Below are 144,179 nucleotides of genomic sequence, written 5' to 3'. Positions count from 1 at the left end.
ATTGTTATTAGCACATTACAGTGACCAGCACTGAAGGTCTGACAGCAACATGTGCTGCAGCCTTAACCTAATTGCAAGGACTTAGACTTAGTAGCTTAGCTATAGCTGTAAGAGTGTGCTACTTAATATCATTTCAACCCGGCCTTCAGTATACTCAGCTTACTTCAAAGATTCTATTGAGCAGCATGCAACTGTCAGCACCCAACTAAATTACGCTTAAAATGCTTTCAGATTGCCGCATCTCTTGAGTGATGATCTTTTAAAAATTTTTCCTGGTGGAAGGGGGGGCCTGCCCCCAGACCCCTTGAAAATATGCTACAATTGCTATACCCTCAACTGTGGTGGCCCACCTGACTCTATTATGCCAGAGCTGGCCCTGCTTGGTAGTCTTGTTTGGTTACACTTTGGTTCACACTTATCAGGTTTGATCAATTTAATTGTTCAGGACAAGTAGTGCAATCTGGATCCAGAGGCAGAGATGGTTTCAGTGCCCACGGGTGATTAGTGCTGTGAGCAACTGGCAGTCTGGTTCAGTGCCCGAGACATGCTGAAACACGTAGTAGCTACTGTAATAAATGAAGGAGTTGATTATATAATTACAGGGGAGGATCCAGACTTTTAAAAGGGGAGTTCCACTTTGAATTGTAACTTCAGTCTAGCTGTAAGTTGAAGACCAAAATAAAAGAGAAAAGGTCATTACCTGCTGACAATAGCTGCCCTTTGGAACCCCCCTGGATCCGCCCCAGAATTAGATACAGAATTTGGCATGTATGATCAGCTTTGGCTAGACAGCATGTGCAATTCCCACTGAGCCAAACTGGAAATTGACAAATAGCTACACCAAAATCTTTTAAGTGCATTCTATGTAAGTATAATTATGCATCAGATGTAAAGCAAAAGCACACATCACAATGTCCACCCCATTTGATGTAGTGTCAAACTCATACATTATGTAGAGTCGTTTTACTACAATAATTTGTGTGGGAATACTATACCTTAAATAGACTTGTACTTCTTGTAGCCAATAATAGCTCCTAATGGCGTTCAGTCCCCTTCATTGACTCATTGTCAATAGTCTCTCAATGGACCACCCTATAGTTTGTGGCTGCTGATAGTAAAATATCTGAGTTGAGTTAGCTACATATACGTATGCTGGTGAGAATTCTATAAATTTATTCCAGAAATTTTATTGCATTTGTAGTGGCACAACGGATCCTAGCCACTACTGCTATGATCCAGTAGCAGTAGTGGCTACTGGATGGTAGCTTCATTGGTTTCGTATGCATAAGTATGTGTTGACCTGGTTATAGTGGTACTCCTCTGGTAAGAGTAGAAAGGTGTGTGCTAAAGCTCCAACAGGTACTGTAGAAAATGTATGGGAGATGAGTTTCCCAGTTCGCTGTGTATAGAAAATTGTTCCAGCCCATCGATAGAATGATTTTTTGCTTATTGTGGGATGACACATAACAGCCTATAATATTATTTAGTTTTATGGTGATCCTGTGTAATTCATAATACAAAGTGACGCAATTATGCAAAGGTTGCTTGTTTTTTTGTTTTGTGCCATGGTTACCAATGGGGCTCAATAGAGAGTGTCTGGAAAGCCACCCATTTGTCTGTTTAACCATTACTAGCAATTACAAATTGTGGCAAACCTATTATATCAAACAGCATGTAGCATTTTGCAAGCTGTAATAATTTGTTATTACATATATAGGTATATTGATCATGGGATTAAAGTTTGGTGCATGGGTTAATTTCTATATTCTGCAAGACAACAAAAACTGTGAAGTGTACGATAGAATTTTCAGTGGATGCAGATATATTCATGTAATAATTCTACCTTTAGCTATACCAGTTAAACTGCATAGTACAAACTGAAAATAAAATTATTGCAAAATTCTACAGTAATTTGAGCTGAAGTGTAACCAAATCAATTTAAAATTCCATAGTAACTTCAAATCAATGACAGTAAAAGTGGCATGTGTCAAACTTATATTACATGCCTAACTGCAAACTACCGTAACAGGTGATATGTACTAATACAGAAAATGCACCAGAAATGTAAACAAATTACCTTGAAATTTCTGCATAACTGGAAATCACCTGGACAGGTGGTATGTACTAGTACAGGAAATGTTCCGGAAATGTGAACAAAGAACTCCTTGACAAAATTTGGTTGTGGAATTTCCTGCACAACTGGAAATTAGATGGAAGAGTGATATGTAGAAGTACAGGAAATGTGTCAGAAATGTAAAGCAAAAAATTTCCTTGACATTTCCTGTACCGATATAACCGCCGGAAATGTGGTATTTTTTGCTGTGTTATTATTTAATATACGTATAGCCTATTTCATTATGTTACTGATGTAACTACAGTAGAACACTTTGTTACATAACAATAAATATTATTGCTTGGGTTTTTCATAATGTTCAAATACAACTTATTCATTTTAATTACTATACTGCAGAAATGATATGTTGCCAACTGCACAAGATGAGGGACAACATGAACTAGTGGGAATGTTCAGCTAGTTTATAGTAAATAGCCACTGGCAAGAGTTCACTCTTGTTAATATGTATGTAATTACAGTTAATTAAATGCAATCTACAAATAGAAATGGAACTAGTTAAACAAGGTTAATTTTGGGAGATAATTGCATGTGTATGTAATAATATCACTTACTGATAACTAATAGTTGATGACCAGGTGGATGCAATATGGTAAATAGGTTCCACAATGCAATACAGGTGAAAGAAAGGTGAACAATAATCAGGATGACTCACAAACGCATGCGCCGGAAATAGCACACAGATAAGGTATGTATCAAAGCCACATGGTGTAAAAAAGTCTGTCCCCGCCCAAAGCTCATCTCTAGATTTAGGAGACTACATTCAAATTTGTGTATATAGATCCTGCGTAAAAGCAGTACAAATAAAAGAATAACAGAATCATTATAATATTATTTTTAATGGTGCATACAGTTACATTGGGGGAGGATATGTACCCACATGCAAGTAGACTTATACTCCAATATTACCCGTTCTATGAGTAGCTTCCAACTTGAGTTTAGCTTGAGGTGTGATAGTTTCAGTAGGATTGGTAGGATGACCTTAGAAATCCCTGTGGCTTCAAAGTTGGGAACCCCCAGGTGTAGGGACCCGCCGATTATGCTGGCATAATAATGAGCATAATAGGTACCTGAAAGCATTGAGCATAATGCTAGCATAATAGGTAGAACACTTGTGCATTACCATAAATTCTTGCTTATCACAATACATATAACAGAATAAGATTGATATACTCTAATAGAACAGTCAGAAAATATTAGACAGCTGACTGTTCTATTAGAGTATATCGATCTTTTCCGTGACATGGATTTTGACAAGCAGGGATTTAGAGTCTATGCTTCAGCAACTTACTGTTTTCCCATAAAGTGCAAATTTACTAGAAAAACATAAGAACTGAGGTATAAATATTAGTATAATTTGAGCATAATAGGTAAATATTGGGCATTAAATAATAGGCAAAATTTTGAGCAGTGCAGCATAGCATAATAGGTAAAATAATGAGCATAATCGGCTGGTCCCTACCCAGGTGTCTGTCCTCTAAGCCTCATGCAATCAGGGGAGCCACAATCTGTGGATATACATATCAATAGTCTTGTTTTAAAAATATAGGAGAACTGTGGAACCCTGCACGACTTACCAAAGCAACCACCATCATTACACGGAGGTTGATAAGAGAACCAGTTGTGTCACATGGCGAACTGGTTGTGTTATTATATTGATTGATCAACATTAAAATTAATGTTTAATATATATAATTGATTTGGCAAATGCATTTGTACAAACAGCTATTACAGGGAGAAGTATAATGTCAAGCAAGTAAAATTATAAACAGCTTGACAACTAGACTGACTAGCTACAGCATGCATGGGTATAAAGCAAAAAGAACATTATTTGAATAGGTTAGATATTTGAATAAAATAAGCATATATAATAGCTAGCAGGGTGAAATCAGTGCTAACCTTCAAGCCAAGAATAAATTTATCACATTTAGCTGCAAGTAATGGGACAAATATTCGTTCAGAACAACTTTAAAGAACAACAAACATTACAAACAATGCCAGGTTGAGCATCCTCAATAGTGTTAAAACATTTAGTCACAACAAATTGGCAACATTCAACAATAGCATTTTTAGTGATAATATCGATAGCCTTGGATTGGCATTTGACATATTATACTCGTTCATGTTCAGCTTTTACAGGGCCAGTTTAGTACATACTGTCTCAATCTAGTGCTGAAGCAATCAGTGTGGAGTAGTAGCATCAAGAGTATATAATGGGGCCCTCCCCATTATATACTCTTGATAGCATATAGTGTTTTGTCTATGTATATGTAATTGCGACCATGTGTAAATGTGGCTTTATAAAATTGATATTATGTGACTGGACCTGGAAAAACAGAGCACGTGGGCACAAACTACACCCCGTCATTCTACAGATCATATCTCAGTACTGAACAGAATAGTTGAATTCTGTAACTTATATCATAAAGCCAATTAAATACTTACTACGAGCTGAAAATTACATTGCCATAGCATAATGGTACAAAGAGTTACAAGCGATGGAAGTTTGAAAAAGTAGGCAAAAATCATGTGCCCACATGCCCTATTTTCGCAGGCCCAGTCACATATAACTATGCCATGGCATGGGCTGCTTTAATGGCTCCATAAATCATATAATTAGCTGCAGAAATCTTAAAATTGAGTTTGTGAGCAGCTGCCACATTGACTGTTGTAACTACACTGCATGTATAGTTATGTAGTTTGGGAAATATGTAGCTGATAGCTACAGTGCCTTACGTTAAGCAGATCCATTATAGCTATTACATTTGTATGCTGTTTTGTGGAGGATGTACATGTGTGAAACCTAATCATGAGTAACAGATAGTATGCAATATAGAGTCAGTGATGGACTCGATTATGGTTTTAAATTGCAATCACTATGAACTCTGTTACATTTTACACTGCTTGAAGTATCTTAGTTTACTACAGTGGTATATCCCCAGTATATGGAACAGTTAATTGTTTGTTATTTTAGTAGTTTTTCAGTAACCCCGCATTCACTGATGTTTTACTGAGAGTTTAAAACTTAGTAAAACAATTATGTTCCATATACTTAAGTTTACTGACACTTTACTCTCAGTATAGCTACAGTAAGGCATCTTAACAAATTAGTAAACTAAGAACCTTCAAGCAGTGTTAGATCATGTACATATATGGTGGATCAACAACAGAGATACACTCATTTAGCAGTTCCCCGGCCCATGCAGATTGCTTGATATAATTATATATAGACTAGTTTTGCACAGTGGTGTCAATAGCTAGCCTGTAACTACTGTGCACATACTTAGTTAATGGCAGCATCGGTGGTGTGCCATAATTAACAATTTGTTTTGATTATCAAATGACAATTTGACCAGATTTACAAAAAAGGATCTTTCATACACATCTGATTCTATGAACTTGCTAGACCATAACTTAGTGTCCAAGTAACATTTAAGCCAGAAATTTCTCCATTCATTAAACTGTGTTGGTGCCCACCATACGCTGACCAAATTTCAAGTCAATACCCTATCTTCACCTGATGCTATGAATTGTGTAGATTGAATGGGTGTGGAAGACTCCTTTTCACAAATCCAGTGACCAAATTTTAAATTACGTACATGGTTTTGTGGATGATGTAGTATGTTTAATAGTTCAACAAAAACTTAGCATGTATTTTAGAGTAGATATTATGTGACCAACTCATGGGTCGGTACAATAGAGCACGTGGGTACAAACTAAATTCAACAGGTGTTATTTCACTACTAAAATGGAATATCAATTTTACATTTTATAACTTGTATTGTGAAGCTAATTAACTATCCAATAACGGCTGAAAATTCCATAAGTCATGAAGGTTTGATATTTCACATATGCTTAGTGTAATCTGATTACACCTTATGCAAATACTTCCTGTATTTATTCCATCTAAGTTTTGGTGTTGGAACTAATGATTTTATCTAGTATGCTCTGACAACATCAGACCACAGGCCCCAATACTGATTCAAAATAGCATCAGAATCATTTATAGGTTTGTGGCCCGTTTTGTCTCGCTATAGGGATTTTTTTGAATTAGTTGTTCCGATACTGACTAAAGATGGAGTTTGTATACAGTAAGTATGCAGTATTGGAACCCTATTTTTGCTGTATTATAAGCTGTGAAATATTCCCCCTTGGCACAATAATTTTATGTTAATGGTATAATTATGTTCTAATTGCAATACAATCATGTATTACAGCAATATTAAGGAGCCTAAAGCTTATGTGCGCATACGTACATGTGTATAGAGAGTCAGTATCTTAAGTGAATGCAGAAAAATCCCTTTCCCACACCAGTGGCAACTTAATCCTCTAGCAATCTTTAGTCTAGACATGTGGTTAGGCCTGCGCCTATTATGACGGCATAATCTTGAGAATAATAGGTCACCAATTTCGTGAGAATAATTCCGGAATAATAGGATGGTTACAGGCATAATTTTAGAATAATCGGACAACCACGGGAATAATCGGTGGAATTAGGGGGCGTGTCTCTTCTTGATTACCTAGAAGAAAGAGTTAAGCTACTACAAATGATATAAAGTTGACAGGAGTGCTGGCTGAAATGCCTCTAAAAGATCGATATACTCTAATAGAACGCTCAAATACTCTAATAAAGCAGTCAGATCGTTTCACAATCTGCAACCAGCATCAGGGATTTAACTGCATGATTATCTGCAATTCTGAAACTTGTACATCTTATACCAGTGTATCTTCTTCAAGTCTTTGAGCATTATTATCTACTTAACTTAGTAGCTATAGTAGTTACAGCATATTATTATAATACACTAATAAATAAATACACTTGAATTATCACTGTAGATAGCTATTCTAAGTCTGCTGTAACTATTATGGATAGAAAAATGATGTGTAAGGTGGAATGCTTCATATATGGCTATTAATAATTCAGACAAAACTACTTATAGCAGCATCTTGAAAACTAAGCGACTAGCCACAGATATATACTGAATGAGAATAATTGGCTGGATACAAGAATAACAAAAAGAATAATAGGAGAATTTTTTGGGAAATTCTGGAAAGAATAATAGGTAAAATTGTGAGCATAATAGGCTCAGGCTTACATGTGGTAAAGGAGCTAGCCATCTGATTCAAAACTTCCTTTTCATTCAACCTACACTAAAACACTTCTAAGGATTTTTTGAAATTATTTATATCCCACTATAGGGACCTACAAGAAAGCATGTAAGTTCAGTGAATAAACACTTCAAACACTAAACCTTTAATGGATGTAGAGAAGATCTCACACCAAGTGTGATGATATAGCTGTCCCAAATCATGGTTATACTGGGGAATATTATGCTACGTGTACATCAAATTTGTTCCTTTTAGTTATACATAGAAATGCATGTATGTATGCAGTAACCAACGGACACACGTTTGATCACAGTTATAAGGTGATAACTGCAATGGTAAACACTACTAGAGATGCAGTGATTCCTCTCTTAATGCCTAAATTCAGGACACCATACAGCAAAAATGTTTTGAAAACCTTCATTATAAAGACAAAGATTGTGGTCAAACCAGATCCTGAAACTATACATGCTGCCTCTTTCAGAGGAAAGTAGTAAAATATTAATATAGATCAAGGCCTAAATTTGTGTGTGTTATAGAGCCCTGAATTGCACATATACAACATGTTCCTGGTTTAACAGCTAGGTGGCTGGAGCAATGGTGGTAAGGTTTCTTGTTCAAGGAACTAACAGTTGTGGTAAGTCATCAAACTTGGGACCTCTCGATCACCAGGCAGATGTGTACCCTATCACCTGAACTACTACTACCCCCTATACTCTTGGTGTGCTATCTTTAGTTTTGTACCTGCTTGCTCATTATTAATGCTGTATACCTTATTGTCAATGGATAGAGCTACATTTGCAAACTGCAAAGCCACATGAACAATACATACAGTATTATACTGTAGGAGTAAGTGATGCATCTTTCAGCCTTTTGATTGGTATCATTTTACAACTCACTTACACAAGCTTCAAAAACATTACTACAGATGTTAAACAAAATGATAGAGCTTGTGCATGCGAGTGTGCATGTGGTTATGAGATTGCGGTAGGGACCCGCCGATTATGCTGACATAATAATGAGCATAATAGGTGCTTGAAAGCATTGGGCATAATGCTAGCATAATAGGCAGAACACTTATGCATTACCATAAATTCTTGCTTATCAAAATACATGTCACAGAAAAGATCGATATACTCTAATAGACATTCCAGCCTGATTTTTAAATTTTGGAAAAATGGGCTTTTTATATGCTCACTAGATAGAGTATTGATTGCTGATCTCAGAAATATATAGTTTGTTGGGCTGGAATTAGCTACTTTGGCATGCACAGTACTTAAAAACTGAAAAAAGGTACATTTTTTCTCCAGGGCTCCCCATACATTTTAAAGGGGAAAATGGCACAATTGAATCGGGAAGCCATCTAGCAATCTGGACTACAGTTGCTTCTAGCTGCAAGTTTGTACATGTAATGAGAGTAACTTCAGATCGTATCGGATTTCAGTGATCTTTGTATGCGTTGTGGTGAGCAAATATGTTTCACCCACTGCACACTTCTCAATACAATGGTGTATACCCATAGGCAAGTGGCTATCTCAAGTAAGTAAAAACATCAAGTTAACAACTTATAAAGGTAAACAACTAAAGTGGAGGTACCACAATGATGCAACAATACTTAAGGTGGAGTTGTAGTTTCAATTATGGCATTGTTATGCCGACTTTGAAGTGGTTTATACTTTTGAGCTGATGACACAGCCATCAGAAAATTGCTCTGGAGCTGAAAATCGCTAACCAGAGCGAAGTAACTACGCACTTTAAAGTAAGCACCAGTGACTACCTTACACCCAACAGTACGTTTTTAAAAGTTTTAAAGTATTCTACATACATTACAAGGCTTGAAAAGATTACAAAACAACACAAAACTTACTTACATGTAACGCGCACGATAAAACTAAGATTTGCATGATGATCAGCGTGCGGACAAACCCCACAGCGATTTTCATCCTCATTGGAGCTCGTACGACGGAGCAATCCCAAGTTAAACACGAGTTGTTATTTTGTGCCAGGGATCTATTGGGGAATATACGGAGAATTTTTTTATTAAAAAATCTCGGATACTGGAATGCCTAACTCTAATAGAACAATCAGAGAATAGTCAGACAGCTGACTGTTCTATTAGAGTATATCGATCTTTTCTGTGACATGCATTTTGACAAGCAAGGATTTAGAGTCTGTGCTTCAGCAACTTGCTATTTACCATAAATTGTAAATTTACTAGGAAAACATGGGAATTGAGGTATAAATGTCGAGCATAATTTGAGCATAATAGGTAAATATTGAGCATTAATTTAAGCATAATATAGGCAAAATTTTGAGCAGTGCAGCATAGCATAATAGGTAAAATAATGAGTATAATCGGCGGGTCCTTAGATTGCGGTCTGCACAGATACATACATACTGTACTATGCAGGATAAAGTTGTTAAAGAATGAAGGCATAACTGAAGTGGTGCAACCTCTCCTTTTCCAATTGAAACAGTTTTATGTATATAACTGGCCTAATAAGTGGCACCTTTCTTTAGATATAGTAATTTTGCAGTTACAAAGGAAATGGAGGCATTTTTGCTGTGAATTATGTACCTGGCATCTTGCTGAAATAAAAGGATATAGTTTGCTACAAACTTCTCCCAATCAAACATCAGCACCCTCAGTCAGTAAAACCACACAATTATTTATATTAATCTCTTCTCCTGGATCTATTAATTTTAAATAATCTGTACATTGTGTAATAAGCACTATAACTTTCATGTAGTGTTCTACACACAAATATACAGTATAGAGGGTATATCATCTATGCTTTCAATCAGCTCAACACAAACTGTATGAAACAGAAAAAGTGATCTGACTACTAAAGGCAGACCATCAGCTACTTAGGATTGCTATGTTGCCAGTTTAACTGCCATGGCTAAACCTCCACCCTGCTTAAACATGATGAATTTGGGGGATGAGATCGAAACTGGACTCTCTTAAGTCCACACTATTTTTATATGCATATGTTTAAAAACTTGAAATACCCATGCATGAAAATAATGCATATAGTTTATAGGTTGCAATCCATAAAATTTGCAAGTTTCATGTACTATGAAAAGCCCATTACAGTGTACACATAACAAAGTGATGAAAATTCAAATGAAAATGTTGTGAAATTTATGAAAATAATAGTACATGTACATGAAAGGTCATGGAAACATAACTGTTCTATTAAGCTATGAAATGCTATGGTATAAACATGACATTCCATCATGAGAACAAAGTGAAAAAACATAGTTTATGCAATGAAAAATTTTTACTACGTATGTGTGTGTTATATCAATGAAAGAAAATTGATATGAGCATATTGAAAGTTTGTTAGTTAATGCTATTCCACTGTTTACACTTGATGAACTGTGCTGACAGATAACAACATGTCATAAAGAATGGTTCCACTTCAGGTACATCGTCATCCTCATGTCATTGGGACTTTACTACTAGGAATTGTACCTGGAGGCTGGAGTTCATCATTTTGTTGTCACTGCTTTCCTGTGTATTGGGTTGATTACATACTAGTGCGTGCTGTCAAGTTTATCTACGTTTTGTTTCATCGTATTAATATCTGTACTATAGTCTGTAGCACTATGTAATATGATCATGATATCTTTGGATTTAATTGTATACTTAGCTTATTATCTCATGACAAGTTTAAGCAGTGAAATGATAAAGTATTACCATCAAGTCTGCCAGAAATACTTTTAGATACACTGTGTACTTTGTTTTTCACTGTATGTTGTGGCTGTTGCTGTATGGCTTAACGGCCAAATCTTCTATATAGGCCAATTTTAAGCTGTGCAAATTTAAAGTTAATTAGAATGTGTCTGATCCTACCAATTCCTCAAAATTGACCAGGTGACCAGGCTTTTTTTTTACTACTACCTAGTAGTACATGGAATTATAGGGAGAACAAACTTAATAATATTACTGCATCTTTATAAGAAAAGAGTGTTTACAAGGCATAAAACTTTCAAACAGATTTAAAATTAGCAAAAAATGACCAGGAAGGAAACTAGAAACATATAAATAACTTTTCGTGGTCTTACATTCATTAATATATTATTTTTATTTATGGGCTAAATATTTAATGCAACAAGTCTGCATTTACGGTCTGTGGGCAAGTTTCCCACAGCCTGGGTGTGTGTATGGTGATTACAACTTGAATTGCTTGACAACTGTACATATGGTGATTATTCATGCAATTACAAATTGCTAACAACTTAACTGTACTAGGGTGCATAGTTTGTAGGATTTAGTACATAATGCATGTGTCTAGGCTCATAGCAACAATACCTTTAAGGTGATGCTGAACCGAGAAAGGTCTGAGATGCACAAAAAAAGTTTGTTAAAGTCCATATTATACACTTAATGGGCTATTTTAGGGTAGCCCAAAATGTACAGTTTGATCTATATATGTCAATAAGCTTTTGTGATAGCCTGTGATGGTGTAGTTCAACATGCAAAGTTTTATGCACTTTCATTTCAAGCCTATCTAACTCTGAAGTTTAAAGAAGATTACATTATAGAGTAATCTCAATAGTTCATTGGTAATGCTTAATAACTCTACCAAATTTTGATGGTCTGTGGTGCTTAATTTTGAAGCTATTGAGCCACAAAAGAGACTGTGTTGCTAGCTGGGACATGCTTGCAGCTAGTGTCTTTTGCCTGTGAATTAGCTAGAGTGGTGACAAGTTATATTAGTGTATTTAAAGCTTGAACAATGTCAATTGTATCAACAATAGTAACTTGCCAGTTTAACAGAGCTTGTTCTGCTGGTACTCTGAGACACTTCACCATGGTGTATATAATTATGGGTTTTGCATTTGTTCACAGATAGCCATAAACATGTCAGATTAAGGGATAAAGTAATTTTGTAGACTGAAAAAATCACAAAATCTGGCCATACAAGTAGTGCATTACAACAACGTTATATAGTTAGCTACTCACCATTTTCAGGTATAGCCATGTAGATCCTCACTCATATCCTTGGTGAACAAACCTCAGAAACAACTGCATTCATGCACAGCATGTAATTATAAATTAATGTGACTGGATCTGCGAAAAGGGGTCTTATAGCCTTTCCAAATTTCCAAGTTTGACTAATCATAAGTGTTTAACCTACGTATCACCTTCAAATTATACCAAAATAACAGTAGGTTAAGAGTACATGCGGCATGACCAAAATTCAAGCTAGTACCTTACCAAGTTATGGGTTGCCAGGTACAACAATTGGAAAGGCTATTACACTCCTTCGCACAGATCTAGGTTCAGCTCTTCATTGTCTTCATAAGCACTGCAACTTAAAAATTTATATTATCATGTGTATAATTTGGTACTGTAGACATTTATATCTTCCATCCATGCATTGGTACTTCTGAATCAGCATGTTTGCTTGTAATCACGTTTTGAAGGATCAAACTTAAAAATATATAGTCCACACTGTAGTTAGCTACATACAGTACAAGCTGTGTTTCTGTATATTGTTATTATAGATTTTATTTCAATAGTGAAAAAAAGAAACTAAAATTAAAACCACAACTACTAGTGGGATCGTACAGCAATTTTAGTCAAATAGCTGTCTCAAGGTATAGGTATACCTTTAGTCAAATCACTGCAGTAGACTGTAAAAGAGAATTAAGATTAACAGTGCATATATTATGTGATTTTGACTTACACTTTTAATTCCTGTTGCTGACTTTTATGCCTAGTCCAAACACCATGCACAACTAGTCAACTATCATTTACAACTAGTCACAACTAACCCCTCCTTTAGTCTCTGAAGTACTATGTAGTAGTTTAGAAGACTTTGATATTAAAGCTCTATTACAATTACATGATGTAGAGTATTTCAATTTCAGTGTTTTGAAACACATATGCACAACTTGATAACAAAAATATATCCGGCTGTAGTTAATAGCTAATAGCTAAAATCACTTTTCATCCATCTCTCTAAAAGTTTTAAAGAGTGGGCTCAATTCAAAACTCATTGATTTGCATACTGCATGTGTCTTCCTGTGCATTGCATATACTTGGCAAGTGGGAGATGATTGGTGATAGTTTAAATAATTATAATGAAGCAGAACAAAACTATCAGCTCCTGCAAATCATATACAACACAGATATGTGCAGTATGTATCCTGTTGAAATTGTAACAAGGCTGTAGAAATACGTGTGGTCACATGTACAGGTGCAACACATAAAGTTATAGATGCAGTTACAAATAAAACTGTTGCCTAATTTTCAAGGAGTCTGTGACTAAAGACTGAGGAATGTACAGCTACAAAGTGTTTTATATGACAGGTATAATATCTGTAATGTATACAATTGATGGGCTATAATATGTGCAAGTTAATTAAGCTGAGCCCTGAGAAAACAGCTAAAAAGACAAGTGAATTTTTTTAGAGAAATAACATTTCAGCCAACCAGGTGATTAGTGGTGATGGCTACATTACAAGTTCAAAAACTGTTGTAACTAATAATTTGTAAAATTTGTACAAATTCTGTGCACTAATAATTTGACCACAACTCATCTCTTATGTATATTAGTTTTTGCAATGACTGTGTACCCATTGCCATAGTTACACTTTCTCTTTATTCTACAGGTTTTAACATTTAACCGCTTACTTTCTTTTATTCACAGTTGTAATTAGAGTTCATAATATTATTTATTGGGGAGAGTGCCTAACTGAAGTGTCTGTGAGAGAGATTACCTTATAAACTCTTGTATAATACAACCTGCATGAATTAAGCCCTTGTATTTGTGTAATACTAAGTATTTATTGAAGTTTGGAAAGCAATTTCTTGATTTGACTTAGCTATATATTGATTCAATTTTTCTTAATAATGGTGTGCCAAATGTATAATCATTTACACAGTAGCAGGGCTAGCAACAAGAACACTCATGCCATCACTACCATGATAAGTTAAATTAAAACTGCATAGCCATTGTTGTACATGCAAAGTAGGTATACAGTAGGGTTGAATGAAGATTAATTTTACTCTTTATATGTAAATAAATCAAAACTACTGGAAAATTGTTGCTTAGCTTCAGTGAAGTTATTCTACTTATGCACTGTTGATGTTCTACTACATAATACAGGGGCGGATCCAGGAGCTGGCAAGGGGAGGGGCACAAACAGGCCAAGTTGTAGATGGTTGGGGAGAGCCAGATTCTCTTGTTAATTGCTGCATTTTTGAAGCAGCAAATAATCACCTCTTAGTAGTGTCTTACTGTTGATTTTGCCATTTTGATATTTTCAAGTGGTTGTGAAGTCTTAAAACTATTTAAAGGCTCTGAATGTCTTAAACAACAGCAACACGATAATTATTTTAGAGGCACTTAGTACGTGCGAAGGTGCTGGGTGACAATTTCAGAGCTATTTTGGCTTTGGTTCGCTTTGGTTTCAAGTGAATTTGTAATAAATGCTATTAAAATGTGCATATTTTCATGAGTTTATAAACTGATCTTGAGTTTAGTAGCTAGCTAGTTTAATCAGAAGTTTGGCTGACTCCTCCACAAGGTGGGGGAGCATTTGCCCCAAATGCCCCATCCTGGATCCGCCATTGTAATATCTAAGCAATCACATTTGAATCATATAGTTAGTGCCATAATTATGTAAATATTAGTGAATGACACAAATGATAATTATTCTTAGATGTACAAGAGATGTTGCATATGTATCATTCAATTTTGCAACAGTATAATTTTAATAGAATATTCAGCCACACCCTTGATGATAGAAATGTTGTTAAAACAGCTGAGCTGACTAGACTACTATAATATTATACACATGATTATTCTGTAATCTCTTTTCATTTTAATAGCTCCTACAACTTTGCTGCCACAGATAGCTAACACAATGGAGAGGTCCATAACATAGCAACAAGATGTCACAAAGGTTTCTAGCTATAGCTATCAACTTCATACTTCACTTATTTACTGCTGCAGCCTGCAGAGCTTTCAAACAGGCATGGAAGCATTATAATACATGGTTTTGCAATGGTATACTGTAATTAGCACCTATGTACATTATAGTTAACACTCAGCTTCTAATTGCTTGTGTAACAACATCAGGTGCAGATCAGACTGTTAATATTGTGGAGTAAACTTACAATGTTGATGATGCATCTAATCGTAGTTTTGAAGTAAAAAATAATATGCCATGATAGCTACATACACAAATGATGGTACGTACATAATTATAATATCATATTTGAAAAGAATATACAATTACGTGTTAGAAAATATCTACATATAGAAATGTACAGGATAGAAAGTAGAATTAGCTAGGCTACACACCAGTACTAGACACAGGGTTTTAGGAGGTGGTACATTAAAGCACGTGGGTAAGTAGTTACAGTTTGGTCAAGTTCGGCATTTGGGAAGGTGTTGTTGTAAGCCAGTCTCCTTTCCTCAGTGAAGTACATTTCTACGTTACCTATTTTTAGACCACTTGCCACAGTGTAGTCTTTCAACAGTTGATCTTCATAATAGTAATTTGGAAAAGTGATAATCCGTGTTTTATTCCAAACAGCTTGTCCATTAGTTAACTGGTCTACGCTCTTTACAAGAAAAGGATTCCGACTGGTATCGGTTGCAAAACAAGCATATAATATTTCATGAAGATGTACAAATGCCTGGCTTATTTGCAGATGCGTAGGATGTTTTGGAAGATTACTCAAAATCTTATTAATTTTAATTTCTACATTTGCTTTTTCTGTTCCACAGGTCACTAGCATGGTTTCAAAAGCTGACTTAGTCAGATTAACCACTATAGCTTTTCCGCCTGGCACAAGTACTCGGTAGAGTTCTGTAAAATGTCTTTTCAGTACTTCAGTTGGCAAGTTGCATGTTACAAATGAGCTCATAGCAACTTCAAAAGTGTTAATATCGTATGGCATATTCATCACATCTCCAACTTGGATATGAACATTGCTAAACTCTGAGGTTGCTTGCTTTGCTAATGCGACCATGTCATCTTGAAGATCGAATCCGTGTACAAATTTGGCTCCGTGCTGAGCTGCTTGATAGCTCCATTTTCCAGTTCCACAACCAACGTCTAAAACTATTTTTCCTGGAATTTCTGATTCCAAGAAGTTGATCATTGCAGGAACTAAGAAAGCTTGTGACAACGGATCTTGTTTGGCCTTTTTATCATAATCTTTTACTCCTTCCGCACCATACAAATTTCCAGGATAAGAATGTCCCGCGTTGCTATTATCGAGCTTCGCCATAATCATACTATCTAGTTTTCCGGCAGTGTCTTGCTACGTGAGATTGTGAGGGCGAGACGAGTGAGGGGTCCAACACGAACTGGAAATCGCTTGGAATCCAAAAATGGGATCTGGAATCTTGATCAAGATTTCAATATTAATCTGGAGATGATATAAATAACTCCGAACATTTCCGTATAATATCTAGTATATACTTAATTACGTTATGTCTTGCAGCTATTAGAGCAGCTCAGGTATTTCCGATCACCATGTATTTTAGGACATAGGCGGCGGAAATGGGGGGGGGGGGGGGGGGCTAGGGGACTGAAGCCCCCCCCCCCCCTCAGAATGATATCACGGCGAAATTATCCTTCTTGAAAAGATCGAGATACTCTAATAGAGCAGTCACTCTAATAAAGCAGTCATAGTGTTAGAGCAGTGTGTAGCGAGCTATGTAAGGATTTTTATGCTGTTTATCAGCTATAATAAGTATAATATAGACCATTCTGATTTTTTTACTTTTTCACCCATTACCCATACCAGAGGTCATACATTTAAGCTATTTAAATATTTTTCAAGAACAGATGCCAGGAAATATTTTTTTACAAGAAGAGTTGTTGAACCATGGAATAATTTACCCCAAGAAGTAGCATGTGCAGCATCAGTTGATGATTTTAAGAAATTGATTGACCAATATTCATCTAACACTATGTATAAATGTATGTAATTAGTCTACTTGTACTTTTTTTACCTGTTGATCAGGTGTAACAGGCTGTTTAGCCTTATAAATTACCTGTAATAAATAATAATAATAATAAATAATAATATAAATGCATAGCTGGTGAGGTGGGCAGCTCCTGTCAGCTGGTTGTGACCCTTTTTTTTTGGTCTCACCTTACCAAACCAGAGACAATGTAGTACCTCACTTCCATGAGTCTGGGTCAGCCCAGCCCCCCCTCATATGAACTACTTCCTCCGCCCCTGTTTTCGGACGCAATATTTCCTAGAGGAGCAACAAGACTCGATTAATTATAGCACTATTATGAAGACCTATGACTATAACCTCCACAAATAATAAAAGGATTTGGCAGGCGCTGATTCAGGATTATTTAGAGGGGAGTGGCTAGGACCTTTGGCAATTCATAGCTTTGACATTCCACTAAATATTGATAATATTATGGGAAAAGAAGCTTATATTACAGAGGTACTATATTGTGGAACGCTCTGCCAGCTGCTTTGTATCACGCATCAACTTTATTTCAATTCAGGAGTAGCTATTTAGAACAATATAATTGTAGTTAATATTAATTTGTAAATGTATGTAGTTTTATACATGTATGCTGTATACAGGGCGTAGCTGAAAAACAGCTTTGCTGATGCTACCTTCCCTGTTTAAATAAATTGAAAAAAAAAAAATATATATATATTTGTGAAGCTTTCAAAAGAAAACATCCAAGGAAAATGTGCGGTCCTTCTATTCTGTATGATTAGATTTGATTACCTTGGTTTTGTAAAAGACTACAATACATGTGCATGCAAGAATGAAAAATTACATAATGTATATGGCTAAGTATGTACAAGCAAACAGTACAGAAAAGAAAAAGATACAAAAAGGATTAAAACAAAATAACAGGGTAATGGATACTAACCCTCGGGGGGGGGGGGTGGCTGGCCACCCTATCCACCCCCCCTTTGGATCAGCCCCTGTTTGGTTATAGCTACCATGTAGTAGCTGCATTGACCTTGGAAAGCCACTGTCCCATAGGCGGTGGAGGCGGGGGGGAGTAGGTGGGCCATGGCCCCCCCCCCCCCACTTTTATGCGACACTGTTTGCAAGAAAAGATCGAGATACTCTAATAGGACAGTCAGGATCTGGATACTCTAATAGAGCAGTCACAGTATTCAGAGAAGCAGTGTAGCAAGTTACTTAGCTACGTATGTGTAGTTATATATAATCTAATCAAAAACAGCCAAGCTGTAAAAAAAGGTGCGGCCCCCAAAAAGGCCATGGTGAAAAAAGATGTGAAATCCAAGGTGGCGGCCAAGAAATGGCTGTGATGGTAGGTTAATGGTTACATTTTAATAACAACAATTCAAGTGAATTTGGTGCCAAGACCAAGCGGCACAAAATTCACTTGAATTGTCGTTATTGAAATGTAACCATTAACCTACCATCACAGCCATTTCTTGGCCGCCACCTTGGATTTCACATCTTTTTTCACCATGGCCTTTTTGAGGGCCGCACCTTTTTTTACAGCTTGACTGTTTTTGATTAGATATCACTTCTTTTTGTATTTGTATACTGCAAAGCCGGCCTATGGCTGGCTTTGGGGCTTTTTTAACCCATGTGTTTTTTTCTTTACTACAGGAAGAAGAAAAGAACTTAAAGAAGAATTTTAGTACTTCAATTATTTTTGATTTTATTAGTAATTATACAAATTATATACATATATTTATTACATGCCCATTATTCCCCACAGGATATTTTTTTGCAGCTGATCTCTCTACTGGGTGACTTGAAATGTAGTTGAACTATATACAGGATGGTTTCTTTGTAGCTGAACTCTCTACAAGGTAACCTCTTCTAGCTGGTCTCTCTACAGGGTATTTTGTTTCTAGCTGAACTCTCTACAGGTGATTTGTTTGCAGCTAAACTCTCTACATGGTGGTGTCTTTGTAGCCGAACTCTCTACGTGATGGTTTCTTTGTAGCTGAACTCTCTATAAGGTGACTTCGTCTAGCTGAACTCTCTACACGGTGATTTTTTTGTAGCTGAACTCTCTGCAGGATGATTTGTTTGCAGCTGAACTTTCTACATGATGGTTTCTTTGTAGCTGAACTCTCTACAGGTGATTTGTTTGCAGCTAAACTCTCTACATGGTGGTTTCTTTGTAGCTGAACTCCCTACATGATGGTTTCTTTGTAGCTGAACTCTCTACAAGGTAACTTCTTCTCTAAAGGGTGATTTGTTGTAGTTGAATTCTCTACAAGGTAGTTTGTATGAGGCTGAACTCTCTACATGGCGGTTTCTTTGTAGCTGAACTCTCTACAGAGTGATTTGTTTGCAGCTGAACTCTCTACATGATGGTTTCTTTGTAACTGAACACTTTACAAGGTGACTTCTTCTATAGCTGATCTTTCTACAGGGTGAATTGTTGTAGCTGAACTATCTACAAGGTAACTTCTTCTAGCTGATCTCTATACAGGGTGATTTGTTTGTAGTTGAATTCTGTACAGGTGGTTTCTTTGTAGCTGAACTCTGTACATGATGGTTTCTTTGTAGCTGAACTCTTTACAAGGTGACTTCTTCTAGCTGAACTCTCTACGGGGTAATTTCTTTGTAGCTGAACTCTCTATATGATGGTTTCTTTGTAACTGAACTCTCTACAAGGTAACTTCTTCCAGCTGATCTTTCTACTGGGTGATTTGTTTGCAGCTTAACTCTCTACATGGTGGTTTCTTTGTTGCTGAGCTCTCTACAAGGTGAATTCTTCTACCTGATCTCTCTACAGGGTGTGACTGAACTCTGTACAAGTGCGTTTTTGTGGGTGATCTCACTGCAGGTTGATTTGTTTGTAGCTGAACTCACTAAAGGGTGATTTTGCTTGTAGCTGAACTCCTTGCATTGTATCTAGTTTCTAGCTGATCTCTCTACAGGGTGATTTGTTTGTAGCTGATCTCTCTACAAGTTGATTTGTGTGTAGCTGATCTCTCTGCAGGTTGATTTGTTTTAGCTGAACTCTCTATAGGGTGATTTACTTGTAGCTTAACTCCTTACATTGTGTCTAGTTTCTAGCTGATCTCTCTACAGGGTGATTTGTTTGTAGCTGATCTCTCTACAAGTTGATTTGTGTGTAGCTGATCTTTCTACTGGTTGATTTGTTTGTAGCCGATCTCTCTACAGGGTAATTTGCTTGTAGCTGAACTCTGTACAAGGTGCTTTTTGTAGGTGATCTCACTGCAGGGTGATTTGTTTGTAGCTGAACTCACTAAAGGGTAATTTGCTTGTAGCTGAACTCCTTACATTGTGTGTAGTTTCTAGCTGATCTCTCTACAGGGTGATTTGTTTGTAGCTGAACTCTCTATAAGGTGATTTGTTTGCAGCTGAACTCTCTACATGGTGGTTTCTTTGTTGCTGAACTCTCTACAGGGTGTTTTGCTTGTAGCTGAACTCTCTACAGGGTGATTTGTTTCTAGCTTATCTCTCTACAGGTTGATTTGTGTGTAACTGATCTCTCTACAAGCTGATTTGTTTGTAGCTGAATTCTCTGCAAAGTGTTTTGTATGTAGTTGACCTCTCTTCAGGGTGATTTGTTTCTAGCTGATCTCTCTACAGGGTGATTTTTTGTAGCTGACCTCTCTTCAGGGTGATTTGTTTCTAGCTGATTGCTCTGCAGGTTGATTTGCTTGTAGATGAACTCTCTACAGGGTAACTTGCTTGTAGCTGAACTCCTTACTTTGTGTCTAGTTTGTAGCTGATCTATCTACAGGGTGGATTGTTTGTAGCTGAACTCCTTACATTGTGTGTAGTTTCTAGCTGATCTCTCTACAGGGTGATTTGTTTGTAGCTGATCTCTATACAAGTTGATTTGTGTGTAGCTGATCTCTCTGCAGGGTGATTTGTTTGTAGCCGATCTCTCTACAAGGTAATTTGTTTGTAGCTGAACTATCTATAAGGTGATTTGTATGTAGCTAATCTCTCTGCAGATTGATTTGTTTTAGCTGAACTCTGATTTGTTTTTAGCTTATCTCTGTACAGGTTGATTTGTGTGTAACTGATCTCTCTACAAACTGATTTGTTTGTAGCTGATCACTCTGCAGGTTGATTTGTTTCTAGATGATCTCTCTACAGGTTGATTTGTTTGTTGCTGATCGCTCTAAAGGTTGATTTGTTTGTAGCTGAACTCTCTGCAAAATGTTTTGTTTGTAGTTGATCTCTCTACAAGGTGATTTGTGACCCGGTCTGCGAAAAGGGCTCTTATAGCCTTTCCAATTATCCATGTTTGGCTAATCATAACTCCTAATCTACTAAAGCTATCACCATGTAATTACACCCACAGCTACTGCCAGGTTAGGGTTGTTGAGTGACCAAACTGTAGGCTTGTACCATATTCACCAGTCAAGTTATGGGTTACCATATATATGCAATTGGAAAGGCTATAAGAGCCCTTTTCGCAGACCGGGTCACATTTTTTTGTAACTGACCTCTCTTCAGGGTGATTTGTTTCTAGCTGATATCTCTACAGGGTGATTTTTTGTAGCTGACCTCTCTTCAGGGTGATTTGTTTCTAGCTGATCGCTCTACAGGTTGGTTTGTTTGTAGCTGAACTCTCTACACGGTGATTTGCTTGTAGCTGAACTCCTTACATTGTGTCTAGTTTCTAGCTGATCTCTCTACAGGGTGATTTGTTTGTAGCTGATCTCTCTACAGGGTGATTATTTTTGTAGCTGACCTCTCTTCAGGGTGATTTGTTTCTAGCTGATATCTCTACAGAGTGATTTTTTGTAGCTGACCTCTCTTCAGGGTGATTTGTTTCTAGCTGATTGCTCTACAGGTTGATTTGTTTGTAGATGAACTCTCTACAGGGTAATTTGCTTGTAGCTGAACTCCTTACTTTGTGTCTAGTTTGTAGCTGATCTCTCTACAGGGTGATTTGTTTGTAGCTGAACTCCTTACATTGTGTGTAGTTTCTAGCTGATCTCTCTACAGGGTGATTTGTTTGTAGCTGATCTCTCTACAAGTTGATTTGTGTGTAGCTGATCCCTCTGCAGGTTGATTTGTTTGTAGCCGATCTCTCTACAGGTAGTCTGTTTGTAGCTGTACTCTCTATAAGGTGATTTGTTTGTAGCTGATCTCTCTGCAGGTTGATTTGTTTTAGCTGAACTCTCTACAGGGTGATTGCTTGTAGCTGAACTCCTTACATTGTGTCTAGTTTCTAGCTGATGTCTCTACAGGGTGATTTTTTGTAGCTGAACTCTCTTCAGGGTGATTTGTTTCTAGCTGATCTCTCTACAGGTAGATTTGTGTTGATTTGTTCATTGCTGATCGCTCTAAAGGTTGATTTGTTGCAGCTGAACACCCTGCAAAGTGTTTTGTTTGTAGCTGATCACTCTAAAGGGTAATTTGTTTGTAGCTGAACTCTCTCCACAGTGACTTGTGTGTAGCTGGATTCTGTGTAACTGAATTCTCTAGAGAGTGACTTAATTGTAGCTGAATTCTCTACACAGTGCATGACTTGTTTATAGCTGAACTTTCTTCAGTGTGACTTGTAATGTTCTGAATCTCTATAGTGATATATTTGCTTAACTCTCCACATGTTGACTGTCTTCTTGCTGAACTGTCTATAAGATTAACTGTTTGCAGCTGAACTCCCTACAGAATAACTTGTGATGCAATAAAATTCTATAATGGAGTGAATAAATTAGCCGAATGCTCTATTAGGGTGACTGTTCTATTAGAGTATCTCGATCTCGCATTTGCTACACGGAGTTGGCTTTCGAATCATAACTCAGTGGTTTGTAATCCGATTCTTCTGTACTACTGCAAGGACTTTCTATGAAGATTATTCCAGCTATACACCGATTTTCAGCTCATTGCTCTAAGTAGTTTGCCTAGTAGGCGTGAAAACTAATACTTTTTTATTCATAAAAATTGATCGCGTAATTGTGACACAGGTTGGGTTTTGTGTCATATCTCCGTGGTCTTAATCTCGATTCTTTTCAAACCACCAAAAGGCACTCCTACGATGGTTACTCCATCTACATAGCAATTTACAACTCATTCCATGAAGAGGTTTACCCTGTAGGCGTGACAACAAATCGATCTTGTTTTACGCGAATAATCGGTCATAACTCCTGAACCATTCATCGGATTTGTACCAAATTTGATGCTAGGATTCGCCTTTGGACTCCCTTTCTGTGTGCCAAATGTCAAGGCGATCGGAGTACGCGTTTGCTTGTTATAGCAATTTTTGCAAGTGTGCGAAAAGACGAAGAAGAAGAAAAAAAAAACCTAACTTTGGCAGCTCGTATCTCGGAAATGGCCGGAGCGATTTCCTTCAAATTTGGAATGTAGACTCCCTTGGCTGGCGGGCAACTGTGTAGTAAATTTGGTTCCAATCAGATAAGTGATCACCGAGATACAAAGGTGTGAAAATGATGTTTTTGTTCTTCCTGTCAATATACTCACGGGTGTGGCGTGCCGGCTTCTTGGGCCGCACGACACACTACCGTGTGTCTTGATCGGTGGAGAGCAGCTATTGTCAGCAGGCTGTGACCTTTTTATTGTTTTTTTTGTCTCCAACTTACAGTTGGCCTGGCCCCTCACTCTTTGGCCTGCTCCACCGCCCCTGCACTGTCGAAAAACATCGATGCTCTGACAACAGCATGTGCGCTCGGACGCCACCCTCTACACCTTTCCCATGCAACTTCAAAAGCTATTGTGTGGTAGTGATTGATAGAACTAACCTTGAGCTACCTCATGATAATAAGCAGATTCAGTGGCGTATCTATAGACTTTCCCTATTGGTAGGGCACAGCTTGGGCACTGTATGTACTGCTGAAGGCAGGGCATGCCCCCCAAGAAAAAAAATTGAATTTCAACAGCTGCAAAATGGCATCTGAGATAGGGGCGTAGGGAAGGGGGTTCCGGGGGGTTCAGGAACCCTCCCTGTAAAATTTTGACTTCTGCAAGCAGGATCCTAACACACCATTTAGTGTGGCAGGACAAAATGAGTGAGCAATATAGTGTAATGGCACAGCACAACAATTGATAAAACTTACATTCATCTCTCAGGGAAGGATTTACAGAGGTAACATGAGCCCTCTTCAAAACTTGTTAAAAAGATCGATATACTCTAATAGAGCAGTCAGGTATATACTCTAATAGATCAGTCAGGTATACTCTAATAGAACATGTATGTAAATATCCATTTCCATATGAAGTTTTTCAGACATTCCAACATTAAATGCAAAACTTAGCATGACCTTATACTGCTATAGCTTTGGTGTACAGTGTTTAAAGATATAGAGCTCCAGTAATTTATCACTTATGTTATGCAAAATGAATCCATGCTATGCATATTTGTATAGTTATATTGTTTTGATTGTCATTTGTATCAGTAGATTCATGGCTCCTATACCACAGTGAGATATAACCATCACTTACAGATTACTATATGTGTCTCTATGTGTTATGCTGTCTGTTTCCACTAGGTGACTTTATCTAGTACTACCTTCATCCCAGGGGCATTTAATGCATCATAATTAATGTACTTTTTGTATAAAATATAGCAATTTGCTGGGTTTTGATTTATTAAAATATTGAAAGTCTCTCAGCAGCTGGGGGCTGTGCCCCCAGACGCCTGCTTCTAGTAACTCAATGCTGGTGCTGGAATCCCCCTTCAAAATATCCTGGCTACGCCCCTGTGAGGCCATTTCAGCTACAAAAAAACATGCTTTTAGATTTTCATGAAGAGAGAGAACCATCATTAGTAATATGATGATACATACAATACATTATTAGTCCTCAGTCTCATGCGACCACAGTCAGATCAAGCAAAATGAGATCTTGTGGGAACGGCAAGAAGTGTGTACATGTAAAAAGAAAACAAACAAACAAACAAACAAAAGACTAACAACAACAGCAACAACAATAATTACAAGACAAAAATTAAGTTAAGTGCTCGGTTGACCAATCACTACAATTCCTGGCCAAGAAAATATTTTGCGAACATGTCATACATTGACGAGCAGCATTGTCGAGGATCTTTTGGATGGAAGATTTGGTGGTTACACAAAGCTGTACAAAGTCAATAAAGTTCTTGATGTTCTGAATGGAAGAAGGTAGGTAGTGACCTAGCACACTAATTTCAATGGTTTCATAATAGTTTGGGATCTGTAAGTGATCAAATTCCGCAAGCAATTGATGATACTCAGCCTTATTTTGTTTTCTAGACTTAGCAGATTGAATGTTGTATTCTGAGTCTAGAGGGCAGGTTAGTTCAAGTAAAGCAACAGAGGGTTTGCCTGAGTTATATACAACGATATCTGGCCTGTAAGGTGTGATTAGTAAGGCAGATGGAATAGTGGTTTGAGGTGCTTCACTAGCTCATAAACCCTGAAGGTCAGCTAAAACATGGATAGATGGATTTTCACTAAATATTTCTTTGAGTTTAGAGGCCAGAAGGTGAAGAACTTGATCATGGCGGTATGTATATCTCTGTTGCGATAAGGCAACAGGACAGCCTCCAAGGATGTGAGCTGTGGTAGGACGAGTTGAGTCACACAATGTACACTTAACATCAGATTGAACACACCAACGCCTTAAGTTAACTCAAGTTGGCAAGGTATCTGAAGCAGCCCGCAAAAGAAATAGTTTACTTATACGTATTATTAACCTGTTCAGTAGCTAACACTAACAACATTAAAACAAGACAACACTAGACTAGCTACACCTATGCATGATGAAACCCTACAAAACTTACAATTAGGATCTTTAGATATGGTGATCAAGACACACGATACTGTGTCGTGCGGCCCAAGAAGCTGGCGCGCTACACCGTGGGTATATTGACAGGAAGAAAAGTCATTTTCACACTTTCGTATCTCGGTGATCCCTTATCCAATTCGAACCAAATTTGCTACAGGGTTTCCCGTAAACCAGGGGAGTATACATACCAAATTTAAAGGAAATCACTCGAGCCGTTTCCGAGATACGAACTGCCAAAGTTTGGATTCTTTTCTTCTCCGTGTTTTCGCACACTTGCAAAATTGCTATAAAATTCATGCTCCGATCACCTTGAAATTTGGCACTCTGAAAGGGAGTCCAAAGGCGAATCCTAGCTAGGGCTGGGCGGTTTCTCGGTATTATAGTAATACCGCGGTATTGCAATGAAACGATATCTGTATCGCGTAGATTTATGTAAGCGATATCTGTATCGCGTGGACTAAGAAAGTCCCGGTTTGTCCAGCACAGGCCATTTATGTGCTGGGGGTGGTAGGCAAGGGCAGTCCATCAAGCCCGGGTAAAAAAAAAAATCGCGTAGATTTTGGTGAAACGATAATATCACGATATCGATATTATTACGATTTTTAGTGTTTGTGACAGCTTATTAAGCCCTTAAGGTTGTTATAATGCACCTCAAATAATCACGTGATACTACTGCAAACAAGGACCTAGTACTAGCTAGTCAATTTTTTTACAAAGATCGAGATACTCTAATAGAACAGTCAGCTAGGATCGAGATACCCTAATAAAGCAGTCAGCTACTCTAATATAGCAGTCATCTTTAATAACAGCGATAAATAGTAATATCGTGATGTATTTCTGCACGATATATCGTGAAGCGAAACTCCAATACCGCCCAGCCCTAATCATAGCATCAAATTTGGTGCAAATCCGATTAATGGTTCAGGAGTTATAACCGATTATTCCCGTAAAACAAGATTGATTTGTTGTCACGCCTACAGGGTAAACCGCTGCATGGAATCAGTTGAAAATTGCTATGTAGATAGAGTAACCATCGTAGGAGTGCCTTTTGGTGGTTTGAAAAGAATCGAGATAAAGTACACGGAGATATGACACAAAACTCAACCTGTGCCACAATTAAGCGATCGATTTTTATGAATAAAAAAGTATTAGTTTTCACGCCTACTAGGCAAACTACTTAGAGCAATGAGTTGAAAATCGGTATATAGCTGGAATTATCTTCATAGAAAGTTCTTGCAGTAGTACAGAAGAATCGGATTACAAACCACTGAGTTATGATTCGAAAGCCAACTCCGTGTAGCAAATGCGAGATCGAGATACTCTAATAGAACAGTCACCCTAATAGAGCATTCAGCTAATTTACTTACTCCATTATAGAATTCTATTACATTTATTCTGTAGGGAGTTCAGCTGCAAACAGTTAATCTTATAGACAGTTCAGCAAGAAGCAAGTCATCCTATAGAGAGTTCCGCTACAAATATATTGCTGCAGTGATTCAGAACATTACAAGTCACACTTAAGAGAGTTCAGCTATAAACAAGTCATGCACCCTGTAGAGAGTTCAGCTACAAACAATTCACTCTATAGAAGTTCTGCTACAAACAAGTCTTCGTGCATAGAGTTTAACAACCAAAATCCACCATGTAAAGATTTCAGCTTTACTAGAAAGTTACTCTTTAGAGAGATCAGCTAGAACAAGAGAGAGCTCAGTTAGAAAACGTCACCTTGTAGAGAGTTCAGTTATACGAACAAATCACACTGTAGAGAGTTCAGCTACAAAGAAACCATCCTGTAGAGAGATCAGCTAGAAACAAGTCAACTGTAGCTACATCAGCTCCAAAGAAACCATCCTGTAGATTAGAAAGTTCAGCTACAAACAGATCACCCTGCAGAGAGTTTGGCTACAAAACATCACCAAGTAGAGTTACACAGGGACGGATCTAGGATATGTGAAAGGGGGGGCTAACTCAAGGTATTAATCTCTTGGGTAGAAGTGTGCTTTGAAGTGTGCAAAGCACACTTCCCAGCATGCGATGCATGCTGAAACTAGGAGAGTCTGGGGCATTCCCCCCCAGGAAACTTTTGAAAAGTGGATGCTAAGATACTGCAATTTGGAGACATTTCCACATAAAATTTATAATATTTTCTGCCTGTAGATATTTTATATACTGCCTTTAGATTATAGGTATGGCTCTCTGAAGCATTTTATTAATGGAAAAGTTTGAGTCGGTACAGACAACCAAGTACATGATGCACCCTCTCACAATTGCACAACACTGAATAGCTAGGTGCATGTAATGTTGAAAGTGGAAAATTTTGAAATTTGAACAATACGAGATTGTATCTGAGAGCATTTTCAATGGAAATTGTGTACCTGAATTAAGTATTGCCATACATATTAACTACACAAGTAGATGAATGAAGCCCTTTAAATAGACCAATGCACTTCATTGTACGTATGTATAGGTGCAGGCAGATTTGGAAAAATTCCATAACAGAACCAACTGCATGTTTCCAGTGAATGTTCTATTAGAGTAGTTAGCTGACTGCTCTATTAGAGTATCTCGATCTTATACACCTCCAATGCTGATCCGGGTCCTTGTTGCATAAACTTTAGCATAAATCCACTGATAATACCTTGGAAAGATGTTTATAAGGTGGTTTTATGAGTGTTTATATTATTAGTGATTGTATAATGATGCTAAGACAAAAATACTCAGCATATTGATCAAGTAAAGCCTAAAAGTGAAGGGGGGGGGGGGGGGGGGGGCTTCAGCTCCCAAAACCCCCCTGGATCCGCCCCTGGAGTATTCAGCTACAAACAAATCACCTTGTAGAGTGTATAACTAGACACAAGTCACCCAGTAGAGAGATCAGCTACAGGAAGTTACAATGTAGAGAGATCAGCTAGAAGAAGTTATCTTGTAGAGAATTCAGCTACAAAGAAACCATCATGTAGAGAGTTCAGCCACAAACACATCACCCTGTAGAGAGATCAGCTACAAACAAGTCACCTGTAGTGATATCAGCTAGATACAAGTCACCTTATAGGGATCAGCTACAAACAAATCACCCTGTAGAAATATGTGTTGGAAACAAATCACCATGTAGAGAGTTCAGCTATAAAGACAAGTCACTCTAAAAAGAGTTCAGCTACAAACAAGGGGAGTTTCAGCTGCAGTTCAGTTATGTATAAGAAGTCACCTTATTACCTACAGCATGATTATCTTTCATTGTTAAATATACAAATATTTTTAGTCAGACAAAAAACTGTACACAATATTCTTCCTTTGTTCCACAATTCCTGCAGAAAAGAAAAAAAAAACATGTTAGAAGGAAGCACCAAAGCCAGTTAATGGCTGGCTTTGTGGCTTGCAATATAAAAAGAAGTGACATCTAAACCGAAACAGCCAAGCTGTAAAAAAAAAAAAAAAAAAGAGTGCGGCCCCCATAATGGCCAGGATGAAAAAATGTGAAATCCAAGGTGGCGCCAAAAAATGGCTGTGGTGGTAGGTTAATGGCAAAAATTTTAAATTACGACAATTCAGGTGAATTTAGTGCCGAATCCTAGTGGAGGAGGCAACGCAAATTCACCTGAATTGTCATAATTAAAATTTTTTCCATTAACATGCCATAACAGCCATTTCTTGGCCGCCACCTTGGATTTCACATCTTTTTTCATCCTGGCCATTTTGGGGGCCACACTCTTTTTTTACAGCTTAGCTATTTTGGTTTAGATTATAAACTACAAGAACACTAGGAAGACATCAAGACACACGGTAGTGTGTCGTGCGGCCCAAGAAGCCGGCGCGCAACCCCGTGAGTATATTGACAGGAAGAAAGAAAACGCAATTTTCGCACCTCCGTAGCTCTGTGCTGCCTTGATGAAACAAGACAAATTTTGCTATGTACATTCCCTCCAACTTCAGTACTCCACATTCCAAATTTGAGCGAAATCGCTTCAGGAATTCCTGAGATATTCGACTTCAAAAATTGGCTTAGTTTCTTCGTTTTTTTCTTATTTTTCTGCCTCTTTTCGCACACTTACAAAAACTGCTATAAAACGCGAACGCGTTATCCGATTGCCTTGAAATTTGGCACACAGAAGGGGGGTATAAAGGCGCATCTCTGTACCAACTTTGGCTGGAATACCATAAACAGGCAAAGAGTTATGAGCGATTATGCACGGAAAATAACACCAATATGTTGTCACGCCTACAGGGTAAACCGCGTATGGGAAGAAGCTGAAAATCGGTGGGTGAATAGGTTAACTATTGAACCTCAAACCTTTTGTGGTTTGAAAGAAATCGAGCTAAAAACCAGGAAGATACAGCGAAAAAATCAACAGTGTGTAACAATTACGCAATCGAGATTAGCTATTTATTTATATTTTATTATTATTATTATTATTATTATGCTTGCCACGCCTACCAGATAAACCACTTGGGGTAATGCTTTGAAAATCGCTGTACAGATGGAGTTATCATCTTAGAAAGGCTCTTCAATGGTGTAGAAGAATCAGACTTAAAGCCACGGAGTTATAACACGAAATCCAACTTGGTGTAGCAAGTGCGAGATCGAGATACTCTAATAGAGCAGTCATCCTAATAGAGCAGTCACCCTGAACAGAATTCAAGAGATCAGTTAGAAATAAGTAACCTGTATAGAGATCAGCTACAAACAAATCACCCTGTAGATAGTTCAGCTACAAACAATTCACCCTGTTCAGACATCAGTTAGAAGAAGTTTTCTTGTAGAGAGTTCAGTTACAAACAAATCACCCTGTTGAAAGATCAGCTAGAAGATGTCACCTTATAGATAGTTCAGTTACAAAGAAACCACCATGTAGAGAATTCAGCTACAAACTAGTGACCCTGTAGATACATCAGCTAGAAGAAGTTACCTTGTAGAGAGTTCAGCTACAAAGAAACCATTCTGTAAAGAGCTCAGCTGCAAACAAATCACCTATACAGAATTCAGCTACAAACAAATCACCCTGTAGAGAGATCAGCTAGAAGAAGTTACCTTGTAGATAGTTCAGCTACAAACAATTCACCCTGTTCAGACATCAGTTAGAAGAAGTTTTCTTGTAGAGAGTTCAGTTACAAACAAATCACCCTGTTGAAAGATCAGCTAGAAGATGTCACCTTATAGATAGTTCAGTTACAAAGAAACCACCATGTAGAGAATTCAGCTACAAACTAGTGACCCTGTAGATACATCAGCTAGAAGAAGTTACCTTGTAGAGAGTTCAGCTACAAAGAAACCATTCTGTAAAGAGCTCAGCTGCAAACAAATCACCTATACAGAATTCAGCTACAAACAAATCACCCTGTAGAGAGATCAGCTAGAAGAAGTTACCTTGTAGATAGTTCAGCTACAAACAATTCACCCTGTACAGAGCTCAGTTAAAAGAGGTTTCCTTGTAGAAAGTTCAGCTACAAACAAATCACCCTGTAGAGAGATAAGTAAGAAGAAGTTACCTTGTAGATCGTTCAGCTACAAACAATTCACCCTGTAAAGTGATCAGCTAGAAGAAGTTACCTTGTAGAGAGTTCAGCTACAAAGAAACCATCATGTAGAGAACTCAGCCACAAACAAATCATGTATAGAGAGTTCAGCTACAGACAAATCTCCCTGTAGAGAGATCAGCTAGAAGAAGTTTCCTTGTAGAGAGTTCTGCTACAAACAAATCACCCAGTAGAAAGATCAGCTAGAAGAAATCACCTTGTAGAGAGTTCAGCTTCAAAGAAACAATCATGTGAGAGTTCAGGTACAAACAAATTGTCCTGTAGAGAGATCAGCTAGAAGAAGCTACCTTGTAGAGAGTTCAGCTACAAAGAAACCATCACGTAGATAGTTCAGGTACAAATAAATCACCCTGTAGAAAGATCAGCTATAGAAGAAATCACCTTGTAGAGAGTTCAGCTACAAAGAAACCATCATGTAGAGAGTTCAGCTACAAACAAATCGGCCTGTAGAGAGATCAGCTAGAAGAAATTACCTTGTAGAGAGTTCAGCTACAAAGAAACCATCATGTAGAGAGTTCAGCTGCAAACAAATCACCTGTAGAGAGTTAAGCTACAAACAAATCTCCCTGTAGAGAGATCAGCTAGAAAAAGTCACCTTGCAGGGAGTTCAGTTACAAAGAAATAAACCATGTAGAGAGTTGAGCTGCAAACAAATCACCTGTAGAGAGTTCAGCTAGAAACAAGTCACCCTGTAGAGAGATCAGCTAGAAACAAGTCACCTTGTAGAGAGTTCAGCTAGAAGAAGTCACATTGTAGAGCTACAAAGAAACTACCATGTAGAGTTCAGCTGCAAACAAATCACCCTGTAGAGAACTCAGCTACAAACAAATCGCCCTGTAGAAAGATTAGTTAGAAGAAGTTACCTTATAGGGAGTTCAGCTATGAACAGATCACCCTGTAGAGAGTTCAGATACAAACAAATCACCCTGTAGAGAGTTAAGTTACAAAGAAACCACCATGTAGAGAGTTCAGCTGCAAAAAAAATCAATCACTCTGTAGAGAGTTCAGCTAGAAGAAGTCACCTTGTAGAGAGTTAAGCTGCAAATAAATCACCCTGTAGAGAATTCAGCTACAAACAAATCACCCTGTAGAAAGATCAGCTAGAAGAAGTTACCTTGTAGAGAGTTCAGCTACAAAGAAACCACCATGTAGAGAGTTCAGCTGCAAACAAATCACCTGTAGAGAGTTCAGCTAGAAACAAGTCACCCTGTAGAGAGATCAGCTAAAAACAAGTCACCCTGTAGAGAGTTCATCTAGAAGAAGTCACATTGTAGAGAGTTCAGCTACAAAGAAACTACCACGTAGAGAGTTCAGCTGCAAACAAATCATCCTGTAGAGAGTTCAGCTAGAAGAAGTCACCTTTTAGAGAGTTCAGCTACAAAGCAACCACCATGCAAAGAGTTCAGCTGCAAAAAACTCAATCACCTTGTAGAAAGATCGGCTAGAAGAAGTTATCTTGTAGAGAGTTCAGCTACAAAGAAACCACCATGTAGAGAGTTCAGCTGCAAACAAATCACCTGTAGAGAGCTCAGCTAGAAACAAGTCACCCTATAGAGAGTTCAGCTAGAAGAAGTCACATTGTAGAGAGTTCAGCTACAATGAAACTCCCATGTAGAGAGTTCAGCTGCAAACAAATCACCTTGTAGAGAACTCAGCTACAAACAAATATGCAGTGTAAAAAGATCAGCTAGAAGAAGTTACTTAGTAGAGAGTTCAGCTACAACGAAACCACCATGTAGAGAGTTCAGCTACAAACAAATCACCTGTAGAGAGTTCAGCTAGAAACAAGTCACCCTGTAGAGAGATCAGCTAGAAACAAGTCACCTTGTAGAGAGTTCAGCTAGAAGAAGTCACATTGTAGAGAGTTCAGCTACAAAGAAACCACCATTTAGAGAGTTCAGCTGCAAACAAATCACCCAGTAGAAAGTTCAGCTATGAACAGATCACCCTGTTGAGAATTCAGTTAGAAACAAGGAATCCTGTAGAGAGGTCACCTAGAAGTATCGCCTTGTAGAGAGTTCAGCTACAAACAAATCACCTGTAGAGAGTTCAGCTACAAACAAATCACCCTGTAGAGAGATCAGCTAGAAGAAGTTACCTTGTAGGGATTTCAGCTACAAAAAAATCACCCTGTAGAGAGTTCAGCTACAAAGAAACCATTCTGTAAAGAGCTCAGTTGCAAACAAATCACTTGTACAGAATTCAGCTACAAACAAATCACCCTGTAGAGAGATCAGCTAGAAGAAATTACCTTGTAGATAGTTCAGCTACAAACAAATCATCCTGTAGAAAGATCAGTTAGAAGAAGTTACCTTGTAGATAGTTCAGCTACAAACAAATCTCCCTGTAGAGAGATCAGCTAGAAGAAATTACCTTTTAGAGAGTTCAGCTACAAAGAAACCACCATGTAGATAGTTCAGCTACAAACAAGTCACCCTGTAGAGAGAGCAATTAGAAGAATTCACCTTGTAGAGTGTTCAGTTACAAAGATACCACCATGGAGATTTCTGTAATCAATATATGTGACCGGATTTGCGAAAAGGGGTCTTCCACACACATCCAATTCCGTAAACGTTGGAGACCATAACTCAGTGTTCAAGTAACATATTAACCTGAAAATTTCACCATGTATTCAGCTATAGTGGTGTTCACCACAGCCCAAATATCAAGGCAATAGCTCTTTCCAATCTGAAGTTATCAATTGTCAAAATTGGCAAATTGGATGTGTGTGGAAGACCCCTTTTCGTAAATCCGGTGACATATGTATTATACAGTATATATAATTTGTACATTTACTGATAAAATATTTAAAGTACATCTACTTCATCTTTTCTTCTTCCTGTAGTAAAGAAAAAAACATAGGTTAACAAAGTCCCAAAGCTGGCCATAGGCCGGCTTTGGGGTATACAAATACAAAAAGAAATGAAATCTAATCCAAAACAGCCAAGCTGTAAAAAAAGAGTGTGGCCCTGAGAAAGGCTATGGTGAAAAAAGATGTGAAATCCAAGGTGGCGGCCAAGAAATGGCTGTGATGGTAGGTTAATGGTAAAAATTTTAATAACGACAATTCAGGTGAATTTTGTGCCAAGACCAAGCGGCACCAAATTCACCTGAATTGTTGTTATTAAAATTTTTACCATTAACCAACCATCACAGCCATTTCTTGGCCGCCACCTTAGATTTCACATCTTTTTTCACCGTAGCCTTTCTGAGGGCCGCACACTTTTTTTACAGCTTGGCTGTTTTGGATTAGATAAAATTATCCTTATCAATATCACCAACCACACGTACAGGCTTTAGCATTCTCACAGGTCCCTAGTGGGATAGCATTCACAGAACAGGAAAATTAGTGATCTGATCATGTGCTCAGTCGATGAGCGTTAATTAGAATCGTCGTAATTATTGGCTTCATGACAGCTCAACACTAATAGTTTGGTGAGTAATTTAGTATAGAATAAGTTTCACTTGTGTTAGATAATGCAATGACCCATGAAAAGCTGGTGATTGTGGGTTTCGTAGTCTTCAATTGGGTAGGACACTAGCCAAATTTAGCAGGGCCTAAGCCCTACAAAGCCCTGCTGTAGATACGCCACTGAGTAGATTAGATCAGGACCAAGAATCCGGCGCGCCACACCTAGTCTGGCGCGGCCGCCCCTTCGCAAATAGAAAGGGTCTGGGGACTCTAGCATTGTGTACTTGTGCGAACTTACCGAAAACTGGTGCGTCCAATCAAATCGCTTGCCTGCTCATTTCAGGACGTGGATATCCGTTTTGGCTAACTTGATAGGCGGCAAACTATGGCTTCTGTTTTGCTTGTCACGAATCTTGTCCAATTAGAACAACTTATCGTGGAGGAATAAGGATGGCATATTAAAAAAGTACAAAGAGTACGTTAAGTAGTCTTGTAAGTTAGAAGCGGTAAGTTTTTTGAGCGTTCCACTGGATATGAATATCACGGGCGGATCCAGAGTCTGGAAAGAGGGGGGGCACCTTGCTGAAAAAAAAAAAAGGTCACAACAATAATAGCTAGTTATCCTTTACCAAATATATTATATCACGTATGTTATGTAAAATAAAATCCTATTTATAGCTTCACAAGTAAGCTGCACTGCCTCATGAACATTGTGACTGCTTTATTAGAGTAATTGACTGCTCTATTAGAGTATCTCGATTTTGTATGCAATTTCTTGAAGGGGGGGGTGGCATTTGCCCCAAATGCCCCATCCTGGATCCACCATTGAATATCGAAATGACTAACGACAAGAGTACATAATATATATATATTTAGGAGAGTATCCAACGCTGTATTGCCCCTTCAAAACGCACTGCGTAATAATGTTATGCAATAGTCATCATCACCAAAGGTGCTAACTTGCTTCAAGAGCTACAAGGGCCTTGAAGTGCTTGCAGGTCTTCCCTTTGGTATCTCAACGCCTATCAACAAGTCTTTCATGGCGAAGCCATGTGTTGGAGTTTACTGAAATTATACTAAAATATTCAGATATGTTACACAATGTTGCACAATTATTACGCAGTGTGTTTTGAAGGGGTAATACAGGCGTTGGATACTCTCCTAAATATATATATTATGAACTCTTGCTAACGATAATAGTGCAATCTAATTACGGAAAACCACGACTCTACCACTAATTACATTCCATTCGCACAAGTACACAATGCTATAGTCTCCAGACCCTTCCTATTTGCGAAGGGGCGGCCGCGCCAGACTACGCCACACCGTGGGTATATTGACAGGAAGAAAGAAAGTCATTTTCACACTTTTGTATCTCGGTGATCCCTTATCCGATTGGAACCACATTTTCTACAGGGTTGCCCGCCAGCTAGGGGAGTCTACATACCAAATTTGAAGGAAATCGCTCCGGCCATTTCCAAGATACGAGCTGCAAACGTTTCGTTTTTTTCTTCGTGTTTTCGCACACTTGCAAAAATTGCTATAAAACGCAAACACGTACTCCAATCGCCTTGAAATGTGGCACACAGAACGGGAGTCCAAAGGCGAATGCTAACTTCAAATTTGGTGCAAATCCGGTGAATGGTTCGGGAGTTATGACCGATTATTCGCGTAAAACAAGATCGATTTGTTGTCACGCCTTCAGGGTAAACCGCTTCATGGAATGAGTTGAAAATTGCAATGTAGATGGAGTAACCATCGTAGGAGTGCCTTTTGGTGGTTTGAAAGGAATCGAGGTAAAGACCACGGAGATATGACACAAAATCCAACCTGTGTCATAATTACGCGATCGATTTTTATGAATAAAAAAGTATTAGTTTTTAAGCCTACTAGGCAAACCGCTTAGAGCAATGAGCTGAAAATCGGTGTATAGCTAGAATAATCATAGAAAGTCCTTGCAGTAGTACAGAAGAATCGGATTACAAACCACTGGGTTATGATTCGAAAGCCAACTCCGTGTAGCAAATGCGAGATCGAGATACTCTAATAGAACAGTCACCCTAATAGAGCATTCAGCTAATTTATTTACTCCATTATAGAATTCTATTACATTTATTCTGTAGGGAGTTCAGCTGCAAACAGTTAATTTTATAGACAGTTCAGCAAGAAGCAAGTCACCCTATAGAGAGTTCAGCTACAAATATATTGCTGTAGTGATTCCGAACATTACAAGTCACACTTAAGAGAGTTCAGCTATAAACAAGTCATGCACCCTGTAGAGAGTTCAGCTACAAACAATTTACTCTGTAGAAGTTCTGCTACAAACAAGTCTTCATGCAGAGAGTTTAACAACCAAAATCCACCATGTAAAGACTTCAGCTTTACTAACAAGTTATTCTGTAGAGAGATCAGCTAGAAATAAGAGAGAGCTCAGCTAGAAAATGTCACCTTGTAGAGAGTTCAGCTACAAACAAATCACACTATAGAGAGATCAGATAGAAGAAGCCAGGTTCAGCTGTGAAGTGATCACCCTAGAGAGAGTTCATCTAGAAAAAATCACCCTGTAGAGAGTTCTACTACAAAGAAACTATCCTGTAGAGAGATTAGCCAGAAACAAGCCACCTGCAGAGACATCAGCTACAAAAAAAAACCATCCTGTAGAGAGTTCAGCTACAAACAAATCACCCTGCAGAGAGTTTGGCTATAAAATATCACCATGTAGAGTATTCAGCTACAAACAAATCACCTTGTAGAGTGTACAACTAGACACAAGTCACCCAGTTGAGAGATTAGCTACAAGAAGTTTCATTGTAGAGAGATCAGCTAGAATTAATCACCTTGAAGAGAGTTCAGCTACAAAGAAACTATCCTGTAGAGAGTTCAGCTACAAACAAATCACCCTGTAGAGAGTTCAGCTACAACCACATCACCCTGCATAGAGTTCAGCTACAAAGAAACCATCATGTAGAGAGTTCAGCTGCAAACAAATCACCCTGTAGAGAATTCAGCTATGAACAAATCGCCCTGTAGAGAGATCAGCTAGAAGAAGTCACCTTGTAGAGAGTTCAGCTCCAAAAACACACCTCGTAGAGAGTTCAGCTGCAAACAAAGTCACCTTGTAGAGAGTTCAACTATAAACAAGTCACCCTGTAGAGAGATCAGCTACAAAGAAACCATCCTGTGGAGAGTTCAACTACAAACAAATTACCCTATAGAGAGATCAACTAGAAACAAATCATCTTGTAGAGAGTTCAGCTACAAACAAATCACCCTGTAGATAGTTCAGCTATGAAAAGATCACTGTGTAAATAGTTCAGCTATAAGAAGTTACCTTGTAGAGAGTTCAGCTACAAAGAAACCACCATGTAGGGAGTTCAGCAGCAAACAAACCACCCTGTAGAGAATTCAGCTACAAATAAATCGCCCTGTAGAAAGATCAGCTAGAAGAAGCTATATTGTAGATAGTTCAGCTACAAAGAAAACATAATGTAGAAAGTTCGACTACAAACAAGTCACCCTGTAGAGAGATCAGCTAGAAGAAGTTGCCTTGTAGAGAATGCAGCTACAACGAAACCATCATGTAGAGACTTAAGCTACAAACAAATCACCCTGTAGAGAGATCAGCTACAAACAAGTCACCCTGAAGAGATATCAGCTAGATACAAGTTACTTTATAAGGATCAGCTACAAACAAATCACCCTGTAAAAAATGTGTTGGAAACAAATCACCGTGTAGAGTGTTCAGCTAGAAACAATAGGAGTTTCAGTTACAGTTCAGTTATGTATAAGAAGTCACCTTATTAGCTACAGTACACTGTAAATTCAAATGGGTACAAATGACCTAAATTTTTGGGTTGTTTTACCTGCAATTCAAATGACTTATTATTTTTGTTAGTAATGACCCAAGGATGTACTTGGTTATTTTAACTTTGAAAGAGATCAAGACACACGGTAGTGTGTCGTGCGGCCCAAGAAGCCGGCGCGTAACACCCGTGAGTATATTGACAGGAAGAAAGAAAATGCAATTTTTGCACCTCCGTAGCTCTGTTCTTCCTTGATGAAACAAGACGATTTTTGCTGTGGACATGCCCTCCAACTACAGGACTCCACATTCCAAATTTGAGCGAAATCGCTTCAAGCGTTCCCGAGATATGCGACTTCAAAAATTGGCTTAGTTTCTTCGTTTTATTTTTTTCTTATTTTTCTTCCTCTTTTCACACACTTACAAAAACTGCTATAAAACGCGAACGCCTTATCCGATTGCCATGAAATTTGGCACACTGAAGGGGGGTATAAAGGCGCATCTCGGTACCAACTTTAGCTGGAATACGACAAACAGGCAAAGAGTTATGAGCGATTATTCACGAAAAATAACACCAATATGTTGTCACGCCTACAGAGTAAACCGCGCATGGGAAGAAGCTGAAAATCGGTGGGTGAGTAGGTTAACTATTGAACCTCAAACCTTTTGTGATTTGAAAGAAATCGAACTTATAACCAGGAAGATACATCGAAAAAACCAACAGTGTGTAACAATTACGCAATCGAGATTAGCTAATAAAGAAACGACTGCTTGCCACGTCTACCAGATAAACCGCTTGGGGTAATGCTTTGAAAATCGTTGTACAGATGGAGTAATCATCTTAGAAAGGCTCATCAATGGTGTAGAAGAATCAGACTTAAAGCCACGGAGTTATAACACGAAATCCAACTTGGTGCAACAAGTGCGAGATCGAGATACTCTAATAGAGCAGTCATCCTAATAGAGCAGTCACTTTGAAGAGAATTCAAGAGATCAGCTGGAAACAAGTAACCTGTATAGAGATCAGCTAAAAACAAGTCACCCTGTAGAGAGATCAGCTACAAACAATCACTGTGAAAAAAAGGGATATAAGATGGTATTTCCAGTGGCTTATTGAACACAAAAAAGCTTGGTATAACCTGTATTATACTAACAATTTCATTTAAGGCTTTAGTTAATGTTATACTGAAACCATATAAATTATGTGATGGTATAGTGTGGGCATTATACTAGATATAAACTATTTCAGGTAATGTGGTAAATAAACTGAAACCATATATGCAATAGTATAGTATCCATTATACTAAAGTATAAGATGAGTATAATACAGGATTTATATTATGGCTTATTTGTATTCAATAAGCCACTGGAAATACCATATTATATCCCACCTTTTTCACAGTGAATTCACCTTGTAGAGAGATCAGCTAGAAGAAGTTACCTTGTAGTAGGCATTCCAGCATCCGAGATTTTTTAATAAAGAAATTCTCCGTATATTCCCCAATAGAACCCTGGCACAAAACAACAACTCGCGTTTAACTTGGGATTGCTCCGTAGTCCGAGCTCCAGTGAGGATGAAAATCGCTATGGGGTTTGTCCACACGCTGATCATCATGAAAATATTAGTTTTGTCGTGCGCGTTACATATAAGTAAGTTTTGTGTCGTCTTGTAATATTTTCAAGCCTTGTAATGTATGTAGAATACTTTAAAACTTAAAAAAACGTAGTGTCGGGTGGAAGGTAGTCACTGGTGCTTACTTTAAAGTGCGTAGTTACTTCGCTGGGGTTAGCGAGTTTCAGCTCCAGAGCAATTTTCTGATGGCTGTATCATCAGCTCAAAAATACAAACCACTTCAAAGTCGGCATAACAATGCCGTAATTGAAACCACAACTCCACCTTGGGTATTGTTGCACCTCCACTGTAGTTGTTTACCTTTATAAGTTGTTAACTTGATGTTTTTACTTACTAGAGATAGCCACTTACCTATGGGTATGACACCATTGTATTGAGAAGTGTGGAGTAGCTGAAACATATTTGCTCACCACAAAGCATACAAAGATTGCTGAGATCCGATAACATCTGAAGTTACTCTCATTACATGTACAAACCTGCAGCTAGAAGCAACTGCAGTTTCAAAACAGTCCAGATTGTTATATGGCTTCCTGATTCAATTGTGCCATTTTTCTCTTAAAATGTATGGGGAGCCCCGGAGAAAAAATGTACCTTTTTTCAGTTTTTAAGCACTGTGCATGCCAAAGTACTTAATTCCAACCCAACAAACTATATATTTCTGAGATCGGCAATCAATACTCTATCTATTGAGCATACAAAAAAAATCCATTTTTCCAAAATTTAAAAATCAGGCTGGAATGTCTACTTGTAGGGAGTTCATGTAACTATGGAAAGAGATAGTTCAGCTAGAAGAAATCACCTTGTAGAGTTCAGCTACAAAGAAACCACCGTGTAGAGAGTTCAGCTACAAATAAATCACCCTGTAGAGAGATCAGCTAGAAGAAGTTAACTTGTAGAGAGTTCAGCTACAAAGAAACCATCATGTGGAGAGTTCAGCTGCAAACAAATCACCTGTAGAGAGTTCAGCTACAAAGAAATCTCCCTGTTGAGAGATCAGCTAGAAGAAGTTACTTTGTAGAGAGTTCAGCTATAAAGAAACCATCATGTAGAGAATTCAGCTTCAAACAAATCACCTGTAGAGAGTTCAGCTACAAACAAATTTTTCTGTAGAGAGATCAGCTAAAAGAAATTACCTTGTAGAGAGTACAGCTATAAAGAAACCACTATGTAGAGAGTTAGGCTGCAAAGAAATCACCCTGTAGAAAATTCAGCCACCCTGTAGAAAGATCAGTTAGAAAAAGTTACCTTGTAGAGAGTTCAGCTACAAAGAAACCATTCTGTAAAGACCTCAGCTGCAAACAAATTACCTGCACAGAATTCAGCTACTAACAAATCACCCTGTAGAGAGATTAGCTAGAAGAAGTTACCTTGTAGATAGTTCAGCTACAAACAAATCACCCTGTAAAGAGATCAGCTAGAAGAAGTTACCTTGTAGATTGTTCAGCTACAAACAATTCACCCTGTAGAGAGAGCAGCAAGAAGAAGTCACCCTGTAGAGAGTTCAGCTACAAAGAAACCATCATGTAGAGAGTTCAGCTGCAAACAATTGCAAATCACCTGTAGAGAGTTCAGCTACTAAAAAATCTCACTGTAGAAAGATCAGTTAGAAGAAGTTTCCTTGTAGAGAGTTCAGCTACAAGCAAATCACCCTGTAGAAAGATCAGCTAGAAGAAGTCACCTTGTAGAGAGTTCAGTTACTAAGAAACCATTATGTAGAGAGTTCAGCTACAAACTAGTGACCTTATAGAGACATCAGCTAAAAGAAGTTACCTTGTAGAGAGTTCAGCTACAAAGAAACCATCTTGTAAAGAACTCAGCTGCAAACAAACCACCTGCACAGAATTCAGCTACAAACAAATCAGAGATCACCTAGAAGAAATTACCTTGTACAGAATTCAGCTACGAACAAATCACCCTGTAGAGAGATCAGCTAGAAGAAGTTACCCAGTAGATAGTTCAGCTACAAACAAATCTCCCCGTAGAGAGATCAGCTATAGAAGAAATTACCTTGTAGAGAGTTCAGCTACAAAGAAACCACCATGTAGAGAGTTCAGCTGCAAAGAAATCACCCTGTAGAAAATTCAGCCACAAACAAATTGCCCTGTAGAAGATCAGTTAGAAGAAGTTACCTTGTAGAGAGTTCAACTACAAAGAAACCATTCTGTAAAGAACTCAGCTGCAAACAAATCACCTGTACAGAATTGAGCTACAAACAATTCACCCTGTACAGAGAGCATCTAGAAGAAGTCACCTTGTAGAGTATTCAGTTACAAAGAAACCTTTTCTGTAATCAATATATGTATTATATATATATATATATATATAATTCGATATACTCCAATAGAACAGTTAATAACTCTAATAGAGCAATCAGTTAGAATCAAGTGGCTGTTTCAATATTAGAATATTTTGTGTTTTGTAAGCACTGTTATGATATACCTACACTTCTCTAGAAGAATACTGGAATATCCACTGGTTTGCATTTCAGTGACTTCTTTCTTTGTGAATCTTGATTGGCTACTTCATTATAAACATGAACCATACTGAAAACATGTACAAGAATACCATGAAATGCAATATATAATAAATGTGTGCACTATGAAGTAGCTACTTTAAGGTACTTGGTATCGGTTAGGGCTGAGCGATACTACCGTTTTAGTGATATATTGCGATATTTTGAAAGTATCGATATCACGATATTTTGTTATTAACTATCGTGATACCATGCCTGAACATTATTGTCATTAAAAATCAATTTTTTATGCTGTACTAGGCTCAAGAATCCTTATAAGTCATAACCTGGTTACCCCTGCAGAGAGGTGTGAACACCATAACATAACTTCAAAGCATGTGTTACAATAACTGTTACTGTAAACAAGTGGCTAGTTTAATGCTACTTTTAAAGACTTCCTGCAGGAATATATACTGAGGAATACACTATGTAGCACCAGCTATGACTGATATATTTGTAAGTATCGTGAACTATTCAGTATTGTGAATAGTGGCTTTAGTATCAATCGTGATACTAAAATGGCAGTATCGCTCAGCTCTAGTATCAGTACTTGAACTTGCAGATACTTCCCAGCTGAATACTTGGCATTTGAAGTATCAGTAAAAAGTGGAATCGGTGCAGCCCTAATGATAACCAAGGGTTGCAGATCTGATTATGAAGGCAAGTTGTTGTGTAATGTATACATGTGCAAATTAAAGACATTTACAGTATTAGTGTCTCTGCATGGGGACATACAAAGCACTGGCTTTAATAATGTTAGTACAATACAAGCCTTTAACAAATACTCAATTATCTGTGCCTATTCCTGATAGATCTCTTTCACCATCATCACTGAAATCAATATACACATGCATGTTTACTGTACAACATAGGCGGCGGAAAGGGGGGGCTAGGGGGCTGAAGCCCCCCCTCAGAATGATATCACATCGAAATTATCCTTCTTGGAGTGGTGCTGAAAACTGTGATAAAGACTGAGATACTCTAATAAAGCAGTCGCTCTAATAAAGCAATGAGTATGTAGCGAGCTATGTAAGGATTTTAATGTAGTTTATTAGCTATAAATGCATAGCTGATGAGGTGGAAAGTTATTGTGAGTTGGTTGCGACCTTTTTTTTTTTTGGTCTCACCTTACCAAACCAGAAATAAGTCTGGGTCAACCCAGCCTCCCCTCATATCAACTACTTCCTCTGCCCTTTCTGTACAACAAAAGAGTTTGTAAAGGTGCATGTGAATAGACTTGTACACTTCTTTGCATAGGCGGTGGAGACGGGGGGACCAGGGGGACACTGTTTGCAAGAAAAGATCGAGATACTCTAATAGAACAGTCAGGATCTGGATACTCTAATAGAGCAGTCACAGTATTCAGAGAAGTAGTGTAGCAAGTTACTTAGCTACGTATGTGTAGTTATAGATAAAGGAGATATATAATTGGTGGAGAGCAGCTATTGTCAGCAGGCTGTGACCTTTTTTTTTTTTTTTTGGTCTTCAACTTACAGCTGGCCTGGCCCCCTCACTCTTTGGCCTGCTCCACCGCCCCTGCTTCTTTGGAATATCACAATTGACTGGCTGTAACTGAAAGTATTAAGCGTGGAATCTTTGAGCAAATTTTGTGAAGTACAAGTATCGTACTTCTGGATAATTCAATTAGCAATGTTTATTATGTAACTATATGTGACTGCTGATCCATGCCTTGACAACAAGGGAGCGATGATGTTTTTTGCAATTGTTTGTAGCTGAGAACAAATTCCCGGAATACTCATATTGCTCACCAAATTATAGCAAATGGTTGAGGTGTTTGGCGAAATAGCTATGATTAATGTAATGTGATGATTTTATCATCCAACCTTTACCCCATGCAATCACTGGTGACTTAAAACCTTTTCTTTGTGCTTTGTAGAGGACTAGAGGGGTGTATCCATTCACTTGACTGGACTGGAACAATGGACTGGATTACTGGACTGGAACACTGGACTGGACTACTGGACTCAAATATTAAACAAGCAGTTCACGATAGTATACGATCCGAGATACGATTTTATAATTATGGTATCCTGCTCATGATCACGCGACGCTCAGTTTATTGTAATCAGTGTGTTGTGGAAAGCAGGAGCTTATCAGTTGTTAAGGACGGTGTGGAGCCTGTGTGCGAAGCAGGAGTGTTAGCCCGCGGCTGTGGAAAAGAAAACGTTAGAGGATGGAGTCACTAGTAGGTAAATGTCTCAGTAAATGTTCTGTTTGGTGCATGCCGCATACCGTCTATAGCTATATACGTATAGCCCCTAGCTAGCTGCGATAAGTCACGCTCTAATCTATTGAAGCCAAGCCTACCTAGTACAGTTATCATACAATACGGGCAAATGCAGCAATTGGCCTTCTTCCACGCCATCCCATTGTAGATAGTTGGTTTGTACTTACATGAGTTGTTATCACTATTCCAACCTCCTTATTGTGTCAGTTTAGAAATTTGTGTATTTAATTTTTACCGGACGCTTTGCTGACTCCTGGTATTATGCTGGCTCCACCCAGTTGGCTGGTGGTTGTTGACACTTAACTGTTCACACCTTCTTGAAATAACTAGCTACACATCACAAAGTTTTGATCTGTCTAAGAGACTAGAGGTGTAGCTACACTCTAGATTGTAAGGACACTCCTATATCATTGTACAATTGGAAACATGGTAAATTAAGCACAGATTTACACAAATTGAATGACAGCTGTTGAATTCCAAGAAGGCTCTGTGCTCTTAGCTCAGTATGTTAGCAGAGAGGTTATAAATTATGTATTAAATACAGCAGCGTGGCAAGCAGGAACAAAAAGTGGTGACAACACCTCCAACTCTTCTTGATAGATTTCATAGCTAAGCAAAATTCGGTTTGACAAAAGCTCCACAATATTATATAAACTATATGTTATAATTATAATGTACATACCTTTTGTATCTATAGGGAAACTCAAAAGAGAATCCAATTGCCTTGTAAGAAACAGAATCTGACAGTAGCAGTGAGTCTAATGATGAGCTCACAATAGTTGATGGTTCACCAATGAAAGTGTTGTCTCAAACTAAATATAGGTTCGTCAGCATTAATTGTTTACTATTGTGTAGCATATAAGTACATACATACTAATGTGTGCATTCTGTATATGTGTTAAATGCTTTGATTTGCTTTCAGTGACATGGTAAGGATTTTTAATGAGGACTCCACTGGAATCAGCTGTGTGTACTGGCATTTACATTCATAAATGTATACTTACACTGCTGCTTGCATGCAGCACATGATACATGTACAGTGCGGAAGAAGTTGAAGTTTGATCAAAGCCATGGAGACAAGATGGTTCAACCAGTGTATGAATTCCCTCCAGAGAAGTATAGTGCTAACAGAATAATTACAATTCTACTAACAGCAATGCCAGAAGAAATTTGCAAGCTTAAACCTACAAACATTAACAAGAGCTCTACCTTTGTAGTGGATGTACGTTGTCTTAAGGATCAAGAAGACATCAAGAAAGATGAATTTGGCATATGGCAATATTCAGGGTCACACCCACAGTGTTTTCTTGTTACACAGAAAGACGATGGGTACATTGATATTCAAAAGTGTGAAGCTGGAGCAACAGCCATTCATGTAATGTATCTACGAAGATTACACTGTACCCATCCATCAAATTCAGAATTCAAGAGACTAGTTTGTTTTTTATCTGGTAGGTCACTACACCCCATACATGTTGATTTTTCATGTCTTAGGAATTCTTCCTCCTTACCTTTGAAGTAAATAATAGTTTACCCTTAAACTTCGCAGTCCAGAAAACTGGAGCTAACTTTAAAATGTGTGCCTTAAGCAAAAGGTTGTAACTTTGAAGTGTACCTCCTACAGCTGTGCAATTGAAGTCATTCTACTTGTACATGGGTGGCTCCAGGATTTTTGGTGACTGGTTTCTGATAGCTAGACTTTTGGTGAAGACCAAAACAAAACCGTGACTGGCTGCTGCTGGCCCTCCACTAACTATGTATTAATATCACTGATAAAGTGCATAAAAGTCCCTATTAATAGCTACATAGCTTGCTTATACTGTGACTGCTTTATTAGGGTAATTGACTACTCAATTAGAGTATCTCGATCTGAATGTGACTGGTTTGCAGAAACCTCAGAAACCCCCCTGGAGGCCCCTGTTGTAAGCGATGATACTGTAGCTCCTTTCAACTGGTGACAAACTCTGTTCACTTTGCCTTTGATTGTTCAGTATCAGGCCATGTATGATGCACGTGATTAAACCCATGATTGAAATTAAATCTCAACCCTCCATAACAAAGAAAGCTTCTGTAGTTGCAGTATTCATTTAAATAGCTAGTGAATAAAGGTATAACTCCACCTATGCATAATACCGTGGACTCCGGGTATTAGGCACACATGGTTATTAAGCGCGTATTGTCTGTTAAGCGCATATGGTAGACTTGTGCTAGACACCTGTTTGTTCAGCACATATGGTTGAAATCGCCTCTGCCACCTTGTACTACGTAGAATTGTTGTCAGATGAATCAGACATGCCACAGCACACTCGATGCCTCACCAGGCCCGTGTCTAGCAGATACTGCCGTCTGTAATAATGATAGTTGTAGCTGCTAACTGGCTTCTAAGGATTTCCATTTCCACGACTGAAGCAAACTATCAACTGGTGTTCAAATCGCTTGAAAACTATAGTGGGTACAACTAATTCCCTCCTAGCAGAAATTCCTTACCGTCATTTATAAGTGCATGCGCTTAACAAGCATAGTAAATTGCACAAATGATTCCTCCAAAAATTATATAAGTGCATGCGCCTAATAACCAGAGTCTACGGTATCGCTTATATACACGCATTTCCTTAAAATTTCTTGTGCTGATTTAAGGGTTAAAGACCAAAGCAAGTATCTGTATCCCATGTACCTGCTGACTTAAGATTATTAGCATTAACATCATTGCAGCCATTTCATTGTCGCCACCTTTGATTTTGCACCTCAGCTATTGAAAGCCACACTATTTCTAAACTAGGTGCATGCCCACAGCTTGCCAAAGGTCAGCTGTGGGTGTGCACCTGGTTTATTTCATAGAAGTGTGTGTGTACCTACCTACCTACCTACCAATAATTGTTTGTCTGTATGCACCCACACATGAGCATGACACTTGGTAAAAATAGTCAGGATGATATAAGAATTGAAAGCTAACTTAGGTCTGTATTAAACTTCCACACCCAGACTTTGCTCTGAGGTGGTTTCTTTATGGCAGTTTGAACTATGGGTGTGGCGACTCTTCTCAGACTTAGCGAATTACCTTCCCTTTTGAGTTTTATAGACATTTAGCAACTGAAAAACAAGAGTGCAGGCCTTCTAGACTACTAGGAATAGCTTGTACCTTCCAAGTTGAAGGGGAGTCTGACACTTGCATATGCGAACAAAAATGAAGAGCAGCTTTGATGTTTTGTAGAGAGAATAAATTTGTGTGTTGTAGTCAAACTGTAAAACAGTTTAGAAGATACTTCTGTGTGTAATATGTTGTTAAAAGCGGTTTGTTTAATAAGTGCTAAGCAGTGCATGCAATGCAATTGAAGAATTACAAAAATTTTATGAGTTACAAAATCCAAAAGTGCAATAAATTATGTGTTATTGTAAAACCAAAAGCCTAATGGCTAAAATAATAAAATAGTTGAAACGCTATATCAATGTTAACAAAAAAGGTAATACATAGTTGGTCAATTCATTCCAGATGAGTTAGTTATCTGCATGGGCGCCTGATTTTTGAGAAGTAGCGCAGCATCAACTTGTTTCACAGCTTGGCTGTTTTTGTGTGGATAGTGTTTCAGGAGCACATTAATATGTTTGAATATTATACTATATGTACACTAAAAACTGTTAATGGTCATAAAATGTCGGGAACTTGAATGTAGGAGAAGCGCCTCTGCAATAATCGAAAGCATGAGCAATTCCCATTATAACATCAGTCAATGCAGAAAACCACAAGGCATTTATGCAATGTTGCGGATTAACACCTCTGAATATCTTGACTGAAAAAAGTATGAAGCCGTAGCCTTAGCTTTTATTGAGTTACACTTGTCTAAAAGCATTAGGCAGGCATGCAGTTAGTTATTTAGCCAGTAGACTGAACAGAAAGGAACATTAAAGGTTTTGCAGCAGCCGATTTATAGTAATCTATTGGAAGCATTTTGGGTTGCATTGAATGCATTGTTGAGCTTGATTATACCCAATACTGCCAAGGCAGGGGTTAATCTAGGGGGAGGGGGGTTAGCTATCCCCCCCCCCCCCAGGTTTATACCTAAAGCTTTAAGAAATGGAAAGGTTTCAATGGCATCACAATAAAATTTCACCAAAATTGAGTATATTAACACCTAGATTTTCAAAAATTTCCTAGGAGAGCATGCCCCAAGACCCCCCTAGAATCCAAAGTGGCTTACATTGCCTCCCTCAAGCTTAATATTCTGGATTGAGCCCTGCAAGGTGCATTGTGAGGTTGGTTTCTGGTCAGTCATATTTTGTGAGAAGTGCAAGCGTCCATGATCTAATATACAGTACCACTGTACTGTGTGAATTACTGTCAAGCTTATAATTGCTCTAAACTCCATACCTGATGTGATTTTTATTCTTGTACATGTGTTTATTAAATTTTATTATATCTAATATTGTGTATATATTTTAAAATTTCAGATACTACAAATCGTCCCCATCACTTGTGCTTACTTGTATACCGCTTACCAGTTGGATTTATTCCAAAGCTTGCTTGCCATGGTAATTCATCTAAAGACAAGAAGCCATTTTTTGCTACTTGGCCCAGTACTGTAGACACCATCAAGACAGAGTGTTTGTAACAAGGGCCTAAATCAACAATTGAAGCTGCATGTGCTAAGGCTGGTGGGATTCTTCATGCTACTGCACCAGGTCAACTTCCTTGTAGTGAAAAACAGGTCTCTACTATTGCTGCAAAGGAAAGATCGAAGCAAAAAACTATAGGGAGCTCTGTTTAGTCGGATTACCTATTTGTGGTCATGCAGCGTGCACATGCTGAAGATCCTACTTCAAAGTTCATTCGAAGCATAAGAGCAACTGACCCAGCTATAGTGATAGCAGATGACATATAGGTTACAGATATGGTCAGATTTTGCACATCGAATATTGAATTTGGAATTCTTACAGTTGATCCGACATTCTTCTTGGGTGAGTTTGATGTGACACCATACAGGCACCTGTTGCTAGAAACAAGAAGAAATGGAAATTTCCCAGCATTCCTGGGGCCTGTTCTTATACATTACAGGAAAAATTTTGGTACATATGTATTTTTTGCTTTGACACTAATTGGCCTGTCACGCCAACTTCAAGGTGTTCAGGCATTTGGAACAGATGGAGAGCAAGCATTAATTGATGCTTTCTGTCATGAATTTGCATTTTCTCATCATTTAACTTGTTTTATACATGTTAAGTGCAACATCAAAGAAAAATGTTTTGAGTACAACATACCAGGAGATCTTTCTCAACAAATACAGGATGATGTAGTTGGAAAGAAAATTGGAGGCACTTACCTAGTTGATGCTTTCATAAAGTGATTATGATGAGAAATTTAATGCTATTGTTGAATCCTGGCAGAGCACCTCCTTACCCAGCTCAGCAAATATACAAAAAATTGTGGATTGGTTTCTAACTAATAAAAAAGCTGTTATACGTGACATCATGTCATCATCTGTTTGACAGGAATGTGGTCTAGGCTGTACTCCAGACCCATTCACTACCAACTCTAGTGAGAGTACCAATGCTGTACTCAAACGAAAAGTCAACTACGAAAAAAATGAATTACCAGATTTCATTGATAGAATTAAAGAAGTAATGGAAGAACAACAGAGGGAAGTGGAGCGAGCTATCATAGGAAGGGGCAAGTATAAATTAAGACCTCAGTATTCTTCACTTGAAATGCCAGAAGGGAGGTAGTTTGGAATGAGCATTCAACAGAGGCAGAAGCACATTTCAATGGTTAATAAAACTGAAGTAGTTGATTACATGCATGATGCATCTATTTCTCCTGTGAGAAGTACACTCGACTTGTCGCTTTCAGTTAGTTGTGAAGATGCAGCCAAACATGTGAGTTTTCCTTTGAAGTATTTAGAAGGAATTTGGGGAAAGGCTACTCAACTGTTGAACTTGGATGGTGCTATTGTTCCTGCTCCTGGCCAAAAACCAGAAGCTAGAATGGTGTTGAGCTACAGTGGAAAAATTCCGAAGGGAGGAGCTTTTTCTAGAAGCAGAAAAGCTTCTGTGACAAGAGTCCAGATGAACATTCATGGGGGATCAATTACTGAGTCCCAAAGCTTTGATCAGTCAACATCATACCACACTGCCCTTTCTCATCCAACACCAGTAAATGTCTCATGCAGTGTCCTTTACATGGACATCAATCATTATCTGGCCCTCCATTTCCCTACGGATACCCTCCTCCGTATTTGTATGGGCAATCTTCACATCTGTATCCACCATTGTTACCCTCTCAACCTATGTCGTCATTGCAGGCATCTACATTAACAGCACCATTTGTTCTAATGTTCATTACTGGCAACATAGCTGTATGTTTTGGATGCAAAAACAAGTATGTGAAGACTTTACAACCACCTGAAGACTTTTGTTTGAAGCATCAGGATTGGCGCCAATTTACTCAATCAAATGGAGAACCACAGTCGAAGTATGGCAATGTGTATTATCATTGCAAACCAGAATGTGTTTGGCTCCGTCATCCTAGTTTTAATTCTAATGACATTAAAATACCAGAAGACATCAAAGAAAAACTTGACGATGAACACAAGCAGTATTTGGCTTGTGTATTTGAGTTATACGTATGAGCTGATCTTTATTTCTGTAGACATGCTATTGGTTGTCATTATATTCTTTTTTTTAGTTGCCTCCCACTACTATGTTTGAACTTTTATTAGTTGTCATACTCATTTGTCATTTTAAACTACTGTTATTTTAATTTGTTGTTTCATGCTAAACATGACTACTTTAGGTACATAGTATTGCACTCAGCTTTTAAATTTTATAGTAGATGCAGGCGCTTAACAGTATCCATGTTAATGTTATCATGACAAGCAAATATGTTAAATTTCAGATGATGTGCATTGTGTAAATACTATAGGATTACATAATCTTGGAAACATCCCATAAACGGCAGCCCCAGTACTTACCAGTTGCCATGCTTATATGTATACGTGCTGTTAACATTACTATTGGGGGGAGGAGGGCACAGCTAAAGCATAAACCTGAGTGTAATAAAATCTACATGTGCAAATCAGTTGCTTGCTTGTGTTTCATATTTTTGTGGAATTTATGAAATATGCTAATTTTATACACCGACTTCAAAAATAGTCCAGTCCAGTGAATGGATACACCCTTATAAGGTGATGCCAGAAAGACTTTTGATTACTGTCTTCAAGGATATATGTAATGCACTTGTCAATTTCATGCCCCACCCCTCCACACCCCATGTGGGGATTTGACATTGCTTCTTGTCCCCACCCCTGGGGCAATTGACAGTTCTCCAATTCACTGACCGATTTTCGGTAGTTGCATTTCTAAACGATTAAATCGTACTCACTATAATTTTATTAGCTACAGGTGTATACCAGGTTAATTATTAGTCGCATGCATGAAATATGCGTTTATCCTTGAGGTGTCGTCAAATCCCCTACTAGGGGGTGGGGACATAGTGGGGATTTGACAGCCGATTTTGCCCCAGTAGTGGGGAATTTGACACCACGATTTGTCAAATCCCCTGTATTCCCCCACCACCCCGGGGGTGGGGCATGAAATTGACAAGTGCATAATGGTACAGTGTTCCAGAGGAAAGTTGTGTTGACAGAAAACAATACCTCCTACAGTTAGTGGTGGACTGTGGAGGGACTAGTGAAAGATGGTGACTTCTGGTAGATGCTATTGAATTAAATGAACAGTGACTATTAAATGTAATAGATGTTTGCTGGTGGTATATGTCATTGAGGAAACTGACCGAAAGGAAACTTCATCTTGACTGGAGAGAAGGAAGATTAAGTTGGGAGCAACAATCATTCGAAGAAATGGTCCAAGAGCTGTTAGATGGACACCAGCGACTCCCGCAGATCCATCGAGCTGCCCGTTTTTGTAGGGACTCTAGTAGTTGGATATCTCATGTGAACACATAATAATAATGGTGGAGTCTATTCTACGGAACGGAACGGAACGGAATGATGGACTAAACTGCGGAACGGAATGCTTTCTCAAATTGAAGCTCGCAGCTTACCATTGCTGTACAAGTTATCAGTGGCACTTCCAGCAGGTAATCAAACGTACCCAAAGAAACATAAAACGAATTTAAGGATAGATTGTGGGTTCTTGTTGGTTGTCATTAGTAACGAAGTACTAATTGTGGGAATAGCTGACTCAGTGTGTTCATCTTCGTATATATCAAGTAGGGAACTTAATGCACAGGGGCGGATCCAGAGTTTGGAAAGAGGGGGGGCACCTTTCTGAAAAACAGTTGAAGACCAAAAAAACTTGCTGAAAACCAGTTGAAGACCAAAAAAAAAGGGTCACAACAATAATAGCTAGTTATCCTTTACCAACAATAACACGTCTGTTATGTAAAACAAAATCCCATTTATAGCTTCATAGGTAAGCTACACTGCCTCATGAACATTGTGACTGCTTTATTAGAATAATTGACTGCTCTATTAGAGTATCTCGATCTTGTATGCAATTTCTTGAAGGGGGGGGGGGGGGGGGGGGGGGGCATTTGCCCCAAATGCCCCATCCTGGATCCGCCATTGATGCATGACTTGTTTTTACTAGTATGTGAGTTGTTTTTGCTTACTTTGATATTAGAATGTACAGTCTGGGGCTCAGCCTTTCTAATCCCCATGATCGGCATAAATCAGTATGTGTAGCTACATTACAAAGGAAACAAGTATGGTGACAAGCTGAATCAACTCAGTCTAAGCAGAATCTAAAGGAATTTTGTGCAGTGTGTGAGGAGCAAACATTCAGATACCTCAAGGAGGCTATATAGTGTGAACATCAATGATTCATTAAGGGTGCTCTGTACAGTTCGTACAAGGCTTCCCAAGACATAGTCTGTTTTGCACTAAAAGAAATATTATGGTCACTTAATTAGTCTGTGACATGTTGACACATTTTAGTACCCATAAATTAGGTATCCCATAGCAACAAGCGCACGCATCTTGCTATTCTACACCCTCTCACTTAAATTAGAACTACTCCATCATGTTTAATCCAATGGACATGAAATTTTCACACAAGCTACTTTAGTAATTTTTCCAAAGAAGAGTATTTGCCATTTTTAAATAGCAAGTTCAGATGATGAATAACATGGAAGTAAAGAAAAGGATTTCTGGGAGTGTCAACCCAAAAGATAAATATGTGATGAATAAGAAGCTAAAAGACAAAAATAAAAACGTACAATGGTTTGTGCTGTTTAGCATAGTGTACCATAAAAGTATCAAGACTCTTGTGTGTAAACTGTAGGACTAGTTCTAGTATAAAGGGAAAAACTGTAACTCATATTCTAAAGCAAATTTAGCAGTTGGGTTTGGACTAAACTGTGTACTAGTGTTAGCTTATATCCAGTAAAAAAGTACAGAACATTTGTTAAAACCATTTGTAAGTTATAGAAAAAATTAAATTTCATGGGAAGCCATATAAGCGGACTGGACTATTGCCAGATATCTCAGCCTGAATAGCTACTGAGTTGAATTCTGGATGGAGTCTATTTTACAGAATGGAATGCTTCCTGAATCAAAACTTGCAGCTTGGCTAACTGCTATCATTGCTGAAATTGCATTTTATCAGTGGAACCTCCAGGAAAATGGATATGATAATTATAAAATGTGACCGGGCCTGCGAAAATAGGGCATGTGGGCACATAAAAATTGCGTACTTTTTCAAAGTTCAACATATCATAACTTTGTATTCCATGACTCCGTAACCATGAACTTTTCAGCAGTTATTAAAGATTTAGTTGGCTTTACAACACAAGTTACAGAATGAAACTATTCTATCCCAATACTGAGATATGACATGTTATGTGATGGGGTGTAGTTTGTGCCCACATGCCCTATTTTCGCAGGCCCGGTCACAAATATTAATTCAAGTGATTGTTCTACTACCTGATAAATTAAGCAGGTCTCTTCAATTCATTTATTACATGACCAAGGCAAGTTTTGTTACTACAATACAGTAGCCGATTGGATGTCAGTTGTTTATGCTGATCTTGACAAGATAAATAGTATAGAAGACCACTCAATTTCTTCAGTTTCAGAGCATAATATCCACAGAGAAATTAACTAGAAAGTTACTGGTGACATGAAAAGGCTAGGTGATCATGACTTTATTCAGTCTAATAAACAGAATATATGGTTGATTGAGTGAGGTATCACTTTCAGAATGTTCAGACGACCATTGATGAGATGCATGGATTATTCAAATTTTAGTTGCGGTTGGAGACATTAAATATCCAAAAGCAAACTGACCATATAATATTAATTCACTTTATATTTTCTTGATTTTGAGCCTGTATACAAATAATTGAATTTTTCCTAGACAATAGAAATCCTAGAATAAGATGGGAGAGAAATTTATCTTTGTTTACCTATACTGTACAACCAAGAGTTCATAATATTTATATGGGGGAGAGTGTCTAACTCTCAGTATGGTCTGTACAAACACCCTGCATAAAATTCACCTTTCATCAAATCAACACCTTTACCAGGGATAAAAAACTGTTGATTCATGTTGACTAGTGTTGCTGAAGGTAAAGCCTTTGTTCTGAAATAAGGCCGAGCTGTTACTTTAAGCAGGGCATTTGGTGAATGCATTCAAGTTAGACACTCTCCACCTTATTATGAACTCTTGGTACAACTTCAAAGGAAAATGAAGAAAACATACAGATGAATCAATAAAATCACTACAATAAGGTGAATTACAGATTTAAATACTTAATATGAATTAGAGCCTTTAGATAATTATTGTTCCAAAGCAAAATTGTAGATGGAAAAAACAAAGACTGGTGAGATCTTGGTTAATTAATGACAGTGGTTGGAGATTAAAAGTGTGGTAACTTCTTGTTCTTGAATATGTTGCAAAGTGGAAGTACAAATCAAAATGGGATATCAATTTCATTATGAAAAATTTGTATACATAAATAATCTAGCATTACTGTATTCATTTGTCCTCCACTTAAATATGCTACAACAGTGTCGGTACATTGGTAGATCCAACACAGAGCAGCCTGCACTGTAATAAATACATGTGATCCCACTGTATTTTCATGGACCAGCTGGACTGGGAATCACTTGAAAATATACGAACAAATTTAACCTGTTTTGTTTGAAGTGAAACATGTGAAATGTTACACTTAAGAAATCCTAGGATTCTTAGGCAGTATATAATCAATGTGAGTGTTCCATTTCAGATCTGACTAGATATATTGAAATTACACACACACACACACATACATCTTGGTCCAAATCACATTTGCCTGGTGGCTATGGGCATGGTTTCACATGCATAGAAGGCTTATAATTGAGATTTGGCTGATCTTGGGAGTTTTGGCATTTAGAAGGCTAGCAGTCAGACACATCCTTGAATTGTGCAACAGATAAAATCAGCTCACTATTGAATATGGCATTAGTCCACTGCACTGCTGTTAATATACAAATACCTCCATGCATACACTTCAGTGATGTTTGCAGAATATATCCTCCTTGCGGTCTGCCAAAATGCTTGCTCCTCATACACTTCACAAAATTCTTCAAGTTTTAATTCAGCTGGCTCTTTCCTGTTACCAGTATCTTCCTGCTTGTTATTTGTACACTGACTTACGACTTGAAAGGCAGGCCCAGACTGTGTTCTAAAATCTAAATAAGAAAAACAGCTCACATAAAGTGCCCTTCTTGATATATCCGTAGATGAACCATGGATGAACATCACTAATACAGCTCATCCCACAATTAATACTTCGTTACTAATGACAACCAACAAGAACCCACAATCGATCCTTTAATTCTTTTTATCTTTTGTTTAATCACCCACTGGAGGTGCCACTGATAACTTATAAGGGCAGTTTCAGCAATGGTAAGTTGCAAGCTTCAATTTGAGAAAGCGTTCCATTCCTAGGTTTAGTCCATCATTCCGTTCCGTTCCCGGCGTTCCGTAGAATAGACCCCACCTATAACAATATTAATGGTAATAGTCTACATAGCTAGCTACACAATAAGAATTATATTGCACAAGCTGCTAACGTTGTAGCTAAGGTCACTTGGCGAACTTCTCTCCGTTGAATCAGAGCCTGCCATACACAGTAAATTTAAAACGAAGTTTAAAACTGATTGTGGTCAGTATGGCAGCTCTGGGATAGAAGTGTGAAAATTGGACGTTTCCAATCCCGGGTATGACTATACTATCTATGATAGTACTTAGCTAGTATATAATATCTATGGTTGTACGCGCTAAGAGACAGCCTAGGCATTCTATCCACTGCTGAATGGATTCCGTGAAAATATTTCATATAGCTAACTAGTCTCAGAATCCCAAACAAAATAATAGTAATTAGGCCGAGAGGTACAATTTGAAACCGAGTCCAGAATCCAGTGTCCACTGAGTCCAGCTTTTAGCACTACCCACGCAAGCCTACCATTTGATACGAGTCACGTGACTTCACGTCAACAACGAATAGCACCTCTAAAAATTCTTTTACCACATATGGAAGTGTGGGAGATGATTGCCGCAGTTCGTTTTGCTTGTCGGCTTGCTGTGGACTGACGCCTGGTAAATCCTGTAAGATACAAGCAAGGTTATTGTCAGCGTCTCGGTTAAGTGTACTCAGTGTGTGACGCATCGGTGAGTTTTGCGTCACGATGTTTTCATATTTATATCGTACGTAGTATAGCTATATGCCTGGCCATTTTTTCATGTATTTGCATTTACCAGGTAAATACTGGGTGGATAAATCAGAGGGCAGATTTTTTACAAGAACAGTGTCGGAGTCACTCGTAATTGATACTAGTGACAATAAGTGATGAAACTGCGTTAGTCGCCGGATTGCAAAGAAGGTAGCTAGCTTTGTCGTAATAGTGTCCAATAATAACGCGCGGAACACAAAAACAGGTATGCAATTATGCACCAATAGCTATAAAGTGTTTTTTATTTTATTTGTTCACACAGTAGGGTTGGGGCCAGTATTGACAAAAACATGAGACAAATGGGCCCCATAACTAATCTGTGATGGGTATTAAGAAAATAAGATATGTGACCCAGTCTGGGAAAACCGGTCATATCGCCTATTTAAAAGTATCGAGAAACGCCGGTTTGAAGTATTTAGTGTGTTGTAGCTCGCCTATGGTTGAAGCTGTGTACCAAATTTTCACTTTTTATACCAATTCCTTACCTTCCACAGCATCCACAGTGCAAGTAGCCAACAGCAACTAAGTTTCCCGCCACTTTAGATAGTTTTTAAACTGAGGTTGACTGTATCAGGCGAGCTGCAAAATGGGTGGGAGGCGGGGGGGCCTGGAAGGCTGGAAAGATAGTGTTCAAAAATTGAAAAGTAAGACGTAGGGATGAATTAGGCCAAGTTTTGGACCATTGAGGTCTCAAAATTGGCTTAAATGAAAGGAAATTTACAGCAGAGGTACTTATTTTCCACAACAGAGCTGTACAGCTGCATAAAATCATCCCCAGGCTGACCATAGCTCCATTAAGGCCCCACACCACACATACGGATCACCACTGAGCTTGGAAAAAGCAGCCAACAAAACCAGACCACTCAAGTCTAGCTGATTTTGATTGTGGAATTAGATAGTTTTTTTCATGCAGCTTTGTGTCCTGTGTGAAAAATCGACTCTGCTGACATGGGCGATAAGACCGGTTTTCTCAAACTGGGCGACATGTAGTGATGTACACATGGAGGTAATTTCGCTTTACAGTAATTAGTAATTGTGACCTGCTAAGTGAAAAACCTGTTTAATTCTGTTTTTCATTGAAGTAAAAAAACACATGCTACAATTAAAGCTAGCTAGCTAATTCTATGTACGTTTTAATTGTTGAACAGTATGTAGTGAAGAAAAGCACAAATTGAAATATCTACGTAATATCTAATGGGTTTGTCTCTTCATGGAGAGTAATAATATCTTTGTTTCATTTCTCTAGGATGAAGCAAATAATGAGTTATGTGTGTTTGTTTACATTGCAATAAAACATAACTTTATTATTGCTGTTTCTAAGCTTTCTTGTTTGATGGCATGACCCGGGTATATTTGTGACCCACTTAGCGAAAACTAGCCGTTTTCACAAAGTTCAATTTTGCCGTAAAACTGTATTGAAGTATACTGGGTAAAAATATACGTCCTACATGAAAATTTTATACATGCATTAATCATGTTCGTATGCAATGTAATTAAACTCAAATCAATAAAACCTATACACCACTGGATTTGCCTGTTTATGGAGAGTAAGAAAATTTTGTTTCGTGTTTGGACAGCAGAGCATATGTGGTTATGGGTGTTTATTTATGATGCCGTAAAAACAACAGTCACTGTTGTCATTTCTTAATTGTCAACAAGGAGGAGTACAGGGAAAGCACTATACTTTGATTGGTTTGCGCACAGATTGAGCCAAGTCCTATCTTCGTAGCTTGTTTAAATTGTGAGTTAGCTATAATCGATTATCTTAGTGCCTGTAATTTATTTCCCATATTGTTGCTGTACAAATCGAGTTTATCACTGTTCCAACTGTCAAGTGTTATAACTCCAAGATGATTCATTCATCATAAAAGGCTGAAACTTTGGCTGGCTGTCCACTCTTTTGTTACTAGATATTACAGAGATACAATAAAATGGAATTCAAGGAATGTACGAAAACGGCTGGTTTTTGCTCAGCCGGTCACATCTAGGCTACCTTGATGAATACTCCCAAATAGAATGACACAAGTACCAATTCCGTAGTCAGAGACTTATGATTAATTACTGTAAATGAGTGCCTGTAATTTTTTCCATATAGGCACTATACAAATCGATTGTTTTGCTCTTTTTGTAAATGTCTGTTGCTATAACTCTGAAAGCTCTTGCCTGAAACTTTAACAGCCTATTGGGTTTTTCCTCTAGACAACAAAAAATCCTTAAAATGAAGTTCAAGGAAAATGCAAACAAGTTGATTTTTCGCTCAGTGGATCACACAATTATTGTATTCCACAAATGCACAGAAAAGTAGGTAAACAGCTGGCCCACCAAGTGCATAAAGTGCCAGCTAATCGTAATGAACAGCCTACACAGGTACAGCACCTTATAATCTCCCTCATGGGGAGAGTGTTCATTAGGTGGTTTAATTTGCATTTCATGTTAATGGTAGTGTTGTTACTTAGCTGAATGCAATTCCACAGTATAAAAATTGGCTTTTTATTTGGCTATGGTTAGCACGAGTTACTGTTGGTATTGCAATTTTCTATCTCTTCTTCTCTACCAGCTACTGACATAATACAACCACAACTTGATAGCTATTAGTAACAACTTATGATCCAGAGTTAAACTTTGTATTCCATATGATTTATATTCACTATGAAGCTCTGAAGGTATAATTGTTGGCTATCGTTGTGTATACGTGATGATTATATGTGTACCTAATGTATTATTCATAGAAATCATATGTAAATGACATTTGGAGAAGTGGATATTCATCCAGCATGGCAAATTCGAAGCAAAATATTTCAAAACTAGAATATTGGATAATTTATTTCGCACAGGCATCTGCCAGTATGGTGTAATGTAGTTAGTAGAACTCAGTGAATACTCTAAAGACAGACGAATAGGGGGTGACCATTTGACTATGTGAATGTTTGAAAGCTACAAAACGTGACACCCTGTGTGAAGGGAGCACTATAGAACAAGTAGGTGTGATCATACGAGTCAGTGATGGATATCAGACAATTGAAACTATGCTACACAATGTATAGCTGTTCAAATACCACCTACAGTAATACATACATTATATGCCAGGTGATATGTTTTAAATGATCCTCTACTTCTTTTCAATGTTCAGGTGACTACAACTGTAGGTTATTAGTTGGTTGTAATGTTAGCTGTGGAGTAATTTATAGTTGAAATAATTTTTCAGAGCTTGTCAATCATTACCAACTAAATCCCTGTTATGAACGTACGTAGATGAACCAAGGTTAAATACTTCTCGTAACTCCCCATTCGCAAGCAGTGTACTGAAGCCACATTCAGCTATAGTTGTTGTGTTTCTATTTTATGTAATGTATATGTGAAACCCCATGCAATTGTTACATTATTACATTATTTAAAACCTCAATTTTAAATAATGTATTGTAACAAAAATTAATGTATAGGTTTTCCAACAAGTGATGATGCCATCATTCTTAGAATATCTGGAATGATTTTGTTGTAAGGATACTCTGATAGTAAAATTAGCAGAATCAATAGCAGGAGAGCATCTGCAGTTCACAAGTGCTGCTTTTAGTTAAATTATTATGTGAGAAGTACTTATGTGTGCATTCTACTTGTAATCCAATGGACTCAACAACCTCAATGTTGAACCTTTAGTCCCAATACAATGTCACTGTGGTTTATGTAATTAATGTGTATTTATCAGGTTAGGGAAATTCAGACTGTATATTTAGGATATCCTCATTGAGCACCCCATCGACTAATTGATTCCAATGATCCATAAATATTTCCATCTTTTTGAAAAGATGGATAGTACATATAATTACCATACGGTACAGTAACTTCTCAAATGTAATGTTGCACTTGCTCGCACTGCTCGATTGTGAGTGATTTAAAAACTTGCTAATTAAAGGGCGTGGCACCCATTTCCTTCCCGAGTTCATCATATTTAGTAGTACAAATGAGTGAGTTCATTGTGAATTGTTCAGGACATAGTACGCGTTATCTTAGCTAAGTCAATCCTTATGCCACAGACAAGTAGTGATTTTCCTTAATGTCCTTATTAACTACTAGGCTGATTCATTGTCCTGCTATTTGAAAGCTCCGGTTTATATTGATAAGACAGTTGGTACGAACAGTAGTTACTACTACAAAATAAAATAAAGGATTGGCTTGTGTTTGTTTATTTCTTTTTGGTTTGTGCTATGAGCTCCTTTTGATGGTCCATTTTATATAAAGATTAATACATATAATTGATGGTTAAGAAGTACACAGCAGATGCTTAAAGGGGTAGTGCACCAAGCCATACAAGTGCTGACACCATACAAGTGCGACAAGCATTTGACGTTGATTTATGTAATTATTGAGCAATTGTGGTTGGGAAATCTATAGTCTATACAACAATTTTCACTTCTATACAGCCTGCTACAATGCCTGAATCATTTTGTTGTGGAATTACATGTCTAAACAGGTTATTTAAGCCAAGTAGAAGATTGTAAACAGTGTGAATGCTCGAAGGTAATGCAAGGCAAGGAGTGCTTGAAATTGTAGCCACAAGAGCAGCAGCACTAGCCCATTGTAGACTGTTTGTTAACTCAACAGGCTTGTTTACTACAAGTTCTTGTCAGTGCTACAATCACGACAACATTACAAGTTTGTACCAGCTGCTAGAGCCTGGCTGAAGTGGCTGTTTGCAATTCACATGGGGTGAAGCTTTACAGAGCAGTTCTTTTCACTACCAATAAATGACGCAAACTGCAGGGAGATACCTTATGAGTAAAACAGTACAAATTTATACCATTACTATCACTTTGTTTACAATTATCCCGTTGGAATATCACTACAAGTTTTAGCATTTTGTAGTGTAATGTAATAAAACACAACAGTTATCACGTCTTGAACATATTTTATGGATGCAAAATTGGCAATTGTATGGCTTGGCATGCTGTTCCTTTAATTAAAACCACAAAGAGGTTTTAATTACCTCATTTAGCATCACAACAGACCATTGTATTAGTAGGAGAGAAAGCACAGTGTTAGGAGTTTTGACATGCATACCACGCAGCAGCTGTAAAATAATCAAGTTATACCTTTGTATTGTGATCAGAATTGTGAAAATGTACAAACAAAGTTTGACCCATTTTTGGACTTTTAAACTTCATCATTAAACTGTATAGTTGAAATGTTTAGTACGGTTCTCTCCTAAAATGAATGGCACCTTCCAAAATATTAACTTTAAAGACCATCATAAAAATATCATACACATCTTTGCAGTTAGTGCATCTATCATCAAATCCAGCATTGACAATAAGGAAGTGGCTACTGAACTGAAAGGTTTTTATTTTTGCTTCTAGCAATTGTCCCGAGCATTCAACTTTAGGGGACGCGAAAAGTAGTATTAGCTTAGGGTCGGGTTCAGCTTTGGTTTCGTATTCACCTTTAGGTTACGCTCTCTTACTATGTATTGAGACTACAACCTGGGTAACATTTATAAGATAGAAAAGTAGGGGAGGTGGGGAGCTAGCAGCAGTAGCACAGTGGTTAGCACGCTTGCGTAAAGCTCCAGCAGTTCAGGGTTCGAGTTTTGTGGTTTTTATTTTTTTCTTTAGTGACCCTTTTTTGTCTAAGTTTTACTGTCGGTTCAGTATCCACTACCTAACAAAAAGAGAACATTTACAGAAGGCAGAATATTGAATTTAGTAAAAATTCTAAAATCTAATTTTTGTTCTACCAGCCTGCCTGACTACAACCTGCCAGTTTGACCACATTAATTAGGCTGGAGGCTAAACCAATCATCACATGGCTGCCATTTCATGCCACGATGACAATCTTATGTGTGGCATAGCCTGATATGTTGGTGTCTGCCTACTGCACTTTGCCTTTCCTTTTAATCCCATAGTCATCTTCATGCAAGAAAACCATATTGAGGTGTTACTTTTATTGCTAGAATCCTACTTCATTTTTAAATTAATAATTTTGTTTGTAAACTACTTTTAAAGCTATTACACAGTTATAGTGTAGGGAGTTATCACACTATGTGATTTTTTTTTTTTTACGTGCAACTGCATGTATCTACTCCCTCTTTCATTAGCTTAAGAGATTCAAACAGATTTGTGGCATCAAAATATGCTCCTCTAAGGGAATTATTGGTAGTGAAACAAGAAATAAAATTCTGTTTTTGAGATAAATGCCATTGAAATACAATGGGTAAAAAATGCATGCTACATAATTAATTTTATGTATGTACATTTTAATCGCTTCAATAAATAGTGAAGGAAGACCCAAATTGAAATGTCTAATCTACCAATGGATTTGTCTCTTCATGTAGAGTAAGAATGTCTTATTTGGTTACTGCACCATGAAGCAAGCACAAATTACTTGTGTTTGCTAATGTTGTGATAAAACATAACTTAATTATTACCATTTCTAAGCGTGAACAGACTTCTTGTTTAATAGCACAAATGTATTTAGGCCTAAAACTATACCTTGATGGATGCCTGAGTTCATGGTGAATAGAATGACACAAGTTCCAATGCCATAGTTTGTTACACTCGAGACTTACGTATGATTAATTAAACAAGGGCCTGTATTTTTTTCCATATATGCACTGTACAAATTGATTGTTTTGCTCTTCTTGTTGTCTATTGCTATAACTCCAATAGCTCTTACCAGATAAGGCTGAAACTTCAACAGCTTAATATTGGTGTTTCCCTCTAGGCATCAAACAAAGTCATAAAATGAAGTCACTTATGATAGTTGGTGAACACAGCTATGTGGCTGCTTTGGCATGTTACCATTACGTAGTTCAACGCCAAAGTAAAGTGGATTTTTCCTCATAGCTATGTTGTTGTACATAATAGCTGCCTGTTCATTGCCCAAGTATGGTATGGATTTCCCACATAGCTACGTAACTATGTTGTAATAGCTACCATCATAATTTTCTTGTTTCACAACTTTTATCGCTGGAACCCTACTTTGTTTTTATTTTCATTAACCAGTTGTATTTAATTGCCTGAAAGCTCCAATGAGTGAAGCTAAAGAGTTAGGCTATTTTTTATATAAAGCAAAACTCAAGCACAAGGAACGAACTGTTATAACATTTGTTTGCTGTCATGTAAAATAAGGGTACCTTTTTACATGTCTGGTCACATGTCAAACATGTGACAAGAAGTCAGTAATATTAATTACTATACATTACTACAGGTGTAGATACAGATGTGACCCAGTATGAGAAAACCGGTCTTATCACCCATGTCAGCAGATTCGATTTTTCACCCAAGACACAAAGCTACATGAATAAACTATCTAATTCCACAATCAAAATCAGCTAGACTTGAGCTAGACTTGAGTGGTCCTGTGAATTTCCTTTCATTTTAGCCAGTTTTGAGACCTCAATGGCCCAAAACTTGGCCTAATTCATCCCTTGGCCTTCCCTTTCACCATCTTTCCCGCCTTCCAGGCCCCCGCCTCCCACCCAACTTGCAGCTCGCCTGATACAGTCAACCTCGGTTTTAAAACTATCTAAAATGGCGGGAAACTTAGTTGTTGGCTACTTGCACAGTGGATGCTCTGGAAGGTAAGGAATTGGTGTAAAACGTGTAAAAATTTGGTACACCTAGCTTCGACCATTGGCGAGCTACAACACGCTAAATACTTAAAACCGGCGTTTCTCAATACTTTTAAATAGGCGATAAGCCCGGTTTTCCCAGACTGGGTCACAGATTATGTGTCTTCTGCATTTTCATTGTCATACATATGACTGTAAATGTGCTACAATTGTACATATGTATTTGTTTAGTAAACATCACTTGTGTGGATCATAGTGGGATTTCACTTGTCTATATTGTACCGTGCCTGAACAATTCTGCATACATACTATCTATGTAGCTATATATGAGACTGTCTCAGCATACTTAGTTTGCGCAAGTATATACTTTTGTAATTGAAAAAAAAAATTGAAATGCTACAAGGAAAAGCTATGGAAAGTTTAATTAAGCCATTGCTCAGAAGAGCAAGTCTGAAATAATTAAATCTATTTGCCATTTTATTTATCTGCTCATAGAAGAGTTTGAATATTCCAGTAGCCTCAAGAGTATACACATTTGTTGCATGTGATAGATTTAAACAAGATCATCGTCATTTCTTCCTTTAAATGGCTTCATGCTTACGTGCATGGGGGATACAATTTATCTTGTTAGATTTGCTAATTCGGCTTGGTAAACAATTTAGGTCAAATCTGTACTCTGTAGACCAATGTAAACCAAAGTTATGGTTGTGAATATAAGTGCAGTATAGTCACTGCATATACCAGTTGATTTCTTTGCAGTTCCTGACTGTCTAGTAGGGATTTGCAATACATATCAATACGGCAATAAATTGATACAGCAAACAAGTATCATGATACGATACTATACTTAAAATATCGATATATCGAAGTTTTTAAGTTCCCACGTCGTCAAACAAACCCTTTGGTTGCTCACGTGATCCAATCCGGGTCAGACCCGGATAATTTGTAAACCGGGTCGGACCTGGATGACCCGGAGAAAATGTGACCCGGTTGACCCAGATGACCCGACCCAGATGACCCGACCTGGTTTCAACGCTGACCCACACGACGAGTCGTCAATAAATTTGGGGCGCGCGCTATTCTCAGAGGGGTTTCATCTGAAACCATTGCAACCCCCCTGTATCCGCCACTGATTTAGAAGAATATTTTAGCCATAATAGGCATTATCAGCAGCGCTAATACATGCACATTTGTATGGCTTCTCGTAATGTTGCATTTCTAAGCACAGGTAAATAGAGAGGCTTCTATTTGAGTATCCAGATCACTGTTACAGTAATAGAGCAATCACCAACTGTTTCTACTAGTAAACGTTATCGTGTAGCTCTTTCGTGAGCCACTCCCACTTATCGCGTTACAAACATACGCTCAGCCATGCCCATTTATTAGTAAGTGCAGTCTGTAGCACGAAACTGTGTCCGTCGCTGTCTGCAAGCATACGTGGAGCCACGCTCACTAATCAATTATTGTAAGAGTTGTCTATAGTCAAGTCTTGCAGCAGGATAAGTACTTTTGTGGGCCACACCCACTTCAATATATTGAAAAATTGTAATACCGGGTTTACACGAAGCCACACCCAATTGCTGTTTGTAAACTCACAGTAACTACGTAGAACCAAAACCCACCGACTGATTTTAGATTGTAAGCTTACCGGCTTAGTTATCACAAAACTACTCGTTTACTCAACACGAATCGAACGCTCAAAACGTCTCGTTTGCTCGCTCGCCTGAGACTACCTGAAACATAGCTCTTATTTGCACGCCTTGGCTTTAATTAATCCGGGTCACATCCGGGTCAAATCTAGGTCAGTGGGTCATCTGGGTCAGCAGTAGTGACCTAGATTCAACACTAGTGTGGGTGATAAAATCACCACGAGTTATACGTAGTGTGTTATAGTAGAACCTTCTACTGGCAAAACTTTAACAAATGCCTTTGAAATCACAATTACGGCGTTCAAGAGCAGGTTGTGATCATACGAGTCAGTGATGGATATCAGGCAATTGAAACTATGCTATACAATGTATAGCTGTTCAAATACCAGCTACAGTAATACATGCATTATATGCCAGGTGATATGTTTTAAATGATCCTCTACTTCTTTTCAATGTTCAAGTGACTACAACTGTAGGTTATTAGTTGGTTGTAATGTTAGCTGTAGCTGGCAAGATGGTGTTTTTGTTTTTGGTCATTGAGTTGAATCTGAAACCCCCTCTGAAAATTTCTAGATCCGTCACTATAAATGGTTACACTTCAAGTATAAATAACTGCACCACTAAGCAGTAAACAATCTGCTGATACTAGCCATCTTGACTAGTCATTAAAATGCGGAGTAATCCGGACAAGCCTTTGTGGGAACATGCATTAAAATGTTTGTGGTAACTAATTGTCTGGGTGGTGTAATAGAGGCAGGTATCCAGGTAGAGATGTGTTTTCATACTAACACACTAGCTATTTGTCATACTGTAGTTTATCATCATTTCTGAATAACTGAACTAAGAAATTTGTATACACAGTGAATGTAGAATCAATGTTGGCTCTTCAAGGTACAGATAAATTGATATTATTACAACTATTGCTAATATGCCAGTTACACTTCATTATAGTATCGTGATTCAGTATCGTATCGAACAGTTTATTGATGGTGATATGCGATACACAAAATGCACTGTGTCGCAGAACACTACTGTCTAGCACTAAACTACTCAGCTGAAACTTTGGCAACCTATTCCTTAATTAAGAACTGTAGATTATACTGAGTTTGAATCTGGAAATTGTGCAGAATACAAACTGTATGTGGGTATTTACTGTGTGAAATTTGGAATGGAAAGGGTACAGTGACTGACTACCTGATTGATTTTGTTTACTTGAGTGATGTTTATAAAATTGTCCAAAGGATCTACAGTACCACTTAAATGTAACTTAGTCTTGTGAGACTGTGAGCAATTAAAAAACTTGCTAATTAAAGGGTGTGGCATCTGTTTTCCCTGCTACTATTTATCCCAAATGAATTGGAATAAATACTCGCAAATGAAATAGGTGTCGTGCCCTTTAATTAGCAAGTTTGTTAATCACTTGCACTCTCATTAGATGACGTTGCATTTGAACAGTACTGTATTACAAAGTACCGGAGATGTAGAATGGCTTGACTGACCACATTGTATGCATTATTTTATAGAAAGACTGTCTTACATAATATTATCAAGGATATATATTTTTTTCCATTACAAGTGTACTGTGAAATCAGCAGGAAATTTCTGTCTGACATTTGATTATGTGTAAACCAAGTTTATAGTCAACCATCTTAGTCATACAGCCCTTGTTATCAAGTGCCCTTGTTTGTTTTATTCTACTCAACATTCCTTGCATTACAACATTAGCCTATGTAGACATAATAATTGAAGTGATAAGTAGGATGGGAATAAGTTAAGTGGTTAGTGCTAAATATAGCTCTGCCAAAAATAGCAATAGTACTCTTTCCTGTTAGACAGAAGTTATTTTGTTAGTGCACATTTAGCCTCCCACAAGCTTAATCACATGTTAGTCTAGTTAAGACATTTGTCTTATTTTTACCCGTACTGAAAATGACATGACAGAAGTAAACATGTTTTAGTTATGCACATGTTTCTATCTCCCTGTATTCACTGGCTTTAAGCCTTCTCACAGAACCTTAGTGGGATAGCATCCGCAAAATAGAATAATTCTTTAAGCCTTTATTTGAGAATTTGTGATCGAACAAATTATTATGTTGAAATGACTATAATAAAATTGTTAGTAGGCACTTTGTGAATGACAAGCTTTCTAAAATCTATTGTATACTGCAACTCTGCTATAGAGTTAATCAGTTGAGGGGGGATAACAATTTGTACTAACATCACCAGGTGACCTTCATGTGAACTGTTACAACCACAAGTATTAAGAACTCTACATTCGATTAGGGATCATAGAAAAAAGTAGGGAAACAAGGGAGGCTGCCTACACCTGTAGATACAGTATACCTTAATCCCTAATTCACGACAGTCTATACTCATGACTGAATTAGGGATTAAATGTCCACTAGTATAGGTGACTTCTTGCTTCCCTGCTTTTTTTCTATGATCCCTAATCGAACTTAAAATTCTTAATTTTCCTTATACTTGATATATGTGACCAGATCTGCGAAAACCCTACACAATTCCGCAAGCCTAAATTTTGAATTATAAAGCATTGAATACATTGGGTGAAATACTTGCGTATTATTTTTAAAAATCCATAAATTTTTGAACGCCTTTTTCTTAGTAAAGGAAGGAACTAACAATAAAACCCTGGATATCATCTTATTTGCCTGCTCAAGAGAAGTTGGAAAATCTTTGTTTCGGTGCAGTAGACCTAAGGATACAGACGTTATGAACATTTGTTTACGTCACATCAAAGAGATCATACGCAATCGATTTTTCTTCACGAATTGTGTCTTTGTATGCAGTGAAGAAGGGTGAGTAAAAGGAAAACATACCAGTAATTGATTCCCCTATTCATGGCGAACACGATGGTAAAAATTGTAGCTCCGTACCTTGATTTGTTGGTAAGTTACAACTGTTTTTGTAGGCGCCTGTAATTTATTTCCCTGTACTTGCTGTACAAATCGATTTTTCTGTTGTTACTACTTTGTAGGGCTGTAACTCTTAGAGTTACTGGCATATGAGGCTGAAACTTTGCCAGAGGATACACTTGGCTAAGTAGATTATAAATATGTAATAAACAGGAATTTGAAAAATGCACAATTGTGTCGGGTTTTTGCAGATCCAGTCACATATAATATTTAATTTAATTTGACTGGTGAACCCACACATACCACATCAAAAGAAAGAATGGCACCAAAGTGAATGTTCCGTCTGAACATGCGTCCCAACTATTAATACTGACTCAAACATGAAGTAGCTATTATGCTTTGCTTTCAACTATGTTCAGCCTGTAACACAGCACTACAAATGAAGAACAGTACGAGAAGTACTTCTGCAATCAATCCAGTCTCTATGAAGATACCATTTAGAAACGTAGGAAGCCAACGAGCTACTGCGAATTGACACCTTGAGTTGTCAGCAAGAAGAAATGGGACACAAAGGAGGACAAAGGTAAGTTGATGATGTGTGTACTGCAATATGCCAAAAGGCACTTGTCGGGCTGAAGTGATGTTGAACAGTGAAAAAAATCACGCTCGTATCCTTAGCCATTATTGAGTTATGCTTGTATGAAGACAATAGTCAGTCAGTCAGTCAGTCAGTCAGTCAGTCAGTCAGTCAGTCAGTCAGTCAGTCAGTCAGTCAGTCAGTCAGTCAGTCAGTAGAAAAGTCCACTAAGTAGAATATATCTTTAAACTTTTGTAGCAACGTTTTCAGGTTGTACTGAAAGCACTTTTGGGGTTGGTTTTACCTAACAAATACTGCCAAGGCACCATGAAGGTATTGTGAGGCTGGTTTTAGGGTGATATTTTTGGCCAGAAAAGCCCAAACCTTCATGATCCCTAATATACAGCACTACCATACTGTATGATATTGTAACTTTTATGCCATGATGCTATTGCTGTGCAAATGTCAAACCCTTGTTGATTTTTCAATTGCATGGCTATTCAATGCAATATGATGGGAAATGTTTTGTAGCCACATGCACAGTTTTTGTATACCCAATCACATTTACTATTGCTGTACAACACAGTAAATTCAATTGCTATATCTTGGTTTCAGCATATACAAGTAAAGTATGGAGAGCACATCAGCAGTCAACATACTTGAGCGCTACTATCAAGGAATTATGTATTCATTGCCAATGAGAGATGTTGAATTCTTAGGTAAATTACAAAATCGTAATCTTCTACCTAAAGCAATTGAAGATATACTGGAATCGCTTGACAAGTCTACGGAAAGGGCATCATATTTTCTGGATAACGTTATCAAACCTGAACTACAAAATGACAGTACCCACACCTGTTTAGATGTGCTCCTTGAAATAATGATGGATAGTGGTTATGATAACATGGTAGAGTTAGCTACTAAAGTTAAATCAGAATTGCCTGCATTTACCAGTGAACCATGTGCAGGTAATCTTTATGTGTAGTGTGATTATACATGTTAGGCTATTGAGTGTTTTGGTATGGTGTATACAAATTAATGTAGATGAATTGCTTATTTAAGCAAGAATTTAGATTTGATGAAGTACTTATGAAAGAATACAAGAGGGGATTTTTTTGAAGAATTGTTATAAAAATCGGTCAAATTTGTCCACATGCTAGCTATGTGGTATTGTTTTGAATAATACTCATATAAGAAAATATTATCATCCTTCTCTTTGCATGCATGGCCACACCACATTTTGTCTTAGTCACTGAGGGTCATGTACAGTCAAATCCCAACTTGTTATGGGTGAGTTGTAAATTCTTTGACATCATAAATGCTTTCCTAGAAGGGGAATATATGGTATATAGTGCCAGTGGGGGAGGGTGTGAAAAGGTAACTACGATAAATCATCTATGTAAGCAATACTGGTTTGGTTGATGCAGTTAGGGAGGGGTGCGCAAAGTGCACTGAGCATGTGTAGCATATTGTAGATAAGGAGTCTGAAAAAAGCTTTATACGTACTTATCAAAAGACTGGATCTAGAAAACTTTGCAATTGTGAAGTAAATTTAAAAAATAAAAATAAAGAAAATCGATAATCATAAGATTGGTGACTTAAAGCCAAATGGTGGAGTGTTGAGAAAAAAATCACGAGGTTGGATTTTGAGTCAAATGGCTGGCTGTGAAACAAGTACGTATTTCAAGAGCATAAATCTTTAAATTTCAAGAGGAGGCAAGAAGCTTCCAAGGAGGCTACCCTCCCCCAAAATATATCCTGACAAGTCTCTCAGTGAACAGTAATAATAGCTAAATTTTAATTTGCTTAAGGGATAACCTGAACTGATTCTAACCATTCGTTTCCTAGTGTGTGTGTGTGTGCGTGCGTGCGTGCGTGAGTGAGTGTGTGTGCTGCGTGCGTGCTTGCGTGTGCGTGTGTGTAATTTTAACTTGCTAACCTGGTGACAATTGGGAGAAGCAGCCCACCCATCTGTGGGTACTTACTATTAACAGATGAAGCAAATTTCATCTACCACATGTTTTAGGTGCCTCCGTAAGACATGGTATCACTTTTTGTAATTAACTACTCCTGGTCTTCTCAGGAAGATTTGCCTGCATTAACTCAGAGCACCAGAGTAAAGCTGTGCTTGTTTGTTGGGTAGGTGTGACCAGGCTAGCACAATATGCTGAAGGCTTTATAGTGCTTTGTGTGTGTGTGTGTGTGTGTTGTGTATGTACAAATGTGTATGTACATGTGTGCATGTGCACGCATTTGTGTGTGTGTGTGTGTGTGTGCTTGTACATGTGTGTGTATCTGTGTGTGCATGTGTTCTGCATGTGTGTGTGTATGCGCGTGTGTGTGTGTGTGGGTGTGTGGGTGGGTGCGTGGGTGTCTGTATTTAGCGGATCACGGATCAACGGATCACGGATCGGCGGATCACGTGATATGCATGCTCAACTCGATTTTGAGCACTGGGAAATATTTATACCCTAGTGTAACATACAGCATACTGTAGAATTTATATTTTATCCACAGGTAGGAAGCCTGAAGAGATTTCAATCGATACTATAGAACTATAATAATTAGAGCGCGCGCATATTAAAAATTTAACACACGTACAGAGTAAGATTATTTTAATTCACCTTAAAACAGAATCACTGATGTATTCTTTACACCAACACAATATTCAATAGACTAGTTCTGTATTGCAAAAACAAACGACAAAGGATACGCTAGCGCACTCACGTGTGAATAGGCTTCTAATATGTTGGCGTGTATCCTTTGTCTTTTGTTTTTGCAATACAGAACTAGTCTATTGAGTATTGTGTTGGTGTAAAGAATACATCAGTGATTCGGTTTTAAGGTGAATTAAAATAATCTTACTCTGTACGTGTGTTAAATTTTTAATACGCGCGCGCTCTAATTATTATAGTTCTATAGTATCGATTGAAATCTCTTCAGGCTTCCTACCTGTGGATAAAATATAAATTCTACAGTATGCTGTATGTTACACTAGGGTATAAATATTTCCCAGTGCTCAAAATCGAGTTGAGCATGCATATCACGTGATCCGTGATCCGTTGATCTGTGATCCGCTAAATACAGACACCCGTGGGTGCGTGCGTGCGTGCGTGCGTGCGTGCGTGCGTGCGTGCGTGCATGTATAATCTCAGCTGCATTGTCTACTCTTGGCATGTGTTATTGAAATCACATTTAACTTTACAGTATTTGTTTTATTCTACCTTGAAATGACATAATTTTTATGTGTAGATATACGTACAGATAGGCACCAATTTTTCGTATGATTATCTTTCAATTTTTTAGTGTTAAAGAATCTCGTCTCAGATATTTTCTGCCACACTTCCTAATAAATGTACACTTTATGGATAATTAATAAGTGGTTGAACTATAAACTATAATTTTTTGCTTGTCATAATGCATACCGCAGAGCCGGGTTGTTAATCACATGTATCTATTAAAGGCATGTTATTTGTCAAGCACATACACATTTCTTGTAATTAACCATGGATGATAAGCTCACATGGCAGAATGCGACGATAAATCTACACACACAAGAAACGGCAAGAAAAGCTGAAAGTACTGAAAAATTAATGTCTCTTCAAATGCTTACGTCTCCCTTCACTATGTATACAGCAAATCAGCCATCTGGATAGTGGTAATCTTTTTCATCACGAAGGAGTTCACCCAGAAATGGAGTCAAATATCCTTACATACTAGTGTGGTGACCTGCACAAACTAAAAACTACTCTATTACAATGTAGTGATTCCGTGTTACACTCACCTAGTTATTCATTGGGCATAAGCGTCTAACAGATAGTGTGATTTTACTAAAAGTTTTCTCTGAAAATTATAAGCACATGTGCTTAAAAACCAGACTTTGTGGTATCAGAAAAGGTCAACATACTCTAATAGAACAGTCAGCTACCTGATTGCTCTATTAGAGTTACTGACTGTTCTATTTGAGTATATCGATGTTTTCTGTGATTTGTATTTTGACAAGCAAGGATTTATAGTATGGTACAAGTATTCTGCCTATTGTGCTAGCATTATGCTCACTACTTTCAGACACCTATTGTGCTCAACATTATTCCAACATTATTGGTATGTCCCTAATCACTGTTGTTATAAGTAGAAATGCATTAATTTTGCTGGCAAATTTTTTGATATAATTGGTGGGTAAAAGCATGAGCAAAATATGGGCATATAGTAGGTAAATTTTAGTAGGTCACAGTTTGCTTGAAAAAGACCAGGATACTCTAATAGAACAGTCATACCCAGGAAAATACAGGGGCCTGGTAATTTTTTTTGAGTGTACTGTCAAACTGCCAGTACAACACAGATTTTGTCCTGTCAAAACATAAAAATGTACTGGTACCCAGTATTAAGCTTTTCAGTACTAAAGATGTAGTCATGCCAAAAGTAATGTAACCATGTTATAAATTAATGTAACACACTGTTTCTAGTCCAGTACAACAGTCTTTTATGAAACTTCATGCATCCCACAAGTCAAAGGTAACACTGGATAACATGGTTTTAAATACATTTTGCACATTCATAGCTGACTAGTACAAGTAGGCTGGTGTCAAACCTCACTGTTTTGGCTTGAGGCAAAACTTGTGGCCACAAACTATAAACAAACTGCTTAATTAAATATTGCTGCCTTTGTAAGGCTGCTCTCCAGCAGTAGTGTAGCATTCTGTCTGAATTATCCAGCCACAGTGTCCGGACAACAATAAAATTAACCAGCCATTGTACAATATTGACCGGAAATTGGCTGATTGTCGAACGTTATTTCGATCCCTGACATATCAGTAATACATATGATATGCACATGTGACCCGCTGAAGAAAACACAGCATAATTCTGTTTTTAAGATAAATTGTATTGAAATACATTGAAACGCGTACTAAAAATAATAATTACACAAGTTTAGTGAACAGTGAAACAATACTTTATTAGATACATATTGAATTCACCTCTTCATGTAGAATAAGAAAAATCTTTGTTTTGTTTCTGATACCATGATGTAAATGGAAATCATGTGTACTTGTTGAACTGGTTGTAAAACAAAACTTTATTATTGCCATCTAAGTTTGAACAACCTTCTTAATTGAAAGCATGGGTGGATATTAGGCAACAGGTGGTCCTTACCAGAACTCAATAAGACACACTGTGAAGAAGTTATCAACCATTTTCTGAAGGTATGTAATGAGTTGTTTTCGCGTTTTGTGACAGCTTGTGTTCACAGTGAGTTTTGGCCTTGTACTTTCGCCAAAGGGAAAAACCGTAGGTACTGTTTTATTCCTTATCACATCGTGGATAGAATGGTACAAATTGTGTAGCCTTAGTACGTACTGTACAGAAGTTACAGTGCTTTGTTTACAGTCATGCTTTACAGCTGAAATATTGGCCTATTCGTTTTCAGTGCACTTTAATTAATAATTGTGTGCAGCTTTAAGGATCAATTGTGTTTGTACACACTGACATTAAGCTCAAATCAATGAAACCTATACAGCACTGGACTCACCTGTTTATGGAGAGTATGAAAATCTTTCACACAGCAAAGGATATGTGAGTTATAGGCGCTTATTTACGATGCGGTAAAAATAGTGTTCACTGTCGTCATTTCTTAGTTGGAATGGCCTTCTTCTTTGTCAACATGGAGGAGTACAGGGAAATCACTATGCATTTATTGCTTTGCCAGTTCATGGTGCACAGATTGAACCAAGTCCCATCTTCGTAGCTTGTTTCAATCGTATGTTATGATCGATTATCTAAGTGTCTGAAATTTGTATACCGTATTGTTGCTGTACAAATTGAATTTATTACTGTTCCAACTGTCAAGCACTATAACTCCAAGATCATTCATCGCAAAAGGCTTAAACTTTGGCTATCCACTCTTTTGTTACTATAGATTACAGATGTGCAATAAAATGGAATTCGAGGAATGTGCAAAAATACCCGGTTTTTGCTCAGCCGGTCACATATACAAATGTATGATGAATTTTATTTTTTTATTGAAAGATAAAAAGTTTGTGTTATTGTACAATCACAATTGTGACCGGACCTGCGAAAACAGGGCACGTGGGAACAAACTACATGTTGTCACACTACTGGTCATATCTCACTACTGGAACAGAATATTTGCATTTTGTAACTTGGATCATAAAGCCAATTAAATGCTTAATAACAGTAGAAAACTGCATTGCCATAGCATAACGGCACAAAAGGGTATGAGTGGTGAAAGTATGAAAAAGTAAGCAAAAATCATGTGCCCACATGCCCTATTTTTGCAGGCCCAGTCACAATTTGTATCTTACATATAATATCACAATAAAAGGTCTCAATTATTGAAGGTATTATTACACTGATAATCACAGTAAGTGATATGGTCAAAAATAGTCATACGTAGCTATAGCTAATTCAATAATTTCAAGCTCACCAGTACTGTAGCTCCCAAGGTTTTCTTTAGTGATTATGTAAGCAATATCCATTTTTCTTTTAATCTTCAACCTGGCAGCCTTGCTAAGGTAGGCTTGAGCCATTGCCCTTACAATTGGTGGATATTCCATCAAGCTACTGGCTGCCTCCTTGGCCTCCAATGCCATTGCTCACTTGTGGCTATTGGTTGCTGTGTGATCATTGAAGGTCAAATCACAAATATTGGTCGTCCCTTCAGTAAAGGCCAGCCTATAGTGTCGCATTGAGCAGAGCTTATCATTAAACTTATGACAAACTTCACATTGTTGCATGGTCACATGCTCCTGATCACCAGACGCTGTTTCAAACCGCAGCCATTATCATCTGAAGACTTTTAATCATTTCCGAAACCAACTTCTCCACTGTTTTCTTTGCTACCACATGCTTCTTAGTGCTTCTGCAACCATTGCTAGCAGTATCTTCACAGGCTCTCTTTTGTCTGGACAAATTGTCCAGATAAATAGAAACTTATTCAGACATTCCGTGTATTGTCCAGGTTGTCGAACGTTATTTCGAGCACTGATTATGAACAAACTATAAAGCTTGCTTCAAAGTTCACCACCATGATTTATGTCCAAGTGTACAGGCAGTAACCAAGAGCTGTAATTCTGCAATATTTGTAGCTTAGGGTTTGAAACAAGGGCATTTTTTGCTATTAGTTTGATATACAAGGCTAACACATTAAAAAGCAATAGCAACCACTTATAAATTAGATGTGTTGTTTACTGATGAGAGGTGAGTTTTTAGTATAAATTTTAATAGCATTTTATATTTCCTGGAGTTTTGTCAACACTACAAACTTGCTAAATAACAACGCTTAATTTTATATATTTCAATGGTAGGCATTATTTAAAATATAGTGGTTTTTTAATAAGAGAATTTTCAACTAGAGTGGGGACCATACCACATCGATGAAAGTACTGAAACAAGCTGCAGTAATGCACGATATTAAATCACAGTAAAACAATAAGAAGTGTTATATCCCTACTATGCTCAAGATACCATAATGGAAATGCACAGTAGGGATATAACACTTCTTATTGTTTTACTGTGATTTAATATCGTGCACTACTCCAGCTTGTTTCAATACTTTTATCGATGTGCTATGGTCCCTACTCTAGTTGAAAATTCCGGTGTACTTATTTTGTTAAGATTTTTTGTAAAGTAAAATATTATGACTGGTAAACCCATGCATACCGTATTAAAAGAAAGAAATGGTGCCACATGCCTCAGCAACCAATTATCCTTTGAATAGTGAAGTATCCATTACCCTTCATTGTCAGCTACATAATTATGTTCAACCCGTCACACAACATTACGAATCAAGAACTATTCGAAAAACACCACTGCAATCAAAGTACCTACTATGAAAAATGAGGATGATTTCCATTATAAAGGGAAGCCATCATATATACACTACCTCCAAATCAACACCTTTCACTGTCAGCAAAGATGAATGGGATACAAAGGAGGATACTGATAATATGTCCATGAAGAATGTATTGTACATAGTGTGGCATGCCAAAAGGCACGTGTCCAGCTGAAATGATGTCACACAGTGAAAAAGTCAAGCCCATAGCCTTAGCCGTTATTGAGTTATGCTTGTCTGAAAGCATCAGTCAGTCAGTTACTCAGTCAGTCAGTCACTAGAAAATTTTGTTTTACAATTTAAAAAAAAATTCTGTAGCAACTTGTTGAAAGCATTTCAGGTCTATTTGAAGCTTGTTTGGGCTTAGTTTTACCTAATCAATACTTACTCATCGTTGTCAGGGAAATTTGAGGCTGATTTTTTATGTGATGTTTTTCATGGGCCATGTCCATATCCTTGTGGTCCCTACTATACAGTGCCATCGTACTGTGTAATTAATGGTATAACAGTTGACTTAAAATATGGAGCATAAATTAATGAATTTATGGAAGGAAAAGTATGTGAAAAAAATGAAATAGACTGATTTCTAGTTATGGCCTATACTTAAGACCAGGCATTTATGTCCCTAATGTGCTGAAAACTCCCTGGCAGACATTTTTTGAATGTAGATTTTATGCAAGAAAATACGGTACACTACTGGTGCATTTTCTATGGCTAATCTCTTCGATATTACCATGTGCTTTTAATTGCAAGCTAGGTAGTTTCACTGTTGTTACTATTTTGAAGCAAAGTTGGATTTAAGTGGTATATACATACCGTCAGGAGCTTATCAGCTGCTGAAGGCAGCGAAGGACCATGAAACTTACGCTGCCTGCCAAGTGCCATCACAATTCAAATCAATTGCCGATTAGTTTCCACATAAGGAAAATAAAATCTTGTTATTTGAAGCCATATACGAAATTGCAAGTGACCAGTGACACGTGGTGAAGGTAGAGTTGGCTGAATTTTCCTCGAGGTCTTTCTCTTCTTCGATAGTGGTGAACTCGTCTCTACTTCGTACAGTTAGAACGTCATTTGGGCATGACGTAAAAACAAGCACAGTGACATAATTTGGATTGTCATGGAACTCAGTTTCATGTTCCTTCGTTGCCTTTGGTGGCTCATAAGCCCCTAATACCATGCATGATTTATTCATGTGTATGCAATTTTTTTTACTGCATGTGCATTATGATATTATTGTTTATTACCAGAATTATACATGGACAAGAATGCAGCTCTTGAATTGCTGAATTATTGCTATCACATATTAGCATCATCTTTACCAATGGATGACAACAATTTCGTAGCAGTGCTGAGCAATTGTGGATTGCTTCCTGGTAACACAATTACTTCACTGGAATCATTGTCTACATCTAAAGAAAAAGCATCATATTTTTTGAATAATGTTATTAAACCTCAGCTAAATGAAAATGATATCACTTGCTTTGGTAAACTGCTAGCAGTCATGGTTAGTAGTGACAATGGTGGTCTGAGAAATTTAGCCGCAATGATATCGTCAGCGGCAACAGTTAAATCACAAATGCAAATTAAAGCAAAACAACAAAAAAGTAAGTTTGAACATGTTTGCTCACCATTATCATTCTAATGATATGTATGCAGTTGACAATTGTTGCAGAGGATAAAAGTACTTAGGGCCTAAACAGACTTGAATACAGACATTCATCAGCTAAAGTTCACAAATGTTTTGAACTTTTAAATGGAACTGATGATACATACCATATATGTACAAATTTTTAGGTATGTAATTTTCACAGATTGACAAATCTCAGAATCTTTACAGTTTTATCTTTAGTGAACCACTTGTTTTATCTCAGGCTATCTGTTTTTGAGGTATGTAATTTTCACAGATTGACAAATTTCCTGGTTTTATCATCTGTGAATCACTTATTTTTCACTCTGGCTATTAGCACAGGGCTAGTTTTGATAGTCATTAATTTTGGAGGATGAAAAATTTCAGACAACTTAGCAACCACAAAATCTATGTCCCTCAAAAATGTGTACACATATGGTAGTTTAATTACAGCTTGTTTAAGGGTGCTCTGTACAGTTTGCATAAGGCTTCCCAAGTCACATGGCGAAACAGGTTATCTTTTATATTGATGGAAATGTTATGGTCATAAATTAGTCTGTGGCTTATTACTTAATTTTTAACACCTGTGCATTAGGAAACAGGCACACCCCTTGCTATTCTATACCTAAAATAGAACTAGTCTGTCATTTTTTACCCAAAAGGTATGAAAATTTTGGATGAGTTACTGTAGTAATTTTGCTAAAAAAGAGCGCTTGCAATTTTTATAGCAACTTTGGTTGACAAATAGCATGGAAGTGAAAAGAAAGATTGGTTGCAGTGTCAAACTGAAAGTTGAGTATCTGATGATTGAGAAGCTAAAAGACAAAACTAAAAGTGCACAATAGTTTGTACTGTTTTTTATAGTGTATCATGGAAGTATCAAGGCTCTAGTGTGTAAACTGTAAGACTAGTTTTAGTTTAAAGGGAAAATTATAACTCGCATTCTACAGCAAATTAGCGATTGGGTTTGGACTAAAGTGTGCTCTAGTGTTAGCCTTTATCCAGTAAGAAAGTACAGTGTATTTGCCCAAACCATTTGTGAGTTATGATAATTTCACGGGAGCCGTACACGCACTGTACAGAGCACCCTTAATACAAATTCATAACACCAAGTTTTACTGACTCAGTACTTTTACAGAGAAAACTTTAAGTGAATACCACAAGTAAAAGCTACTGATGACTACCTGGTTTTAAAAGCATTTTACTACTACTCTAATACACTCTTTAGACAAGTGTGTGGCACTGCCTAGAAACATAAAAAGCACTCAGTTTACTTAATGAATGGCTTATGTTCACCACAAGCCATTAGCACTTAAAATTAATTGTGACCGGGTCTGGGAAAACTGGTCGTATCGCCCATGGTAGCAGATTTGATTTTTCATGAAGAAAACAAAGCTACATTAATATACAATCAAATTTCCTGCTTTCGTTGGTTGCTTTTTCCAAGCACAGTGGCAATTCGTACTAGCGGTCTGGGGTCCAATGGAGCTCTGGCCAGCCTGGGGATAGCTGTGTGTGGCTGTACAGCTCCATGGTGTTAACTAAAAACCTGCGCTGTAAATGTCCTTTCATTTTTGCCAGTTTTGATATGACCCGAATGGCTCATAACTTGTCCTATTTCATCCCTACGCCTTCCTTTTTAATTTTAAAAATAGTCCCTTGCCCACCTCTGGCCCCCGCCATCCACCCTTTTTGTAGCTTGCCTGGTAGAGTCAACATCGTTTTTAAAACTATTTAAATAGCAGGAAACTTAAATGTTGGTTACTTCTACTGTAGATGCTTTTGAAAATAAGAAATTGGTATAAAACATGTGAAAATTACGTATACGTAGTTTCAACCATTGGAGAGCTACAACACACTGAATACTTAAAACCGGCATTTCTCAATACTTTTAAATAGGCGATAAGACCTGTTTTCTCAGACTGGGTCAAAATTGTGAAATACCTTATATCTGGTACATCATCATTATGTTGCTACACAACATGATTGATATACAGTACATAGTAAGTTGTTGGTTAGCTAAATCACTATCTAATTATAGCACACTGTATAGTTAAAATTGTTAACTCGTATTTGAACGCTGAAGGAACCTTTGAATTTACATAAGATTGTTTGAGCCCTATTTTATACTAAGTATTTGTATTATGCCTCTGCCTCTGCCTCCATATTCTGCCTAGAGAATTGGAATTGTTCAGTAAGCATTTGACAGTGAAACCTGTGTATTAGGGACACCTTGAGACCAATCAAAGTATCCTGATTAATAAGGTTTTCTAATTTTCTAGGTAAGTTTACATCCTAACAGACACTTTGGGACCAATTGTGCAGGTATCCACATTTTTTAAGTGTCCTAATTAATAGTTCTGTAATTACTACATGTTATGCCACTCATTTTAATATAATGATGGTATCATTAAACCGATCGGCATTAACATCACATTGCAGCCATTTCTTGCCTGCCACCTTTGATTTTGCAACCTTTTTATCCTGGGGGCTGCACCCTTTTTCACAGTTTGGCTGTATTGGTATAGATACAGTAGAACTTACTGGATGACGACTTCCCGTTTACTTCCCGTTTACTTGTCTTGTTTCCTCACAGGAACAAAATTGCAGAAATTTTATTTGTGGTTTATATGTCTACATATTTGAAATATTTTGTGGTTCATAATTAAAACTAAAACAAAATTATCCCTTGCATTTTTACAGGTTGAATGCATACCTCTCTACAGACATACATACATAGCTGAACTTTCTATAGGGTGACTTGTTTGTACCTGAACTCTCTACTTGTTGACTTGATATAATATTGGCTAGGACCTGGCCAATTATGCTGACATAATTTGTGACCTAATTTTAGAAAACGACTATATACACACAATTATCAAAATTCATTTTATTGGTTCTTTGTTGTCTACAGGGACAAAGGAATGGATTAGCTAAGTTTCATCTTCATAAGATAAACAGTGTAGGAAATACAGCAGTAGACACCTGGACAAGCGAATAAATCAATATGTACAGAAGACATCAAGAAAATAATCTACAGGCGCTTACATAAACTATCATAACTTACTGATACAATGGTGTACAGAGCTGAATCTTTGCCCATTGTATTTGCCATGAATTTGTATATCCATCAAGGTATAGTTTTAGTCAAAGATATTCTTTTGTGATCCGGAAGGAAGGTGAATTCATTGAAGAAAAATCGTCATAAATTATTTCGTCACCACAACGTAAACAAATGTCCATAACTCAGAAACCCATCTGTGTATGAAGATGAAACAAGGATTGTTGAACTCCCTATGAATAGGGGAACACGATCATACCCAGGATTTATCCACTGGAGTGTCAATTCACCAACCAGCAAGGCGAAAAGAACTTGCATAAATTTTTTCTGAAGCTTGTGTTTTTTTTTACCCATTGTTTTTGAATGTGTTGTATTACAAAAGTACTATTGTGCGTATACCGACAGTTTTCTAAAATTAGGTCACATTTAGAACATAATAGGTGACCAAAATCATCTTAGCATAATAGGGATGATATTTGAGAATTTAATTGAAATGCACAATATGCATGCCTGAAAGAAAGATCACTGCCAAAATGTATCACTCTCTAGAATTCCTATGGATCAAGACACACGGTAGTGTGTCGTGCGGCCCAAGAAGCCGGCGCGTAACACCCGTGAGTATATTGACAGGAAGAAAGAAAACGCAATTTTCGCACCTCCGTAGCTCTGTGCTTCCTTGATGAAACAAGACGATTTTTGCTGTGGACATGCCCTCCAACTGCAGCACTCCACATTCCAAATTTGAGCAAAATCGCTTTGCGCGTTCCCGAGATATGCGACTTCAAAAATTGGCTCAGTTTCTTGGTTTTTTTCTTCTTCTTATTTTTCTTTTTCTTGTCGCACACTTACAAAAACTGCTATAAAACTCGAACGCCATATCCGATTGCCTTGAAATTTGGCACACAGAAGGGGGATATAAAGGCGCATCTCGGTACCAACTTTGGCTGGAATACGATAAACAGGCAAAGAGTTATGAGCGATTATTCACAAAAAATAACACCAATATGTTGTCACGCCTACAGAGTAAACCGCGTATAGGAAGAAGCTGAAAATCGGTGGGTGAATAGGTTAACTATTGAACCGCAAACCTTTTGTGGTTTGAAAGAAATCGAGCTAAAAACCAGGAAGATACAACGAAAAAACCAACAGTATGTAACAATTACGCAATCGAGATTAGCTAATAAAAAACGACTGCTTGCCACGCCTACCAGATAAACCGCTTGGGTTAATGCTTTGAAAATCGTTGTACAGATGGAGTAATCATCTTAGAAAGGCTCATCAATGGTGTAGAAGAATCAGACTTAAAGCCACGGAGTTATAACACGAAATCCAACTTGGTGCAGCAAGTGCGAGATCGAGATACTCTAATAGAGCAGTCATCCTAATAGAGCAGTCACCCTGAAGAGAATTCAAGAGATCAGCTAGAAATAAGAAACCTGTATAGGGATCAGCTACACACAAGTCACCCTGTAGAGAGATCACCTAGAAGAAGTTACCCTGTAGGGAGTTCATGCAACTATGGAAAGAGATAGTTCAACTAGAAAAACTCACCTTGTAGAGTTCAGCTACAAAGAAACCACCATGTAGAGAGTTCAGCTACAAACAAATCGCCCTGTGGAGAGATCAATAGAAGAAGTTACCTTGCAGAGAGTTCAGCTACAAAAAAACCATCATGTAGAGAGTTCAGCTACAAACAAATCTCCCTATAGAGAGATTAGCTAGAAGAAGTTACCTTGTAGAGAGTTCAGCTACAAAGAAACCATCATGTAGAGAGTTCAGCTACAAACAAATCTCCCTGTAGAGAGATCAGCTAGAAGAAGTTACCTTGTAGAGAGTTCAGCTTCAAACAAATCACCCTGTAGAAAGATCAGCTAGAAGAGGTCACCTTGTAGAGAATTCAGATACAAAAAACCACCATGTAGAGAGCTCAGCTACAAACTAGTGACCTTGTAGAGACATCAGCTAGAAGAAGTTACCTTGTAGAAAGTTCAGCTACAAAGAAACCATTCTGTAAAAAACTCAGCTGCAAACAAATCACCTATACAGATTTCAGCTACAAACAAATCACCCTGTAGAGAGATCAGCTAGAAGAAGTTACCTTGTAGATAGTTCAGCTACAAACAAATCTCCCTGTAGAGAGATCAGCTAGAAAAAATTACCTTGTAGAGAGTTCAGCTGCAATGAAATCACCACTGCCCAAATTGCAAGGCAATAGCTCTTTCCAATCTGAAGTTATCAATTGTCAAAGTTGGCAAATTGGATGTGTGTGGAAGGCTCCTTTTCGCAAATCCGGTCACATATGTATTATATATATAATTTGTACATTTACTGATAAAATATTTAAAGTACATCTACTTCATCTTTTCTTCTTCCTGCATGTAGTAAAGAATAAAAACATAGGTTTAAAAAGTCCCAAAGCTGGCCATAGGCCGGCTTTGGGGTATACAAATACAAAAAGAAATGAAATCTAATCCAAAAAAAAACAGCCTAGCTGTAAAAGAAGTGTGCGGCCCTCAGAAAGGCTATGGTGAAAAAAGATGTGAAATCCAAGGTGGCGGCCAAGAAATGGCTGTGATGGTAGGTTAATGGTAAAAATTTTAATAATGATAATTCAGGTAAATTTTGTGAAGCGCGGCACAAAAATTCACCTGAATTGTCGTTATTAAAATTTTTACCATTAACCTACCATCACAGCCATTTCTTGGCCGCCACCTTGGATTTCACATCTTTTTTCACCATAGCCTTTCTGAGGGCCGCACACTTTTTTTACAGCTTGGCTGTTTTGGATTAAATATAATTACATGAAAATATCAATGAGAAAACATCCTGACCGCCTGGTGGACTCCTGTAAGCGTTCGAGCGTAAATCGGATGGCTGCAGGTTCGAGGCCACCTAGGTCCATTCATGGATTTTTTCTCCTTTCTGCAACTTTTCAAACACACCTTAAGTTGGTAATGTCTTAGTATTTAATGTCTTTGAGCAGGCTGTAGGACCAGGTGTCCTACAGACCTTCAGCACTTGTGCTGTAAAGCATTAATAAATAAATAAAAATAAAATAAATAAATTATCAGTAAAAGTACATAATATAATTTTATTAACTGTTTCCTGGTTGGTTATTAACAGTTTACACAAATAAGATCAAGATATTCTAATAGAGCAGTCAAATATGGTAGTTAGTAAACACTAATGTAGCCTAATGCAAGCTGGGGTTTAAGGATGACTTTTTTGTAACAGAACTCTTTACAGAATGATTTACTTTTGCTGAACTCTCTACAGGGTGACTTGTTATGTAGCTGAAGAATGTTTGACTGTTCTATTAGAGAATCTCCATCTTTTTGAAATATTTTTCTGGTTTGATATTAATCCCAGCAGACCTGTAGAGACTTAACTATTTTCTATATCCAGACATTCACTAGTTATATGACTCAACACAAATTTTATTTTCATCGCAATTTCTATTGTATTGTCTTCTAATCAAGCTTCCAATAATCATAATCATCATATCACATTTTATTCAAAATCAGATGATGAGACACATTATATAGCACCAAATTCAATGATGGAAGCTGCTTTACCATGCTTTGGTAGTTGGTACTAGTTGGCACATGACTACGTATATGTACATATGTGCTATAAAACTCAAACCCACAATGAAAAGCATTTGTTTCGTCAAGCAGTGTAAACTTGTAGTAGCACATTTTTCTACTCGTTGTCAGGAATCATTTCACCATCCAAAACAGGTTAGCCCTTGACTTTGTGACTTTTATAGCAGAAGTTATACTTATTGTGGAGGAAATGTTCCCACTATGCTCCTAATTATGCTCCATTATGCCAGCATTATGTTTTATGATTTTCATCCCCTATTATGCTAAATATTATTCCAGCATAATTGACGGAAACCTACTTGTATATATTTTTATTTATTTATTAATGCTTTACAGCACAAGTGCTGAAGGTCTGTAGGACACCTGGTCCTACAGCCTGCTCAAAGACTTTAGCTACTTAAGATGTGTTTGAAAAGTTGGAGAAAGGAGAAAAAATCCACGACTGGACCTAGTTATATAGCTGAACTCTTACGTGTGGCTCCCTATTGTGCCATGCAACAAGTTTGTGTGGCATGCACACGTGGTATATATGACACGTGTGTAGCATGTCATGCGTGGTAGCACTGTAGCACTGGTGATGTGTGGACTAGACCCTTCTCAATTAGTCAAAGTCTGTCCAACATATATATCACCATAAGTATAGGTATGCATTTACCTTACCTTTTGATATACATTTTAAGTTACTGTAACTACACATTGTCACACTTCTTCCCTTCTGGAAATGCCTGCCATACCATGGAGGAGACTTCAGATTATCAAGCGGCAGTTCTCTTTGTTTGTTACATACAATTTACTATAAAACTACATATAATTGCTATATATACTAATGAATTAAGCAAAAACCAACTGTTGTTATTATTTTATTTGAGGTACCTCGTGGCAGTCATAATCTTGAGGTATTCATCTGGGTTACTGGTAAATATTCAGTTTTATTGGTAGTTACTGAACATACAGTAGGTACCCAGTCAGTTCACTGTGCACAAACTTTGACTTTTGCCATGTATTTTGACCTCAGTAGGTAAGTGGTAGGTGTGGCTAATGCAACTAACGTAACACAGTATTACAGATATAAACAATTTAATTATATATCATGGAGAGCTTCATAGGCCAAGACATGGCTGATGGCGGTCCTGTTGTAGATTAGTACTGATTTCAAGCAGACCTGCATCGAAAAAATACATTTGAACTTAGCAATAACAGTTTAACCATGTGTACATTGCTAGAGTAATGCATCACAGGCTGAACAATTATACCAAGACACATATGTTGGGGAATAGTTCATGTGTGGCCATGGCATACTCGGGAGCATGGCTTTTTGTGCACCCACAGATTGTTTTAAATGCACTCACGCATGGCTTTAGCCTTATCACATGTGGCATTTGCTTTACCCAACCATAACAAATGTGGCTCCATGAAAAAATATCACATATATCTGAAGCTATAAGTGGACTGTACTGTAGTTGGATTGGCTACAGATTTGTTTGTAGCTGAACTGTGGCTTTTCATAACTCAAATCTTTACAGAGTGACTGAACTTTCTACAGGGATGACTTGTTTGTAAATGTACATGTAGCTCTAATGGGTGACTTGTGACATCCCTTCACAGTAATTTGTAGTGTAGCTATTGCACGATTTTTATTATAACTCCATGGCCATTATCCTAGTTTTATTCAATTCACAATAGGTCTGCATGATAATGATTACTCAATGCACAAACCTATTTTAATTAATTAAGTTATTCCTTCAAGTGGTTTACTCTGTAGCAATTTAGTAACTACAAATCACTTTTGTTTTTTTCATGACTAAAGCACACACAAGTTTTAGCAATATTTCTAAGTGGTGCAAGAACAGTAAGAAAAAGAAATATACTTGAAGCCACATATCTCAGTGAGGGCTGTGCAGATTCAACTAAATTTTGGAATATTCAGGAGATCCGCTGCATGGTATAATATAACGGTCGGCCCTCGGCCATTTTCCGACCAAGTGATGCTGTTGACCGATCAATGTAGCCGTTGGTCGGCCATTTGTGCCGATCAATTTTTTACAACTGTAATTCTTTATTATTAGTCTTTATAACATGTAATATTATAGTTATTATTATTGTTGTATCGTTAACTTTCCTTACTGAAGCTATTTAATCACTACGTGACATCTCGATCCCGTCGAAGCATTGACTCGATGCGCATGAGTAAGCTAGAGCACTGTACCTCGTATTTACCCAAATTATCTATTGTGGGTTACTGTTGATGTTGTGAAGAAGTGATCACTAAACTGACTACACGAGTGGCACCTTCCAAGAGAAGAAAAGAAAGTAATGTTTGCGAAGTGGAGGTACGATATTAAGTATAAGATGGCCATTTCGTGGTTATAATCTGTAGAGATGCAGTGGCTGGAGAAAGTGGAATGAAAGTCACGTGATAAAAGTGTTCTGCACACGAAAAGTTCGAGAGTAAGTTTTGATCTATTGCTATTCACAAGAGAAACTTTAGCAATAGCTAGTTGATCATTGAATCTGTGCTGACTCAACACCACTTGTAACAAAACATTTAGCCTAGCTAAGTCTACAAACTGGCTGTACAATACATTGATTCATAGTTTTTTTTGGTAAAATATGTATGCAGCAACACAAATTTTGTACATGTATTACTAATAAACAATTAATTCTCTGTAAAATGCATGTGCATAAAGTTCAGTGATAAGTAGCTGAAAGTGGTCTCAGATTGATCCTTTTTCAAAAATTTCCTGGGGGGGAAGCCCCCAGACCCCCCCTAGAAGGCTTGTGCTTTGCACTGCGGGGTGTGCTTCGCACACTAGGATAGTACACCTCTATCTTATGGCCATACAATTTCAGAAATGGCCAATCAAATTTACTTTTGATTAGCCATTCTGTCCGAGCAATAATTTTCCCTTATATTGTACACTGCCCTGTTCCAACACTACAAACATGGTTCAAGTTTCCATAGCTTTCCTGGTCATTGGAAAGACACTGGAACAGCTGTATTATTTCCTTAAGCATGTATAGAAATGTACAGAAATACAGCTGTTCCAGTACCTTTCCAATGACCAGGAAAGCTGTGGAAACTTGACTGTTTTTGTAGTGCAAGGAATTTTCACAGCAAAATCAACCAATTTCGGTTCAGGAAGTATAGAGCTACAAAAGCACGAAAAAGGAATTTTCTTGATTCCTGTAAATACACATTTTATGTGGTGTGCTGCACTACCTGTGATTGGCTGTACAACACACTGCAGTGCTTCTTTGATTATATGAACTTCTCTATTATCTGAACATATAGTTTTCCGAACATTAAAAATGACTGCTCTATGAGAGTATTTTGTCTAATATGTATGTTCCATTAGAGTATTTAAACATGGCTCTGTATGTAAATGAAATGGCTTTGATTACAAGTATCTGACATTTTTGATTATCTGAACATTTCTTGGTCCCAAGGGGGTTGGATAATTGAGGGAGCACTGTATTGTATCTCTTGATCTTAACTTTTAGAACTTACATTTAAGGTGACTTCAAAATGCTAGTTATCAACACTTTTCTTCTGTTTATTATATTTCCTGCATCTCTAGTCCATTTATGGCATACAATGTTGTTGTTTAGACAGCAACATTGTATAATGAGCAGATATAATGATTCGATCAATTATAGATTGCCAGAAGCTATGTAAGTTTGTGTCCACCAAGTATTCAGAACTATTTGAGCTATAATGCTACATAGGCATCTAGGCACATTTGTGACTTCGAGATGATTCAGCTTTTATTCACACAAGATCAAACCATTTTTACCAGAAATTGATTGCTGGCCTAATACGCTATCATATTCCACTCTATTATCTTTTTCTTTACAACTGGCAAGTCTGGTTTCTGCTGCAGCTTTTATCAGACCCTGTGAAAGTCCTGAGTGGAGGTTTGACACCATTGTATGGTCATGGCTTTGTTGGAATGGTCTAAGAGAAGTGTCCGAGAGCTTTCCCTCCTATGATTTCAGTAGAAGGAGGATCCACAGTGAACCCAAATGGAATCTCTGAATTCCACTTGTCTTCTTGCTCCACTTTGTACTCTACCTTCTACCACCCCTATCACTACCACCTATGATATTATCACCCTCGCGTAAAAGCTGACCAATATAGAGCATACGTACGTATGTATTTTGGGCATCAGAAACTTATACACCCACACGGTGATAGCTAATGAATAGCCGAATAATTTGTGACCGGATTTACAAGAAGCGGTCTTCCACACACATCCAGTTCTGTGAACTTGGAAGACCATAACTTAGTGTTCAAGGACGATACAAACTTGAAATTTTATCTGTCCATTATTAATTAAGTAATTAATAATTAGCCTATGTTGTTGCTAACGTCTGGCCAAATTTCAAGTCAATAACTTTTTCCAAGCTATGAATTGTCACAGTTCATAAATTGGATGTGTGTGGAAGACCCGTTATTGTAAATCCGGTCACATTTGTGCAAATTTTGTTTGCACAGATTTAGGCACTGCAAAGTTACTACACCATGATTGTTTGAAATTGCCATATCTACTAGCAAAGCTTTGTGTATTGAAGCCAGGTTTTGACAAATTCATGGTTATAATTTTTTTCTGATTCAGTATTAATATCACAAGCAATAAAAAAAGGTTGGTGGGTGGGGGCATGGATGAAAATTTATATCATGAAATGTGACCGAACCTGCGAAAATAGGGCGTATGGGCACAAACTACATCCCGTCACACAATAGGTTATATCTTCATACTGGAACAGAATATCTGCATTCTGTAACTTGCATCATAACACCAATTAAATGTTTACCAAGAGTGGAAAATTGCATTGTAATAACTTAATGCTATAAAAAGGTATGAGTGATGGAAGTTTGAAAAGGTAGGCAAAAATTGTGTGCCCACATACCCTATTTTCACAGGTCCAGTCACAAAATGTGACCAAATTTTGATAATTGGTGATCTCTGCACACGTCAGTGAAGTTCACTTTTCATCATGAATGGATAGCCACACCAGTACACTACACATTATGCACCACAACCATGCCTCTGATTTGCTCTGGTTGCTTTTCATGGGTAGATTTCTAGAAACGTGTGCCAGCCACTGAGAACATTCTTGCACCTTTTAATGCTACTGGCCAGCTCAAACACGAGGATAGAGACATGGAAAACCTTTGACAGTTGTGTAGATGTTTTCTATGTAAATTTATTTCATTTTCAGTAGTACAGGTGATTTTGAGAGCCCAATATTAAGGCTGGAGACACCATAATAACCTTCTCTAAAATTTTCTGTTCATATACAAATTCCCACCCACCACCCCACCACCATCCATGGTGACATTCCAGTGTTAAAGATACCATCATCCTCAAAGTCATGAATAGCAAGCTTGCTATGGATTAAAGTGAGATAAACACTATGGTTGGCTACATTCATGGTGAAAATTTCAAACTTGTAACTTTTGACCTTACAAAGCTATTCTGGATTGAAATGTTTAATAATTGGATGTCTCACAATCTACCGATGTGTGTAGATCAACAGTTTTCACAAATTAGTGCACAAATGTTGGAATAGTTTCATATGATTGATAATGCTTAATTTGAAGGTATGAATACTGCACAGAGTAACTACATGACCATTATATTAGAGTGTTTAACTGCTGTATTAATGTATCTTGATCTTGTAAGTGTGATTTGATAGCCTTTAGGCATCATGTGATCAATAATACACTAGTATCATTCTGGGGCAAGAAAGCACCTATTGCATTCATCATTATTACTAAATATCACAATAATGTTAATACCATAGTAATATCATTTCACCAAAATTTTTACGATAATACCAAGATTTTGCCCACCCTAGGCAGATAGGCAACTTATGGTTATGGGGAGGGAAAAACGAGTGATGTAGTGGATACTCTCTATCCACTCAGAGCAGTTGTGATACTCCAAAAAGCATCTAGCCAACTGATGTTGCATAGTCAAGTTTGTACATGGTGCTCCAGCAAAGCCGCAGTGGTATCTGGGCCACAGATTGTCACTTGTCAATTTACAGGGCACCAGATACATGCACACAGAATGCAGACCAAGCAGAGCAGCAGTGGAAATCATTAGTCTAATATAGGGTGAATTACTCATAGCTGAAATTGTTTTTTTGTGGCTGAACTCTCTTCAGGGTGACTTTTTTTTTTGTAGCTGAACTCACCACATGGTTATTTGATTGTTTCTGATCTGTCTACAAGGTGACTTGTAACATAGCTGAACTCGGGTGAATTTTTGTGCTGTGGGACTTCCATAATCCAAACACCTGTGTGCCAGTTCAATTGCAAAAGTGTTCAGTAGTTCAGCCCATTCATTTATATACAGAGCTGTGTTAAACTACTCTAATAGAACATACACTACTCTAATAGAATATACACCTGTTGACAAAATAACAGTTACTACTACTGTTTGGATAATTGAGGGTTCAAATAATCAAAGTTTAGATAGCTGATTATGTGGCTTGTTGTGGCTGAACTCTCTACAAGGTGACTGGTGAGCTAAACTCTCTTGTTTGATTTGTTGTGCAAATGAATTCTCTACAGAGTGACTTGTTTAAAGCTGAACTCTCTAACGGTCATAACGTTTGATTGCAGTCCTCTACCAAGGTGCAACTTTCACCATCGGATTCTCCATTAACAGGCGATTCCATTGCTGGGTATTTTTTGTCTTTCAGGCCTTTCCTACAAGCTAGGTGAAGGCAAAAACAGGAGAAAACTGATGACAAACTGCTCATCCAACATAAGGCAAACTATCGCTCATATCTTCTCTCTCCATAGGAGTACTGACACGAAGCAAAGATTTGCGAACTCCTCTTGTTTTGGAAATCACGATACCACCATAGGTTTTGTTGTTATCATCTTCCTTCATTTTGAAACAAGCACTCAATAGTTTATGGATTTTTTCGATTTAGGCTTGCACTAACAAAGTTACCTTGCTAACATCTGGGTTTGTTGCAGATCCGGTCACATATGGTGGCTGGTAATGTATTTGAACTCTCTACAGGGTGACTTGTTTGCAGCTGTACTTTTACAGGAACCTTGATTGTAGCTGAACTCCTCATAGGGCGATATCTAATTAATGTATATGTAGCTGAACTTTCTACAGGATAACTTGTTAGTTGTTTGTAATTGAACTCTTAACAGGATGACTTGAATATTCTAGCAGGATGCACTATTACAGTATCTCGATTGAGCAGCTGTTATGTACATATAGTTGTGTTTTCTCAGTCTTTTTTAATTGTGAACTCTTGAAAGTTTGTTTTTCTATGATAATTAATCCACTTATACACCAATTTTCATCTCATTCCTATAAGTGGTTTGAACTGTTTCATGAACTAAACTCAGTTATGTGACTTGTTGTTTTATCTTTGTGGTCTTTTTCTGTCAAACTACCAACCCTATGATGGTTACACCAACTACAGACCACTTTTCAACTGATTTCTCAAAGTGGTTTGACCTTATTTTACTTGAATAGTTACAAAAATTTGTACTGAGATTCCCTTTAACCCTTAAACCCGCAGAGAATTTTTTGGGAAAAGCGTGTTTACATTTGGGAAATGCGTGTTTATGCAATATGGGCATGAATGGTGACACTAGGTGAGATAACTTAATTCTTACAGCCTACAAATACACATAAATTAAAAGTGTGTTCACTGGGTGGAGAAGGTTAAATGAACACCGTAACTACAATGGTATACTTGTTATGAAGCGATGAACAACGAGTAATGTTTCAGTGTTTCTAAATTCTTACCAGGTGTTTAATTTTGATTGTGGGTTTACTCATGTGAGTAATGTATGGCCTGATAGAAATTTTCACGATGAATTGAATGGAAGTTATTGCGAGGCGATAGGAGTACCTACCATCTAGTTATCGACCATTTTGTAAAGGTATAAAGGGTTTGCAACTTTGTGTGTTTCCTTACTGAAATATCAGTTATTTTCAAGGCTACTTTTGGCCTCACCATTTAGTGTTAGGGTAAAAGCCTAGGTATCATTTTAATCCTTGTTACATCACAAGTAGAATTATGTAATTTGTGTAGCCATAGGATGGATGCTTTGAAAGTTACAGTGCTTTGAGCAAGGCATGCGTATTTATTAAGCTTAAATCCAAGTTTCTGGATTATGTGGGTTTAAGGGTTAATAACCCCTTTAAGTGTGTCTTGATAGCAGTATGGATTTGTGATGTATGACAGATTTTGCAAAGCATGTGAAAAGTAGTTAATTTTTTTTAAATGGAAAAACAAGGAAAAAATCAAAACTTGGCTACTCGTATTTTTGAAATAACTAAAGCAATTTTCTTCAAATTTGGTATGTGATTTTCCCTACCTGGTAGGCAAGTCTACAGTAAAACCAATTCCAATCAGATAAAGAGTCCTGGAGCTACAGTGTACATATGTGTAAAAATCACGTTTTCTTTCTTCCTGTCAATATACCCATGATGTGGCATGCTGGCTTCGCACTACTATGGCCCAAAACACTATTGTGTGTCTTGATTCTTACTTAACATTTACATACTTTGTTAATTAATTTTTATTGTTGAAGGTACACCCAGTGCTGTCACTGTTTTACAAAGACTTCACAGCAAAGATAGTACAATCACTTTGGATGATATACGATTATGCAATGAAGCTAGAGGTATGATATATTATTAATTTTCATCACCAGTTAGATCTCCGTAGTGACATAAAAATACTTTTCCATGTATGTAACTACATTGTGCATAATTCCTTTCATAGCTGTAACCAGATATTTTGGGTAAATCTGTATAAAACACATACTAAGTGTAATTCTAGCACACTAATACTTCTATTAGTTAAGGGCTATATCTTCCATATATATTCTAGTTGGTAGCCACATTGATACATACAGTAATTGTACAGTAGATAGTCTAAAACAATCCGTGATTACTGTTGGCTGTTATTCAGACATGTGGCTGTCATGTACATATGCATGCATGACACAGGAGTTCAAAGAAACTAGTCCTAAAGATGATCACTCAGTATTGAGACAATAAACAAAAACTATAGTTTCATGATCCATCTCCTTACCACTTGCAAAGCTTCATTTGTTTTCACTTCACGGATTAATGGCTTTGTGGGTTTATGTGCATCCCTAGTTGCTCAAATGCCTGAAAAGCAGACTTCCAGTGAATTGCTTCAAATATACATGGACTGGCAATCTTCATTGAACTGTTAAAAACACTGTTAGACTGTTTATGTGTGTTAATTTGCTAGCTAACAATAGTTGGCCAGTTTTTTTTAACTTTGTGGTTATATAACTGCTAGGGGTTACCGTTAAGTAAACCATAATACTATAGTAGGATTCACTGTTTAATGGTGATTAATATATAGTTTTATGGGATTATGTTGTATGGTTTGTGAGATATAGTGCCTTAAACCTGCATAATCCAGAAAACTGGATTTGATAAAACACAAACTAAAAACGCACAATATTTTTTCCATTTTACATACATGGCTTCAAACAGGAATATCTTGCAAAACGTTTATTCAATCTCTTAGAAATAGAGATTTTCTTACTTGAGAAGGCCCACCCTTTGTAACAGTATACAAACTTTTAACAAACGAGGAACGCACGTGCTATAAAGCATTGAATCAGTTTGTTTTGTTTCACGTCCGTATCGTTAGTGTTCTTGCCGGCCATTTTGTCAGTCACGTGATAGCTGTATATCAGCGGAATCACCTCACGTGGCAACCAAGATAACACCAAGAAAATGTTTTTATGATGCAGTATGGCCAGGTTATGGCCTTTGGTGTATCGATATGCGAAGGAAGTAGATGAAGAGATAGTTCTTTTGTACTTTAAAGGCACGGAGTAAAGTTCTGGGATGAAAGGATGCGACGAAGCATAGAACCATTTAAATCCAAATTTAACAGTGGTGTTTGTAGTTTTTAGACAGCTTTAAAAGTTGTTGTTCTATATAAGTGACCTAATTTCAGAAAACCGTCGATATTCGCACAATTTTCAAAATGTATATTATTTGTACTTTGTTTTCTACAGGGACAGAGGAATGGACTAGCTAAGTTTCAGCTTCCTAAGTTAAGCAGCGTTGGAAACCCAGCACTAGGCAGCCGTACAAGCAAATAAATTGTTATGTACAGAAGTTATCGAGAAAAGAATTTACAGGCGCTTACATAAACCATCATAACGTACTGATACAATGATGTACGAAATTGAATCATGGCTCATTGTGTTCGCCATGAATTTGTGCATCCACCAAGGTATAGTTTTTTTCCCCAGACATGCTTCTGTGTTCGAGAAGGAAGGCAAATTCACTGAAAAACGATCGTCGGTAAATTCTTTCATCACCGCAACGTAAACAAACTTCTGTAACTTTGAAATCCTTTCGTGTATAGAGATGAAACAAAGATTTTTGTAGTACCTATGAACAGGCGAACACGATGATGTCCAGGATTTATCCATTGGAGGCTTAATTTGCCCACCAGTGAGGCGATAAAAACTTGCATAATTTTTTTCTGGAGCTTGCGTATTTTACCCATAGTTTTTAAATGTGTTTTATTACAAAAGTACTATTGTGCGTATATTGACGGTTTTCCAAAATTCGGTCACATATTAGTTTGTTTAAAAGGCTTGCATATAATCCAGTTTTCTGGATTATGCATTTTCAGTGCTTGCGTTTTGTAAAACAGCTGCGGGTTTAAGGGTTGAAGCATACAGATTGGAATCTCCCAGAAATGCAGTGGTGAAGTGATTCATATAGCATATTTTGTGGTTTGATTGTCTCAAAATTATTTTGTGGGTACATTTACGTATGTTTATAAACCGAAATAACCTAGTTAAGATGGTTACTCTATGTATGGGGTTTACTTAGAGGTATAGTAACAAAGCGGTTTAGTGTATCAAAGCTTATACAGCATGGTTCAGCATGTGTTGTAAAGTGCGCCAGGAAATAGAGGGGCTAAACCATGTTCCCATGTGCACAGGAATAACTATATTAATCTAGTTTCTTGAAAAAAGTTGATACTTCACTACTTTTAAAAACCAAGTGCTCTGTTAATATTATCCACACAAAAGCATCTAAGCTGTGAAAAGGGGTGTGGCCTTCAATAGCCTGGCTAAAAAAGTTGTGAAATCAAAGGTGGTGGCTAGGGATGTGTCTATTATGCCAGAATAATTTTGGGAATAATACTGTAGGTAGTGGAAAGAATTTGGGAATGTTCCAGAATAATTGGATGAGTTCTAGGAATATTAGTGCAAAATTATAAGTTTTACTTGTAGTGTGATGCAAAAATCTTTTTGATGCAACTCTGAAACAGTGCAAGTATAAAAAGATCGATATACTCTAATAAAGCAGTCACCTATACTATAATAGGGCTGTCGACTCTTCAAGTCTATAATTCTAATATAGCAGTCACTTATGTAAAACTCTAACTAATATGCCTGTTTTTGCACAAATTCCAGGGATAATTTTGGGAATAATAGGTAAATTTTAAAAGAATTGTCAGAAAGATAATTGGAAGATTATCCCTTAAACCCACAGAGAATTTTTCGGAAATGTGTGTTTACACAATATGGGCATGCATGGCGACACTAGGTGAGGTAACTTAATTCTTACAGCCTACAAATACACATAGATTAAAAGTGTGTTTACTGGGCTACTGTACTTGGAGAAGGTTAAATGAACGCTGTAACTACAGTGGCTTACTTGTTATGAAACGGTGAGCAGTGACGAGTCGCATCTCCGTGTTTCTAAATTCTTGCAATGTGTTTAATTTCGATTGTGTGTTTACTCACATGTCATATATGGCGTGATACAAAATTTCACAATGAATTGAACGGAAGTTGTTGCAAGGCGATAGGATCAACTACCATCAAGTTATTGACCATTTTATAAAGGTATGTAAAGGGTTTGCGTGTTTCCTTACGGAAAGTTATTTACACGGCTAGTTTTGGCTAGCATTAGGGTAAAACCCTAGTTATCATTTTAACCCTTGCTACATCACAAGTAGAAGGACATAAATTACATAGCCATAAGATGGACACTTCGAAAGTTACAGTGCTTTGTGAATTGTATTCAGAGTACAAGATGAAACCTTGGTACCAACTAAACAATCTGTTTACAAATCATTCCATTTTGTCAGTAAGTTCAAGTCTGTATGATGACTCTACATGTGGCCCACATAACTGCTTCACTATCACATTAATGCATGAAACATCACAGAAAATATGTGACCGGATCTGCGAAAACCTGACACAATAGCGCATTTTTCGAATTCCTGTTTATTACATATTTATAATCTGCTTTGCCAAGTACACCTTCTAGCAAAGTTTCAGCTTCATAAGCCAATAACTTTCGGAGTTACAGCCCTACAAAGTAGCAACAACAGAAGAATCGATTTGTACAGCAAGTATAGGGAAAATAAATTACAGGTGCTTGCTAAAATGGTTGCACCTTACAAACGGATTGATGTACTGGGCTGAAATTTTCACCATCGTGTTTGCCATGGAAAAGAGAATCATTTATTGGGTAGGTTTGTCCTTCTATCATCTTTCTTAACTGCATACAAAGGCGAAATTCGTGAAGAAAAAGCGATCTCGTATGATTGCTTCGACATGACGTAAACAAACGCTCATTAATTGCATGTTCTTGAGTCTACTGCAACGAAACAAAGGGTTTCCAACTCCTCTTCAGTAGGCAAATAAAATGACATCCAGGTTTTTATTGTTAGTCCCTTCCTTCATTACAAAAGAGGCGTTCAAAAAATTTATGAATTTTTTCAATAGTATGCAAATATTTCACCCATTGTTTTCAATGCTTTATACTGGAAATTTAGGCTTGCGCTATTGTGTCGGATTTTTGCAGATCTGGTCACATATGTTGAGTTTTGAACTAAACCAAAGTCCCTTGTACTTAAAGGCTGTGTGTCTGCACCCCCATGCAGACCCCTGCATCTGGTAATTCACCACTGCAATTTAGTTGCTGCATGCAGTTCAGTTGAAAACTACCTTCGAAAAATCAGAAAATGGAGATCACAAACTGCATCGATGCCACCAGTTTAATTCAAATTTCTGAAAGCTATAGTCACCAGTTACTGTAGCAGATTAAGTGGTAGTTAGTTCACATTCAAGTGTACTGTGTGCATGTAACATTTTCTTGTGACTTTAGTCAGTTGAAGAAAATTAATTGAAAGTTGGTCTCACAGTTGCCTTCCACTTAATTCAGTAGTACAGCATAGCTATAGTGCTATTACTAAATCAAAATCTAAGCCAAACAGCCAAGCTGTAAAAAAAGAGTGCAGCCCTCCAAAAAGGCCAAGGTGAAAAAAGATGTGAAATCCAAGGTGGCGGCCAAGAATGGCTGTGATGGTAGGTTAATGGCAAAAATTTTAATTGCGACAATTCAGGTGGATTTGCGTTGGATTTGCGTTGCCTCCTCCACTAGGATTTGGCACCAAATTCACCTTAATTGTCGTAATTAAAATTTTTGCCATTAACCTACCATCACAGCCATTCTTGGCCGCCACCTTGGATTTCACATCTTTTTTCACCTTGGCCTTTTTGGAGGGCCGCACTCTTTTTTTACAGCTTGGCTGTTTTGGTTTAGATATCACTTCTTTTTGTATTGCAAGCCACAAAGCTGGCCATATGGCTTTGGTGCTTCCTTTTAACTAGTTTTTTTTTTCTTTACTACAGGAATTGTGGAACAAAGGATGTAATTGTGTGTATAGCTTTTGTCTGATAAAAAATTTGTATATTTAACATTGAATGATGATTACCACATACTGTATTTATTATTATTTTTATTATTATTACTAGGACCGCGTCACATACAACCAAGTACATATACCAACGTTGCAACCTACCCATTGGGAAAGTATAAACAGTGCCATAGGAAACATTCAGAGCAGTGTGCGTGTACCTGTGGAAATGATACATATGCATACGTACACAGGCAAGGGAGTTTAACTGGCATCAGAAAACCACGATACTAAAACACAACCTACACAAAAAACCAAGTTAAGTTAGCTATATTGAAAGTAACTATATATTGTAGGTGTGACGTGTCTCTGAAGATGACTCAGCAGTGAAGTGAGGCTATGCAGAATAAGGGATATGGTGAAGGCACAATTAGCAATTGATCCCAATCTAGCCAATATGGCACAACAGACTCTGTTGTAACTAGAGGCCACTGGTGATGTACCTGTATATCAGCGGTGTGGCATTGGGACAGTGATCACAGTCTATAATATTATGCATACAGCCATGCACAACATACAGGAGATAGTTACACATTGTTGTATATGCAGCACTGCATCGGCTTCTTGTTTAGCTATTACAGACTCACAGTAGACTAGTAGTTAAGCCGAGTGGAAAATAATTCCAGCCGCCAGCAAGCCAGATGAAGGTGGCGGTCAGTATAATGAAAATAATTCCAGCCGCTAGCAAGCCAGATGAAGGATGAAGATGTAGACCTATAATACAACTACCGGTACAAGTATTACATTACTCATTACCTTGCTGTTCCAGCTGGTTGTTTATAAGCGCATCGGCTGGTATCCCAACTGGTCATCAGCTGGTCCTTCACTGCATGACGCCTGGAGCGCATATCCTGCACACAAAAGACACAGTTACAAACATTTAAACATACTTGTAATGTTGTTGCTTACCAGTAAAGTGGCATGAAAATCATTGACTAGACAATCATTTAGCAATTTCAGCCTAACTACCTTGATCCGTGGGGACTGATGCACTACAGACCCCTAGCTCTGCTACTTTGCAAAGTGCTGTGCAAAGTAACTATTTTGATTGTGCCCTTCCATTTTCATAATAGCACTGTTTAAAATTTCATTCATGCAAAATTCAGTCATTACTTTCAAAGTGTGTGATGGGCAACCATTCTAATAGAGCAGTCCTTTGCAAAGTCAAAAGCAGAAGCAGCTGGCAGAGTAAGTACAGCTATTGAGTAAACTTATTCTTCTAGATAGAATTGCCGAACTGAATATCACATGATTGATTAAATTATTTAATCATATGAGGCCAAGCTGCAATATGACACATACTATCAGTATGGAATGCATGCAGTATATATATATATACATTACATATATATCTATATTACATATATATCTATATATATATATATATTACCAAGAGTTAATAATAGTGGAGGGGAGAGTGTCTAACGCTCTATAGGGCTGTATAAAATGAGCGCGTTTGAGCTAAAGGGCTTCAGCAATCTTAACAAGCGATGTGTTAACGCATTCAATTATGGTTACGCGGCCGGCGCAATACTCATTCAGAAAAGAGTGTATCGATAGCAGTTCACGTGAGAAGCGAGTGTTATAAAATGGCGTCCGTTCATGGTTCTCAGTCGAAGATATCAAATTGTGGCGGTACCCGTGAGAGTGGAAAACAAATTCTAGTGGAAGAAGAAACATCATCTCGATGGGAAGTAGGAAAACCATCGTTCAAAGACGCGATGCGGTGTTACCTGGTCTGCCATGTTGGAACCAAATACCACTATCAGCACTTCCCAAATATCGATTCTAGTGTTCATGAACTTGTGCAGCATCGTTGATGTGACCTGACAAAAGTGACGATTGGTTCTAGTTGTCAAGTGTAGAGAATGCGACTAAACACGAGACTATCCGTGGTGAAGCCCTTTAGCTCCCACGCGCTCAATTTATGCAGCCCTATACAGCGTTAGACACTCCCCTCCACTATTATTAACTCTTGATGCGAATCTATCCCCGCTTAGTTCATGTCTCTAGGCCTCGTAGTTTTCTCAAACATTATTTATTATTTATTCATTCATTATTAATGACGTAATTTTAACCGCATTTCTTATTATTCTTACTACTTGGTTGTATAATTAGCATTTTACAGTGACCAGCACTGAAGGTCTGACAGCAACATGTGCTGCAGCCTTAGGATTACCTAACCTAATTTCAGGGACTTAGACCTAATGACTTGACTTACTGACTGACTGAAAAGGTGTAACAGAAAAGGGGCCAAAGTAAGGAAAAAAATCCCTCCAACCCCAGGATTCGAACTGCAGGTCACCCAATGTGAACTGCAGGTCACCCAATGTCTAGTCGGGGCCACACTCAGTCTTCCTCCAGGAGGGATGGATTTTCTTCCTTAAACCTAAAGTATTTATTATTAGCACTTTACTGTAGTTAATAAGGTAACTTCTTACATAACTGAACTGTAGCTGAAACTTTGATTGTTTGTAGCTGAATTCTTTTCAGGGTGATTTGTTTCTAGCTGAACTCTCTACAGGATGATTTGTTTCTAGCTGAACTCTCTACATGATGATTTGTTTGCAGCTGAACTGTCTACATGGTAGTTTCTTTGTAGCTGAACTCTCTACAAGGTGACTTGTTCTAGATGAACTCTCTACAGGGTGGCTGAACTCTCTACAGGGTGATTTGTTTGCAACTGAACTCTCTACAAGATGATTTGTTTCTAGCTGATCTCTCTATAGTGTAGCTTGATGGTAGCTGAACTCTCTACAGGATGGTTTCTTTGTAGCTGATCGCTCTACAGGGTGACTTGTTTCTAGCTGATCTCTCTACACGGTGACTTGTTTCTAGCTGATCTCTGGATGACTTGTTTCTAGCTGATCTCTGGATGACTTGTTTCTAGCTGATCTCTCTACACGGTGACTTGTTTCTAACTGAACTCTCTATAGGATTATCTGTTTGTAATTAAACTCTCTACAGGATGGTTTCTTTGTAGCTGATCTCTCTACAGGGTGACTTGTTTCTAGTTGATCTCAGGATGACTTGTTTCTAGCTGATCTCTCTACACGGTGACTTGTTTCTAGCTGAACTCTCTATAGGGTTATCTGTTTGTAATTGAACTCTCTACAGGATGGATTCTTTGTAGCTGATCTCTCTACAGGGTGACTTGTTTCTAGCTGATCTCAGGATGACTTGTTTCTAGCTGATCTCTCTACATGGTGACTTGTTTCTAGCTGAACTCTCTATAGGGTTATCTGTTTGTAATTGAACTCTCTACAGGATGGTTTTCTTTGTAGCTGATCTCTCTACAGGGTGACTTGTTTTTAGCTGATCTCTGAATGACTTGTTTCTAGCTGATCTCTCTACATGGTGACTTGCTTCTAGCTGAACTCTCTATAGGGTTATCTGTTTGTAATTGAACTTTCTACAGGATGGTTTCTTTGTAGCTGATCTCTCTACAGGGTGACTTGTTTCTAGCTGATCTCTCTACAGGGTGACTTGTTTCTAGCTGATCTCTGGATGACTTGTTTCTAGCTGATCTCTTTACACGGTGACTTGTTTCTAGCTGAACTCTCTATAGGATTATCTGTTTGTAATTGAACTCTCTACAGGATGGTTTCTTTGCAGCTGCTCTCTCTATGGGGTGACTTGTTTCTAGCTGATCTCTCTACAGGGTGACCTTGTTTCTGGCTGAACTCTCTACAGATGATTTGTTTGCAGCTGAACTCTCTACAAGGTGATTTCTTCTAACTGATCTCTCTACAGGGTGATCCATAACTGAACTTTCTACAGGGTGATTTGTTTGCAGCTGAACTCTTTATATGATAGTTTCTTTGTATGTACAAGGTAACTTCTTCTAGCTGATCTCTCTATGGGGTGACTTGTTTGTAGCAGAACTATCTGCAGGGTGGTTTGTTTGTAGTTGAACTCTCTACAAGGTGATCCTTCTAGCTGATCTCTCTACAGGATGACTTTTTCTAGCTGAACTCTCTACAGGGTGATCTGTTCATAGCTGCACTCTCTACAGGGTGATATGTTTGCAGCTGAACTCTCGACATGGTGGTTTCTTTGTAACTAAACTCTCTATAAGGTGATGTCTTGTAGCTGATCTCTCTACTGGATGACTTATTGTTTCTAGCTGATCTCTCTATAGAGTTATAACTTTCTCTATAGAGTTATAACATGTTTGTATAGCTGAACTCTTTACAGAGTGGTTTTTTTGATTGGTTGCTGAACTCTCCAGCTACACGGTGACTTGTTTGTACTACAGAGTGACTTGTTTGTAGCTGAACTCTCTACAGAGTGACTTACTTGTAGCTGTACATTGCATAAAGTAACTCGTTTGTAGCTGATCTAGATGAACTCTCTACTGGGTAGCTTTTTTTTGTAGCTGAACCCTTTACGCAGTGACTTGTTTGTAGCTGAATTCTCTACAGAGTGACTTGTTGTAGCTGAACTCTCTACAAGTTGACTTGTTTATAGCTGAATTCTGTTCAGTGTGACTTATAATGTTCTGAATCTCTACAGCAACATATTTGTAGCTGAACTCTCTACAGGGTGACTTGCTTGTAGCTGAATTATCTATACGATTAACTGTTTGTAGCTGAGCTCCCTACAGAATAACTTGCAATGTAATATAATTCTATAATGGAGTAAGTTATAAACGTAGCTGAATGCTCTATTAGGGTGACTGTTCTATTAGAGTATCTCGATCTCGCATATGCTACACGTAGTTGGCTTTGGAATCATAACTCAGTGGTTTGTAATCCGATTCTTCTGTACTACCGCAAGGACTTTCTATGATAATTATTCCAGCTACACACCGATTTTCAGCTGACTGCTCTAAGCGGTTTGCCTGGTAGTCGTGAAAACTTCTTCATAAAAATCGATCGCGTAATTGTGCCACAGGTTGGGTTTTGTGTCATATCTCGATGACCTTTAACTGGATTCCTTTCAATCCACAAAAAGGCACTCCTACGATAGTTACTCCATCTACATAGCAATTTTCAGCTCATTCCTTCAAGCGGTTTACCCTGTGGGCGTGACAAACTTTTGACCTTATTTTACGCAAATAATCGGTCATAACTCCGTGAATGTTCATCGGATTCCTACCAAACCTGGGGGAGCCTGTATTCTGCGGAATACGGAATAGCATAATAACGGAATAAGCAAAAATCACATTCTCGTTATTGTTTATAGCCTCTATAATGTTTTAATATACATTCCTCACCTCGTAAAGAACACAATCGCGATGGCACCGATCCTCGGGGCGATCTTTAAACAGGATATGTACAAAGATATTCACTCTAGAACAATTTAACTACCATCAAATACACTTCACTACACAATCGCTAGAAAACTAGAAGTTCTTTATGCTATACTTACTCATACCAGCTGTCACACACGAGTAACTGCCAGAATTTATTAGAGTTATACACGAAGTGTTAGAGCCGAGGTTGGAGCTCTGATGTTGGGAGCTGAAAGCAGTATTATTCTTCAAATTTATTTGAAACACTTTAGGAAAAGGTAACAGAGTTATAAGAAAGGTCAGATTATTCCATGCATGCAGGGTAGCTACCTAGGGGGTGGATTGTTTTGTCCTAAACTATTCGGCCAGTTAGCTAGCTAGGCTGCTCGTGTGTGACAGCTGGTATGAGCAAGTATAGTACAAAGAACTTCTAGTTTTCTAGCGATTATGTAGTGAAGTGTATTTAACAGTAGTTTAGCTTAGTTAAATTGCTCTAGAGTGAATATCTTTGTACATATCCTATTTAAAGATCGCCCTGAGGATCGGTGCCATTGTGATTGTGTTCTCTATGAGGTGACGAATGTATATTAAAGTGTTATAGAGGCTATAAACAATAACAAAATATTTAGAATGTGATTTTCGCTTATTCCGTAATTCCGCTATTCCGTATTCCGCGGAATACAGGCTCCCCAAACCTGGTACTGAGATTCACCTTAATGAGCCCTTTAAGTGTGCCATTTTTCAGCCCGATTGGAGTTCGCATGCGTATTTTAAGGCGGATTTTGCAAAGTGTGCAAAAAGAAGAAGAAAAAACGAAGAAAAAAACCCACACTTTGGCCGCTCGTATCTCGGAAATGGCTGAAGCGATTTTCTTCAAATTTGGAATGTGGACTCCCCTACCTAGCCGGCACTATTGTAGCAACTTTGGTTTCAATCGGATAAGGAATCACGGAGCTACAAAGGTGTGAAAATCGCGTTTACTTTCTTCCTGTAAATATACTCACGGTGTGGCGCGCCGGCTTCTTGGGTCACACGACACACTACCGTGTGTCTTGATACAGTGATATTGGCAACTTCAAAAAATTGATAAGTTTAAGTATCCTCCAGATCCATCATTTTGGGCATGCTGGTCCTGTGATGACACTGATGAAGAGAGGGAGTGGCGAAGTGTAGTTATCACCCTATGGCACAAAAAAAAGAATAAGGTTATCATACAGGTATACCTAAACTTATACAGTAGCTTAATATCATCCTTTACTTGAAATAGAGGGCGTGCCTCTAACACGTGTGACCAGGGTTGTAAAAACAGTATATGCTGCCATGTATGGATGTTGCCATGTGGCATGATGTCACTGTGTGGCACACATTACGTTTGTGAATGGTGCACCTGGCATAGCTGTGTGGACAACTGGTGTGGTTGTGTGGCACAATCAGCAAGACTGTGTGGCACACCCACCCAGTGTGGCAACTACATGACATACACAGCATAGCTGCATGGCACCACGCATGGCCACGCATGTTATTGTGTGATGCTATAAGTGAACTGTAAGGTAATAGGTCAAAACTATGAAAAGATATGATTAGTTAAACTTATAATTTGGAAATGCTATTAGAAGCCTTTTCACTAATCCGGTGACATTATATTTCATATAAATATCTATATGTGTTTGCAGAGTTACAACTTTAATACATTTGCCAATTATGTGTATAATGTGTAAGTGCATAACTAAAACCCCTCTCTGCACAGACTTTTGCGAGACTTTGCAAGACAGTGCAGGAATTTTAGTCATTTGAAATTGAGTGAAAATTTCTTACAGTACAGCTCAAATACAACTTCACATATGTGTGGAGTAAACACTCGTGTTGCTCAACACCAGAATGCATGTAGCTTTACATTGCACGCGTGAGGAATAAAATTACATACTACATGCCACGCATGAATTTGCAGAGCACAGACTAGTGCACGCACGTAGATTTTCGAACGGTTGTGCATTCTATCCAACACTCATGCGCGTGTTGGTTGTGAAATTGGCTGTCTGCGTGCACGCTACTGTACATTTGTATAGCAAGTTTCTTCGTACAGTATTTAAGCTGGATACACTCTGCTGGATATATGATTGTAATTTAATATGCCACAGAAAGTGCATACAGTATACAGTACCCTATATCAATTAAATTTGGTGGTGAACTAAATTTGGCGAATTGGCGATTCGTCACTAAACCACCAAATTTAAATTTCGTCAATATTATTTTCAAACATTTGATGAAGCAGATGTTGAAGTAGGTTTTCGACAAACCTTCGTGGCTACTGCTGAAACTGGTAAATTAGTGTGATTCCATGCATGCAAATGGGTGTGGCTTACTGACTAGACTAGAATTTGTACTCGATTAGTGGGTGTGGCTCCACGTAAGCTTGCAGACAGCAGCAGACATGAATTTGTGTGCAACCATTGATAAATGGGCGAGTATGTGTACAGACAGCAAATAATCCTGAAAGTAGGTGTGGCCATGATAGAAATTGGAGCATAGATATTTGAGTACAGTAGGCGTCTATGGAAGCAGGACCAGAATATTCTAATATTCTTTAAAGTGAGCCAGTACAGCATCGTACTTACGCCATTCGCCAATTTTTCAGTGAGAGCATTTTGCCAACTGCAATTTTATAGCAAATCACTGAGTTTCGCCAATATTTGTTGTCATGCGGTATATTAATGTACGAATGCTACACTATTATTGTATCATGTTTACTTTGCTATTGAAGATATAGTAGGTACGGTTTACTGCATCACTGGCAGCAAAACTGTTGGCGATGTGCAGTAAACTCTCAACTTAAGGGGTATGTTGCTAAACTATTAGTTTATAATTCTTCAACATTTCATTTCAGGTAATAATAACAGAAGTAGTTATAAATATGGAGCCTTTTGAAGCACTGCTAACTTCGAAGCAGTTATTCAAGTTGAAATGCTGAAGCTACAAAGCAAGCTGTGGACTACTGAACTGGCTTGTTATACTGGAAACTATATACATTGTGCATATAGTAATATTTACCTGATAGAACTTCAATGAAGTATTCTGCTCACAACACCCAGCAATGGTGCTTATTAATAGAAAATGAAATGACGAAATAAATCAGATAAGCCACAGTTCTTTATGCAAACTAATAAATATACTGCAACTAACCTATAACAGCATGATTTTGTATCTTATAACAAACTTAACCATGCAGTACACAAGGAACAACAAACTGCATAGAGGAACGAGTAAATTTATTACAATCACTTCAGTTAGCATAGTAGGTTAATGAGTTGTTATTATGACTTGTAGCTGAAAACTATATTTTTAATGGTTTGATTGATTGATTGATTGATTGATTGATTGATTGATTGATTGATTGATGATCGCTAGTTTGATCGTCTCTATTTATGGCTCGCTGACAGGTCCGTCAGTGTATTTAATTAATACAGGTAAGATCAGAGTAACTGCAAGGGTACATTATAGTAAGACAATTATATACACATAGCTATAGTGATATTATACACTGTAGTACTTCGCAGTGTAGTTCCCTAGGGATTGTATTATCCTGCTCTAGTTCATGCAGCTTTGAAATACAACATCTGTAGCCACTTTTCGTGACAATAGCAGCCAATGGGGCTTAAGACTTGAATATCTTTCTCCTTCATTACCTATATAAGACAAAAATATGTGATACTGTAAAACAGCAACACATTATAGTTGTAGTTCTGGAGGATGGGCTAGGAATGCCGGCTAGCTACTCATGGCTGATGCTGATCCGGACAGAAGCTGTAGCTACATGCAAAATATAGAAACATTGTTAATGTGTAGCTACAGTAGCTATTAAAGATTACATACTGTAAGTTCACGGATACATCATGTTTTGGTGTGCTTCATACTGTAGTTACAGTGTACAAAAGTAATGAAGTATTACAATACAATAATGGCAAAATTAGGACAGCTTAGCGACTAAACTATGCTACGTAAAGACGTGTACTGTACATGCTACGATACAATAGTCAGCCATAAATGCGTGTAACTACAGTGTACTAAACGCAACCATGCGTGCTCATGTGGCCAAATGCATGTGCTTCAGCTCACATGTGTTGAAATCATGCAAAACGCACGTGCTGTGAAGTTATTTATTTGAGCTGTACTGTATCACAAATTCAGTCATAATCATGCAGTGTTCTTGAACTACATAATGTGACCGGATCTGCAAAAACAGGACATAATCGCATATTTTCTAATTGCTGTTTATTAAATATTCATAATTACTTAGCCAAATGTACCCACTGGCAAAGTTTCAGCTTCATATGCCAATAACTCTGGAAGTTACAGCCCTACAAAGTAGCAACAACAGAAAAATCGATTTGTACAGGGAAAATAAATTACAGGTGCTTACAAAAATTGCTGTAACTTCCCAACAGATTGAGATACTGAGCTGAAATTTTCACCATCGTGTTCACCATGAATAAGGGAATCAATTACTGGGTAAGTTTTTCCATTAATCACCCTTACTCATTGCATACAAAGGCGAAATTCATGACGAAAAATCAATTGTATACGATCACTTCGATGTGACATAAACAAACGCTCATAACTTACATATCGTTGGGTCTACTGCAACGATACAAAGATTTTCCAACTCCTCTTGAGCAGGCGAATAAGATGATATCCAGGTTTTTATTGGTAGTCCCTTCCTTCACTAAGAAAGAGGCGTTTACAAAATTTATGGAATTTTTTCATTAATACACAAGTATTTCACCCAATGTTTTCAATGCTTTATACTGGAAACTTAGGCTTATGCGATTATGTCCTGTTTTCGCAGATCTGGTCACATATAACTGCTATATACACAATTAGGAAAGTATTGCAATATTTACTCTGCTCTTATGTTTAGCTTCAACACCTCAGCTTAAGGATTTACACAATCTTATTACACCTGATTATGGTGCTCACTGGAGAGCAATTGGAACTCAACTAGGGTTGAAGAATGGCCTGCTGGATATAATAAATTGTGACCACCCACTTCAGTCTGAAGATTGCTGTAATGCAGTCTGGGAACAATGGCTTGACAATGATACTACTGCATCATGGAGTAAGGTAATTGATACTATTGAGTCACCAGAAGTGGCAAGTTTGTCTGCTATTTTTGCTGTGCCAATTTCATATGGTTATTCTATGACTACTGCTTTACCTACTGCAACTAGTCAGTTACAAAAGGTTTATGTTCACCAAAGATACAAGGTTTCTGGAGACGACTGGCCATATTACCAACCAGAACACTTTACCAGTGTAGTACTAATTCATCATGTGCAAAAACATGTTACGAGAAAAGAAGTGATCGCTATTGCAAATGTTATGCATGAAGGCCACATTATTACAGACAACTGTTCTCCTAATAGACGACAGGATTTATCAGATGGTTCAGATTCAGATTCATATTTATCTGGTTGCAAGTCTAGTAAGGATATATCTGAAATATTTTGTTCCACAGGTTGTAAGAATTCAAGACCAAGCGTTGTTTTGATAGAAGGTGCTCCTGGAATTGGAAAAACTATACTAGCTAAGGAAATTACATTTCGATGGGCCAAAAGTGAACTTCTAAATAAAACAAAGCTTTTGTTCTTAATATATCTTTGTGATCCACAGTTATCTCATATTACAACATTAGAGCAATTTATTTGCTATACCATGCATTTGTCAACAAAAAGCAAACTTATGGAAGCAATTCAACAGTACATTGAGAGTACTAGTGGTGAACATTGTACAATTATTTTTGATGGCTATGACGAAATGTCTGAAGAGATAAGATCGAAGTCTTTTATTTCGGACATAATTTCACGAAAAGTATTGCAACTGTCTAGCCTAGTAATTACATCACGTCCAACAGCATCAGCTGGTCTTCATGCTTTTGTTGATCGTAGGGTAGAAATATTGGGCTTTGCCAAAGAAGACAGAACCAAATACATACAGCAAAGTTTAGAAGAGAATAAGAAAGACATAAAATATATTGAAGAATTCTTGGAGAATAACCCATTCATTGATAGTTTGTGTTATATTCCATTGAACATGACTATCTTAATATGTCTGTTTAAATCATCTTTAGAATCTGGCACTGAGCTACCAAAAACTCAAACAGAAATAAATCATCAGTTTGCAATTGTTACAATTGTGAGATATTTGAAGAAAGAGAAATGTTTAACATTAGATTCTCTATTGAGTCTGCCATCGCCTTATAAACAAAAACTTAAAAACTTGTCTAAAATGGCACTTGTATTTCTTGGTAAAGATAACTTGTCTTTAATGATGAAGAAATTAGAAAAAATTGCCCAGAATGTGAAGGTAAGTGGGATGGGTTTGGTCTGCTAAAGGTCGTAGAGCACAAAAGCTTTTTCCCAGTGTCATCTTTTGCTACTTATAATTTTCTACACTACTCAATGCAGGAATTCTTAGCAGGTTTCTATATCTCAACATTAAAAGATGCAAAGCAAATAAAACTGTTGCAAGAAACTTTCTGGAAGCCAAGATACCTGAATGTTGGAATAATGTATGTTGGGTTAACTCGTGGTAATTCTTTTGCACTAAAACATTTTTTGTCTGGGCAAAGGTCCATAATTCTAAGTTGGTTATTCGGCACAAAAGGTATTGCACAGAATACCTTTAGTGACAAAGTTAAATGTCTTCACTTGTTTCAGTGTTTCTTAGAAGCAGGTAATGATGAAATAGCACAACGTGTAGGAAACTTTCTTTCTGATAATACGATTGATCTCAGCGGTCATGCCTTACTACAAAAGGACATACACAGTTTTGGCTTCTTCTTAACTAAATCAGCTAACAAAGTATGGTACAAGTTAAACTTATCGAGATGTTACATTGGAGATCAAGGTTTTGAGGTACTTTGCAGAACCATATGTGGCCAAAGTGAAAATGGAATAATTATTGGAACCACCAATTTGGCTTTTAATCATTTGACATCTTCCTCAGTGCATAGAATCGTTAACTTAATAAATTGCTTGGAATCAAAAAAGTTAATTTTAAGTAACAATGATATAGATTACAACTTACTTGATACTGCTCTTTTTAATGTTTGCCTTACAGGAAATCTAGTAATGAATACACACATTGAGAAAGTTACGGGTCGTGTTTCCTGTATTTATTTCAGTAACAATGACTTTGATCGTCAGCAAGTTATAGAACAACTTTGTCATTCAAATTACAACTGCAACCTCTACTTCTGGAATACCAACTTGCAAATGAACACATTTATTAATCTGTTTTTATCATTGTCAATAGAATTTGATTGCATAAGTGTTTATGATGAATATTTGCTGTGTGATAAAGGCATGGCTAACACAACAGCACAACTTCAACAACTGAATTTTATCATTAACAATGTAGAGTATACAATACAATCTAAGTGTCAATTACTTGCATATGGGATGGATATGGCAAAACTAATTGAAGTTTTTAAAAACAGACTCTTACTTTGTGACCTAGAAAAGAATGTGTCTACTGACTGTGTAAAGAAACAATGGAAATGGATTGATCTGTACAGGTGTGCAGTTTGTGATGAAGGTCTCCAAGAGCTTGTGTCTTGCTTTCAATCCAATCAACCTTTATATTTAGAGATGTTTAGCATTTCAAACTGCTGCTTGACTGAAGAGTCTGTCAAATCAATACATGAGATTCTCAGGTGTTGTATTATTAAAAATATGGTAATATCAGAAAATTTTATACCTAGTAAAGTATTACAAGGTGCCATTTTAAGTGACATATGCACCAAAAGTAAAATACTAAACTTTAAACATGGAATACCTTTAGTTATTTTTAATGATTATGATGACAATTCTGTTGCAAATGTTTCAGAGCAATCTTACTCAATTACTAAGTATTTCATCAATTGTGATGTTGATGATTCTTTAAGAGCTACAAACAATGTAGAAAGTATGTCCATTTTGTATGAAATATTTCTTTCAAATTTTAAATTGAAAGAAGAACTTAGTAAAGTACTTTTATTTCTTTGTGAATACGCTCATATAAACATCAACATATTTCAAGGTCACTTAACAGATGAAATTGCGAATGAAATAGTAGATGTTATTCAGAAACATTTAAAAGCATATTGTTCATATGTGTTAACATCAGATAGCAAGATTGTTGCTTTTGAAGCAACACAATTGCAAATTGCAGAAGGATTAAATAGTAATTCAAATATTTCTGTGTTGGAATTTGTGAACTGTGAACTACATGTCTCATCCTTTGATTTGCTTAAAAATTTATTCAGTGACAGTTCTAGGAAATGGACTGCAATTAATTTGTCAGGTTGTAATATAAAAGCTGAAGGTTGTGAAATTCTTCACCAGACATTGTCATCCAAGAATGGAAATCATTACATAAAGTCATTAAATCTATCCAACAACTGTTTAACGTCATTGTCAATAGCAACAATAATACAAATTCTGTATTGCTGTAGTATTGAAAATCTTATGCTGTTGCATAATTCAGTATCTTCTCATCAATTCAACCTAGCATTCTGCAAACAATACTCCATAGATAACAAGATTTGCAACTTCATTAATGATGTTCCTCTGGTTGTTTCCTGCAGCAGTGAAGATGTGGATATAGAATTGTCTTGTATATATGTTACAAAATCAGTGATGCATCTGCAGATTCAGCCAATGTTGCAAGGCAGTGTTAGAAATAACTATTGCATGCATTTGGTAGATCAGAACCAGAGAACAATCAGTTTAATACTATCTTACTCAAACACTGTAGTGAAAGTCAATAATCTTTTGATAACTACGAATGTGTATACAGTGATCAAATGTATAGCAATAGCCTTCAAGCTCAGTCCACACATATCCACAGTTGATGTATCTTGGGTCAGAATCGATGATACTTTCTGTCAAATGCTGTGCTCTTTGATAATCAAGTCCAAAAGAACAAGACATTTAAAAGAATTAAACGTATCCAGTAATCAACTCACAGCATTCTCACTGAATTCCATTGCAGAATGTCTTCAACATTGTTGCATTCAACAACTGATAATGTTCCATAATAATTTTGAAGATGGGGATTTTAGAGATGCATTCCTAGTGCATTGTAAATCAAAAAACTATATACTCAACTTCAAGTTAGGCATCCCTCTTGTTATCGTACACAGTTCACCAACACAGAGTTGTGCTGTTACTGTGTTAATTAGAAATGTTCACTTTAATCAAAATTTTATAAGTGACATATTTGAAAATTTGAAAGGCTACCACATTACTCATTGTAAAATTATTGTAAGCCAAAGTGTCATAATGGTTGACGATTTAAGTAAGTCATTGTCATTACTTCACAACCCATTATCTATATGCTTGGAGTTTTTTGTGTATGAAACTGGCTTGAAGGACAAAGTAGCAGAACAAGTTGCAGCATGTCTTTCGAAACAATGTAACATAAACATCATTGTTCACTTCATTTTAGTTTCTGAAACTCAACTGATTGCTAACAAGATTGTTTATCCATTAATTGTTGAAAAAGTATCAAGTGATCCAGCCATAGTGATGTTGGAACTGCGAGATTGCAGTGGCGTAGCCAAACCCGGGCAAGCCAGGGCATTGCCCGGGCATCAGACTTCTTTGCCCCACCATCAGCTCCTAGAGTAATTATACAGACGTGGGCTGGATAGCTTGAGATTTTGCTAAAGTTACTTAACTAGTCGCTGTACAAGAATAAGTATAGCACAACTTATACAACACTCACCGTGCCATTTTCGCCGATGGTTTCCTTCTTTTTGGCTAAAACAGAGATGGGGTTATCCAAGGGATTTTCCCTACGAGTAACTTGATATTTTTTTCCCGGGCACTTGATTGTGCACAAATAGAGGAGGCAATAAATAGAAGCAAGATCACGTGATTACAAAAAAACACGCAGCATTGTGGCAAGGAGTGAAGGACAAAGAATTGGTTTCACTATAGTGGGCTGGACGGTTTACATTTGGATTAAGTGATCACGGTAGCTGTCGGTGTGGTCAAAACTCGGGAGGCAAAGCAGTCTAGAGGTATTTGTGAAATTAGCACCCATCTATCCGTGTGGATACTGCTCAGTTCAAACGGTATGGAGTACTTGTTCAGTCAGCAATTCTTTTCTTTTTGTTTCTACTTTTCTAGGCTAACCACTGTACTGGCAGAGCATAGTCATCACGTGATAGAGCGCCTCGTGCTTTAATTCAGGAATCTTTGTGGTCTGGTATTAAGACACATGTAGCTAGATGTATGTAATATGTTAGAAGGCCAATAGCTAGCTAGGCGTTCGCTTCTATTAGGTTGATATTAGTCATCTTGCATACAGTAGTGTAGGATGATACATAATACATTTTAAAAATGTTATATTGATGTCCATATGAAGATGGGCATGTGTACGTGTGTTGCATGGGAAATGGCTTGCCCACCCATTGCCCAGGCATGGCGAAAAGTCTGGCTACGCCACTGGATTGTGATCTCAAACCATTACAGCTTAAAACTGTGTTTATTCAGAATACAAGGTACTGGAGATTGATCGATTTATCTCATTGCAAACTAGAAGATGATATATTTAAAAGCCTTGTTGATTGCTTTTCGTTGCATACTGTTATAGCTACACTGGATGTGTCTCATAACTGCCTTACTACAGCCTCTACTATTACAATATGTAATTTATTGTCCCGTTGCATTATCAAAAATCTAATCATTTCAAATAATGAAATTCAAGATTATGATATCTTGGAAATGGTATGTATACATCAGTGGACTACAAACAATTTTCTAAACTTTAAAAGTAACACTTCCTTGGTGATTACATCAGAATGCACAGAGGAGAAAAATGTAGTTATTTCCAATGCTTACATAATGGACTACAACTTTGATATTGTGGAAAAAATTATCAGCACAATGAAAACCAATTACCCAGTTAATATTTATTTCATAAATAGTGAATGTGGAAGAAGAATATACTTTAACAAAAGTGATCCACCTCAATATAAGTTGAAAGCTAGCAATGCACATGAGCTGCTGTCTAAATTCGAAAAAGTATTAATATTCAAATCAAGTTACATAAATCTGATAGATATTTCTAAAGAAAATATTTCTAGGGAGGTATTGTGCAGTGTACTATACCAATCAGCTTTTGGTGTTAGAAGTTCTATCACAAATGTTCAAGTAAATGAACTGAATGTCGTATTAATACAAGGTGCATCGTTTTGTATATTGGATCTCTTTGAATCTGTTCATCGTAGCAACATTGATAAAGTACTTGTGTTTAATAATGCAAAGATGGTAAAGTTATTAAATTTGATGCTTCAAATGTATTGGACACAAATACAGAGGTTTTCAACTGATCAAATGCTTGTGACTTTTGTTGGTAAACCTAAACAGAACAGGAATAATTCAAAATTTTATTCAAGTTCATATTTCATTAATTACAAATTTAATAATAATTTTGATGACTTAATGCATAAATTACCAATTACCAAATATGCTCAGAACATGCACCATCTGATATTTTTCAACATGTTTACTGTGAATCCAGATGTAAAGAGTTTGATAGATAATGTGTTGAAGTTTTTATCTGCTAACAAGCATATGTGTGTTACTATTTATGAGATGAGCAATTTAGAAGAAAAAAATGCCACACAAATTACTAACACACTCACAAGTGCAGCTCATGATAGAATCAAATGCATCATAAGATCTAAAACCATTTTAGTTGCTTGCAGAATTGAGCAAAAAACACTTTCAAAAGCTTTGGAATTACCCAATGGTATAATAACTACAATCAAGCTGTTGCACTGCTCTTTTACCACAGAATTTTTCCGAAGTAACAGATTTTATTCAAACATGACAATCACTGACTGTATTATAACTGATTCTAATTGCCAGCTATTTTGTAAGACCTTATTTCCTGGACCTACTTACATAAGGACGCTGGATATTTCTCATAGTAGCCTTACAACATGTTGCACTGACGCAATTATTGTTGCACTGAATTATTGTGTTGTTGAACAGCTGATAGTGTGTGATGATGAACTCCGTGCATATCGTATGATAATTGCAATTATTTCTGAATACTATAAAGGAACAAAACTATGTAATGTACTGTTTGGCATACCATTGGTGGTCATTATACTGAAGAATGTTAATAAAGAGATCTCAAAACAAAGTATTGTAGCTTTCTTTACAAACTGCTTGCTTAATAAACATATAACACACGTCTTATCAGCTTCACTACCAAACCACCAGATTACTGATTACACACTGTACCTTTCAAATAATAACATAATTCTGGATGACAATATCAAAACTTGCAGTTTGCAGTTAAGAAATGCACCAATTAATGTGTACTGTGTGGATGAACTCCACAGCACAACATTTTATATGTTTCAAAAACTCACTGAATATTTTAAGGATTCAGATCTGAAGTTTTACTTTTATTGCATTGCACAAAGTGAGGTAATTTGTAACTATTCCAATCATTGGTTGTTCAATATACTACTACAATTCTATCCATGGATTGTTAATTTAAGACTACACAATTGTCATAACCAACTAGTTAACCACCAGTTTGCAACAACTTTAACCATTATCTGTCGACATTGGGAATATATGGATTTTTCCGATTGCAGTATTGATAACTTGAAGTTTATAAAAATACAACAATGCTTGGTATCTTCACAGTGTACAATTACATCATTAAACTTGTCACACAATAAAATGTTAATTGGTGCAGGTGTTAACTTAGCAGTATTAATCTCTTTTTGTCGAATTAAGAAATTAACCATCTCTCATAATGATTTAAGTGTTACACAACTATCTCATGCATTTACTGCAGTGCACTGTCAGCAAAACATAACAAGGCAGCAAATGACCATAGAAATAATTGATCATGAATCAGTCGAGTGGATATTTTTTCGGCACTGTCCGATTGACTCCATAACAGTTTCTTCACAGCTTTCAAATAATATTGCTATAATAGATTGTTGCTTAGATGTTCAACTTGATGCTATCATGTCTTCACTGATAACCATTAATAATATCACTAACGTATTGATGTTACATACTGGTTTATCTTTAAATCAGATTAAGAAAGTGATTGAAACTATTCCACAGTCTATACATGTTGAGCAGTATAGTATTAAATGTGATAACGCTGTCATAGACTGTCACTTTATTTACTCAACAATTCCTCCTGAACAGCAAAAGTTTAGATCATCTACATGTGTACAGTCTGAGTTAGGTATGGTTCTCTTGGAAGGTGAGAAAAAGCATTTTTGTAACATGACAGGATTTATGGACGCAAAATCTGCTGTAAGAATTATGCAAGACTTACAAGAAAATCTGGATTCGCAGTCAGTACATCTTGCAAAATGTTCTGAAAGTGAAGGTGTTGAGAAATTCCTTGGAGTTATTCCAAGCAGTACTAATAATGTTATAGAATCTTTAAAACTGATTAATATTAATTTGCAGTGTCTGAACCAAGGTTTGACTATCAAACATTCCTGTGGTATTCACACAAGCAGTGCACTAAATCATTTAGATTTAGAGTCAACAATCATTAACAATAAAATTGCTGACATGCTAGCATTTTCTCTTGCTAACAATAGTAAAACAAAAAGCTTGATTTTATCTAATTGCAAATTAACTGAATATGGTTTACTAGCATTGCTGAGTGTGCTTAAAAATATTAATACTCTGCAACATTTCAATTTAAACTCTAACAAAATAAGTGAGGATGTGGCTACTTCACTAGCATCTTTTATTAGCCAAACCATTGACTTGAATACCTTAAATATTGGTAACTGTCAGTTGTCATCAGCACAGTTTAGAACCATTGCTGGAGCACTCAGATGTACATCAAGACTGAAGTGCCTTGACATCAGTCAAAACACAATAGACAATGAATGTGCATGTGCAGTAGCATCTGTTATCAACAGTAATACATTACTAACTTACTTAAATGTTGGTAAATGTAACTTACAGGAATGTGGAATTATTCTGATTGTTAAAGCACTAATGAACATTACTGACCTGACATTCCTTGACTTTAGCGATAACTATTTCACCAAAGAAGCTGGTAAATATTTATCTGGTATTCAACTTAGTAATAGAAAAATATATGAACTTCATTTCTCTAACTGCTTTGGAGCTTTTATGATGCACTCCACAATTAGAATTGCCAATACACTGAAATATCTTGATTTAAGCTCAAATGTTATCACTAGCCCAGTAGCAGATCTCATAGAAGCAGATATTTCCAAAACAATGATAGAGCATATTGACCTGTCAAATTGTTGCTTGAAAGAATATGGTTTTCTCAAAGTACTGAATGGACTCTGCCAATGTAGCTCACTACAGTACTTCAATATATCATCTAATATGGCCACTGAAAGAGTTTCAGATGCAGTAAATTCTGTTTTTGTTACAAACGCTTTTGTGAAACATGTGGACGTGTCTGATTGTAATTTGTCATTGAGAAAAGCAATACAACCTGATTTGTACAGGTTAGAATATCTTGACTTTAGTCTCAATACAATTACTGATATGGATGCAGTGAAGATAGCGCAAATTTTTAGGAACAGTAGAAATACATTGAAACACATATACCTAAGCAAATGTAAAATGCAAGAATTTGCAGTGATTACAATAGCTGATGCTCTTTTAAATGTCAAATTTCTGCATTCTTTAGACATCAGTGATAACAGTATCACTAAGCAGGGTGCAGAGAGACTAGCAGCTGCATTGCAACACATGTCAACATTTAATTTAGTACACCTAAATGTATTCAACTGTTTTACAACAGCTTCAGCTTTTTCAGTATATGAAATTATCAAAGGAATAAAGACGTTCCAATACATAAACCTTGGTGCAAATGTGGTTACTTGGTCTCTTGTGGATCCTTTAATCTTCTTATTGAGTAATAATAGGCAATTGGAATATGTAAATTTGTCAAGCTGTAATTTTACTGAGCCAGTATTTCTGTCCATTCTGCAAGCACTTCTGCAAGTTACAACAATCAAATGTTTAAATTTGGCATCAAATCTAATTACTAAAAAAGTAGCTATGCAGGTAGCATTAGTTGCTAGTACCAATATCAAGTTGTGTGATATAAATTTGTCTAACACTAAATTAAAGATTTCACCTCTGTTCAGGTATGTTGAAAATGTTCATTTCTTACAGCATTTAGATTTAAGTCACAATATAATTGGCGAGCAAGACTCAAAAGAAATTGCTAATTTTTTAATGGTAAACCACAATATTAAACACTTGGACTTCTCTTGGTGTTTGCTGTCAGAGATTGGAGTTCATAACATTGTATCAGCAATCGTGACAGTGACATCTTTACATTATCTCAGTATGTGTTCATGTCATATAAATAACACTTCAACAAAATTGCTGGTTGGCATTATTACCAACAATTGCTCCTTATTGCATCTGAATCTTTCTAAAACTAAACTACAATCAACAGATATGGTTGAGATTGCTAAAGCCTTACAGAGATCTATTTCACTGAAGTACCTTATGTTAGATGACATAGATATTACAAATGAAGCAGCATATGAATTATCAGTGACTATTAAGGAAAATCTATTATTACAACATTTGTCACTCTTTGATTGCAACATGCAGGAAGATGGCCTTTTACATATCACCAAATCATTGCAAAATGTTTCATCTTTGAAATATCTTAGCCTGAGTGATACTATTATCAGTGATGTAGTTGCTGAGAACATAGCAGTGGTACTCTCTAGTAATACCGGGTTAGAGTATTTGGACTTCTCTAACTGTGATTGGGAATTTGATGGCCTTAAGGAGCTTAATAAAGTACTTCCTAAACTGAGCAGATTAAAACAGAGTGTGTTTTAGATTACTGTGTGCATAGTAGCAATGATGGCATATAAATATAAGTCAATTAAACAGTGTCACGCTGTATCATATGGAATACCAACGGCGACAAAATTATACACTGATTTTTTTTTTTTATTTACCTATACTGTACAACTTCAGAAATGAAGAAAAATGTACAGACAAATCACAAAAAAAAAAAAAAAAAAAAATTCAATACAATAAGTAAATTATAATTTAATTATAGATTTAAATACTTCAAGTGAATTAGAGTCTTTAGCTAGGTTAGGTAAATCATTGATATATAGTATGAAAGGGTGGTTATGTATTTGACATACTGGTGGCATCAAATGCATTAATATTATGTTTGTTTGTTATTACTATTGAGTTCCAGATGCATACTACCAAGGACATGTGAATTGGATGACTTAATTAGCTATGCATATGACATGTGAATTGTAGCTAACAGACACTATGAGAATTCAGTGTTTACATACCATGGGAATTGTATATAGCTATACAAACATACATGTGAATTGAGTGTTACAAGACATGTGAATTGTGTGTTATAAGACATGTGAATTGTGTATTGGTATAAGACATGTGATCATGAATTGTATGTGTTAGCTAACAGACATGCATGTGCTGGAATTGTATATCATATAGCTATGTATGCTTTCAGAGGTGTGCAATGTGCATGAATTGTATGTTATCACTGAAACATGTGAATTGTAGCTATATACCATGTGAATCATGATAGTGTGGGCATGTGACTTGTATACTAACAGACATGTGAATTGTGACTGATAAATATGTTGGGGGTGTGTAGCTGAACATACGCGTGACATGAAATACATGATTTGTATCACGTGAAGTACTGCATATAGCTACTGAATCATGTGAACTGTATCGCGGATTGCACATTTGTGGTCACTAATGTCTATGGTGTCACGTCAACTGGGCCAATGAGAACGAAATTTGAATGGAAGTCCTCACATTTGATTGGTTATTTGGTCGAATCCAAAAAAAAATTCAGTACAGTCTATTTCAGGTTGGTTGTCCATGTAAGCCAAATGCAAAAATATCACGTGAATAGAAATAACCAATGAAATTTCACACCATGCGGACGGCGCTAATTTAAGCTGAAAGTAGCTGATCTCATTGGCTACTTTCAAGCACGTGACTTTTCAGTAACACTTTGTAGAGAACCATCATTAATAATTGATGAGAAAACATGCATGATTACAAACAAATTATATATTATGTGTCCTCGGACAAGATGCGACCACATGTCTGACCGGCAGTGGACATGGCAAGGAAAAAAAAATTATAAATTGTGACCAGATTTTACAGAACCGATCTAAATCGCACATCAGGCAAAATCAAACTAACACCACCAGTGGATAGCTGCACTATCGTACTACAAGTTTTGACCCTCAGCACTACTCAAACTACACGAGGCTGGTTTTTACACACGTCTTTTCTGGGTGGTGTGGAGTGCCCAAATGGCGGTTTCAGGCCTTGTGAAGGACCTGGCTTGGCAAGAGTCAGTGGTTTACTGGTGGACAGCCTTATAATGTTGGCCAGACGTGTTCTCTGCTGATTTTGCTACATATCAGCCACTAAGGAGCCAGCACAGCCCTGTAATCTGGTGTCTGGACTCCAATCGTGGTCTCCCTCCATGTGGAGGTCTAACTTTTGCCCTCCCCGCCACCCCCCAGCCTCCACCCCTTTGTGAGCACTCGTGATACTACTTCGCTCGTCCAACTGCTCAGATTTTCTATCTTATTTGGCGGGAAACTGTACAAGCAGCTACAAGTACTGGAAGTGGCTTGAAAGGTAACAGATTGATGCATCTTTTGTGTAAATTTCATACGCGTGCTTGCTATCCTTGGAGAGTTATGCTGGCTTCAATTCTTTAAAACCGTTTATCTCGGAACTTCTAATGTGCGATTTGGATCGTTTTTCCAAAATCCAGTCACAATTTAGGTACAAAACTAAAGTTACAGCTTAAATTATATACAGATTAAAAACAGTCCGGGTTGATTGTCCATTCTTTAGAGTTCCTACCATAAAATATTCTCTGTGAAGCAGAAATTGAGGCACTGGCCATCTTGAACAAAAGATTTCTAGCACTTCCTTTGGAAAATAGGGATACTTGCCAGGTAAAATTTATCACATCCTTAATTGCAGCAATAGAACTAGGTTGAAAATTGCCCAAAACACTGACTTCCACAGTTCTGTAGCAGTGAGGAATCTTCAAACGATCCAATTCAGCCAAAAGCTGTACATACTCAGGTTTATAAAGTTTGCGGTTGTGTGCAGACTCCAAATGATGTATTGAGTCCAATGGACATGTAAGCTCTATAATGCCCATCGATGCAGAGTGTCTGTTATAGATGACAACATCGGGTCTGTAAGGAGTGACTAAGACATTGGAGGGGATGGTTTCAGGAGGTGAGTCATTAAAACGATGTCCCTGCAGGTCCGCATAGACACTGACCATCTGGCAATCAGAAAAGAGAGTAATTAACTGAGAAATTAAAGTGAACAGTACTTGATTATGTCTATAGGTGTACCTTTGTTGGGATAGTGCTACTGGGCAACCGCCTAAAATATGAGCAGTAGTTGGCCGGTTAGAGTCACAAAGGGTACACTTGGCACCACACTGTATGTGCCAGTGACGCAGGTTAACAGCAGTAGGCAGAGTGTCCGAGGATGCTCTCAACAAGAAAGAAAGTTGCCCAGGGTGAAATCCAGTCATTAACTTATTCCATGTTCTGCAGCTAGTTTCTACCCTAACAGAATCCAAAAATTTGCATTACACAGTGAGTTGATTGAGATGGGCTTCACTGTCGGAAGTAATTTTACTAGTCAAATCATCCCTAGCTCTCTTGTAAAGAGACCGTGTTGATGGCATATCGGACAAGTGGCTTTGGGCAGCCGACAATATGGAATAATCTTGATTCTGGAACTGCAGAAAATCATTACCAAGATGGAGATGCAAGCCCAATTCCTGCAGCTGAGGATCAGATGATGCACAGATACATGAAAGCAAACTAAGTTTTGCCTCTCTTGACACACAAGAGACACTGGGGCAACAAATTCCTGGATAGTATAAGATTACCCGAGTAGCATTCCTTGGAAGCTGTAACCATTTCTTCTCTAGTCAACCAACTGGAAATAGACTGCATGACAACGGATGCGCAATCTGTGATAAACGTCATGTGACCTAGGACTAAAGCCATCACTAGAACAGTGTGATGTCCGCCGACAATGGGAACTTTGATGAAGACGAAATTGCACAGCCCCGTGATTTACATCCTGAATTGTGTAAGGAAGTACTCGGTTGCCTGGAACGTGGATATTGTCAACTGAGCCACCTAACTACTTCCCTTCTGCCTACTACATATAACTACTGGTTATCTATGCTACTGTACAAGTAAAGAAGGCCATAATCGAAGCCACAGAAACACTGATGAGTGTGGCCGTCATGGTTGAACCAATGCTTCCCGTGGTCAGTGAGGATTATTCTCTATCAAGGATGATGTCAATATTTAAAGAAGAATGGATGCAGGAACTAATTCCCGAGCTCCTAATCCCTAATCGGCTACCCTGAGTTGTATAATACATCTCAATAAGAACGTTTTTTCTCCAGTCCTAGTGTTAAAATCAGCAGCTAAAAGTCATGCTAGGCTGTTTCTACTGTATGATTCTATCAAGAAGACCAGCTGTCGCTGAATTGCCAGCATATATAACGCTTACGCAGACATCAGTGATACCAGATTGGTTAGTTTTATGCACCTATCAATGTCAGGCATAGGTGGAGATTTGTGCATCTTTGTTGAAAATTAGTACCACACGGGTGGGCCGGGGCTTTGTAATTGTGCATATTTTTATGGAATTTGATCAGTTGTATTTTAGTGAATCATGGGGATTGCATGAGCGATTCCATGTCAATCACAAGAAGCTATGAACAGATTCCCCACATTCTCTCAGGGTGGTGCACATGGGTATGTCTAAGTTGGGGCATTGTAAAAATACTTTGCCCAAGGAATCTTTTGTACTATCAAGTGTACAAATCCCCAGGAGAGGTGGAGCGGGGCTTTGCATTGATATAGGTGCATTATATAGCAGCATGGCTTCCTTGCTGTGACACTATAGGTGTTACCTGGGGATTCAGACAACTAAGATTCTACTGTAATTTAAAACGTCAGTAGTCATCATTAAGGTACTATCTAGAGCTGTAGCTGTTTACATACAGTGACATATCTAGGGGTGGACCTAATAGGGCCAGTGCCCTTCCAAAGCTTTTGGTGAAAGATGCTTTCTATAGATACTCTAATAGAACAGTCAATCACTCTAATAAAGCAGTCACAATATTAAGAGAAGCAGTGTAGCTAACTATGAAGTTATATAATGTTATATTTGGTGGAGGGTAGCATTGTTATAGCAGGGTTTTGCTCTTCAGCAGTGAAAGCAGTGAGTCTAGATACACCACTGTCCACTTTTTAGCATGTGTAACTATTATTAGCATGTTGTTATCTGTGTATCTCCCAGCTGTTGTTGAATGGGGACCTGGTGGCTGGTGACTACTAGGGAAGCAGCCCATCCAGCTGTGATATCAGTGTACCTGGCGTTAACTGGGGAAGCAAATGCCCAACTGTCCTTGTCTCACTTAGTAGTGTTGAGGTCATTGTGGAACTTTGGATTCCACAACCTCTCTCTCCATGAGTCCTGGAAAGTCTTGCAAGTTGCTAACCCTAGATTTACCTGCAAAAGGCTCAAGTGCCTGAGTGGTACGCAGGAATCCCATTGCTGGGCATGCAGCAATAACTGTGTTTCATGTGGCTGCCATAGGCTTTGCTTTACTTTATGCTTTTATCTATCATCTATGCACCTCTCTATAGTATACACACTGCTGCATCTTCTCTTATTGATGATTGCAAAATTACACTTGCAAGTATAGCAAATTGTTATTAATATGCAAAGGGAAACAGTTATATCTAGCGGTGATATGTTAGTGCCCATGCAAATCCACTAGTATCACTTCTGAAATAACTTTAGCAATTAAATTTTCTAGACAACTTTTGTACTAATGGTAACAGTACATGCATGGGTAACATAAAGCCTTCCTACCATGAGCTTTCTCAATGATATAATTCCATGTCACTTTTGTTATCAAGCGTCTCTGCACTTCTTCTGGTCAAGTAAGCTTGATCACCTTTGTGGAGGCAGCTCTGTTTCAGTAGCAGTATGTAGTGGATATATACAATTGGTTGTAAAGAAGTACGTACATACCTGCATGTCTCCATTCTAATTATGGAATGCAATGGTGAGAGACATTATTGTGTGTACATAGTCTATTTATAAGTAATAAAGCTATATTTTTTATTGTTCTGTTAAATTAATATCAATGCGTAGAGGCTTAATCCAATACAAATCTTTGAATCTTGCCAGCATAATAAAAAGCATATATATAGGCTGGAGTGCTATGCCAGCATGATGTTAGCATATTAGGTGGATATTTCCCTAGTAGAGTAGATAGTGGAAGATGCAAACTGCAATAGAACACTCAAAATGCATTGTACATAGGGTAGCTCCTTAGATTGATACTCTTTAATAGAACAGTCACTTTGTAATGAAATACTATAATAGAGCATACACTGATTAAAATGTTTCTAAATTATTGTAAGAAATGTTGGAATTCTGGGCGGCAAATTTTTGAACACATTTGACTATAGACTATGGGCATCTACTCCTTGTAGACATCACGATCAGGCTGAGAGGTTCTGAAGAGGGATGGTCTGCTGCTTTGAAATTATTATAGAGACATCTTAGTGTTTATTTCCTTTACAAAAAGAACTTGTATGTTAATAAAATGAAGATCACAAAACATTGTAAAATGTTAACTCTTATAATTAGCTAGTCAAAACTAAAACCAGAACACAGCTACTTTTTACAGGTTAATCAAAGCTAGCACCATTGATTATATAAACTATTCAGGAGCATATATAGCGAAGGGAGTCCTGTTTTGAAGATTAGTTGAATGACAACAAGAACTAAATCTGCAGACAAGAAAGGAACAAAATGTTAATACATATAGTTCTGTATTCCACAACTATAATTATGGGTGTTAAACCCAGTAATGTAAATGCACACAAGATAAACCCCGTACCCTGTAATTTCCCAAGATTGCATGCTCAAGATAACTCTTGCTTTAGAGCATGATAAAACTTCATTTCTATTTAACTGTGCAAAGCTAAATAATAAACACAACCCTGAAAATGTTTTAAAAGCTTGTAACACCAGACCTGATTCCTCAGGAAAAGCAAAAAATTAAGCCCTGAGAGTCCAATTGGCTGAAATGAATAAAGGTTTAAAAAAATTACTACATAAAAAATGGCAAGATAGTGCAGAGAACAAACTAAATCTCACTTTCTGCACAAATACATTAGGCATAATGGCTGTCAGGATTCAAGTGTATAATATAGTAAACACCTCGTAGAGGCTTTGCCTCCAGTGTCTAACCGGTAAAGCAGATAAAACACAAACATGTTAACTAATATCATGAATACGTTTATGGAACTACAAAACTATGTTGACTTTCATAAACCTCACATCATTGATATAACTGAAACATGCATGGTGCACAAACTATAAAGGAATCTAGCTTATGCAGGTGTCGAATTAGAAAGGTTTGACTGTACAACTGTACATCAGGTTGAATATTAAATGTACAGTCATGACAGAAGTTCACAAGTGACTGCACGCAATGAGGCATGTATTCCTACAACAATACCTTTCTATAGCAACAAAATAGATCATACTTTTAAAGTTATATAGCTCAGAATTTTGACCTTTGTAAGCTGACAGAGAATAATAGCAGCATTAAAAACAATCACAGAAGATTATTTTTTAAGCAACCGAAACATTGAAAAATACTTGCAAATTCTAAAATTAATCCATGTTAAACTCTGTGTTCCATTTTACTTGTAATTTACTGCATAATCCAACATAATTCTATGTATTGTACTTGCACTGTCAGATTACAAAGGTGACTATATAATCCAACAACCTCCTTAATCCAGCAAAATTTATACAAAAAAATTCACCCTGTAGAGATATCAGCTAGAAGAAGTTACCTTGTAGGAAGTTCAACTATGTAGTTCAACTAGAAGAAGTCACCTTGGAGAGAGTTCAGCTACAAAGAAACCACAATGTAGAGAGTTCAACTACAAACAAATCGCCCTGTAGAGGGATCAGCTAGAAGAAATTACTCTGTACAGAGTTCAGCTACAAAGAAACCATCATGTAGAGAGTTCAGCTGCAAACAAATCATCTGTAGAGAGTTCAGCTACAAACACATTACCCTGTAGAAAGATCAGCTAGAAGAAGTCACCTTGTAGAGAGTTCAGCTACTAACTAGTGACCCTGTAGAGACATCAGCTAGAAGACGTTACCTTGTTGAGAGTTCAGTTACAAACAGTTCACCCTGTAGAGAGATCAGCTAGAAGGACTCACCTTGTAGAGTGTTCGGTTGAAAAGAAACCATGCACCATGTAGAGTTCTGTAATAAATATATGTATTATATATGTGACTGGGCCTGTGAAAACAGGGCATGTGGGCACATGATTTTTGCCTACTTTTTCAAACTTCCTTGATTAATAACGTTTAATACGTATGTGCTATGGCAATGAAATTTTTACCACTTAGTAAGCATTTAATTGGGTTTATAATGCAAGTTACAGAATGCAAATATTCTGTTCCAATACTGAGATATGGCCTGTAGTATGACAGGGTGTAGTTTGTGCCCACATACCCTGTTTTCGCAGGCCTGGTCACATATATATATATATATATATAATATTATAAATTATTTCTGGAGCATCACGTGAGATCACGTGACCTGCCAAGAATCCTGGAGCAGTGGAAAGAAGTCTGGTCAGTGTGTGGTGGCTGGCACTGGTCATGGAGTGATTCCAAAGTATGTTTTTGTGTGTTTGGCTCCTTTACAGCCAGATGAGTATTATATGTGACTGGATTTTGGAAAAACGATCCAAATCGCACATTAGAAGTTCCGAGATAAACGGTTTTAAAGAATTGAAGCCAGCATAACTCTTCAAGGATAGCAAGCACGCGTATGAAATTTACACAAAAGATGCATCAATCTATTACCTTTCAAGCCACTTCCAGTACTTGTAGCTGCTTGTACAGTTTCCCGCCAAATAAGATAGAAAATCTGAGCAGTTGGACGAGTGAAGTAGTATCACGAGTGCTCACAAAGGGGTGGAGGCTGGGGGGTGGCGGGGAGGGCAAAAGTTAGACCTCAAAATGGAGGCAGACCACGATTGGAGTCCAGACACGAGATTACAGGGCTGTGCTGGCTCCTTAGTGGCTGATATGTAGCAAAATCAACAGAGAACACGTCTGGCCAACATTATAAGGCTGTCCACCAGTAAACCACTGACTCTTGCCAAGCCAGGTTCTTCACAAGGCCTGAAACCGCCATTTGAGCACTCCACACCACCCAGAAAAGACGTGTGTAAAAACCAGCCTCGTGTAGTTTGAGTAGTGCTGAGGGTCAAAACTTGTAGTACGATAGTGTAGCTATCCACTGGTGGTGTTAGTTTGATTTTTCCTGATGTGCGATTTGGATCGGTTCTGTAAAATCTGGTCACAAATGCGTGTAACTACAGTGTACTAAACGCAACCATGCGTGCTCGTGTGGCCAAATGCGTGTGAAGAAGTACACACACAAAGTGGGTGTGAACAAAGGTTTCACACACTGCTTGAAGTTTCTTAGTTTACTAGAGTGGTATATCCACAGTATATGGAACAGTTAATTGTTAGGAATTTTAGTAGCTTTTCAGTAAACCTGCATTCACTGATGTTTACTGAGAGTTTAAAATTTAGTAAAACAATTATGTTCCATATACTTAAAGTTACTGACATTTTACTATCAGTATAACTGGATACAACTACAGTAAAGCAGCTTAACAAATTAGTGAACTAAGAACCTTCAAGCAGTGACACGTGTAACAAAATATGTGACCAAATTTTGGAAAATCACCCATATGGGTGCATTTAACACCTAAAATATTTAATGATCAAATTGCAAACTTTATAGTGCAAATTTACTTGTTGATGATTTTAAGCCATTCAAATTACAAGAAATTTTTTGAAATATTTTCAAAACTGTGCTCTGCCCTTATTTGCAACCCACTAAACATGAAAATTCTAATTATTTCATGTGCGCCCATATGGGCGATTTTCCAAAATTCAGTCACATAATTATGCTTGTCGATGTGTGTACATGACGCCAAGCTTGCATGTGCTTCAGCTCACGTGTGTTGAAATCATGCAAAACGCACGTGCTGTGAAATTATTTATTTGAGCTGTACTGTATCACAAATTCAGTCATAATCATGCAGTGTTCTTGAACTACATAATGTGACCGGATCTGCAAAAACAGGACATAATCGCATATTTTCTAACTGCTGTTTATTAAATATTCATAATTACCTAGCCAAATGTACCCACTGGCAAAGTTTCAGCTTCATATGCCAATAACTCTGGGAGTTACAGCCCTACAAAGGGAAAATAAATTACAGGTGCTTACAAAAATTACTGTAACTTCCCAACAGATTGAGGTACGGAGCTGCAATTTTCACCATCGTGTTCACCATGCATAAGGGAATCAATTACTGGGTAAGTTTTCCCATTAATCACCCTTACTCATTGCATACAAAGGCGACATTCATGACGAAAAATCGATCCCATACGATCACTTCGATGTGACGTAAACAAACGCTCATAACTTACATATCATTGGGTCTACTGCAATGATACAAAGATTTTCCAACTCCTCTTAAGCAGGCGAATAAGATGATATCCAGGTTTTTATTGTTAGTCCCTTCCTTCACTAAGAAAGAGGCGTTTACAAAATTTATGGAATTTTTTCATTAATACGCAAGTATTTCACCCAATGTTTTCAATGCTTTATACTGGAAACTAAGGCTTGTGCGATTATGTCCTGTTTTCGCAGATCCGGTCACATATAACTGCTATATACACAATTAGGAAAGTATTGCAATATTTACTCTGTTCTTATGTTTAGCTTCAACACCTCGGCTTAAGGATTTACACAATCTTATTACACCTGATTATGGTGCTCACTGGAGAGCAATTGGAACTCAACTAGGGTTGAAGAATGGCCTGTTGGATATAATAAATTGTGACCACCCACTTCAGTCTGAAGATTGCTGTAATGCAGTCTGGGAACAATGGCTTGACAATGATACTACTGCATCATGGAGTAAGGTAATTGATACTATTGAGTCACCAGAAGTGGCAAGTTTGTCTGCTATTTTTGCTGTGCCAATTTCATATGGTTATTCTATGGCTACTGCTTTACCTACTGCAACTAGTCAGTTACAAAAGGTTTATGTTCACCAAAGATACAAGGTTTCTGGAGACGACTGGCCATATTACCAACCAGAACACTTTACCAGTGTAGTACTAATTCATCATGTGCAAAAACATGTTACGAGAAAAGAAGTGATCGCTATTGCAAATGTTATGCATGAAGGCCACATTATTACAGACAACTATTCTCCTAATAGACGACAAGATTTATCAGATGGTTCAGATTCAGATTCATAATTATTTATCTGGTTGCAAGTCTAGTAAGGATATATCTGAAATATTTTGTTCCACAGGTTGTAAGAATTCAAGACCAAGCGTTTTTTTGATAGAAGGTGCTCCTGGAATTGGAAAAACTATACTAGTTAAGGAAATTACATTTCGATGGGCCAAAAGTGAACTTCTAACTGAAACAAAGCTTTTGTTCTTACATGTAATATATCTTCGTGATCCACAGTTATCTCATATTACAACATTAGAGCAATTTATTTGCTATACCATGCATTTGTCAACAAAAAGCAAACTTATGGAAGCAATTCAACAGAACATTGAGAGTACTAGTGGTGAACATTGTACAATTATTTTTGATGGCTATGACGAAATGTCTGAAGAGAAAAGATCAAAGTCTTTTATTTCGGACATAATTTCTCGAAAAGTATTGCAACTGTCTAGCCTAGTAATTACATCACGCCCAACAGCATCAGCTGGACTTCATGCTTTTGTTGATCGTAGGGTAGAAATATTGGGCTTTGCCAAAGAAGACAGAATCAAATACATACAGCAAAGTTTAGAAGAGAATAAGAAAGACATAAAATATATTGAAGAATTCTTGGAGAATAACCCATTCATTGATAGTTTGTGTTATATTCCATTGAACATGACTATCTTAATATGTCTGTTTAAATCATCTTTAGAATCTGGCACTGAGCTACCAAAAACTCAAACAGAAATAAATCATCAGTTTGCAATTGTTACAATTGTGAGATATTTGAAGAAAGAGAAATGTTTAACATTAGATTCTCTATTGAGTCTGCCATCGCCTTATAAACAAAAACTTAAAAACTTGTCTAAAATGGCACTTGTATTCCTTGGTAAAGATAAACTTGTCTTTAATGATGAAGAAATTAGAAAAAATTGCCCAGAATGTGAAGGTAAGTGGGATGGGTTTGGTCTGCTAAAGGTCGTAGAGCACAGAAGCTTTTTCCCAGTGTCATCTTTTACTACTTATAATTTTCTACACTACTCAATGCAGGAATTCTTAGCAGGTTTCTATATCTCAACATTAAAAGATGCAAAGCAAATAAAACTGTTGCAAGAAACTTTCTGGAAGCCAAGATACCTGAATGTTGGAATAATGTATGTTGGGTTAACTCGTGGTAATTCTTTTGCATTAAAACATTTTTTGTCTGGGCAAAGGTCCATAATTCTAAGTTGGTTATTTGGCACAAAAGGTATTGCACAGAATACCTTTGGTGACAAAGTTAAATGTCTTGACTTGTTTCAGTGTTTCTTAGAAGCAGGTAATGATGAAATAGCACAACGTGTAGGAAACTTTCTTTCTGATAATACGATTGATCTCAGCGGTTATGCCTTACTACAGAAGGACATACACAGCTTTGGCTTCTTCTTAACTAAATCAGCTAACAAAGTACGGTACAAGTTAAACTTATCAAGATGTTACATTGGAGATCAAGGTTTTGAGGTACTTTGCAGAACCATATGTGGCCAAAGTGAAAATGGAATAATTATTGGAACCACCAATTTGGCTTTTAATCATTTGACATCTTCCTCAGTGCATAGAATCGTTAACTTAATAAATTGCTTGGAATCAAAAAAGTTAATTTTAAGTAACAATGATATAGATTACAACTTACTTGATACTGCTCTTTTTAATGTTTGCCTTACAGGAAATCTAGTAATGAATACACACATTGAGAAAGTTACGGGTCGTGTTTCCTGTATTTATTTCAGTAACAATGACTTTTATAGTCAACAAGTTATAGAACAACTTTGTCATTCAAATTACAACTGCAACCTCTACTTCTGGAATACCAACTTGCAAATGAACACATTTATTAATCTGTTTTTAGCATTGTCAATAGAATTTGATTGTATAAGTGTTTATGATGAATATTTGCTGTGTGATAAAGGCATGGCTAAAACAACAGCACAACTTCAACAACTGAACTTTATCATTAACAATATAGAGTATACAATACAATCTAAGTGTCAATTACTTGCATATGGGATGGATATGGCAAAACTAATTGAAGTTTTTAAAAACAGACTCTTACTTTGTGACCTAGAAAAGAATGTGTCTACTGACTGTGTAAAGAAACAATGGAAATGGATTGATCTGTACAGGTGTGCAGTTTGTGATGAAGGTCTCCAAGAGCTTGTGTCTTGCTTTCAATCCAATCAACCTTTATATTTAGAGATGTTTAGCATTTCAAACTGCTGCTTGACTGAAGAGTCTGTCAAATCAATACATGAGATTCTCAGATGTTGTATTATTAAAAATATGGTAATATCAGAAAATTTTATACCTAGTAAAGTATTACAAGGTGCCATTTTAAGTGACATATGCACCAAAAGTAAAATACTAAACTTTAAACATGGAATACCTTTAGTTATTCTTAATGATTATGATGACAATTCTGTTGCAAATGTTTCAGAGCAATCTTACTCAATTACTAAGTATTTCATCAATTGTGATGTTGATGATTCTTTAAGAGCTACAAACAATGTAGAGAGTATGTCCATTTTGTATGAAATATTTCTTTCAAATTTTAAATTGAAAGAAGAACTTAGTAAAGTACTTTTATTTCTTTGTGAATACGCTCATATAAACATCAACATATTTCAAGGTCACTTAACAGATGAAATTGCGAATGAAATAGTAGATGTTCTTCAGAAACATTTAAAAGCATATTGTTCATATGTGTTAACATCAGATAGCAAGATCGTTGCTTTTGAAGCAACACAATTGCAAATTGCAGAAGGATTAAATAGTAATTCAAATATTTCTGTGTTGGAATTTGTGAACTGTGAACTACATGTCTCATCCTTTGATTTGCTTAAAAATTTACTCAGTGACAGTTCTAGGAAATGGACTGCAATTAATTTGTCAGGTTGTAATATAAAAGATTAAGGTTGTGAAATTCTTCACCAGACATTGTCATCCAAGAATGGAAATCATTACATAAAGTCATTAAATCTATCCAACAACTGTTTAACGTCATTGTCAATAGCAACAATAATACAAATTCTGTATTGCTGTAGTGTTGAAAATCTTATGCTGTTGCATAATTCAGTATCTTCTCATCAATTCAACCTAGCATTCTGCAAACAATACTCCATAGATAACAAGATTTGCAACTTCATTAATGATGTTCCTCTGGTTGTTTCCTGCAGCAGTGAAGATGTGGATATAGAATTGTCTTGTATATATGTTACAAAATCAGTGATGCATCTGCAGATTCAGCCAATGTTGCAAGGCAGTGTTAGAAATAACTATTGCATGCATTCGGTAGATCAGAACCAGAGAACAATCAGTTTAATACTATCTTACTCAAACACTGTAGTGAAAGTCAATAATCTTTTGATAACTACGAATGTGTATACAGTGATCAAATGTATAGCAATAGCCTTCAAGCTCAGTCCACACATATCCACAGTTGATGTATCTTGGGTCAGAATCGATGATACTTTCTGTCAAATGCTGTGCTCTTTGATAATCAAGTCCAAAAGAACAAGACATTTAAAAGAATTAAACGTATCCAGTAATCAACTCACAGCATTCTCACTGAATTCCATTGCAGAATGTCTTCAACATTGTTGCATTCAACAACTGATAATGTTCCATAATAATTTTGAAGATGGGGATTTTAGAGATGCATTCCTAGTACATTGTAAATCAAAAAACTATATACTCAACTTCAAGTTAGGCATCCCTCTTGTTATCGTACACAGTTCACCAACGCAGAGTTGTGCTGTTACTGTGTTAATTAGAAATGTTCACTTTAATCAAAATTTTATAAGTGACATATTTGAAAATTTGAAAGGCTACCACATTACTCATTGTAAAATTATTGTAAGCCAAAGTGTCATAATGGTTGACGATTTAAGTAAGTCATTGTCATTACTTCACAACCCATTATCTATATGCTTGGAGTTTTTTGTGTATGAAACTGGCTTGAAGGACAAAGTAGCAGAACAAGTTGCAGCATGTCTTTCGAAACAATGTAACATAAACATCATTGTTCACTTCATTTTAGTTTCTGAAACTCAACTGATTGCTAACAAGATTGTTTATCCGTTAATTGTTGAAAAATTATCAAGTGATCCAGCCATAGTGATGTTGGAACTGCGAGATTGTGATCTCAAACCATTACAGCTTAAAACTGTGTTTATTCAGAATACAAGGTACTGGAGATTGATCGATTTATCTCATTGCAAACTAGAAGATGATATATTTAAAAGCCTTGTTGATTGCTTTTCGTTGCATACTGTTATAGCTACACTGGATGTGTCTCATAACTGCCTTACTACAGCCTCTACTATTACAATATGTAATTTATTGTCCCGTTGCATTATCAAAAATCTAATCATTTCAAATAATGAAATTCAAGATTATGATATCTTGGAAATGGTATGTATACATCAGTGGACTACAAACAATTTTCTAAACTTTAAAAGTAACACTTCCTTGGTGATTACATCAGAATGCACAGAAGAGAAAAACGTAGTTATTTCCAATGCTTACATAATGGACTACAACTTTGATATTGTGGAAAAAATTATCAGTACAATTAAAACCAATTACCCAGTTAATATTTATTTCATAAATAGTGAATATGGAAGAAGAATATACTTTAACAAAAGTGATCCACCTCAATATAAGTTGAAAGCTAGCAATGCACATGAGCTGCTGTCTAAATTCGAAAAAGTATTAATATTCAAATCAAGATACATAAATCTGATAGATATTTCTAAAGAAAATATTTCTAGGGAGGTATTGTGCAGTGTACTATACCAATCAGCTTTTGGTGTTAGAAGCTCTATCACAAATGTTCAAGTAAATGAACTGAATGTCGTATTAATACAATGTGCATCGTTTTGTATATTGGATCTCTTTGAATCTGTTCATCGTAGCAACATTGATAAAATACTTGTGTTTGATAATGCAAAGATGGTAAAGTTATTAAATTTGATGCTTCAAATGTATTGGACACAAATACAAAGGTTTTCAACTGATCAAATGCTTGTGACTTTTGTTGGTAAACCTAAACAGAACAGGAATAATTCAAAATTTTATTCAAGTTCATAATTATTTCATTAATTACAAATTTAATAATAATTTTGATGACTTAATGTATAAATTACCAATTACCAAATATGCTCAGAACATGCACCATCTGATATTTTTCAACATGTTTACTGTGAATCCAGATGTAAAGAGTTTGATAGATAATGTGTTGAAGTTTTTATCTGCTAACAAGCATATGTGTGTTACTATTTATGAGATGAGCAATTTAGAAGAAAAAAATGCCACGCAAATTACTAACACACTCACAAGTGCAGCTCATGATATAATCAAATACATCATAAGGTCTAAAACCATTTTAGTTGCTTGCAGAATTGAGCAAAATACACTTTCAAAAGCTTTGGAATTACCCAATGGTATAATAACTACAATCAAGCTGTTGCACTGCTCTCTTACCACAGAATTTTTCCGAAGTAACAGATTTTATCCAAACATGACAATCACTGACTGTATTATAACTGATTCTAATTGCCAGCTATTTTGTAAGACCTTATTTCCTGGACCTACTTACATAAGGACGCTGGATATTTCTCATAGTAGCCTTACAACATGTTGCACTGACGCAATTATTGTTGCACTGAATTATTGTGTTGTTGAACAGCTGATAGTGTGTGATGATGAACTCCATGCATATCGTATGATAATTGCAATTATTTCTGAATACTATAAAGGAACAAAACTATGTAATGTACTATTTGGCATACCATTGGTGGTCATTATACTGAAGAATGTTAATAAAGAGATCTCAAAACAAAGTATTGTAGCTTTCTTTACAAACTGCTTGCTTAATAAACATATAACACACGTCTTATCAGCTTCACTACCAAACCACCAGATTACTGATTACACACTGTACCTTTCAAATAATAACATAATTCTGGATGACAATATCAAAACTTGCAGTTTGCAGTTAAGAAATGCACCAATTAATGTGTACTGTGTGGATGAACTCCACAGCACAACATTTCATATGTTTCAAAAACTCACTGAATATTTTAAGGATTCAGATCTGAAGTTTTACTTTTATTGCATTGCACAAAGTGAGGTAATTTGTAACTATTCCAATCATTGGTTGTTCAATATACTACTACAATTCTATCCATGGATTGTTAATTGAAGACTACACAATTGTCATGACCAACTAGTTAACCACCAGTTTGCAACAACTTTAACCATTATCTGTCGACATTGGGAATATATGGATTTTTCCGATTGCAGTATTGATAACTTGAAGTTTATAAAAATACAACAATGCTTGGTATCTTCACAGTGTACAATTACATCATTAAACTTGTCACACAATAAAATGTCACTTGGTGCAGGTGTTAACCTAGCAGTATTAATCTCTTTTTGTCGAATTAAGAAATTAACCATCTCTCATAATGATTTAAGTGTTACACAACTATCTCATGCATTTGCTGCAGTGCACTGTCAGCAAAACATAACAAGGCAACAAATGACCATAGAAATGATTGATCATGAATCACTCGGGTGGATATTTTTTGGCACTGTCCGATTGACTCCATAACAGTTTCTTCACAGCTTTCAAATAATATTGCTATAATAGATTGCTGCTTAGATGTTCAACTTGATGCTATCATGTCTTCACTGATAACCAGTAATAATATCACTAATGTATTGATGTTACATAATGGTTTATCTTTAAATCAGATTAAGAAAGTGATTGAAACTATTCCACAGTCTATACATGTTGAGCAGTATAGTATTAAATGTGATAACGCTGTCATAGACTGTCACTTTATTTACTCAACAATTCCTCCTGAACAGCAAAAGTTTAGATCATCTACATGTGTGCAGTCTGAGTTAGGTATTGTTTTCTTGGAAGGTGAGAAAAAGCATTTTTGTAACATGACAGGATCTATGGACGCAAAATCTGCTGTAAGAATTATGCAAGACTTACAAGAAACTCTGGATTCGCAGTCAGTACATCTTGCAAAATGTTCTGAAAATGAAGGTGTTGAGAAATTCCTTGGGGTTATTCCAAGCAGTACTAATAATGTTATAGAATCTTTAAAACTGATTAATATTAATTTGCAGTTTCTGAACCAAGATTTGACTATCAAACGTTCCCATGGTATTCACACAAGCAGTGCACTAAATCATTTAGATTTAGAGTCAACAATCATTAACAATAAAATTGCTGACATGCTAGCATTTTCTCTTGCTAACAATAGTAAAATAAAAGGTTTGATTTTATCTAATTGCAAATTAACTGAATATGGTTTACTAGCATTGCTGAGTGTGCTTAAAAATATTAACACTCTGCAACATTTCAATTTAAACTCTAACAAAATAAGTGAGGATGTGGCTACTTCACTAGCATCTTTTATTAGCCAAACTATTGACTTGAATGCCTTAAATATTGGTAACTGTCAGTTGTCATCAACACAGTTTAGAACCATTGCTGGAGCACTCAGATGTACATCAAGATTGAAGTGGCTTGACATCAGTCAAAACACAATAGACAATGAAGGTGCATGTACAGTAGCATCTGTTATCAACAATAGTACATTACTAACATACTTAAATGTTGGTAATTGTAACTTACAGGAATGTGGAATTATTCTGATTGCTAAAGCACTGATGAACATTACTGACCTGACATTCCTTGACTTTAGCGATAACTATTTCACCAAAGAAGCTGGTAAATATTTATCTGGTATTCAACTTAGCAATAGAAAAATATATGAACTTCATTTCTCTAACTGCTTTGGAGCTTTTATGATGCACTCCACAATTAGAATTACCAATACACTGAAATATCTTGATTTAAGCTCAAATGTTATCACTAGCCCAGTAGCAGATCTCATAGAAGCAGATATTTCCAAAACAATGATAGAGCATATTGACCTGTCAAATTGTTGCTTGAAAGAATATGGTTTTTCAAAGTACTGAATGGACTCTGCCAATGTAGTACACTACAGTACTTCAATATATCATCTAATATGGCCACTGAAAGAGTTTCAGATGCAGTAAATTCTGTTTTTGTTACAAACGCTTTTGTGAAACATGTGGACATGTCTGATTGTAATTTGTTATTGAGAAAAGCAATACAACCTGATCTGTGCAGGTTAGAATATCTTGACTTTAGTCTCAATACAATTACTGATATGGATGCAGTGAAGATAGCGCAAATTTTTAGGAGCAGTAGAAATACATTAAAACACATATACCTAAGCAAATGTAAATTGCAAGAATTTGCAGTGATTACAATAGCTGATGCTCTTTTATATGTCAAATTTCTGCATTCTTTAGACATCAGTGATAACAGTATCACTAAGCAGGGTGCAGAGAGACTAGCAGCTGCATTGCAACACATGTCAACATTTAATTTAATGCACCTAAATGTATTCAACTGTTTTACAACAGCTTCAGCTTTTTCAGTATATGAAATGATCAAAGGAATAAAGACGTTCCAATATGTAAACCTTGGTGCAAATGTGGTTACTTGGTCTCTTGTGGATCCTTTAATCTTCTTATTGAGTAATAATAGGCAATTGGAATATGTAAATTTGTCAAGCTGTAATTTTACTGAGCCAGTATTTCTGTCCATTCTGCAAGCACTTTTGCAAGTTACAACAATCAAATGTTTAAATTTGGCATCAAATCTAATTACTAAAAAAGTAGCTATACAGGTAGCAGTAGTTGCTAGTACCAATATCAAGTTGTGTGATATAAATTTGTCTATCACTAAATTAAAGATTTCACCTCTGTTCAGGTATGTTGAAAATGCTCATTTCTTACAGCATTTAGGTTTAAGTCACAATATAATTGGCGAGCAAGACTCAAAAGAAATTGCTAATTTTTTAATGAAAAACCACAATATTAAACACTTGGACTTCTCTTGGTGTTTGTTGTCAGAGATTGGAGTTCATAACATTGTATCAGCAATCGTGACAGTGACATCTTTACATTATCTCAGTATGTGTTCATGTCATATAAATAACACTTCAAAAAAATTGCTGGCTGGCATTATTACTAACAATCGCTCCTTATTGCATCTGAATCTTTCTAAAACTAAACTACAATCAACAGATATGGTTGAGATTGCTAAAGCCTTACAGAGATCTATTTCACTGAAGCACCTTATGTTAGATGACATAGATATTACAAATGAAGCAGCGTATGAATTATCAGTGACTATTAAGGAAAATCTATTATTACAACATTTGTCACTCATTGATTGCAACATGCAGGAAGATGGCGTGTTACATATCACCAAAGTATTGCAAAATGTTTCATCTTTGAAATATCTTAGCCTGAGTGATACTATTATCAGTGATGTAGTTGCTGAGAACATAGCAGTGGTACTCTCTAGTAATACCAGGTTAGAGTATTTGGACTTCTCTAACTGTGATTGGGAATTTGATGGCCTTAAGGAGCTTAATAAAGTACTTCCTAAACTGAGCAGATTAAAACAGAGTGTGTTTTAGATTACTGTGTGCATAGTAGCAATGATGGCATATAAATATAAGTCAATTAAACAGTGTCACGCTGTATCACTAGTGTTCATTTATTGTTTAGCTGTTCTATTTCTTATTATACTTTATGATAAATACAATTTATATTAACTGTGCTTATCGTAATTTGCCTTGTTTTCTTTGTAAAATAATTTCGTATGCAAAAACTTGTATGAAAATTTTTACACAAGAAATTTTTACATAAGATCGAACTGCTCTAGTAGAGCAGTCATTCATGTAAATCGTACAAAAACACTTTTACAAGAAAGTTTTTATCAAGAAACCTTTTTGCACAAAAATAAAACAAATTATGGTAAATGGATTATAATTTTATAAATGTTTTTATGAAATGGGGCATGATGTGGGTACAAACTTCATCCCAACATTTTACAGGCCACATTTCAGTCCAGAAATAGAGTATCTGCTGATTCTGCAGATGTCATAGGATTCCTATTTTAACCCTTTAACATAGCTACAGAGTAAAGCTGTGAAATGTTTGTTGTGAAGAGTGTTTGATAACTCATCATTGATACTTCTCTGTTTGGCATTGTAGTTGTATACAGCATAAAAATATCACATACAGGTGTAGCTACATTGTCATGCATATGGTAGTGAAAAGAATTTTGGCAGATGAGTTTCAAGTGTAGTTGGTTCAAAATTATATGCAGTGTAAAGTATAAATCTTGTAATACACCTATGAAACAGTGCAAGCATTGTGATATTTTAATAGAGCAGTCACTTTTGCTATTAGAGTATCCTGAAATCATCTAACTAGCTGAAAAGTGGTCGCCACTTCCTTGAGATAAAACCTGTGCCAAGCATTGTATTAAATGTTTAACTCAGTATGACAACTTTGATTTTGTTGATGCAGTTTCTTTCATGCAAAGCTACTATAGAACTTGCAGGTGTTTCAGTTGCTGGAGGATCTGAAGTTGTGATATGTATGCATAGCCAAACTATATGTGACTGTGCCTGTGAAACTGCACAAAGTGAAACTACACACAATTATTACTACACCCTGTCACACAACAGGTTATATCTCAGTACTGGAACAGAAGATCTGCATTATTTAACTTGCATCATAAAGCCAATTACAGTGGAACCTCAGTTATCCGGACCCCAATTATCCAAAATCTTGGTTAACCGTACTAATGGAAATGACTGCTCTATTAGAGTAGTGACTAAAGATTGTTAAAAATACTGATATTTTAAAGACAAACCTTTACACTATTTTTGAGGTTATTTATATGCAGTTTCAGAGATATGGACTGCCCCTGGTCCCAAAGGGTTTGGATAACTAGAATTCCACTGTAAATGCTTACCAAGAGCTAAAAATTGGATTGCAATAGTGTAATGGTATAAAAGAGTTAAGAGTGATGGGAGTTTGAAAAAATAGGCAAAAATTATGTGCCCACATACCCTGTTTTTGCAAGCCCAGTCACACACACACACACATATATATATATATATATTACTTTTACAGTTGTTGTTCAATGTACAGTAGTATGTGTATACTGAGAGTCTAGAAATTTGGGGAGAAATTGCTGTAAGGTTGTCCCTTAGAAACTTATGTGATTTTTGTTGTTGTGTATAATACTTTGTTGCAGCAGCTATCAACAACTTTATAGAATTTAGGATGTTGAGAAATATTTTACTATTACCTGTTTGGCCATGCTTGACCTAATTATCCTTCCTATTACAAGTTTAATTCTGCTGAATTCTGAGGCATTGTGAATCTGTGATATCACAAGTGACAACATCAAACAAACAAAAATAATATTAGATACTTTCATCTAATCAACAACAGCCAAGCTGTAAAAAAAAGGTGCGGCCCCTAAAAAGGCCAAGGTGAAAAAAGATGTGAAATCCAAGGTGGCGGCCAAGAAATGGCTGTGATGGTAGGTTAATGGTAAAAATTTTAACAACGACCATTCAGGTGAATTTGGTGCCAAGCTTTTTAGGGGCCGAACCTTTTTTTATAGCTTGGCTGTTTTTGATTAGATATCACTTCTTTTTGTATTTGTATACCCCAAAGCTAGCCATAGGCTGGCTTTGGGGCTTTTTTAACCTATCCTATTTCTTTACCACAGGAAGAATAAAAAGACAGAGCAGATTTTTAACACTTCAACTGTTTTTGATTTTATCAGTAATTATATAAATATATTTATTACATCTATATTATTCCCTACTGGATAACTTGTTCGCAGCTGATCTTTCTACTAAGGGACTTGAAATGTAGCTAAACTTTCTACAGGTTGATTTGTTTGTAGCTGCACTCTCTACAGGGTGAATTGTTTGCATCTGAACTCTCTACAGGACGATTTGTTTGTAGAAGAACTCTCTACAGGATAGTTTCTTTGTCACTGAACTCTCTACAAGGTGACTTGTTTCTAGCTGGCTCTCTACAAGATGAC

General features: G+C 37.0%; 3 protein-coding genes and 1 long non-coding RNA gene across 6 annotated transcripts; all 4 read left to right on the top strand.

Annotated features, from left to right (window-relative positions):
- Nucleotides 1-45,799: 45,799 nt before the first annotated feature.
- LOC136244115 (uncharacterized) lies at nt 45,800-46,554 on the top strand. The gene is made up of 3 exons (XR_010695052.1): nt 45,800-45,856; nt 46,027-46,070; nt 46,127-46,554. It is a non-coding gene; the product is annotated as an uncharacterized lncRNA (long non-coding RNA).
- An 11,079-nt stretch (nt 46,555-57,633) lies between these two features.
- Nucleotides 57,634-122,133, top strand: LOC136244096 (uncharacterized). 3 transcript variants are annotated; one of them, XM_066035616.1, is made up of 7 exons: nt 57,634-57,770; nt 57,861-58,037; nt 71,111-71,463; nt 79,598-79,954; nt 95,225-95,317; nt 110,571-110,773; nt 121,922-122,133. In XM_066035616.1, the coding sequence occupies exons 3-7, from the start codon at nt 71,127-71,129 to the stop codon at nt 121,949-121,951; spliced, it is 1,020 nt and encodes a 339-aa protein (XP_065891688.1). In that variant the 5' UTR covers nt 57,634-57,770; nt 57,861-58,037; nt 71,111-71,126; the 3' UTR covers nt 121,952-122,133. The 3 variants fall into 3 exon arrangements, with proteins under 3 accessions (XP_065891688.1, XP_065891699.1, XP_065891693.1); XM_066035627.1 differs by lacking the exon at nt 110,571-110,773; XM_066035621.1 differs by lacking the exon at nt 57,861-58,037 and having other exon boundaries at nt 57,639-57,770.
- A 2,663-nt stretch (nt 122,134-124,796) lies between these two features.
- On the top strand, nt 124,797-140,200 carry LOC136247977 (protein NLRC5-like). Its single transcript, XM_066039795.1, has 6 exons — nt 124,797-124,866; nt 131,654-132,178; nt 132,255-135,089; nt 136,236-136,383; nt 137,014-137,152; nt 138,956-140,200. The coding sequence occupies exons 1-6, from the start codon at nt 124,797-124,799 to the stop codon at nt 140,198-140,200; spliced, it is 4,962 nt and encodes a 1,653-aa protein (XP_065895867.1).
- A 50-nt stretch (nt 140,201-140,250) lies between these two features.
- Nucleotides 140,251-141,738, top strand: LOC136247976 (protein NLRC3-like). The gene has a single exon (XM_066039794.1). It carries the CDS (start codon nt 140,251-140,253, stop codon nt 141,736-141,738), a length of 1,488 nt encoding a protein of 495 aa, XP_065895866.1.
- The last annotated feature ends 2,441 nt before the right edge of the window (nt 141,739-144,179 follow it).

This window comes from Dysidea avara, chromosome 2 (genome assembly GCF_963678975.1).
Source record: "Dysidea avara chromosome 2, odDysAvar1.4, whole genome shotgun sequence".
Classification (NCBI taxonomy): domain Eukaryota; kingdom Metazoa; phylum Porifera; class Demospongiae; order Dictyoceratida; family Dysideidae; genus Dysidea; species Dysidea avara.
Note: the sequence above shows the minus strand (reverse complement) of the source record. Positions and strands in the feature narration are given on the sequence as shown.

What these genes read in the sequence shown, in the direction of transcription:
- LOC136247977 (XM_066039795.1), top strand. Translation starts at nt 124,797, where the DNA reads ATGTCCGCCGACAATGGGAACTTTGATGAAGACGAAATTGCACAGCCC. An exon ending in GTGTTTATTCAGAATACAAG is followed by an intron (nt 136,384 to 137,013) that starts GTACTGGAGATT and finishes TTTTGGTGTTAG; the next exon opens with AAGCTCTATCACAAATGTTC. An exon ending in TGTTTGATAATGCAAAGATG is followed by an intron (nt 137,153 to 138,955) that starts GTAAAGTTATTA and finishes TCTTTAAATCAG; the next exon opens with ATTAAGAAAGTGATTGAAAC.
- LOC136244096 (XM_066035616.1), top strand. Translation starts at nt 71,127, where the DNA reads ATGGAGAGCACATCAGCAGTCAACATACTTGAGCGCTACTATCAAGGA. An exon ending in TACCAGTGAACCATGTGCAG is followed by an intron (nt 71,464 to 79,597) that starts GTAATCTTTATG and finishes GTTTATTACCAG; the next exon opens with AATTATACATGGACAAGAAT. An exon ending in ATTATGCAATGAAGCTAGAG is followed by an intron (nt 95,318 to 110,570) that starts GTATGATATATT and finishes TCTTATGTTTAG; the next exon opens with CTTCAACACCTCAGCTTAAG.
- LOC136247976 (XM_066039794.1), top strand. Translation starts at nt 140,251, where the DNA reads ATGGCCACTGAAAGAGTTTCAGATGCAGTAAATTCTGTTTTTGTTACA.